This window comes from Schistocerca cancellata, chromosome 11 (genome assembly GCF_023864275.1).
Source record: "Schistocerca cancellata isolate TAMUIC-IGC-003103 chromosome 11, iqSchCanc2.1, whole genome shotgun sequence".
Taxonomy (NCBI): domain Eukaryota; kingdom Metazoa; phylum Arthropoda; class Insecta; order Orthoptera; family Acrididae; genus Schistocerca; species Schistocerca cancellata.
The window spans coordinates 128,192,242-128,336,420 of NC_064636.1; the positions used below are offsets into that span (position 1 = coordinate 128,192,242).

At 45.1% G+C, this 144,179-nt stretch overlaps 1 non-coding gene across 1 annotated transcript; it reads left to right on the forward strand.

Annotated features, from left to right (window-relative positions):
- The first annotated feature begins 19,734 nt into the window (after positions 1–19,734).
- Positions 19,735–19,809, forward strand: Trnaa-cgc (transfer RNA alanine (anticodon CGC)). Its single transcript has one exon. It is a non-coding gene; the product is annotated as a tRNA-Ala (tRNA).
- Positions 19,810–144,179: the final 124,370 nt, after the last annotated feature.

Here is a 144,179-nt window from a genome sequence, read left to right on the forward strand (position 1 = left end):
TGATTGACCTGTGCATGTGTGTAGTTAGTGCAATGCAGACAGACCTTTGCACTTGCGTAATTAGTGCAGTACTGATAGACCTGCGCACGTGTGTAGTCAGTGCAGTACCGATTGACCTGTGCATGTGTGTAGTTAGTGTAATGCAGACAGACCTTTGCACTTGTGTAATTAGTGCAGTATTGATAGACGTGTGCAAGTGTGTAGTCAGTGCAATATTGGTGGACCTGTGCATGTGTGTAGTTAGTGCAATGCAAACAGATCTTTGCACTTGTGCAATTAGTGCAGTACTGATAGACCTGTGCGAGTGTGTAGTCAGTGCAGTACCGACTGGCCTGTGCAAGTGTGTAGTCAGTGCAGTACCGACTGACCTGTGCACGTGTCTAGTTAGTGCAGTACAGACAGACCTGTGCACGGTGGTGCTCGGGCTGGCTGTGGTGGTTGTGGCGTCCAGGGCCGGCGACCGCGCCACCAGCTCCCACAGTGGCAGCGTCGAGTTGCCGCTGCCCGGTAACGAAGACCAGTCGTCAAAGCCAAACGCCTCCATCGAGCTGATGGAGCCGCTGACTGCAACAAGCAATGCACGCACACAGATGGTGACTTGTCAATATTACTGATACGGGAATGTATCTACATATTAGTTTTGTTACTTTCAGTGGACATGTCAATACAAAGAATTCGATAATTTGGTGATATCGTAAGTAATAATACGTTATATCTATCGGAGTATGCCATAAAGTTGGGGAGATTCAAAATTTTTTATGGTTGAGAACGGAGGATCGAAATAAGCGCTCAGTGTGGTTATGGTCTATGGCAGAGTGCGGTGCTTCTCTGCTAGTGTTAAACCTGTGCTTCGGTGAAGGGTTGACGAAAATAAAAGAAAGATTGAGGAGTGAAACTGAAATGCAGGGTGAAACGATCCCAATACAAGTCTCGCTGGTGGCAGTGCTGTTCTCACAAGGAACCCCTAGAGTTCGAAGTCATAAAAGGCCAATGATGTTTACGCTCCTCATATTGTCTGTCATGCAACCAAAATATTCGCCGCTAATCGCAACAGGGGACGGGACAGGAGGTATCCATTTATGAGCACAGGATGACGCTACCGAGCGTAGATGACCTGCTTAGTCTGCATGCAGCTCACAACACTACTAGAGCGCTAATGATGTTGAAACAAAATAAAGCAATGGCAACGATAAACAAAGCACACATTGCGGTATATCTACAACGATTGCTGAAGTTGACATCTCTTAACAGGATGAGAAAGATGTGCGAGATGAAATATCTGCGTTTCTGTAAGATGATTTTCCTTATATTATCATGGTGATCATTTCTTCTTTTGTGGGTCTGCGTCAACAAAATATTTCCTCATTCAGAGGAGAAAGTTGGTGATGGGAATTTCGTGAGTAGATTGTGCCGCAACGAAAAACGTCTTTGTTTTAATGATGTCCATCCCAAGTCCTGTATCATTTCAGTAACACTCCCTCCACTACTTCGTGATAATACAAAACGTGCTGCCCTTCTTTGAACTTTTTCGATGTACACCATCAGTCGTATCTCATGAGGATCCCACAATGCGCAGCAGTGTTCTAGAGGAGGACGGACAAGCGTAGTGTAGGCAGTCTCGTTAACAGATCTGTTACATTTCCCAAGTGTCCTGCCAACAAAACGCAGTCTTTGGTTAGCTTCCACACAACATTTTCTATGAGTTCCTTCCAATTTAAGTTTTCCTTATTTGTAATTACTAGGTATTCAGTTGAATTTATGGTCTTTAGATTTGACGGATTCCCTTAAACACTCATGTGGATGATCTCACACTTTCGTTACTTAGCGTCAACTGCCAATTTTTTCACCCTGCAGATATCTTTTCTAAATTGTTTTGCTATTTGTTTTGCAATTTGTTTTGATAATCCCCCACATGTCATGTATCTTCGTCCCAATGATCATTCTGATTGGATCTTTTACTGATCTCCCCCCCCCAAAAAAAAATTGCTGTTGCCAAAGTGGGAGCATTGTCGGCCACTTTCTGCAAATGTCATATTACTAGGATTGCAGTGGCAAACCATTTCGTACAAATCGGAAAACATACAGCAGTCATATTTCACTGACAGTTAAACCCTGCAAGAGTGGGCTACAGATAATGAAATACGGAAATTATCGCCAAAGACACTTCGCCAAATATACTGCTCTGCCAGTATCGAGGAAAGGTTGAACTTTACAGTGTGAAACAAATCTACGAATAGACTGTGTCACCACAGACGATCGTACCACCGTGCCATATCAACGTGGTAAACACAATTCGTATGCAGGACCATACAGTATTATCACATCTGCTTAATACCTACTGTTATCAACCACTAGACACTTGAACACATAACGCGAAGACAGAAAGATCCCAGAAGAGAAACATGCTCCTTATATAGTCTCCTGTGAGGTCAGTCGGTCATCCACTGTGGCCAACGGCCACGAGTCAACCGCCCCCTGCACAAGCTGACCTGATGTACAGTCGTGCTCAAAAGTATCCGAACGACCTGAATTGCATTTCGCCTGATTCGAATGCAACCCACATAGCGCAGCAGGTCCTCTAATCGCCCCTCGGTACGGTCGTTTGACTATTGAAAATGGTTCCAACAAGTCACCACTAGAAAACACTGCTCTGTATCGCAATAACTCAAGATGTAAAGTAATACGATGGTACTACAAATATCAGGGAACATCTTATCACAGATAAGACGGTTCTTCAGGCTTGTGAGTTCACATTTATTACAATAAATGACATACATGAAATGTTACCACTCTCATTATTAAGTCAGATAGGTAATTCACGTAGTAAGTTCGTCGTATTCATGATTTCCTCTTCAAAATACATACCGTACTTGTTATTTAACGCAAAATGACATTAAAAATTTAAGTTGTTCACGAGCAGCTAGTTGAGAATATGTATGAACTTCAAATGACACGACGAACCGTCTCTTTCTGCATATGGATTCAAACCCCGGTCATGCAGACTAAGCAAAGACTTCGTGACTGACGGAAACTAACAGTCATTCCTGACTAGGCATACAGAGAGTGATATACCTCGATTTTAGACAGTATCAGTTAGCAAATTAGCAAATATCAACTTTAAATTACATAACACAAACATTTTTAACAGACGCGAATTCCTATCCAGCATCTATTGTCCTTGTTAACGAACTACGAGAGATGTTAAATATTGCTTCTTCACAAGTAGCTTACTTGGAATGCCGTGAGGTAAAGCTTTGTGTTGGACAGGGATTCGAACCCAGAACCTAACTGGATTGTCATCGAAGCACAATCAATTGTGACTTATCGGATTTTCTCGGCAGTAGCTAGATGTTTTAACTGAAATGACGGGCCGTAACATTAATTTTTTCTTTCCCAGGACTCCAACCTGGCACCTATCTCTGTCATACTCTAGAGAAAACGAACGTTGAAAATGGGTTTGTTACACCAGCAGCGACATGTGAGCATGTTTGAACTAGAAATAATGACGAAGAGTTCAGTGCTGACTGGGAATCGAGCCCCACACATATCGTTGTTCACTGCACACAAAGAGACGTCAGCTACCGAATTTTTCTCCACCAGCAGCTCGGAATAACATCCCTGAATTTACAATGATTTCGCAAACAGTTCTGTGTCTCACTGGGACTCAAAAACGTCAGATACCGTTAGTGTTGACGACGAATGAAAATACATTAAAAATCAAAATTGTTACCCACAAGCAGATAGGTGTTCTCATGCTAGAGCATGATAATACATAATGAAAGCTTTAGTGCCGGTCCAGGATTCGAACCCTTTCACGCGCAATATGAGGAGATGTTGAGGAATCTGCAGTTTTGAACAAACAACAAATTGCAGTCGTGCTGTATTGCCACGAAGGGATCAAATTCCGCGTTAAGGGCGGTCTGAGTTGCATTCCAAGATCAGAACCAATTTTATCGACATACAGAAGCTCAAATAAAAGATGGAATAGTGTCCTGTGACCCTACATAGTGCTTGTTTCGTCACTAGAAACAAATAACTAGTATAAGAAATGTTACTGTTGAGAGTTTCTACATGTCGCGACTCCTGACTTTATTGTGATTCAACCTAACGTCTACTTGGTAGAGAAGGAATATCATCTTTAATGTGAATGTCAGACCACAATGTCATTATACCTTCTTCACTCGGGGTAGCCAGAAGAGAACAGAATCTGTGTCTCCTTATCAAAAATCATCAGCAGAAGTTGGGATCGAACCCAGACCATAAGAATATGAACCTATCATCAGTCCAAGAGACCACCAAACTCTCTTCTCTGTCGCTCATTTTTCTATCATAACAATGTTGCGTCACACTGGATGAGAATTCTGACACACACACTGCCTGTAGTGGTTTGCAGCATGTTCTGTACATTCATTTGCTTGGTTGACCGAATCGCCATGAACTAGCTGCCTCGGCTACCCACTGCATACATTCGACTCTATTTTGTAATCACCGAAATAAAATCACGTAACTGCCACGTACACAGAACTGCCAACAGTGTAGGATGCAGAAATTTAAACAGGAAGTGTTCCTTTCGACTTGAGCTACTCTATTGCGCTATCTGTTTGTTGAAAACGCCGTGCAGTGCAAAAGAATAGCTGTAACTGTCTGTCTCTCAGAAGTCTAGATCCGGCCATATGCATTATCTCACAGCACTGTGCAATGCGCAAGTTCTGGAGGAATTGTTCTTGAGTTTTGGAGGTGTTGTAGCTATGTGTCAGCTAGTAGCGTAACGGTAAGCGTCGCGCACTGTTGATAAGACGTCGCGAGTTTGAGTACATTCACTGCTACATTTTTTAAAACGCCATACTGCTGTCTGCTGAAGTTATCGATCTAATGGAACCTTGAACATAATTCCCTTCACTTCTCAACCCAAAACAGTGGCATGTGGAAAAAGGTCTAATTTCTGCGACATTTTGTTCTTTTCAGGTTTGATAGATGGCCAGGCTGCAGATGCATCTCGAAACTTTTGTATTACGTATGGGGAGAGCGCATCGTGCCGAAATACGTCAGAAAAGTATTTTCTACATTAGCTGTCGTGTGGCAGTGGCATTTTATTCTTCATAAAACCTCGTTTGACAGCTTTAACTCAGAACAAGTTTTCTACATGCATGTAATCAATAAACTGTATGTGCATTGTCACGCTGTTATAGGTAACATCAGAGAATTCGCATATATCGTTGATGATTAATTTATCTCTCATATTAAGTAACCTTTTAACAACACTGAAAGAAACCGTACGAAAATTGTGCACTGTACTATAAGAAATGAAATAAAACTACCCAAGATAACCTTACGACGAAAGTCTGTTTCAATAAAACTGAGTATCTGTACACAAGCGTGTCTCTATCGGCATGAATTAGTAAAACACTACTCACTTAGATTCCGATTGGGTGTGTGTTTGATTGGTATGCTGTGTCATACTCAAGTGGTATGCAAATGTGGCATTTCATTAATACAGTTATGTATTCCTAGAAACCCAAAATTTGTTTGTCAGCAGCGGAAAGAGGCGTTACCTGTTGTGCAGCATTGTAAGTTTTTTCACCATTGCACTATGAGCCGAAAGTATTTTCTTGCGATTTCCTTATCGATGTGTGTCTGACTGCTTGTAGCTCTTTCAAAGAAGGGATAAAAACGTTACAGTCAGCAAGACTGGAACCGCAAACCATGAAAGACGCTTTCTCTCAGGTTAGCACGTTTCCACAGAGCTAGGGAAGAAGAATGCGTCTACATCTCCTCTTACGAGATCAGTAGTGGATAGAAATCGTAAACTGCTAATTAAATGACGAGATTAGATGCGATTTTCACGTGCAACGACTTTCATGGGCTGAAAACCGTAAATTTACAGTCTTTTGTTACAGCTCAAGCGCTAATAACAACTCAGATTATGCAATAGAAATTACAGGAAAAATCAAGTGAACTTTGAGGCTTAATTCCGTGCACACCAGGAAGTAACTCGTCGATCACAGAGTTGCCAAATATACCTTGCCTTGTTGCCAAATCTCAGTTACATTACCAGCAGGAAGAAGACGAACTGATGTGATTCTACAGTGGGCTGGGAAGTGACCATAGCTGACGTCTCAAAGACGCGGCTGCTACGGCCTGGAATACGCAATCCGTCTGATTCACACTTATGTAACTGGGTTTAGGGACTGGAGCGTAGTTACTAATAATACTCAGAACTGACTGCAAACTAAGCTTCATAAATCAGTAATTCTCATACTTGTTTTTATATATATTTCGTTAGTGTACCCAAAACTAAGAAAATCATTGACTAACGTTTTCGTGCCTCCTGATAGTCGAGCACAACAAACAAATAAAAATAGACTGTGTGTGTGTGCGCGCGTGCGCGCTTGTGTGTGTGTGTGTGTGTGTGTGTGTGTGTGTGTGTGTGCGTGTGTGTGAAAGAGAGAGAGAGAGAGAGAGAGAGAGAGAGACAGAGAGAGAGAGAGTGAGGGACAGAGATAATAATAAAAAAGAATGAGAGACAGAGAGTAAAAAATGTTGCAAAGAAACGGAATCATGGTATGTAAAGAAATCTTTCATTAAAAGGACAAGTTCTACATCATTGCGAAATGTCGTATTCATGATCTATGGAACAAGTATTAATCTAATCTAATCTAATCATATCATATTGCTGACTAGCCATAAAGAGGCACGAATTACAGAAATTTTCGCCAATATCAGTAACTAAATCTAAACTTGAAAAACAAACAAGACTACAGTTTTTGTAATAAACTGGGACTCCTTTAAAGACCCTTTGGTACCTGTTAACTAACCACGAAAGATGTGTGATATACCTCCATTCAGAAGGAACAAAGTGTTCATGCATTCAAAGATGAAGCACATGATGTGAAGTTCTGTGACGGAGATACGAACCCAGCACGCAATCGGATTGTTAACTAAGTAAAATCAAAGGTTACGTATCGTTTTTTCTTACCAGCTGCTAGATGTTCGAATCTAAAATAAGGATACAAATTTTTGAGCCTGAGCAACAATCGAACCGCACACCTTCCGTATTTCTTTATCATCCACGAACATAGCTTAAGTAACACTTGCTTCTCACCAACAGTAAGATGTGTGCGTGTTTGACCAGAAATAACGACACGTATTGCGATTGTTGGGAACACATGAACAGACATTAAAAATGCACGTTAATTTTCACTAACAGACTGGTACGCACGTGATAGGGCTTGAAATGAAATTATGAATATTTTTGTACTGGATCAGGATTCGGACCCACATACTTACCTTTGGAGGAGACCTAGAGAAGATCGCAGTCTGGGGAAAAGGAACGAAATGATTGAGCTATACTGTTCCGAGAGATTCAGATCCTCGAAAGATGAGATACGAATTCGAACCACAGTCCAGCACAAAATTTTTCAACGTCTCTAGTTCAATCAAGTACAAGAAAAATAAGAGCCCTGTTCCTTTAAATGGCTATCGTTTCATCAAATAAAATAAAATTTTCTAATGTAAGTAAGTTTACTGAATACAGTATTTCTGTTTACCATGACTTCCGCCTATGTCATTTCCCAACGTAGATTGCCAATTGGTAATGAAGGAACGTGATGTTTAATGCGGATTCTGGATTATAACGTCTTTCTCTTGAGGTTACCAGAGGTAAAGTAAATCGGTTTTGCCTCTTAAAAGTAAATGCCTGAACCCACCCATTGCACCTGTGACAGTTCGTTCCACCAGACCACTGTGGCCACATTTCCCAGCCCCAGGAGTGTGCTATAACGGATGATGTGCTTAGCTTACAAAATTAGTCACGGTGGAAAAAAATGCGAGTCTATTAAATGGTTAAGTAGAAGCAATCTTCTGTCGTGGAGACTTTGCTATTCTCATGTCAGCAGGATGTAAAGACTCTTCTAGGCATCATAGCCTCGATGTAAAGTCATTTTGAAATATTCACTAATTCAGCAAATTTCTTAGTTCGAGAAAATCCACTGTGAAATGTGAAGTTACCGGATAATTCGATTATTACCGTCATTGTTACTATCATTTTCTTCATACCGTTGCTGGAACACATGTGCTTGAAGATCATTTAATGCCTTTTGGTCAATATAGATGTAGTTGCCCAAGAAGAGGTTCTTTCCCTGTCTACGGAGTCCTTTTCATGTTAATATCGAACATCAGCAATTACTCGCAGATTACATTAAAACTAAAGTAATTGATGAAGACGTTACTTGATAACAAAAACGCGCTGCCTTTCTTAATTTACTTGCGCCTAGAAATGGCTGTCGAATACTGCCAAACCAAAAGCCAAGGGATCTTACTGCCTTCCGATATACGTCGTTGTCAGTTCTTCCACAAGATTAGGTCGATGTGACCTGTTTCAAGTTGTGTATGGCAGAGAATGTTTTAGAAAATCAATTGTTTTCCTTTGCGATAAACAGAAAGATTTTCATTGCAAGCTATCCAAGTTCAAAATTTTCGCATTATTAGTTCAGATTTAATATTAAGTTCTATAATGAAGGAAAGTATTTCACAGTTGCAAAATCCGCATCGGACTCATTGTCCTTACACTTAGTCGCTGACCACAAATTCTAGCTCAGAGTGACACCAGTTTAAGTAACCTAATGTAGCGAAGACCGTTTGCCAGTGCTCTTTCTCACCGGAAAATATGCAATTCACTCATCTGGCTCCCGTAGTACACTGTAACAGTAATTTCTGAGTGTATGAAATGCATGCGGATTGTGGAATTTAGTGGTGCTCTCTCTTCCACTTCTGTGTACAATACGCCTGACCTAAACGGGCCCTTTATCATTACAGGCCCTGTGCGGTGCAACATCATACTGGCAACAGTAGTGTGCTTATACTGAGAACCTCACTGTTCGTTTTAGCTAATTTTGTAATCATTTAAATACACTCCTGGAAATTGAAATAAGAACACCGTGAATTCATTGTCCCAGGAAGGGGAAACTTTATTGACACATTCCTGGGGTCAGATACATCACATGATCACACTGACAGAACCACAGGCACATAGACACAGGCAACAGAGCATGCACAATGTCGGCACTAGTACAGTGTATATCCAACTTTCGCAGCAATGCAGGCTGCTATTCTCCCATGGAGACGATCGTAGAGATGCTGGATGTAGTCCTGTGGAACGGCTTGCCATGCCATTTCCACCTGGCGCCTCAGTTGGACCAGCGCTCGTGCTGGACGTGCAGACCGCGTGAGACGACGCTTCATCCAGTCCCAAACATGCTCAATGGGGGACAGATCCGGAGATCTTGCTGGCCAGGGTAGTTGACTTACACCTTCTAGAGCACGTTGGGTGGCACGGGATACATGCGGACGTGCATTGTCCTGTTGGAACAGCAAGTTCCCTTGCCGGTCTAGGAATGGTAGAACGATGGGTTCGATGACGGTTTGGATGTACCGTGCACTATTCAGTGTCCCCTCGACGATCACCAGTGGTGTACGGCCAGTGTAGGAGATCGCTCCCCACACCATGATGCCGGGTGTTGGCCCTGTGTGCTTCGGTCGTATGCAGTCCTGATTGTGGCGCTCACCTGCACGGCGCCAAACACGCATACGACCATCATTGGCACCAAGGCAGAAGCGACTCTCATCGCTGGAGACGACACGTCTCCATTTGTCCCTACATTCACGCCTGTCGCGACACCACCGGAGGCGGGCTGCACGATTTTGGGGCGTGAGCGGAAGACGGCCTAACGGTGTGCGGGACCGTAGCCCAGCTTCATGGAGACGGTTGCGAATGGTCCTCGCCGATACCCCAGGAGCAACAGTGTCCCTAATTTGCTTGGTAGTGGCGGTGCGGTCCCCTACGGCACTGCGTAGGATCCTACGGTCTTGGCGTGCATCCGTGCGTCGCTGCGGTCCGGTCCCAGGTCGACGGGCACGTGCACCTTCCGCCGACCACTGGCGATAACATCGATGTACTGTGGAGACCTCACGCCCCACGTGTTGAGCAACTCGGCGGTACGTCCACCCGGCCTCCCGCATGCCCACTATACGCCCTCGCTCAAAGTCCGTCAACTGCACATACGGTTCACGTCCACGCTGTCGCGGCATGCTACCAGTGTTAAAGACTGCGATGGAGCTCCGTATGCCACGGCAAACTGGCTGACACTGACGGCGGCGGTGCACAAATGCTGCGCAGCTAGCGCCATTCGACGGCCAACACCGCGGTTCCTGGTGTGTCCGCTGTGCCGTGCGTGTGATCATTGCTTGTACAGCCCTCTCGCAGTGTCCGGAGCAAGTATGGTGGGTCTGACACACCGGTGTCAATGTGTTCTTTTTTCCATTTCCAGGAGCGTAGAACAACATGGCCTTCCAGTGGGAGACATTTCGTCCCCCTTTTCCTTCTGTGAAATTTGTGAGTAAGCTTTTTGCCTTCCAACCAGCGAAATGCGGCAGAGTACAGCCAGTAAACGATTCACATAACACGATTTAGTGCCGTTAAGACGATTTCTTTAAACATTGTCGTAGCTGAACGAATTTAGTTTCTTCTTAAATCGTCTTATGCAGCAACGTTCACAGATAAATAGGAAAAGCTCTTTATCCAGGTACGAAGGTTGTAAAACAAACTTCCCACAGTTTGTGTCAGGTTGATCTTTTCGTCTGGTAGCACTGCGTAAATATTTTGTCTAAGAGGTATCACAAGTGGTGTTCCTGTAGCTGTGGGAATAATTGGTTGAAAACGAGTTTAACGCCAATGGGTACAGTACTGCTAAATATTCAAAATGATTATCAACCAAAGTCTGATTTCATCCACAAACTGAGGCGTATTTATAATACTGTAGCTAGACTGTGTATCCTTGTCTTCCTTGAGTGGGAATTACACACACGTGTACAATACTATGAATACTTCGAACGCTGTAGCTTACGTTGCTCTCACAAAATAATTTTGTTTTGTTAATTATTCTGGGTGTTCAGCGTGCAATATGTGTCGTAAATACAATCTTAAACAAAAAAATTGTCCGCAAGGTGGATAATACAATCGTGTTGCCATCAGAATTCTATGTCCGGCAATAAGTGACCGAACACGCTGAGTTACCGAGCCGACAACCTAGGCAAGCTTCGCTGAGTGAGTGTTCACAGAAAGACTCTTCCTGTCATGTAGTAGTTTTGATGTAATTTTTAGTTGCCGTTTATAGTCGTTCTGCTGCGCGACAGCACATAATAGGAACCACATCGGAGTTTTGGTTGATACTCTATCGACACACAACGTTTGGTCTGACATGTGTAGGTCTGGGTGTCAGGCAACTGCAGTGGTAGGTGCTGCCCCAAAGGCGTTACGCGTAACGCCGCGGTTTGCCATTAAACTTGCGATCGGTCACGTTCCTTGAAGAGTCAGCCAACACGTCACTTCCTCCTGCGTACATCTCGCGAAAAGGCCGTGGAGGTAAAAATTAGAGAGATCCGAGCCCACAGGGAAGCTCAGTAGCATTCGTTCTTCCCGCGAACCATTTGCAAGTGAAAAGGGAGAGGTGACAGGGGCACACAAAATACCTTCCACCACATGTCGAGTATAGATGTAGAAGAACAAAACCCCACTCCGTCCTTCTCTGTTTACATATTTTCCTTATCGTGGTGAAATCGTCATGTATTAGGTTGTCCGTCTATAAGTGACAAATTAGTTTCCATAGACTCGGTCTACAACCGTTTCTCAGGTTTTTAATTCTCGTACTGCAATTTGCAGGGTCGCCACCTACCGGCAGGTCACGATGTGAAACATGGACTTAATTTCGGATTTCCTGACGATGACGCTCTCGCCCCGAAATACGAATACACATCAAAAAAAGTTCCCAGAACTCCTGAAGATAGACGTTGACTGTCGATATAGCATCACAGACACAGTTCCTTTGACTGTTCAGAGACGTCACTAACCCCGCCCAAGGATGTAAACAACCATGCATGAGCAGCGCCTATTAGACGGAGGAGCTCCGACAGTCGACAAGGAAGCAGGTACACGGCTCGTGTTGTCCATCCATGCCTAGACGGTCAGTACAACGGTTCGATCGCGTCCGCATTGGTACTTTGCGCCAGGAAGGGCTCTCAACAAGGGAAGTGTCGACGCGTCTCAGAGTGCACCGAAGCGATGTTGTTCAGACATGGAGGAGATACAGAGAGACAGGAACTGTCGATGACATGCCTCGCTCAGGCCGCCCAAGAGTAACTACTGCAATGGATGACCGCTACCTACGGATTATGGCTCGGAGGATCCTTGACAGCAACGCCACCATGTTGAATAATGGTTTTGATGCAGCCTCAGGACGTCGTGTTTCGACTCAAACGGTGTGCAATAGGTTGCTCCACTTCCATGGCGAGGTCCATCTTTGCGACCACGACAACATACAGCGCAGTACAGATGGGCCCAACAACATGCCAAATGGATCGCTCAGAACTGGCATCACGTTTTCACCGGTGAATGTCGCACACGCCTTCAACCAGACAATCGTCGGAGACGTGTTTGGAGGCAACCCGGTCAGGCTGAACCCCCTTCGACACACTTTCCCTCGAGTGCAACAAGGTGGAGGTTCCCTGCTGTTTCGGGGTGTCATTATGTGGGTCCGACGTACGCCGCTGTTGGTCATGGAAGGCGCCATAACGGCTGTACGATACGTGAATGCCATCCTCCGACCGACAGTGCAACCATATCGGCAGCATATTGGTGCCCATGTCATGCACATCTTGTGAATGACGTCCTTCAGGATAACGACCTCCCTCAACTGGAGTGACCAGCGTGTTCTCCAGACAGGAACCCTATCGAACATGCCTCGGATAGATAGGAAAGGGCTGTTCATGGACGACGTGACCCACCAACCACTGAGTGAGCGCCGTTCAGAAGCGGGACAATCAGAACCGACAGTGCCTTGATGAACTTGTGGATACAATGCCACGACGAATACGGGCATGCATCAATTCAAGAGGACGTGCTACTGGTTATTATAGGTACTGGTGTACAGCAATCTGGACCACCACTTCTGAAGGTCTCGCTGTATGGTGGTACAACATGCAATGTGTGGTTTTCATGAGCAATAAACAGGACGGAAATGATGTTTATGTTGAACTCAATTCCAATTTTCTTTACAGGTTCCGGAACACTCGGAACCGAGGTGATGCAAAACTTTTTTTGATGTGTGTATCAGAGATGAATACCTAGAAATAAAAATGCAGTCAGTCGACTGACCAATATTAAAAAAATGTTTGCATATAATGATACAGGAATGTATTTCGCCCTGTGAATTCCAACTGCGCTTGAACAGACGGACAACTACTGTAGATATACGAAAACGTCACATCAAACATTATCGACAGTGCTGCCAACGGCATGAAATTACTTGCGCGAACTGTCTTAAATTCGATATAACCTCTTTATTACGTGATTCAGCAATTAGATGATTTAGCCCCTATTGACAGTATCAAGCTACCTGAGGCACTTGTATCACAGCTCATCTTTGAAAACCAACGGCACGTGAGATGGCGACCTCAATAACGGTTTTACACAAGCGTAACAGTTACGGGCAAAGCTGTTAGACATGGAAAGAGGGTTAGGTGAGCGTTACGCGGGTTTTGTCTCTCTCTACATCTCGGGCATGGATGTGTGTGATGTCCTTAGGTTAGTTAGGTTTGAGTAGCTCTAAGTTCTAGGGGACTGACGACCTCAGATGCCAAGTCCCGTAGTGCTCAGTGCCATTTGTCCTTCCGCCATAGACTTTCGCAGCCACCTCGCACCTGTTTCTGTTATTCGGCAATAGTTCTTGCACTTTACTATGAGGAAGTACGAGCTTCACTGTGTCCCGGACGTACTCAGTTGTCCTCACATCAGGTGAAGTTCCTGGCCAGAGCAGTTGCACTGCAGCAGCTGTAAATGGCCGCGCACTGTCCTGCTGATAAAGCACATCCCCTTCCTCTCCAGGAAATGCCAGAATGGCATGGCAGGCACTGCATAGTTTAACTTGCAGGAACACCAAATGTGACCGCGAGCTGTAATTGAAGGCCCCAAACACAACGAACCGTGCGGTGGAACAAGTGTTTCGTGAGCGAATGCACTCTGGCGTAGGCAGAGATAACCAGGTCCACGCTGTACGAAAAATGGTTCAAATGGCTCTGAGCACTATGGGACTCAACATCTTAGGTCGTAAGTCCCCTAAAACTTAGAACTACTTAAACCTAACTAACCCAAAGACATCACACACACCCATGCCCGAGGTAGGATTCGAACCTGCGACCGTAGCAGTCCCGCGTTTCCGGACTGCAGCGCCAGAACCGCACGGCCACCGCGGCCGGCTCCACACTGTACGCTGTACCCGTATACAGACAGGACTTGTCCCCATCACTGGAGACAACTGTGCGGCGCTGCACTCTCTGGTCATCTCTTCCACGACGTTTTAGCAGCCGTGATCGTGGGTGTCGTGCTCTCAGCGGTAGCCTGGCCGAAATAACGCGTCATCTTAATCCTGCTGCAAGCAGTCAGTTCCCAAAGGTCCCTGATGATACTGCGGTTGCAACAGGTGTCCAGAATTCGTCCCCGGATGATGTTAGGTCGGCCGTCACCGCTTTACACACTGCGCCAATCTTTAAATGAGCCTGTGCTGTGCAGACGTCCAGAATGTTTCACGGAGCACTGTTGAAAACAGGACGCACCACCAATTAGAGATGGGGGATGCGCTCTTGAACTAATTCATAGAGTTGAATCTTTCAAAGGAGTGAACAATCAGTGATTCAGAAAAAAAGAACGGTAGCTCCAAACGTTTCCCACGGCAGAGAGACAGAGAGAGAGAGAGAGAGAGACAGAGAGAGAGACGGAGCATATCAGCAGCGCCTCTGCTGGTCAGAGCACAGAGCACGCCACACAACACAGCCAGCGCCGGCCTCTGCCCTGCTTCTACCTTGGCTGCCTGCATTGTGCAGTGCCCCATTGGATTTTTTGTTTCATATATGCCGTGCCGTCTCTGTGCGTCGTTTGCCGCGTGCAGTGTCTGGCGCAGCTTAACTTCGCATCGCACTCTGTCGGCGATCGTTTCAGTCGCACGTCCTGCCCTCTGGGCAGTTGATGCGAGCAACAGGACAGAGAGCCACCTACCGGATAACATAGGAACTACTTGCAACAACCTGCTCGCAAGGGAATGGACGATTTGTCTCGGAGCGGGTGAGTTCACCGCTCCCCCCACCCTCGGAACTCGCCCGCTCAACACTCACCCCACCATTCTCGACTCTAGCCAGAGCATTGAGCAAAGCGACTCAGGTGTCACTCTGGTCTCTGCGGTCTTAGCTCACGCAGTAATACAGCTCGCGGCTCGACCTGCTCGACTCAGTGCTTCTGCATCGGAGTTCTTCTCTACTGGATATTGTTCTTCGTAGTAATACCACTATGTATATTACATTATTATGTTATGTATACATCATTTGTTTTTATTTTATTTTTATTTGTTGAAACTGATCAGATTAGGTTCCTGACGATTCCTCTTACTATAGGATTTTTATTATGGACACTCGAATTTACGCTTTAATTAAGAGCGAACCGATAAACGTATCGCAAAATGTGATACACCAATATTTTCCTTGTTTTATTCTGCGTAAGACTATATGCAGCACTTTAGTCTTACAGTCAAATTTATATTTTTTTTTCTTATTCTGGTACGGATTTTGCGATTTTAGGCGTCTTCGGAAGGAAACGTTCACTTTAAAAATATATGGCTTGCGATGTATTTGTATGAGGTTAATGAAATTTTAATATATTATAGCCAAATATATTGTTAATGAAAATCTCAAGTTACAACATTTTCCGATCACCCAAAAAACCACGATAGTGCAAAATAAATCAATAATCAAAAACTTTGTCATATCGTGGAAATTTCAATAAACATTACAAAATTCTTACTCATTATCTGTGTTACTTCAAAATAGGATCAAATAAGATCAAAATACAGGTATAGTACTGGAATAAACCAAGTTTAAAGGGCAATGAGCCTTCCATTTATTTTCTATTGTAAATGAGTGGTGAGTCATGAAAAAGAGCTAATTCATTTCAGTGAGTGAACAGTTCTGATCCGATCTCTGAAAAGAACAGTTTTGCCCATCTCTACCACCAACACATTGCATCCAACATGTGCAGCAACGCGCCGATACGTCCATCCAGCTTCCAGTTCGAGCCCATTCAAATGGCTGGAAGTGTCCAACAGTAGTCTGTACTCGTCGTTAGGGCATGTCTTTATCATAGAAACAATATTGCATACACTGTACACCTCCAGACTCAGCACCGTTACTGCCTTCACAGTCAAGACAGACCTTGAACGGACAGGCCTCCTTAGCGCCAACTGATCGCCGACGGGCGTGATAGATTCAAATAAACAGGTACGCCTGCCTAATATCGTGTAGGGCCACCGAGAGCACGAAGAGGGGCCGCAACACGGCGTGGCTGAAGTATTGCTGGACGGAACTGACGCCTTGAGTCTTTCAGAGCTGTCCATAAATCCGTGAGAGTACGAGCGCGTGGAGATCCATTCTGAAAAGCACATTGCAAGCGATCCCACATATACTCAACAATGCTGGGAAGTTTGGTGGCCAGCGGAAGTGTTTAAACTCAGAAAACTGTTGCTGGAGCCACTCTGCAGCAATTCTGGGCGTGTGAGATGTCGCATTGTCCTGTTGGAATTGTCAAAGTCCGTCGGAATGCACAATGGATACGAATGGATGCCGGTGATCAGACAGGATGGTTACGTACGTGTCACCTGTCACAGTCGTATATAGACGTATCAGAGGTCCTATATTGCTCCGACTGCACACGCCCCGCACCATTACAGAGCCACCACCAGCTTGAAGAGCCCCTGTTGACATCGATGGATTCGTTAAGTTCTCTCCATACTCCTATATGTCCCTCCGCTTGATACAATTTGAAACGAGACCCGTGTGACCAGACAACATGTCTCCAGTCAGCAACAGTCCAGTGTCGGTATCCACGCAGGCCGGAGTGGCCGTGCGGTTCTAGGCGCTACATCCCTGGAATCGAGCGACCGCTACGGTCGCAGGTTCGAATCCTGCCTCGGGCATGGATGTGTGTGATGTCCTTAGGTTAGTTAGGTTTAAGTAATTCTAAGTCCTAGGGGACTGATGACCTCAGAAGTTAAGTCGCATAGTGCTCAGAGCCATTTTTTCGGTATCCACGGACCCAGGCGAGGGGTTAAGCTATGTATCGAGCAGTATTCAAGGGTACACAAGTCAGCCTTCGGCTCCGAAAGACCATATCGATAATGTTTCATTAAATGGTTCGCACGCCGACATTTTTTGATGCCCCAGCGTTGAAATCTGCATCAATTTGCGGTACCGTTGCACTTGTGTCACTTTGAACGATACTCCTCAGTCGTTGTTGCTCCCGTTCTTACAGAATCTTTTTCCGGCCACACCGACGTCGGAGATTTTATGTTCTACCAGATTCCTGATATCCTCGGTACATTGGTGAAGTCGTCGTACGGGAGAATCTCCACTCCATCGCTACCTGCGTGATGCTGTGTCCCATGGGTTGTGCGCCGACTACAACGCTACGTTGAAATTCACTGAAATCTTGATAACCTCGCAATGTAACAGCAGTAACCGAACTACCAACTGCGCCAGATACTTGCCTTATACAGGCGTTGCCTATTGACAGTTTTTCTGGGTGCACTCAGCCTCGTGATGCCAATTGAAGAGCTACTCGACCGAATAGTAGCGGCTGCGGACCACACGCTCCTCCTATCCGCATCCTCATCTGAGGATGACACGGCGGTCGGATGGTCCCGATGGGCTGCTTATGGCCTGAAGACGGAGTTCTACTGCTAGTTTACATATCTCTGTGTTTGAGTAAGCATGACAATACCAGTTTCTCTGCCGTTTCAGTGTATTATACGCTTCTAGCAGTGAAAAGACAATCCCTCGAACAAGAATAGGTGCATTCTTTTTTTTTTTGCGAAGTGATCTTCACAACGACTCTGGATGCATAAATACATAAATCTGTTTACATATGAAGCCACCCTTGTACTTTCAGTTGCACCCGTTGTCTTACCCGCCCTCATCCTATTCAGCTAGATCCCCTTCACCAGCACGCAGAGTGTGGCGTGCGGTGACAAGGGGAAAACTGCCTGCGGAGCTAACACAGACGCGCGCGCATCAGATCTGCTCTGGCCACGGCGCGCGCCGCCTGTTCTCGAGTGGCGGGCTTCCGGAAACGGTTGCGTGACGCCACGCCTCCCGGAAGTCGCGTTTATCGACCGCTTCCGGCAGCGCCGCTGGCCGTTCAAATTTACGGCTGGCGTGTCTGTCGCTACGCACGCACACTGTCTGACGTCACGCGTCTCTGTGTTTGTACAAAGCATTAGACCGGAGGAGTCGAGCTGCAGCAGGTCTCTCCTGCGATCCTGCGGCAAGCTGCTGTGGCCCCTACAAGCCCTGCCCTGTTTATCTGCAAAATAAGCGACTGAAGGATCAGGGGCACTATTCTGCAATGGCTTACATCATACTGTAGAACAAAAAAAATGCTCAACTGTCACTTCAAATGCGGTGACTTATAATTCTATTTGGGCTACAGTTTCACAAAACCTGATCGAAGGCTCCATTCTAGAGCGAATGCTTTTCCTATTATATATAAATGACTTACCTATAAATGAACGATAGGCACTGAAAAACTTGTAACTTTATCTCTGAAAACCTCGCAATTTCAGTAAATAGTACCTCAATTATCAAATACAGATTCGAAAGTGCACGGATTTCTCTAACCTGCCAATAACTATGCTCCTGCTATGTAGTTACACATGTAGCAACTTTATCTGTAACAATTTACTTTTATAAGGAATCCTCCGTCATTCGCTCAAAAATTCGTGACACGGTCACTCGCGCGGATGACAGGCGTCATCAACAAATACTTTAAACGGTATTTATGACTAATTCTATGATTTTTATTAACTCTAAATATAATCTTTAATATTGGTACACATTGCAACGTTTGAAACAGTTCGTGCAATAATTATATTTCGAAACAACAAATTTACATCTGTTTTCCATGTAAGCATTGAGAGATGTTTAACAATGTAACCATTTATCAAAAGAACATGTAAATATTCCCAAAATGAAATCATCACTCTGCAGAGCAGTGCGCGCTGATTTTGAAACTTTCTGGCACAGCAAAACTGTGTGCAGAACTGAGACTCGAACGTCCGCAGCTCGTGGTCGTGCGGTAGCGTTCTCGCTTCCCGCGCCCGGGTTCCCGGGTTCGATTCTCGGTGGGGTCAGGGATTTTCTCTGCCTTGTGATGACTGGCTGTTGTCTGATGTCCTTCGGTTAGTTAGGTTTAAGTAGTTTTAAGTTCTAGGGTACTGATGACCATAGCTGTTAAGTCTCATAGTGCTCAGAGCGTTGTTTTTTTTTTAGACTCGAACTCGGGACCTTTGCCTTTCACGGACAAGTGCTCTACCATCTCAGCTACCGAGGTCCCGAGTTCGAGTCTCGGTCTGGCACTCTGTTTTGATCTGCCGGGAAGTTTCAGAATCAGCGCACACTCCGCTGCAGAGTGAAAATTTCACTGTGGGGACATCCACCAGGCTGTGGCTAAGCCATGTCTCCGCAATATCCTTTCTTCCAGCAGTGCTAGTCCTGCATGTTTCGCAGGAGAGCTTCTGTAAAGTTTGGAATGTAGGAGACGAGGTACTGGCAGATGTAAAATTATGAGGACGGGCCGTGAGTCGTGGCTGGGTAGCTCAGTTGGTAGAGCACTTGCCCACGCAAGGCAAAGGTCCCGAGTTCAAGTCTCGGTCCGGTACACAGTTTTAATCTGCCAGGACGTTTCATGAAAATGTAATTTAGTGACAAAGTGCAAACAAAATTGAAATAAAGAACACACATTATTTGACAACACAGTTTACACATATGTCTTTCAGATGATCAACTCATGTCCAGTTGCTGCATGTAGCGCACCATTTACGAGTTGTTTTATTTCCTGCTCTTCCACTTATACAGGGTGTCACCTAACATTACCGCTGGATATGTTTCGTAAACCACATCAAAAACGGACGAATCGATTCCACAGACCGAACGTGAGGAGAGGGGCTAGTGTAATTGTTTAATACAAACCATACAAAAATGCACGGAAGTATGTTTTTTAACACAAACCTACGTTTTTTTAAATGGAACCCCGTTAGTTTTGTTAGCACAGCTGAACATATAAACAAATACGTAATCAGTGCCGTTTGTTGCATTGTAAAATGTTAATTACATCCGGAGAAATTGTAACCTAAAGTTGACGCTTGAGTACCACTCCTCCGCAGTTCGATCGTGTGTATCGGAGAGCACCGAATTACGTAGGGATCCAAAGGGAACGGTGATGGACCTTAGGTACAGAAGAGACTGGAACAGCACATTACGTCCACATGCTAACACCTTTTTATTTGTCTTTTTCACTGACGCACATGTACATTACCATGAGGTGTGAGGTACACGTACACACGTGGTTTCCGTTTTCAATTACGGAGTGGAATAGAGTGTGTCCCGACATGTCAGACCAATAGATGTTCAATGTGGTGACCATCATTTGCTGCACACAACTGCAATCTCTGGCGTAATGAATGTCGTACACGCCGCAGTACATCTGGTGTAATGTCACCGCAAGCTGCCACAATACGTTGTTTCATATCCTCTGGGGTTGTGGGCACGTCACGGTACGCATTCTCCTTTAACGTACCCGACAGAAAGAAGTCCAGAGGTGTAAGATCAGGAGAACGGGCTGGCCAATTTATGCGTCCTCCACGTCCTATGAAACGCCCGTCGAACATCCTGTCAAGGGTCAGCCTAGTGTTAATTGCGGAATGTGCAGGTGCACCATCATGCTGATACCACATACGTCGACGCGTTTCCAGTGGGACATTTTCGAGCAACGTTGGCAGATCATTCTGTAGAAACTCGATGTATGTTGCAGCTGTTTGGGCCCCTGCAATGAAGTGAGGACCAATGAGGTGGTCGCCAATGATTCCGCACCATACATTTGCAGTCCACGGTCGCTGTCGCTTTACCTGTCTGAGCCAGCGAGGATTGTTCACGGACCAGTAATACATGATCCGTAGATTCACTGCCCCGTGGTTTGTGAAACCCGTTTCATCGGTAAACAGAACTGCAACGCATTCCCTGTTAATGCCCATTGACAGAATTGCACTCGATGATTAAAATCATCACCATGTAATTGCTGATGTAGCGACACATGAAACGGGTGAAAGCGGTGACGATGCAGTATGCGCATGACACTAGTTTGACTCAGTCCACCGGCTCTCGCAATGTCCCATGTACTCATGTGTGGGTTCATGGCAACAGCAGCTAACACACCAACTGCACCCGCTTCTCCTGTGACTGGCCTGTTACGGACCCGTTTGCGTGCTACGGCCATACCTGTTGCATACAGTTGGCGGTTGATGTTTTGCAGTGTGCGGCACGTTGGATGCTCTCTGTCCGGGTACCGTTCTGCATACACCCTGCAGGCTTCAGCTGCATTTCGTCGACACTCGCCATAGATGAGTATCATCTCCGCCTTTTCAGAGTTCGAATACACCACGGTCACAATTCCTACAACACTACACTATCACAGACGTCTGGTAACACGGTGTACTACAGTTTGTCTGCGTGCGGAGACGAATGCAGAATAACAGTAGCAGCAAGCGCTACATGCGGACACTGCGACTGCTAGACCAAACCACAACAGTGCACTACAGCCACACTCGTAAACACGCTCGTCATCGTAAACATGTTCCTGCAGATGCTGCTCGCCGACCGTGGCCCGTGTTTGTTACAACACGCAACTGAACGTCGGAGGTTTCAAGCGCCAACTTTGGGTTACAATATATCCGGATGTAATTAACATTTTACAATGCAACAAACGGCACTGATTACGTATTTGTTTATATGTTCAGATGTGCTAACAAAACTAACGGGGTTCCATTTAAAAAAACGTAGGTTTGTGTTAAAAAACATACTTCCGTGCATTTTTGTATGGTTTGTATTAACCAATTACACTAGCCCCTCTCCGCGCTTTCGGTCTGTGGAATCGGTTCGTCAGTATTTGATGTGGTTTACGAAATATATCCAGCGGTAACGTTAGATGACTCACGCTGTATAAGACCTACCACGTGATCGCGTTGATTTTTGTGGTTGTTCCGCAGTTTCTTCAATGCGTAACAGTAATTTAGCCCTCTTCAGAATATCACATGAAAGGCTTTTAATAAGGGAACGTCACTCTATTTGAAGCTTTATTCGTTCCCAGCAAATTTTTCTATAAAATCAACCCTTTTGTACAACCTGATTTGCAGCCATCGAGTGGTATTTATATATACATAAAGCATTTATGGCTGCAATGTTCAAAATATTGTAAAACAGTGTGATAGGCCACCTTCTTCTATTACATGACAGATTGTTGTTCTGACAAAGCTGATCCATAAGATCTACCCTGAATTTTGACATGTTATAGAAAGTAATCATTTCAGGTTTATTTTGTTTCCCTGTTGAACGATCAATAGCGTCATCGAAATGCATGCTGACAACACCAACACTATTATATTTTTTCTTTGGACAGTGTGAGACCAATATACAACCCTGTTTAAATCCAATTGTAGTTGATTTTGGATCCCTTTCTGTTTTTGGTAGAACTTCTTTCGGCATTTCCCTCAATTTTTTAGTACTGTTCCGACGTATATCACTTTCTTCGCCTGAAATTTCTAGACTAAAGACAAACTGGTAAACCAGTTGTCACCAGCGATATTTCTCCTTGTACCTTGTGCTTGTTCGACCATTCAAAGAACAATATCTTCAGCTGAATTACTGGCATTATTTGGTCCCTTTGGATGCTTGCCGAGGTACGGTTCTGAATTCAAAGTATAATTTGTTTTCACATCAAATACAGCAAACGCTACATTGCAGGTTTCCTAGCAATATATTGCCTGAAAGGGCAGTTTCCTCTAAATACCAAAAACTGTTCGTCAACAGTAAGATATTCAGTAGATAAAAAATATTTTTGGAAATTGTTATTGAATATTTGAAAGGTCTCTGTTGGATTCCTTTCATGTTAATTTCTCAAATCTGTTGTCATTTACGGCATAAATTCCTCTTCTAAATTTACTGTGGTGTTTCTGACTATCTGGGAGGAGACTGAGCAGTGAAGCGTGTTACTTTTACACGTAAACAAGAACGATCTGTCACACTACTACACTTTAAAACACAGTATATATGCAATTCATGTCACACCGTCTCATACGGGACCTACATCCGCTTTCTTTTATATACTGTATATGATAAGATACTGTGATCCCCCTTCCCTTCTGTGTGACAGGATGAATGAGCAAATGTATTTCTAGTTGCATGCTTGATGGTAGCAGACAATCCTGTCTGCTAGAGAACAGTAGGACCAACGTTGGAACAGGTAGCTACGCTTTCTAAAAGCAGAGAGGTTTCTATCCTTAGTATGGTCCTGTCCGTCCCTTGTCATGTTGGTATCGGAAGCTGTCTTTCTGGTCACTTCCGTTTGTATCTGTTAAGCACCCTCGGTAGGGGCCCAGGTCAGTCTGTCTGCGGCGAGCGTATGAAGTGGTGAGATCTCTGGCTAAGTGCGTGTCTGCTAAGTCCATAGGACAATGGATTTCTTAAGTTCAGCCTAACTGAAAATTTAATCACCTTTATTTCAGGTTTAGCTCTAAAATATCTAATGTTATCATAAATTGCAACGCAGTGTAAGTCGAGTGTGAAGTTCAGAATATCTTCCAGTAGTTGCTTTGTACTACTTTGTGAGTAAAGTGGAACCACATGTTGAACAGTAACTGAAACTAAGCTCATCAATCTCAAATGCGAATGTGCGTGAGATTATAACGTCTCGTCTTGACAATATTTTTCAATATAGCAACTTTTCTTTATGATCAACCCATGTGGGGTGTACTTTGTGAGACCAGTACCATGTGCTTATACAATTGTTTGACCCATCTGGTTAATAGTAAGACGATAGTAACCAGTTCGAGGTTTTTCTTTTGTAAATTGCGTTTCGATGTAATTTATTTTAATTATCAAAATTATTGTGGAAGTACACTCTTGGTTTACACAAAGTTGACCACGTGAAGCATGTGGTGTAAGCATCAAAATAGCCCTCAGCTATTCTTTTCGGGAAGATTTCACAGAGAGTTAGTATGAATTTAGTATATCAGTGTGTGGTGATTTCATGACGGACAGGATTGCGCTACGAACGTAACTTCTTTGGGTGAAAATTGAATCGGTTGGTTGTGGTTAATTTCCTCTTGCATATGTTTCAACGTTCTTCATGTGTTATTTTATGAATGCAGTGTTGTATGTAGTCTCCCAATCCTGGCTCCCTACTTGATGTGTTCCGTAAGATTACAAATTCACATTTTCACAATCCTAAATAAGGCACCAGTGTAGTTATGAATCAAGTTTAATATGCTGAAATTTCAATGATCAATGTTAAAATAAATGTCCAAATATAAGCTGATTTATTTCTTTTTATTTAAATTGTCATTATATATATATATATATATCACCGATTATCGTAAGGTGAGTACTAAAAGATCATAATTAATGTTAGTCTGGTTGGGAATTTGGTAAGCTAGACTGGATACCTGGTGAAACAGTTGCGCAGTAATGCAAGGTTAACTTCCTCAGATAGCTCGCAGCTTTTAACCCACTTTTATGGTCTTGAATATCAGCACCGCTTACACCACAAATTAATGCAACAACATTACACATAACAACATTACATACTTCAAGCACCTCTCTGATAGCAGCCAACTTATCAATGTCTCTGCGAACACATCTACGTGAGACATCTCAACAGAAACCTGAATCGGCTTTCACTCATGCGTAAATAAGATCATTCAAGTTCGTTTCCCTTTGAATTATCCCACAATTTCGATGTACTCTTCATAGAAAATCTCAAAGACCCACACAGGTATAACAAACCATCCACACAGATATAACACACCAATGACAGCTCTCATCTCTATCGCATCTGTTTCTTTAGCATCCCTACCCTTCAGAAGTTACCACGAATTTCATTGATGTATATATTAGGTGTATATTGCGATAATGATTATTATGTTTTCATCCAAGAACAAATTTAAAATTTGTATTTCTGTCTTTTTTAAACACGCTTAATTTTTTGGTCGAGGCAAATGCGTAATAACATTACAAGATCTGCTTCCAACATTGGTAGGATATTTATTTTTCTTCCATTTAGTTATTCCATCTTCACGTAAAATAATGCATCAAGTCGAGTTGCTGCTTACTGTGACTCATATTCATCATTTTCTGACACTTCTGACACTGACACTGTTCCTGAATCATGAACGCTTTCATGAACAGAATCCTGTCTCTGAGTCAGCGCTGTCACTGTGAGCATCTTCATCACTAAGCTGAATGAGCCATTCCAGCCTTAGATTAGGGCCTCTACTGGATTCTGTCCGTGGTTTTTCGCCTTTGACCTTTCTCCCACAATCTAAAAATAAAGAGAATACTAACACGGAAGGTAACTGGAATCAGTTCCAATACGCCTCAATTTACACACGTGGAAGATCGATTGAATCTTGGAAAGCAATAATGTTATACAGACATACTTTGCTCCAGATTGTGGCAGCCGAGCTCGCGCGCATGACCTGTGTCTTCCAGACTATAATAATGTTTCATAAACAATATATCTTTTGTAACTGAAAGCCAACAATGACTGGAGTTAACAGCCGGATATTTAACAGAAAGACGCCCAATCCAATTCTGGCTGACAAAATTGAGCGGGAAGTTACGTGTCATCCGCGCGAGCACCGGAGGGTTTCAAAATGGAGCTACGAGGTTTTCATTGCCTACAATCTAAATGTAAATCCCCATCAGTTCTTTCTCCAGGCTACACTTCTGTTTTAAGTGAACATTATAATGTACGGAAGTGAAACAGGGACGATGAATAATAGTTTGGACAAGAAGAGAATAGAAGCTTTCGAAATGTGGTGCTACAGAACAATGCTGAAGAATAGATGGGTATATCACATAACTAATGAGGAGGTATTCAATAGAATTGGGGAGAAGAGGAGTTTGTGGCACAACTTGACTAGAAGAAGGGATTGGTTGGTAGGACACGTTCTGAGGTATCAAGGTATCACCAATCTAGTATTGGAGGGCAGCGTGGAGGGTGAAAATCGAAGACCAAGAGAGGAATACACTAAGCAGATTCAGAAGGATGTAGGCTGCAGTAGGTACTGGGAGATGCAGAAGCTTTCACAAGATAGAGTAGCATGGAGTGCTGCATCAAACCAGTCTCAGGACTGAAGACCACAACAACAATATAATGCAGAAAAATGTGGAGATCTATTGTCGGCACTCTAGACACCCTACAAAACTGGTTCCAGTTAAACGGGTTCAAACTGAATATTATCAAGCCTCCATAGTACATTTCAAAACTGAACATTTTACAGCTTAAAATACGGTGATACAGTCAAATTCCATGTAGTAAGTGTGGACAGCAACAGAAGAGGGAATGTGCCAGTCAGCTTTTTCAAATGAATTAAACAATTTTGCGTTTACAATGTACCTACTAGCGAATAGCAGTGACACTAGTACACGAAAGATACTGCGTCACAGATATAATTTTATAAATTCACTGCAGGTACATTAATTTGCGTATTGTCACAAAACTCAACACTCATCTAGAACAAATTAAAAAGTTGCAACCGCAGCAGTGAACATTTAGGCAAGATGGCGTGAGGCGCCGAGAAACAGTGTGGTTTGCTCGAAATGAATTAGTATCAGTCTGACGTAAGAGTGCGACGACACTTCGGAACGGAGTTTAGAAAAGATCCACCAAATGCTAACACCATCCAGTAATATATCTGTTAGCAGAATGAGATTTTCACTCTGCAGCGGAGTGTGCGCTGATATGAAACTTCCTGGCAGATTAAAACTGTGTGCCCGACCGAGACTCGAACTCGGGACCTTTGCCGTTCGTGGGCAAGTTCTGCAAGGTTCGCAGGAGAGCTTCTGTAAAGTTTGGAAGATAGGAGACGGGTTACTGGCAGAAGTAAAGCTGTGAGTACCGGGCGTGAGTCGTGCTTCGTTAGCTGAGATGGCAGAGCACTTGCCCGGGAAGGGCAAGGGTCCCGAGTTCGAGTCTCGGTCGGGCACACAGTTTTAATCTGCCAGGAAGTTTCATATCAGCGCACACTCCGCTGCAGAGTGAAAATCTCATTCTGGAAACATCCCCCAGGCTGTGCTAAGCCATGTCTCCGCTATATCCTTTCTTTCAGGAATGCTAGTTCTGCAAGGTTCGCAGAAGAGCTTCTGTAAAGTTTGGAAGGTAGGAGACGAGATACTGGCAGAAGTAAAGCTGTGAGTACCGGACGTCAGTCGTGCTTCGGTAGCTTAGATGGTAGAGCACTTGCCCGCGAAAGACAAAGGTCCCGAGTTCGAATCTAGGTCGGGCACACAGTTTTAATCTGCCAGGAAGTTTGATATCAGCGCACACTCCGCTGCAGAGTGAAAATCTCATTCTGGAAACATCCCCCATGCTGTGGCTAAGCCATGTCTCCGCTATATCCTTTCTTTCAGGAGTGCTAGTTCTGCAAGGTTCGCAGGAGAGCTTCTGTAAAGTTTGGAAGGTAGGAGACGAGATACTGGCAGAAGTAAAGCTGTGAGGACCGGGCGTCAGTCGTGCTTCGGTAGCTCAGATGGTAGAGCACTTGACCGCGAAAGGCAAAGGTCCCGAGTTCGAGTCTCGGTCGGGCACACATTTTTAATCTGCCAGGAAGTTTAATATATCTGTTGTTTAAAGCTTCAGGGTGCCTCAGCAAGGGGAACTCAATGGTTTGGCAAATGGTGAGTGAACAATTGGGAGACTAAGTGGGGGCGAGTTTGGCACACAGCCCTCAGAAGTCGACGAACAGAGCACCCAGAGGGCTGAATGTGCCACAACCGACACCTGGGTGATCTTCAGGAAATGACTGAAGCTGAAGTTGCCGCAAGCCCTGATTCGCAATGACAAAGTGAGACACTTTCAATTTTCGGCACAGTCCACCAGCTTATGGAAGAGGAGGGTGTGTGGGAGGACTGAAATTTTAAATTTAGCATTTGAGAAATCTTTCACGCGGGAGGATCGTACAGATTACCGTATGGAGGACAGACACGAAGCGCGAATCTCAAGAACAGAGAATTCCCACGTTACCGTTCAGCACATTCGAGATGTAATGTGTTGTGTTCAGTCCCTTTTTATTCTGGAAAAAGCCTTTTCAGGACACGTGTATCTGGACGTACTATCCACTGTGCCGTTCACAGAAACAGTGCTTCATCACTTACGAGGAGAACTACATCTACATACGTACTCCGCAATCTACCATACTGTGCGTGATGGAGGGTACCTCGTACCACTACTAGCATCTTCTCTCCCTGTTCCACTCCCAAACAGAAAGAGGGAAAAATGACTGCCTATATGCCTCTGTACGAGCCCTAATCTCTCTTATCTTATGTGGTCTTTCCGCGAAATGTAAGTTGGCGGCAGTAAAATTGTACTGCAGTCAGCGTCAAATGCTGGTTCTCTAAATTTCCTCAGTAGCGATTCACGAAAAGAACGCCTCCTTTCCGCTAGAGACTCCCACCCGAGTTCCTGAAGCATTTCCGTAACACTCGCGTGATGATCAAACCTACCAGTAACAAATCTAGCAGCCCGCCTCTGAATTGCTTATATGTCCTCCCTCAATCTGACCTGACAGCGATCCCAAACGCTCGAACAGTACTCAAGAATACGTCGTATTAGTGTTTTATAAGCGTTCTCTTTTACAGATGAACCACATCTTCGCAAAATTCTACCACTGAACCGAAGACGACTATCCGCCTTCCCCACAACTGACATTACTTGCTTGTCCCACTTCATATCGCTCTGCAATGTAACGCCCAAATATTTAATCGACGTGACTGTGTCAAGCGCTACACCACTAATGGAGTATTCAAACATTACAGGATTCTTTTTCCTATTCATCTGCATTGATATACATTTATCTATATATAGGGTTAGCTGCCATTCTTTTACCAATCACAAATCCCGTCCAAGTCATCTTGTATCCTCCCACAGTCACTCAACGGCGACACCTTCCCGCACACCACACCATCATCAGCAAACAGCCGCACATTACTATCCTCCCTATCCAAAAGATCATTTATGTACATAGAAAACAACAGCGAACCTGGGGCACTCCAGATGATACCCTCACCTCCGATGAACACTCACCATCGAGGACAACGTACTGTGATCTATTACTTAAGAAGTCTTCGAGCCACTCACATACTTGGGAACCAATCCCATATGCTCGTACCTTAGGAGTCTGCAGTGGGGCACCGAGCAAACGCTTTCCGGAAGTCAAGGAATATGGCATCCCTCTGATACCCGTCATCCATGGTTCGCAAGATCGCAAGATATCATGTGAAAAAAGGGCGAGTTGCGTTTCGCAGGAGCGATGCTTTCTAAAGCCGTGCTGATGCAAGGACAGCAACTTCTCTGTCTGAAGGAAATTCGAACTGAGAATATGTTCGAGAATCCTGCAACAAACCGATGTTAAGGATATTGTTCTATAATCTTAAGGATCCGTCCTTCTACCCTTCTTATATACAGGCGTAACCTGCGCTTTTTTCTAGTCGCTCGGGACTTTACGTTGGGCAAGAGAATCGCGATAGATGCCAGCTAAGTAAGGAGCCAATGCAGTAGAGTACTCTCTGTGAAACCGAATTGGAATTTCATCAGGACCTGACGATTTATTTATTTTCAACCCATTCAGCTGCTTCACAACCCCAGGGATGTTTATCACTGTGTCCTCCATACGGTAATCTGTACGATCCTCCCGCGTGAAAGATTTCTCAAATGCTAAATTTAAAATTTCAGTCCTCCCACACACCCTCCTCTTCCATAAGCTGGTGGACTGTGCCGAAAATTGAAAGTGTCTCACTTTGTCATTGCGAATCAGGGCTTGCGGCAACTTCAGCTTCAGTCATTTCCTGAAGATCACCCAGGTGTCGGTTGTGGCACATTCAGCCCTCTGGCTGCTCTGTTCGTCGACTTCTGAGGGCTGTGTGCCAAACTCGCCCCCACTTAGTCTCCCAATTGTTCACTCACCATTTGCCAAACCATTGAGTTCCCCTTGCTGAGGCACCCTGAAGCTTTAAACAACAGATATATTACTGGATGGTGTTAGCATTTGGTGGATCTTTGCTAAACTCCGTTCCGAAGTGTCGTCGCACTCTTACGTCAGACTTATACTAATTCATTTCGAGCAAACCACACTGTTTCTCGGCGCCTCACGCCATCTTGCCTAAATGTTCACTGCTGCGGTTGCAACTTTTTAATTTGTTCTAGATGAGTGTTGAGTTTTGTGACAATATGCAAATTAATGTACCTGCAGTGAATTTATAAAATTGTATCTGTGACGCAGTATCTTTCGCGTACTAGTGTCACTGCTATTCGCTAGTAGGTACATCGTAAACGCAAAATTGTTTAATTCATTTGAAAAAGCTGACTGGCACATTCCCTCTTCTGTTGCTGTCCACATTTACTACATGGAATTTGACTGTATCACCGTATTTTAAGCTGTAAAATGTTCAGTTTTGAAATGTACTATGGACGCTTGTTAATATTCAGTTTGAACCCGTTTAACTGGAACCAGTTTTGTAGGGTGTCTAGAGTGCCGACAATAGATCTCCACATTTTTCTGCATTATATTGTTGTTGTGGTCTTCAGTCCTGAGACTGGTTTGATGCAGCTCCCCATGCTACTCTATCCTGTGCAAGCTTCTTCATCTCCCAGTACCTACTGCAGCCTTACATCCTTCTGAATCTGCTTAGTGTATTCCTCTCTTGGTCTTCGATTTTCACCCTCCACGCTGCCCTCCAATACTAGATTGGTGATACCTTGATACCTCAGAACGTGTCCTACCAACCAATCCCTTCTTCTAGTCAAGTTGTGCCACAAACTCCTCTTCTCCCCAGTTCTGTTGAATACCTCCTCATTAATTATGTGATCTACCCATCTAATCTTCAGCATTGTTCTGTAGCACCACATTTCGAAAGCTTCTATTCTCTTCTTGCCCAAACTATTGATCGCCCCTATTTCACTTCCGTACATTATAATGTTCACTTTAAACAGAAGTGTAGTCTGAAGAAAGAACTCATGGGAATTTATATTTAGATTGTAGGCAATGAAAACCTCGTAGCTCCATTTTGAAACCCTCCGTTGCTCGCGCAGATGACACATAACTTCCCGCTCAATTTTGCCTGACAGAATTGGGACTGAACGTCTGAGGTCATCAGTCCCCTAGAACTTGAACTACTTAAACCTAACTAACCTAAGGACGTCACACATATCCATGCCCGAGGCAGGGTTCGAAGCTGCGACCATAGCGGTCGCGCGGTTCCAGACCGTAGCGCCTAGAACCGCTCGGCCACCCTGGCCGACTAGCATTTAGTGTCACTTGTTATATTGCAACCGTTTGAAAAATTCCACCTTTTAGGGATGTAATTACCTTGTGCAGTCAGCCCTGTGGAACATGGCACCACATTTTATCGTATATTATTAAGATTATTTCTCCTTTCAGAAACAAACTGTTTCGATTTGTCACTTAGTTCAATACATAACCTTTCACGTGGCACTAGTAAATATACAAGGTGATTATAATTAAACTTTCAACTGCAGAAATAACACTACTGGTGTAAATGACGTAAATTATTGGAGAAGGGGATACGTATGGCAGAAGAAGAAAAATAGTGTGAAAATTGATCAATAGATAGCTCTGCATGTCTCAGAAAACGTAAATGAAAACACCTGTCATGTGCACGATATACTGAAGTTCCTATAAACAAGACGGGCACACGGCTTTTCCTCCTTTCGCGACTGCGACATTCGCCATGATGCCTCAATGCGGTCTGCTTGTACAGCTGTATTGCAAGAATAATGACTGATCACACGTCGCTCTGCACAAGTTCCGGCCAATAAAGGGTTTGGAAAATGGCGTTGTTTCTATGACTAAGAAAATGATTCAGAAGTTCTAAAAGACGGGTTCTTTTGGTGCGCAACCTGGTAGAGCGAGGAAACAAATTGATTCGACGTCAGTGGAAGAAGTGGCCCCAGCAATGCAGGAGGAGACGAGTGGTGGAGTGCAAACGTGTACTGCACGGATAACTGCCCGGACATTGGACATAACCGTGAGCACGATGCGTAAAATCCTGCGAAACATCCTTCTTTGCCATCCATTCGAAATTACCCGTGTGCACGAGTTGCTTCCTGTCGACCTACCAGCAAGAGAGACCTTAGCTTTAGAATTTCTTGCTCCCATGGAAGTGGAAAATGATTGGCCGTGCAAGATTTTGTGGCCATACGGAGCCCAATTCCATATGACGGCATATGTGAGTGCACAGAATTGTCGAATATGGGCAACGGAAAATGGATGGGATCATTTTCATGCACGATGGCGCACCTCTGGACACTGCAAATCAAGTTAAGCAGCTGCTGAATTATCGGTCGCCATTTCCCTACTGCCTGCCGTCCCGATAGCCTGATCTTAATCCGTGTGACTTCTGCCTCCGGGGCTATCTGAAAGATAGAACTGGCAGATGTAAAGCTGTGAGTACCGGGCGTGAGTCGTGCTTCGGTAGCTCAGATGGTAGAGCACTGGCCCGCGAAAGGCAAAGGTCCCGAGTTCGAGTCTCGGTCGGGCACACAGTTTTAATCTGCCAGGAAGTTTCATATCAGCGCACACTCCGCTGCAGAGTGAAAATCTCATTCTGCAAACATCCCCCAGGCTGTGGTTAAGCCATGTCTCCGCTATATCCTTTCTTTCAGGAGTGCTAGTTCTGCAAGGTTCGCAGGAGAGCTTCTGTAAAGTTTGGAAGGTAGGAGACGAGATACTGGCAGAAGTAAAGCTGTGAGTACCGGGCGTGAGTCGTGCTTCGGTAGCTCAGATGGTAGAGCACTTGCCCGCGAAAGGCAATGGTCCCGAGTTCGAGTCTCGGTCGGGCACACAGTTTTAATCTGCCAGGAAGTTTCATATCTGAAAGATTTTGAGTTCACTGTTCCGACTGCAAACTTAGCTGCACTGAAAGCACGCAATGCGTAACACATACTGTGCGTGACCCCAGAAACACTTCGATCTATTATGGAACATGCTGTTTCTCGATTTCAGCTTGTTGCAGAAAACGATGGACCGCATGTTGAACATGTTTTGCGCCAGACACACGCAAATTGATAATCCGATTTGATTTTGATTGATGCTTTTATGCGGTTTTTGCCCTCAGTAGAATTAAAGCCGATGTGGGTATGTTTATTACGCGGTTTTTGGCCTGAGGACAATTAAACACCGACTTTTCCCATCCGATGTGACCTTGCCGCGGTGGATGGGCTTACGTAACTAACAGTATCACACCTGTACACCCGTGCACACTGAGTAGTACAGTTTGTTTAGCGCCAGACGTACACCTTAGGCAATTTTGTACGGTTCATTTGTCATTTGTAGTCGACCACTATTAAATCATGATGTTTACGGCTTCATCTATTTCTACATTTTGTAGCTAGATTTTCTTCTCCGATAAACGCCATTCTGACGAGTGCTGTTATCTCTAAAGCGATTTGAGAGTTACCTTTAATTATAGTCACCGTGTATATACCACTGGAATTAACAAGTTTTGTATCGCCCCGGTTCCCACAACTCCTGAAGATAGACGTTGACTGTGGATATTGTATAATAGACACAGTCCCTTTCACTGTTCAGAGATGTCACTAAACCCGCCCAAAGATGTAAACAACCATGCATGAGCAGTGTCTATTAGACGGAGGGGGTCCGACGGCCCATCAGTTCCAGTTATTCCACCAGGGAGGAGGCAGCTGGATATGGCAGCGAAGGAGAGAAAGGAATCCTGTGTGGACTCTGTATGCGTACCATGGGGCGTAGTCATTCCAGATGTGGAAAAGGAACCCCTGGGTGCTATGAAGAGAGCAGGGAGCTTCCAACGGCAGGTGGTGTCTTACGATTTGAATCACAAGAGATTCTCTATGCCTTCAGTCAGTCTTGCTTGCAAGGTGAAGGCAGAGCTCACCATCTGTATCATTATCGACAGAAGCAACGTTGGTCCTTTGGCGGAGAGCCGAATAGAAGGCCTGAATCAGAGGCTCAGTCGGATCTGGGAGCGCGTAGGTCGCCGATTGCGCCACTTGCACCATAAAGCGGTGAGTTTCCACCTTCCACTAAGTATGTCAGGAGTCTACTACATGCAGGAAGCAGCTACGCAGGTAGCGGGGGCTATGTAGAAGGGACTGTTCGGGATTTTACGTCAGAGGTTCTCAGGAAAGGGTACGGCATGAACACAGGAAAAAGATGGACATGGAAATAATGAGTATTGTAGCTGTAAACTGTCTAGAGCTCCAAGCACTAATACAAAGCACTGAATCGTTAAAGTTATGTAAAAATTCAGCTGAAATTTTTACAAACGCCAAATCGTATTCGGAAAGGATGGATTAAACGCAGTTCTTGGAGTAGTTTTTATTGCTGTCAGCAGCAGTTTAGCTTGTAGAGAAGCTGAGGTAGACAGTTCCTGTGAGTTATTCTGGGCAGAGGTTGTTTGCTTGACAACAGGAATAAATTAATAACTGGTTCCTTTCACCGACTACCCGAATCAAATGAATAAATTGCCAGATAGTTCAAAGAAAACTTGAGTGTCATTTCAGATAGGTATCTCCAGTCATACAATTATAGTTGGTGGTGACTTCAATCTGCTTTCGATATGCCGGCGAAAATACATGTTTAAAGTCGGCGGTAGGCATGAAACGTCATCAGAAGTCGTACTGAATAGCTTCTCATACAATGATTTTCAACAGCTAGTGTGGGAGCCCAATCGAAGTGCAAATGGTTGTGAAAACATATTTCTTAGTAATCCTGACCAAATAGGGAGAATCATGAGAGATACAGGGTTACTGACCACAAGGTACTTGTAGCTATACTGCATACCGTAACATCCGAAACGAACAAAAATAAACGCAAAATACCTCTGTTTAAAAGAAAAAGAAAGCAGACGAAAATCTACTTGACACCTTCCTAGGAGAAAATCTCCACTTCTCCCATTCTGGCTAAGTGAGTGTACGTCATTTAAATTCAAAGAAATAGTATTTAAAAGAAAAAGAAAGCAGACGAAAATCTACTTGACACCTTCCTACGAGAAAATCTCCACTTCTTCCGTTCTGGCTAAGTGAGTATACACCAGACGTCGTTTAAATTCAAAGAAATAGTATCGACAGAAATTGAGAGATGTATAACAGATGAATTAATAAGAGGCGGCATTGCTCCCCCATGGTACACAAAACGGGTCAGAACACTACTGCGGAAAAATGCACACCAAATGTAAAAAACTCAAAATTCCCAATATTGGTGAAGCTTTACACAAGCTCGACATCTAGCTCAAAATTTAATGCGAGGTGCTATTAACAGTTTCCAGAAGGAAACTCTGTCTCGAAATCTGGCAGAAAACGCAAAGAGATTCTGGCTGTATGTAAGCGAAGTGCGTCATTGTCAAGGGCTCAGTCAATACCTTCACGGCACGACAACAATGGTGATGTTATTGATGACAGTGCTACCAAAGAAGACTTGCTAAACACGGTTTTCCGAAATTCTTCCACAAAAGAAGACAAAGTAAATATTCCAGAACTCTAATCAAGAACAACTGTCTAGAAATAAATACCCTCGGGAAAGCGAAGCAGTTCAAAACACTTAACGAAGGCAAAGCTTTTGCTCCAAATTATATATCAGTCAGGTTCATTTCACAGTATGCTGATACATTAGCTCCATACTTAGCAATCGCATACAACAGCTTGCTCGGAGAAAAAAGTGTACCCAAAGACTGGAAAGTTGCACAAGTCTTACCAACACCTAATAAAGGAAATAGGAGTAATAAGCTGAATTAGTGACTCATATCACTAACGTCGATCTGTAATAGGATTTTGAACAAATATACGATTTTGAAACATATACTGTGCTCGAATGTTATGAGCTATCTCGAAGAAAGAGATCTACCGACGAATAGCCGACATGTTTATTTGCGGCAGATGTGGACTCCGACCGCAACGTATTGGTAATGAACTGTAAATTACAATTGAAGGAACTGCAAAAAGGTGGGAACTTAAGGAGATGCGCCCTGAATAACCTGAAAAAACCATAGTGGGTTTCAGAAAGCACATTAGAGAACGGTTGACAAGTTCAGGTGAAAGAAATACAATAGAAGAAGAATGGGTAGCTTTGAGCGATGAAATAGTGAAGGCAACGATCACGTAGGTAAAAAGTCGAGGGCTGGTAGAAATCCTAGGGTAACAGAAGAGATATTGAATTTAACTGATGAATGGAGAAAGTATACAAACGCAGTAAGTGAAGCAAGCGGAAAGGAATACAAACATCTGAAAAATGTGATGGACAGGAATATCAAAATGGCTAAGCAGTGATGGCTAGAAGACAGATGTAAGGATGTAGAGGCATAAATCACTAGGGGTAAGACAGATACTGCCTACAGAAAAATTAAAGAGACCTCTCGATAAAAGAGAACCACGTGTATCATTACCAGGAGCTCAGATGGAAAACCAATCCTAAGAAAAGAAGGGAAAGTAGAAAAGTGGAATGAGTATATGAGGGTCCATACGAGGGCGATGTACTTGAGGGCAATAATTTGGAAATGGAAGAAGACGCAGATGAAAATGAAATGGAAGATACGATACTGCGCGAAGAGTTTGGCAGAACACTGAAAGACCTAAGTCGAAGCAAGGCTCCAGAAGTAGACAACATTCCGTTAGAATTACTGATAGCCTTGGGAGAGCCATCCAGGGCAAAACTCTTCGGTCTGGTGAGCAAGACTCCAAGAGGAATTTAATAAACCCAATCCCAAACAAAGCATGTATTGACAGGTGTGAAAATTACTAAATTAGTAAACTACTAGGATAGAGCAGAATGGAGAGCTGCATCAAACAAGTCTCTGGACTGAAGACCACAACAACAGCCACGACGGATTCGGTTTATTGAACACTAGGTCTTTATTATCACGAAGTAATTAGTGCTGTCGACAGGAGTCGTTACATTGATTCCATATTTTTAGATTTCCAAAAGGCTTTCGACACAGTTCCACACAAGCGACTACTGATTACTCTGCGTGCCTATAAGGTATCGTGTCATTTGTGTCGGTCTACATCTGATGAATACTTTGCAAATCACATTTAAGTCTCTGGCAGAGGGTTCATCGAACAACCTTCACCATTCTCTATTACTCCAATCTCATATACCGTGCAGAAAGAACACTTGTATCTTTCCGAACGAGCTCTGATTTCCCTTATTTTATCGTTGTGATCCTTACTCCCTATGTAGGTCGGTGTCAACAAAATGATTTCGCATTTGGAGGTGAAAGCTGGTGATTGGAATTTCGTGAGAAGATTCCGTCGCAACGAAAATCGACTTTCTTTTAATGATGTCCAGCCCAAATACTGTATCATTTCTGCGACACTCTCTCCCATATTTCGTGATAATACAAAACGTGCTGCCTTTCCTTGAACTTTTTCGAGGTACTCCGTCTGTCCTATCTGGTAAGGATCCCACACCGCGCAGCAGTATTCTAAAAGAGGATAGACAAGCGTAGTGTAGGCAGTCTCCTTAGCAGGTCTGTTACATTTACTATGTGTCCTGCCAAAACAACACAGTCTCTCGTTAGCCTTCCTCACAAAATATTCTATGTGTTCCTTCCAATTTAAGTTGTTCTTAATTGTAATACCTAAGTATTTAGTTGAATTTACGACTTTTGGATTGGACTGATTTATCGTGTAACCGAAGTTGAACGAGTTCCTTTTAGCACTCATGTGGATGACCTCACACTTTTCGTTATTTAGGTTAAACTGCCACTTTTCGCAACATTCAGATATCTTTTCTAAATCGCTTTGCAGTTTGTTTTGATCTTCTGATGACTTTATTAGTCGATAAACGACAGCGTCATATGCAAACAACCGAAGACGGCCGCTCAGATTGTCTCCCAAATTGTTTATATAATAAGGAACAGCAAAGGGCCTGTAACACTACCTAGGGGAACTCCAGAAATCACTTCTGTTTTACTCGATGACTTTCCATCAATTACAACGAACTGTGACATCTCTGACAGGAAATCACAAATCCAGTCATATAACTTAGACGATATTCCATAAGCACGCAATTTCACTATGAGCCGCTTGTGTGGTACCGTGTGAAAAGCGTTCCGGAAATCCAGAAAAACGGAATCAATCTGAAATCCCTTGTTAATAGCACTGAACACTTCCTGTGAATAAAGAGCTAGTTGTATTTCACAGTAACGATGTTTTCTAAACCCATGTTGACTGTGTGTCAATAGACCGTTTTCTTCGAGGTAATTCATAATGTTCGAACACAATATATATTCCAAAATCCTGCTGCATATCGACGTTAACGATATGGTCCTGTAATTTAGTGAATTACTCCTGCTAACTTTGTTGAATATTGGTGTGACCTGTGCAACTTTCCAGTCTTTGGGTACGGGCCTGTCGTCGAGCGAACGGTTGTATATGATTGTTGAGTATGGACCTAACGCATCAGCATACTCCGAAAGGAAGCTAATTGGTATACAGTCTGGACCAGAAGACTTGCTTTTATTAACTGATTTAAGTTGCTTCACTACTCCCAGGATATTTACTTCTACGTTACTCATGTTGGCAGCTGTTCTCGATTCGAGGTTCTGGAATATTTACCTCGTCTTCTTTTGTGAAGGCATTTCGGAAGGCTGTGTTTAGTAACTCTGTTTTGGCAGCACTGTCTTCCATAGTATCTCCATTGCTATCGCGCAGAGAAGGCATTGATTGTCTCTTGCCGCTAGCATACTTCACATGCGACCAGAATCTATTCGGATTTTCTGAGAGGTTTCGAGACAAAGTTTCGTTGTGGAAACTGTAATAAGCATCTCGCATTGAAGTCTGCGCTAAATTTCAAGCTTCTGTAAATGATCGCCAATCTTGGGGATTTTGCGTCCGTTTAAATTTGGCATGTTTGTGTCGTTGTTTCTGCAACAGTGTTCTACCCCGTTTTGTGTATCAAGGAGCATCAGCTCCGTCGCTTGTTAATTTATTTCGTATAAATCTTTCAATTGCTGCCGATACTATTGCTTTGAATTTGAGCGGCATGTGGTGCACACTTTTATTATTAATTTGGAATGAGTGGAGAATGTCTCTCAGGAAGGCGTCAAGTGAAGTTTTATCTGCTGTTTTGAATAGGGTTATTTTTCGCGTAATTTTTGAGGATTTAGGGATTACAATATTCAATATCGTTACGACAACCCTATGATCACTAACCCCTGTATCCATTTTGGTGCTCGTTATTAACTAAGGATTCTTTGTTGCTAAGAGGTCAAGTGTGTTTTCACAACCGTTTACTGTTCGCGTGTGCTCATGAACTAACTGCTTGAAATAATTTTCAGAGAATGCATTTAGCACAATTTCGATATGATATTTTGTGCGTACCTCCGGAATTGAACATGTATTTTCGCCAACATATCGAGGGTAAATTAAAGTCACCACCAACTATAATCTATGAGTCGGGTACGTGTTTGAAATCAAACTCCAGTTTTCTTTGAACCTTTCAGCAACTGTATCATCTGAATTCCTACTAGGAAAGTCTCACTTCTTAATAACTGATGGAAAGTCGTCCAAGAAAACAGAAGAAGTATCTGGCGTTCCCCAAGGAAGAGTTACGGGGCTCTGTTTGTCCTGATCTACATGGAGTATTGCAAAACGAGTTAGACAATGTATCTATATGGTGTGAGCCGTGTCAGCTAGTATCGATCAGTTTTTCTTCCAGGCGACTACCTCTGCCCAGTTCCTCCCCGGATCGTCCGTTTTCGCTGCCGCCACTCCTTGGCCAGAGTGAAGAACTTTTGCGTCGCGGGAGTCTCGTTTGGACAGCGCTGGCAGGATGTCGGGGTTCCGAGGCGAAGCGATTGGGACGATGCTGTGCAGACATTTGCCACGCCGGACATTTGCCACGCCAGACATTTGCCACGCCGGACATTTGCCATGCCGGACATTTGCCACGCCGGACATTTGTTGCCACGCCAGACATTTGCCACGCCGGACACTTGCCACGGTTTCACCTGCTCCGAAGGGTTGGATCCCTTGTCTCCCCCTCCCCCTCCTCCTCCTCCTCCTCCCCATCGTTTACTGAGCCTTTCCGCTGGTTTACTCAACATAGGACCAGAATCTCTTTAGATTTTCTGCCACATGTCTAGAGAGAGTTTCGCTGTGGAAACTATTAAAGGCATCTCCCATTGAAATCCGCACCATATTTCGAGCCTCAGTAAAACTTCGCCAGTCTTGGAGATTTTGCATTTGTCTAAATTATACGTGCTTTTTTCGGTGCTCCTGCAGCAGCTTTCTGTCGTGTTTTGTGTACCATGGGGGATCAGTTCCGTCTCTTATTAATTTATTTGGTATGAATCTCTCGAGTGCTGTTGATACTATTTCTGTGAACTTAAGCCACATATGGCTTTCACTTACATAGTTTGGAAGGATTGGAGACTGTCTCTTAGAAAGCCGTCAACCGAATTTTTAGTTGCTTTTATAAATAGATATATTTCGCGTATAGTTTTAGTGAATTTGTTTGTTACGGAATTGAGCCTCGCTATGACTGTGTGTTCTCTAATCCATGTATCCGTCGTGATGCTCAGAATTATTTGTGGCTAAGAGGTCAAGTGCGTTTTCGTAACCATTTACAATTTGAATGCCCTCGTGAACAAATTCTTCAAAACAATTTTAAAAAAAGCATTTAAAACAATAACGGAAGTTGTTTTCTATCTACAATAGGGTCTGAAAATGTATTATTGTCAACATACGGAAGGTAGATTGAAGTCACTGACAACTATAATTGTATGAGTAGGATACCTACTGCGATGAGACCCGAGGTTTCTTTGAAATGTTGAGCAACTGTTTCATCTGAGACCCGGGGTCAGTAAAATGAGCCAGTTATTAATGTATTCCGGTTGTCGAATATAACGTCTGTCCGTACTAAGTCATAGGAACTACCTGCTTCAATGTTGCTTGTGAGCTGGAACTCGCATTACATTATTTTTCCTTAAGTTCTGCTTCTTGCTTCTGTTTTAGTGTAGATCATTACAATTACGGCTTTTCCCTCCAAAACCTAGGATGCTTTCTCTGTGACCTTGTAAATACCAGAACTAAACAATGTAGAACAACAACGTACGTTATAAGCACAGCATTCTGTATTACTTCATTTCCTTATTTCTAACATTTTAAAATTGTACGTCGACTTTAGATGACATGACAATCATAGATGTTCTTATCTCTGTTTATGAACGTACTTTCGGGTATGTTTTGAACATTGTCCCGCTACACTTTATTAACTAACGTTTCACCACAAGGGATATCGGATTTTAGAAAGTAAATTAATCTGGAGTATGTCGTTCTTCTTTTCAAACTTTCACATACCTATTTCTTCTTTCCTTACTGTCCTTTGTGTACGCAATTGTAGTAATTAAAGTAGGCACAAACGCAGTGGTCAAAAAGAAATGATTAATGTACATTCGCATTCTATTTACGTCGTTCCTTTCTTGTTGCTCCCATGCCGATGGACTGTTTCTATCGCAATCAGTGTCCGCCCCAGTAGCTGAGTGGTCAGCGTGACGGATTGCCGTCCTCCGGGCCCAGGTTCGATTCCCGGCTGGGTCGGAGATTTTCTCCGCTCAGGGACTGGGTGTTGTGTTGTGTTCATCATCATTTCATCCCCATCCGGCGTGCAGGTCGCCCAATGTGGCGCCGAATGTAATAAGACCTGCGCCAAGGCGGCCGGACCTGCCCCGCGAGGGGCCTCCCGGCCAATGACGCCAAACGCTCATTTCCATTTCCATCGCAATCAGTAAGTGTGACAGGAAGCTACCGTACAGACAGAGGGATCTATATTTATACTTGGCAGAACTGACATAATCATCGGAATTGCTTTCGTTTCCCAAAAGTTATAAATATTTCGATTTCGGAAAAGAAGCTCTGTATTTGGCCAAGATGTCGAAGAAGAAGGTCCCTTACGCACTGGTTGTATTGAGTAAGATGCGGAGACGGCGGTTCGAAAACGGACAGAAGAAGTACGAGGAAGGGCATCCCTTACCTGAGGGATCGCTACTCAAGCTACCTGCCGAAGGAGCAGGCGTGGAAAGTGTCCGGCATTCGGGACGACGACTGCCCCATTGTGCGGGAAGTGACCTAACGCTGCATTCCGCGAAAGGTTTACGGTTATTGGTTTTCCATCGAACGTCCGCTGCCGTTGCCGGCCATTGTGGTGCCACCCGTCGAACTGACCTCTCGGTAACAAGCTGTCAGTTGGCGATTTACCCACAGTATTTTCCCTCGTCTGTGATTTTGGCGTGAACAACCGCTGGTTGGTCGCTAAGTCGTCGCAGTGGAGGACGTGTATCTGGGTGTTTTGGCGGCTTATGGGTTCCGCGTACCCATGATTACGTGTAATGCTACACTGATGCTGCACAGTGACCGGATTCGGTGTTGTTTGAGTTGGTAATGATACCGTTTTATGGTGGAACTTTGAAGGTGCCAGCTAATAGGAGTCCTACGGGGGTAGATAGGGCAATTATTATCTCGACTTCTTAGCCTTTTTTTAAAATTGTGTTTCAGAATTACGTTGGCCAACCATTGGGGTATCAAACGGTTCAAATGGCTCTGAGCACTTTGGGACTTAACATCTGAGGTCATCAGTCCCGTAGAAGTGATAACTACTTAAACCTAACTAACCTAAGGACATCACACACATCCATGCCCGAGGCAGTATTTGAACCTGCAACCGTAGCGGTCTCGCGGTTCCAGACTGAAGCGCCTAGAACCGCTCGGCCACTCCGGCCGGCCATTGGGGTATCCGTTAGCCCTATCCACACAGGGAGACGGCTGTCACGTAGCAGACAGTATACGTAATAGTACACTCCTGGAAATTGAAATAAGAACACCATGAATTCATTGTCCCAGGAAGGGGAAACTTTATTGACACATTCCTGGGGTCAGATACATAACATGATCACACTGACGGAACCACAGGCACATAGACACAGGCAACAGAGCATGCACAATGTCGGCACTAGTACAGTGTATATCCACCTTTCGCAGCAATGCAGGCTGCTATTCTCCGATGGAGACGATCGTAGAGATGCTGGATGTAGCCCTGTGGAATGGCTTGCCATGCCATTTCCACCTGGCGCCTCAGTTGGACCAGCATTCGTGCTGGACGTGCAGACCGCGTGAGACGACGCTTCATCCAGTCCCAAACATGCTCAATGGGGGACAGATCCGGTGATCTTGCTGGCCAGGGTAGTTGACTTACACCTTCTAGAGCACGTTGGGTGGCACGGGATACATGCGGACGTGCATTGTCCTGTTGTAACAGCAAGTTCCCTTGCCGGTCTAGGAATTGTAGAACGATGGGTTCGATGACGGTTTGGATGTACCGTGCACTATTCAGTGTCCCCTCGACGATCACCAGTGGTGTACGGCCAGTGTAGGAGATCGCTCCCCACACCATGATGCCGGGTGTTGGCCCTGTGTGCCTCGGTCGTATGCAGTCCTGATTGTGGCGCTCACGTGCACGGCGCCAAACACGCATACGACCATCATTGGCACCAAGGCAGAAGCGACTCTCATCGCTGAAGACGACACGTCTCCATTCGTCCCTCCATTCACGCCTGTCGCGACACCACTGGAGGCGGGCTGCACGATGTTGGGGCGTGAGCGGAAGACGGCCTAACGGTGTGCCGGACCATAGCCCAGCTTCATGGAGACGGTTGCGAATGGTCCTCGCCGATACCCCAGGAGCAACAGTGTCCCTAATTTGCTGAGAAGTGGCGGTGCGGTCCCCTACGGCACTGCGTAGGATCCTACGGTCTTGGCGTGCATCCGTGCGTCGCTGCGGTCCGGTCCCAGGTCGACGGGCACGTGCACCTTCCGCCGACCACTGGCGACAACATCGATGTACTGTGGAGACCTCACGCCCCACGTGTTGAGCAATTCGGCGGTACGTCCACCCGGCCTCCCGCATGCCCACTATACGCCCTCGCTCAAAGTCCGTCAACTGCACATACGGTTCACGTCCACGCTGTCGCGGCATGCTACCAGTGTTAAAGACTGCGATGGAGCTCCGTATGCCACGGCAAACTGGCTGACACTGACGGCGGCGGTGCACAAATGCTGCGCAGCTAGCGCCATTCGACGGCCAACACCGCGGTTCCTGGTGTGTCCGCTGCGCCGTGCGTGTGATCATTGCTTGTACAGCCCTCTCGCAGTGTCCGGAGCAAGTATGGTGGGTCTGACACACCGGTGTCAATGTGTTCTTTTTTCCATTTCCAGGAGTGTATATACAACAGTTTTTTGCGGTTGCCTTTGGTTACTTCTTGGGCTTTGTGGTATAATCTTTTCTTTTTTCTTTTTTTTTACACAAATTTGCGGAAGGATCAAGAGTTATTCTTCTGTTTTACGTGATCTAACACTAGCAGCAAGTAGTCAGTTTTGTAAGCTGGGCTAGTCAGTCACAGTGTACGCTGAGCCAGCTGCTGGTTGTCCGACCGACCAGCAAACTGTCGCGGAATGCCTCACCAGCCGGCCGATTTGACGAGGGGGGGGGGGGGGGGGGGAGGAAGCGGCGGTTCTGTGTGGTGGCCGGTCGCTCAAGTTCTTGTGTTTACTGGGACGCTCTGTTGTCACAGGGATCTTCCAAATGTTCTGTTCCTCGTTAAATTTGCCCTTGCCTGCCTTCCCCTCCCGGAATCAAGCTTCAAAATTGTGCTGAACAGAAGATTTAAAGCCATTAGTTAGTTACTAAATTTCGGTAATTCACTGTTGTCAATTTACCAAACGGTTAGGCCCATACAGAGCCTGCTTACTGTCAGTGTTTTCACCATTAGTTTTATTCCTGGTAGTCACCACCGTGGCCTAGTTGGTTTGAAGCGGCTCTTTCACTCTCTTACTTTGTTTTGGAAGATTTGAAATAAATATTTTAAACCTTCTGCGGCTCTGAATTGATCTTGGCATTTTTGCAATCCATAAAAATTTCAGAGCAACTTTGCGCCAGGTGCATGTTCCATTTTAGCGAGTTTTAACAGGTTCTTTTACTTTTTATTATTCTGATGATGGAAGTTTGACTTCCGAAACACGTCAATCTAACTGTTTTACACTATAAACAAGTGGTTGAGCCGATATATTTTTTAACATCTAAAATTTTCCTTTACAAAGGAATGAAGCGAAAAGCTAATCAACACGAACCAATAATCACAGAGTGTCAGAAGGGCTTAAAAACCTGCTTTGAAATTTATCCCTCTTTTTTAAAAAAAATTACAGCGAGATCAACATCAATAATCACAGAGCGCCAGAAGGTTTAGGATTTACTTTAAAATTCTCTCTTAAAAAATTTACAACTAGATCAAAATCAATAATACAAACAGATAACGTATACATGTTCCTAGGACCTCATGAAATGATGGTATTCTGCCAATTGCTAAAAATGTAGTTACTAAAAGAAATCAGCGAAATGTTTGAAAAACGTATTTGTATCACCAGTTAGCTGTTCATTCAGTGTGTTCTGATTATCCACGCTATGTATCGTAATTTCATGAGGTCCTCGGAACATGTATACGTTATCTGTTTGTATAGACATCTCTGTGACTTCCCTGTTTACTTGCGCGAGAGCTCACTCGCGTTTCAGTGTCGTCTTTGGCTACGTGGTGTGTGGTATCAACGAAGACGCACAGGCGCTTTACGACGATGGAGGAGAGAGCCATGTGGTTAGATGTTGAACACCATAGGCGCCACCATTTTAGAATTTTTTATATTTTGACGACTGTGTGGAGATGCACCTCGGAAGACACGGCTGCAACAAGCAAAGGAGCCACGATGTTTTAATTTTACTATCAATTTTATTGCGCCTGGTACATGTTCCATTTTAGCGAGTTTTTACAGGTTCTTTTACTTTTTATTATTCTGATGATGGAAGCTTGACTTCCGAAACGCGTCAATCTTAGTGTTTTACACTATAAACAAGTGGTTGAGCCGATATATTTTTTAACATTGACATTCACAACCACGACCTCTCATCCAGTATGGATAAAATCAAAAATTTTAGATGTTTTCATCCAGATGTTGTCAAACACAAGTAGTATTGAAACTGTGGCTTGGCTCTTCCATGATTTCCTGCCGCCGCCAATGAAACACCAAAAAGTGGCAGTTTGCTCAAAATCGTGAAAAGTGCGAAGTCATCCACTTGAGCATTAAAAACAATCCTCTAATTTTCAGTTGCACGATAAATCACACAAATCTAATCGCAGTAAATTCAGTTAAATAGTTAGAGATTACAATGTGGACTAACTTAAATTTGAATCATCCAGATAATACGAGTTATTGGCAGAACGCTTAGAAAATCTAGCAAGTTTACTAAAGAGTCTGTTTATACTAAGCTTGTCCACCCTCTTGTGGAGTAGTTCAAATGGTTCAAATGGTTCAAATGGCTCTGAGCACTATGGGACAACTTCTCAGATCATCAGTCCCCTAGAACATAGAACTACTTAAACCTAACTAACCTAAGGACATCACACATATCCACGCCCGAGGCAGGATTCGAATCTGCGACCGTAGCGCTCGCGCGGTTCCAGACTGTATCGCCTAGAACCGCTCGGCCACTCAGGCCGACTGTGGAGTAGTGTTGTGTGATGTGGGATGAGATGGGATTAACGCAAGACATCGAAAATAGGTGTAAAAAGGGGAGCTCGTTTTGTGTTATCACGAAATAAGGAGAGGGCCAGGGATTTAATATTCGAGTTGGTGTAACAGTCATTAAAAGAAACGCGTTTTTCGCAGCGGCAGGATCTTCCGATGAAATTTCAATCAACATCTTTCTCCTTAGGGTGTGAAAATGTTTTGTTGGCGCCCACCTACATAGGGACAAATGTTCATCGTAAAATAATTAGAGAAATCAGAGCTCGCACGGAAAGATTTTAGTGTTGGTTTTTCCTGCGCGCTGTTCGGATCAGTAGAGAAGAAGTTTAAAGGACGTTCGATCAACCCTCTACCAGGTGCACAACTGTGAGCTGAGGAGTAATCATCTACATGAAGATGTATATCTAGATTCTTTAATCACGCAGATAGGTTAGAAAATTTAAAAAGGGAAATGGTTAGGTTGAAGTTAGATATAGTGGAAATAAGTGTTCGGTGGTAGGTGAAACAGAACTTTTGGTCAGCTGAATAAAGAGTTGTAAATACGAGAGCAAACTGAGAGCAGATTTAATAATGAATAAGAAAATATATATGCACGTAAGATACTGTGAACAGCATAGTGAGCCCACTGTTGTAGCTAAGATAGACATAAAGCCAACACTCACCACAGTAGCACAAATTTATATGTCAACTAGCTCTGCAGGTAATGAAGAGATTGTAGAATTGTGTTTTAATATAAAAGAAATTATTCAGATAATTTCGGAGGACGAAAATTTATTTTTGATGGTTGACTGGAATTCGATAGCAAGAAAAGGAAGAGATGGAAGAATTGTAAGTAAATATGGGCTGGAGAAACGAATGAAAGAAGATACCCCCTGGTAGCACTTAGCACATAGCACAATTTAGTTACAGTTAACACTTACTTTAAGAATCGTTACATAAAGTTGTTTTTGTGGAAGAGACTAGACGCAACGGAATTGAGATTGATTATATAGTGGCGAGGCAGAAATTTTGGAACCACATTTTAAATTATAAGACATTTCACGGAGCAGATATGGATTCAGAAACAACCAGAAGTTGAAAGAGATTCAGAGGAAATGTTAGGCAATGACTGACTAGAACAGGTGAAATCAATGCAATAGAAGACAGATGGGTTGCTTTAAGAGGTGATGTAATGAAGGCAGCAGAGAAACAAGCTGATAAATGAATAAGATCCAATAGAAATCCTTGGATGACACAAGCGACATTGAACTTAACTGACGAAAATAGAAAATATAAAAATGCAGCAAATGAAGCAGGCGCAAGGAAATACAAACGTCTACAAGACGAGACTGACAGGAAGTGCAAAATAGCTAAGCACGAATGGCTAGAGGAGAAATGTAAGGAGTTAGAAGCATATACTGCCTACACGAAATTTAAAGTGGCCTTTGGAGAAAAGAGCAGCAGATGTATGAATATCAAGAGCTGAGAGGGAAAACCAGTCCTATGCCAAGAAGGGAAATCTGAAAGGTGGAAGGAATATATAAGAGGTCTATATAAGGGAGATGAACTTGAAGGCAGTATTATAGAAATGGAAAAGGACATACACTCCTGGAAATTGAAATAAGAACACCGTGAATTCATTGTCCCAGGAAGGGGAAACTTTATTGACACATTCCTGGGGTCAGATACATCACATGATCACACTGACAGAACCACAGGCACATAGACACAGGCAACAGAGCATGCACAATGTCGGCACTAGTACAGTGTATACCCACCTTTCGCAGCAATGCAGGCTGCTATTCTCCCATGGAGACGATCGTAGAGATGCTGGATGTAGTCCTGTGGAACGGCTTGCCATGCCATTTCCACCTGGCGCCTCAGTTGGACCAGCGTTCGTGCTGGACGTGCAGACCGCGTGAGACGACGCTTCATCCAGTCCCAAACATGCTCAATGGGGGACAGATCCGGAGATCTTGTTGGCCAGGGTAGTTGACTTACACCTTCTAGAGCACGTTGGGTGGCACGGGATACATGCGGACGTGCATTGTCCTGTTGGAACAGCAAGTTCCCTTGCCGGTCTAGGAATGGTAGAACGATGGGTTCGATGACGGTTTGGATGTACCGTGCACTATTCAGTGTCCCCTCGACGATCACCAGTGGTGTACGGCCAGTGTAGGAGATCGCTCCCCACACCATGATGCCGGGTGTCGGCCCTGTGTGCCTCGGTCGTATGCAGTCCTGATTGTGGCGCTCACGTGCACGGCGCCAAACACGCATACGACCATCATTGGCACCAAGACAGAAGCGACTCTCATCGCTGAAGACACGTCTCCATTCGTCCCTCCATTCACGCCTGTCGCGACACCACTGGAGGCGGGCTGCACGATGTTGGGGCGTGAGCGGAAGACGGCCTAACGGTGTGCGGGACCGTAGCCCAGCTTCATGGAGACGGTTGCGAATGGTCCTCGCCGATACCCCAGGAGCAACTGTGTCCCTAATTTGCTGGGAAGTGGCGGTGCGGTCCCCCACGGCACTGCGTAGGATCCTACGGTCTTGGCGTGCATCCGTGCGTCGCTGCGGTCCGGTCCCAGGTCGACGGGCACGTGCACCTTCCGCCGACCACTGGCGACAACATCGATGTACTGTGGAGACCTCACGCCCCACGTGTTGAGCAATTCGGCGGTACGTCCACCCGGCCTCCCGCATGCCCCCTATACGCCCTCGCTCAAAGTCCGTCAACTGCACATACGGTTCACGTCCACGCTGTTGCGGCATGCTACTAGTGTTAAAGACTGCGATGGAGCTCCGTATACTACGGCAAACTGGCTGACGGCGGCGGTGCACAAATGCTGCGCAGCTAGCGCCATTCGACGGCCAACACCGCGGTTCCTGGTGTGTCCGCTGTGCCGTGCGTGTGATCATTGCTTGTACAGCCCTCTCGCAGTGTTCGGAGCAAGTATGGTGGGTCTGACACACCGGTGTCAATGTGTTCTTTTTTCCATTTCCAGGAGTGTAGATGAAGATGAAATGGGAGATATGATACCGTGAGAAGAAATTGACAGACCACTAAAGTACCTAAGTCGAAACATGGCTAAGGGAGTAGACGACATTCAATCAGAACTACTGACTTGCGAGAGCCAGTCATTACAGGACTCTCTGGTGTGCAAGATGTATGAGGCAAGCGAAAGACCCTCAGTCCTCGAAAAAAATGTAATACCTTCAATTCCAAAGAAAACTGGAGCTGTCAGGTGTGAATATTACCATAATATCAGTTTAGATGCTGAAGATTAGATGGATAGATCACATAACTAATGAGGAGGTTCTGAATAGAATTGGAGAGAAGAGGAGATTGTGGCACAACTTGACTAGAAGAAGGGATCGGTTGGTAGGACATGTTCTGAGGCATAAAGGGATCACCAATTTAGTATTGGAGGGCAGCGTGGAGGGTAAAAATCGTATAGGGAGACCAAGAGATGAATACACTAAGCAGATTCAGGTGGGTTTAGGTTGCAGTAGGTACTGGGAGATGAAGAAGCTTGCACAGGATAGAGTAGCACGGAGACCTCCATCAAACCAGTCTCAGGACCGAAGACCACAACAACAACAACAACATCAGTTTAGTCAGTCATGGTATCAAAATACTAACACAAATTCCTCATAGAAGAATAGGAATACTGGTAGAAGCCGACCTCGGAGAAGATCAGTTTCAATTCCAGACAAATTTGGGAGTACACTAGTCAATACGGACACTACGACTTATCTTACGAAGTAGGTTAAGGAAAGGTAACCTACGTTTCTAACATTTGTAGACTTAGACAAAACTTTTGTCAATGTTGACTGGAATACTCTCTTCTTCATCCTGAAGGTAGCAATGGTAAAATGCAGCGAGCAAAAGCCTATCTACAACTTTTACTGAAACCATACGGGAGTTATAAGTGTGGAGGCACGGTCGAGAAGGGAATGATACAAGATTATAGCGCATCGGCAATGTTGTTCAATTTATACAATGAGCAAGTAATAAAGGAAGCAAAAGAAAAATTTGTAGTAGGAATTAAAGTTCAGGGAAAAGAAATAAAAAAACTTTTAGGTTTACCAATGACGTTGTGATTTTGTCAGAGAGATCAAAGGAAGCGCAATTGAACAGAATGGATAGTCTTGAAACGAGGATATAAGATGAACAGCAACAAAAGCAAAGAAAGGGTAATGGAGTGTTGTCGAACCAAATCAGGTGATGCTTAGGGAATTAAATTTGGAAATGGGACACTGAAAGTAGTGCATGTGTTTTGTTACTTGCCTAACGAAGTAAGTGATGATGGCTCAAGCAGAGAAGATACAAAATGTAGACTGGCAATGGCAAGAGAAATGTTTGTGAAGGAAAAGAATTTGTTAATATCAAATATAGATTTATGTCTTAGGAAGACTTCTGAAAATATTTGTATGGAGTGTAGCCACGTATGGATTTGAAATATGGACGACAAACACTATCGACAAGAAGAGAATAGAAGTTTTTGAAATGTGGTGTTACAGAAGAATGCCGAAGGTTAGGTTGGTAGATCACATAGCTTATGAGGAATCACTGAACAGAAATTGGGAGAAAAATTTTTAGCACAACGTGGTTAGAAGAAGCGATCAGTTGATAGGACACATTCTGCAACGGATCACCAATTTAGTATTGGAGGGAAGTGTGTGTGGGAAAGGCGTAAAATTGTGGAGGGAGACAGAGACGAACACAGTAAGCAGATTCAGAAGTATGTAAGTCGCGGTAGTTATTCGGAGACGAAGAAGCTTGCACAGGACAGAGTAGCATGGAGAGCTGCACCAAACCAGTCTTGCGACTGAAGACCGCTACAGCAAGACACACAAGGTGTTTATTTTGAAAATATAATATTAATAATTTAATTTACGACTATAACTAGCCATCTCCTAATCACCTCTCTTACGTGAGCGGAGTCAGCTTTGTATTTTCAAATGGGAACCAGCCATTTTATTGTATATTCTGATTCTGCCCCTCCCCCCCTCCCAGAAGAAAAAGTGCAGCAGATGCCGCTGCAGGGATGGGTGGACAAATATCAAGTATGCTTATTTGTACAATTAATAATTGACACATTTTTAATTCTACTTTTCATTTACGATGAAAATGTAAATCTTCGTGTCCTAACAGTTGTTATTTATGTTCTAAATGTATGTTAGTGTTCCAGATTTGATTGTATACTACCATATGGTCAGCCATTTCAACGTCTGGTTTGAAACTACGTTTAGCGGCGTCCAGATACGACGACGCGGATGTAATAGTTTTCAGCCCCCACTGGGATGTTTGATTTCGGTGAGTGACTTTGCCTCTCGTCGCTGGGGTGCCTAATTTCGGCGAGTGACCATGGCAGATGTTGCTATCCCTTTGTGGAGATTTTACCTCATTATAATGGTTGTAGTTGGTATTTCGTCGATAACTGTCGAGCGGTCAGCGCAAGAGTTACGGAGACTGGATGGGAACACACATGGAAATCAGTCACCCTAATGGCAGGGACCGAGGGTGCCTTTCTTTGGTTTGGGAGCTCATCACCATTAACTCTGTAGGGAACCACATCAGTATCAACCATTACAACGCAATGGTTTAAGTGTACATCATAAATGAAATGCAGAATCAAATGCGTCGCTTATTAATAGCAAAAACAGACACACTTGATATTTGTCGATAACAGCGACATCTAACACGAAAAGAGTGGTTTGAGTAAACCATACGAATTTTTTGACGTAGGATCCTAATGTGCAATAAAAGCAGGTGTTCCGATTTGAGAGCGGTAGAGACGAAACTTGAAAGTGGCTGGATGAACCCTGTGCCAGGCACTTAATTGTGAACTGCAGAGTAGATATAGATGTAGATCTAGGGTACCCCAACACAAAGCTGTGTTATTAATCTAGAAAAATCCACCGGTTTAAGTTTCTGAAGCGCATAGCGGAAATACAGTAAATTCTAAACTGTGAAGAGTAAAGTTATAGTTTCGATCGATACCAAAAACCTCGATTTTAACGCTAGAGTTCTCACGAACTGCCACCGACCTATACTGATGCGCTAAAGGAACTGGTATAGGCATGCGCATTCAAATACAGTGATATACAAACAGGTAGAATACGCCGATGTGGTCCGCAACGCCTATATAACACGACAAGTGTCTGTCACAGTTGTTAGATCAGTTACTGCTGCTACATTGGCAGGTTATCAAGATTTTAGTGAGTTAGAACGTGGTGTTATAGTCGGAGCACGAGCGAACGAACACAGCATCTCCGAGGCAGCGATGAAATGCGGCCGGCCGAAGTGGCCGTGCGGTTAAAGGCGCTGCAGCCTGAAACCGCAAGACCGCTACGGTCGCAGGTTCGAATCCTGCCTCGGGCATGGATGTTTGTGATGTCCTTAGGTTAGTTAGGTTTAACTAGTTCTAAGTTCTAGGGGACTAATGACCTCAGCAGTTGAGTCCCATAGTGCTCAGAGCCATTTGAACCATTTTGATGATATGCGTATTTTCCCGTACGACCATGTCACAAGAGTACCGTGAATATCAAGAATCCGGTAAAAAATCAAATCTCCATCGTTCCGGCCCGAGAAACATCATACAAGAACGGGACCAACGACGACTGAAGAGAATCGATCAACGTGACAGAAGGGCAACTCTTCCGCAAATTACTGCAGATTTTAATGCTGGGCCATCAACAACCGTGAGTGTGCGAAACATTCGTCAAAACATCATCGATATCAGCTTTCGAAGCCGAAGGCCGACTCGTGTATCACTGATGACTGCACGGCACAAAGCTTTACTCATCGCCTGGGCCCATCCACCCTGACATTGGACTGTTGATCCCTAGAAACATGTTGCCTGATCGGACGAGTCTCTTTTCAAATTGTATCGAGTAGATGGACTTGCACAGGTATAGAGAAAACCTCATGAATCTATGGACCCTGCATGTCAGCAGGGGACTGTTCAAGCTGGTGGATGCATTCTATGGTTTTGGGGGGGGGGGGTGCAGCTGCAGTGGCACCCCTAATACATGTAGATACGACTGTGACACGTGACACGTATGTAAGCATCCTGTATGATCACCTACATCCATTCATATCCATTGTGCATTCTGACTTGGGCAATTCCAGCAGGACAATGCGACACCCCACACGTCCTGAATTGCTACAGAGTAGCTCCAGGACCACTCTTCTGAGTTTAACACACTTTCGCTGGCAACCAAACTCCCCAGACATGAACATTATTGAGCGTATCTGGGATGCCTGGCAGTACGCTGTCAGAAGAGATCTCCACCCCCTCGTACTCTTACGGATTTATAGACAGCTTCGCATAATTCATGCTGTCAATTACGTCCAGCACTACTTGAGACATTAGTCTAGCCCCAGCCACGTCCTGTTGCCAACAGTTTTGCGTGCTCGGGGAGGCCCTAGACCAGGGGCGGGCAGGAATCCTGCACGTGTGCGGTGCACTTGCACGTGTGCAGTAAACAGGTGTTCTGCGTGCACACAGGGGCAAGCTGGCCACCCGCTTCTCACCCCTCCCCACCATACCTTCTGTCCACTCCTTCCTCTGTAATGCGTTTTGTTTCCTGGCCTGCTTTATTGAATGAAGGAATAAGGTTAGTACGAGTGCTTGAAAGAAATCATGGTTTGAAAGAGTACCTATTACCTACGATACGTTGTATTTAATTATCACAGGTGGAGTTTACAATACGTTTAATGTCTGGAACAAAATTTCTACATACAGACAAACGCAAACAGTTACGTAAATTTTCATTACTGATGTTTGCTCTTAACCGAGACTTATTAATTTTCATAACAGAAAAAAACTCTCGCAAACGTATGTCGAACGAAACATATTATCTTCGCGGCTTCACGATGGAGACGAGGAAACTCTTGCTGTGGAAAGTTGTGATAAAAATCTATTACACGTCTTGCCAAAAGGAACTTGTCTCTCATACGAGGATTACGCTGTAGAATCTACAGTGTAGATCTATTAATTCCATTTGCAAACTGGGATGAATAGCATCTACAGAAACAGCAAATTGTCTTGAGAACTATTCAAAACCTTGGGATAAGTATGATATATCCCCAAATTGCTTGAGAATTTCCTCTTTTATTGCACTAAGTACGGGAACATATTGAAATTTATTATAATGGCGTTCAATATTAAACTTCCGCTGACCAGCGCGAATACTGTCACATATTATACATTTCGAATTTTCACGTTTATGCACAAAGAAAATATGATTCTCCCATTCCTTTTTAAAAGATAGCAAATTTCCACTTCTCTGTTTCCTTGATTCACTCTGCATTTTCCGGTTCTTGAAATACAACGTTCACTACGTAGTGGTCGCTTTGCTTCAACGTCCACAGCTTAGCCTGGTACAACCTGCCGGCTGTCGCCACTGCCCCATTCTACGACTGCACGCGAGCAGCACACGTGCAGCACTGTGTGCCCATGAGCCGCGTGCAACGTTTGCCCGCCCCTGCCCTAGACGATGTTAACAGGTGTACCAGTGTTTTTCGCTCTTCAGTATTCCAGGAAGCGTGCAAATTTTATTAAAGCCAGTTCTGTCCACGAACCACATCACTCGTTTTATTTCATTTCCTTCTTTCTTATTTTCTCCCTTTTCACAACGAGACCGCGTGAGCGTAGACAATTTGTACTCAGCTGCTCTCGAAATGCCAGCGCGGAAGTCGGAAGTCGCAGATAATTGCCTATTTCCGGCGGCAGCAGCCGACTGCACGATTTACGACCGGCATCCCGCTGCATGCCTAATATCTCTGGCCTGTTGCCGCTGCAGCGGAATCCCCAGGGGCTGGGAACCTGTTAGCGTCAGGCGCGCAGCGCAGACAACTCGACCGGGGACTCGGCTGTGAGATCGAAATTAACAATAAAATGGTATCGATGATAACAGTTCGGTCAGATACTGCATCTACATGCACACTCTGCCGACCACTGTAAAGTGCTTGGCGGTGGATACTTATTGTGGCTCTACATGTTAGCGTATATTCCCGTTCCAGTCGCGACTGTTTAAACGCCTCTGTGCGCTCGATAATTCTCATTTTCTCTCATTTCCAGATTCTTTACTTAACTATCGTTCTCGGAACTGTATAAGCAGGCCTTTGCGACAAATCTGTCGCCAATGTTCAAGTGTTTGGCAGCATTTTCGCGACGCTCCCGCGAGACAGACAAATATGTATCTGAGGAAAGCAATGTGACTGATTTTTTTATCCATCAAAGCCTTTTTTTTTTTTTTTTCAAAGAAAAATACTGTCTCCTTCAAAGCAGGTCCGTTCACCAGCTATACAACGGCGGAATGGTTTCCAATCTTGGAAACAGCGCTCAAAGGCTTCATCTGGTAGGGTCTTTAACATGTCGATTACATTCTCTCGATTTTCTCAAGAGTTCTAAAATGGCGTTCTTCTAAAGCACTTTTTAATTTCGAGAAAAGAAAAAATGTTACAAGAACTGAGGTCTGGTGAACAGGGGGGCTGTGGAACAAGAGGAATGCCTTTTGAAGACAAAAATTCCGTGATGGAGGTGGCTGTGTGACATGGGGCATTGTCATGCTGCAGTCTCCACTGTCACTCGAAATGAGCCTTTCAAGGACATCTCTGTAAAAGACCTGGTTAACAGTTCTTCTTGGAGGAACAAATTCTTTATACAGAAAATCTAAACTGCAAAGCTGCATTGTTTTGATCTTTGATTTGACAGTTCGAGCATTTTACTGTAGAGATATCTCAGAGTGCGTCTCCTCAGTTTACCGCTTTGTCTCAGTATCATACTCAAAAACCCACGTGATCACATTCGTGGCCATTACCATACCCTCAGAAAAGATAGAGACACACGTTTCTTCCATTGTCCTTCTGCTCAACTCGGAGGTTTCTCGGACTGTTGTGGCACAAACCTTTCGCAAACAGAGCCTCCATACGAGCCTTAATTTCTCTCACCTCATCTTCGTGGTCCTTACGCGCAGTGTAATTTCGCGGCAGTGGAATCGTTCGGCAGTCAGCTTCAAATGCCGGTTCTCTAAATTTTCTCAGTAGTGATTCTCGGAAAGAACGTCGCTTCCCTCCACGGATTCCCATTTGAGTTCCCGAAGCATCTTTGTAACCCTTACGTATTGTGCGAACCAACCGGTAACAAATCTAGTTGCCCGCCACTGACCTGCTTCGATGTACTCCTTCAGTCCGACCTGGTACGGATCCCCAACACGCTAGCAGAACTCAAGAATGGGTCGCACCTGCGTCCCATATGCGGTCTCCTTTACAAGTGGACCACCCGTTCCTAAAATTCTCCCATATACACGGATGTCGACCTATTGTCCTTCGATAGTCGTCCTACCTCATATCGCTTTGTAATGTTACACGCAGATATTTAAACGACTGTGTTAAGTAGGACACTAGTAACAGTGTATCCGAACATTACAGGTTGTTCTTCGTACTCACTCGCATTAACTTATATTTTTCCATATTTAGAGCTACCTGCCATGCCTCACGCCAACAGGAAATTTCGTCTAAGTCGTCTTGTATCTCCCTACAGTCACTCAACTTCGACAACTTGCTGCACACCACGGCATCATCAGCAGAGATCTGCAGACTGCTGCCCAGCCTGTCAGCCAAATCATTTATGTATTCAGAGAGCAACAGCGGTCCTACCACACATCCCTGGGGCACTCCTGACGACACACTTTGATGAATACTCGATATCGAGGACAACACATTGAGTTCTATAATTTAATAAGTCTTCGAGCCACTCACATATCTGTTAACTTGGCCGGCCGATGTGACCGTGCGGTTCTAGGCGCTTCAGTCTGTTCTAAGTTCTAGGGGACTGATGACCTCAGAAATTAAGTCCCATAGTGCTCAGACAACAGGGCAACAGCCTGGATGATTGACTGATCTGGCTTTGTAACAATAATCAAAACGGCCTTGCTGTGCTGTTACTGCGAACGGCTGAAAGCAAGAGGAAACTATGGCCGTAATTTTTCCTGAGGGCATGCAGCTTTACTGTATGATTAAATGATGATGGCGTCCTCTTGGGCAAAATATTCCGGAGGTAAAATAGTCCCCCATTCGGATCTCCGGGCGGGGACTACTCAAGAGGATGTCGTTATTAGGAGAAAGAAAGCTGGCGTTCTACGGATCGGAGCGTGGAATGTCAGATCCCTTAATCGAGCGGGTGGGTTAGAAAAATTAAAAAGGGAAATGGATAGGTTAAAGTGAGATATAGTGGGAATTAGTGAAGTTCGGTGGCAGGAGGAACAAGAATTCTGGTCAGGTGACTACAGGGTTATAAACACAAAGTCAAATAGGGGTAATGCAGGAGTAGGTTTAATAATATATACGAAAATAGAAAGGCGGGTAAGCTACTACAAACAGCATAGTGAACGCATTATTGTGGCCAAGATAGATACGAAGCCCACACCTACTACAGTAGTACAAGTTTATATGCCAACTAGCTCTGCATATGACAAAGAAATTGAAGAAATTTATGAAGAAATAAAAGAAATTATTCAGATAGTGAAGGGAGACGAAAATTTAATACTCATGGGTGACTGGAATTCGAGTGTAGGAAAAGGGAGAGAAGGAAACGTAGTAGGTGAATAAGGATTGGGGATAAGAAATGAAAGAGGAAGCTGCCTGGTAGAATTTTGCACAGAGCACAACTTAATCAAAGCTAACACTTGGTTTAATAATCATGATAGAAGGTTGTATACATGGACGAACCCTGGAGATACTAAATGGTATCAGATAGATTATATAATGATAAGACAGAGATTTAGGAACCCGGTTTTAAATTGTAAGACATTTCCAGGGGCAGGTGTGGACTCTGACCACAATCTATTGGTTATGACCTGTAGATTAAAACTGAAGAAACTGCAAAAAGGTGGGAATTTAAGGAAATGGGACCTGGATAAACTGAAAGAACCAGAGGTTGTACAGAGTTTCAGAGAGAGCATAAGGGAACGATTGACAGGAATGGGGGAAAGAAATACAGTAGAAGAAGAATGGGTAGCTTTGAGGGATGAAGTAGTGAAGGCAGCAGAGGATCAAGTAGGTAAAGAGACGAGGGCTAGTAGAAATCCTGAAGTAACAGAAGAAATATTGAATTTAATTGATGAAAGGGGAAAATAAAAAATGCAGTAAATGAAGCAGGCAAAGAGGAATACAAACGTCTGAAAAATGAGATCGACAGGAAGTGCAAAATGGCTAAGCAGGTATGGCTAAAGGACAAATGTAAGGATGTAGAGGCTTATCTCACTAGGGGTAAGATAGATACTGCCTACAGGAAAATTAGAGAGACCTTTGGAGATAAGAGAACCACTTGTATGAACATCAAGAGCTCAGATGGAAACCCAGTTCTAAGCAAAGAAGGGAAAGCAGAAAGGTGGAAGGAGTATATAGAGGGTCTATACAAGGGCGATGCACTTGAGGACAATATTATGGAAATGGAAGAGGATGTACATGAAGATGAAATGGGTGATATGATACTGCGTGAAGAGTTTGACAGAGCACTGAAAGCCCTGAGTCGAAACAAGGCCCCCTGAGTAGACAACATTCCATTGGAACTACTGACAGCCTTGGGAGAGCCAGTCCTGACAAAACTCTACCATCTGGTGAGCAAGATGTATGAAACAGGCGAAATACCCTCAGACTTCAAGAAGAATATAATAATTCCAATCCCAAAGAAAGCAGGTGTTGACAGATGTGAAAATTACCGAACAATCAGTTTAATAAGCCACAGCTGCAAAATACTAACACGAATTCTTTACAGACGAATGGAAAAACTATTAGAAGACCTCGGGGAAGATCAGTTTGGATTCCGTAGAAATACTGGAACACGTGAGGCAATACCGACCTTACAACTTATCTTAGAAGAAAGATTAAGGAAAGGCAAACCTACGTTTCTAGCATTTGTAGAAAAAGCTTTTGACAATGTAGACTGGAATACTCTCTTTCAAATTCTAAAGGTGGCAGGGGTAAAATACAGGGAGCGAATGGCTATTTACAATTTGTACAGAAAGCTGATGGCAGTTATAAGAGTCGAGGGACATGAAAGGGAAGCAGTGGTTGGGAAGGGAGTAAGACAGGGTTGTAGCCTCTCCCCGATGTTATTCTATCTGTATATTGAGCAAGCAGTAAAGGAAACAAAAGAAAAATTCGGAGTGGGTACTAAAATCCATGGAGAAGAAATAAAAACTTTGAGGTTCGCCGATGACATTGTAATTCTGTCAGAGACAGCAAAGGACTTGGAAAGCAGTTGAACGGAATGGATGGTGTCTTGAAGGGAGGATATAAGATGAACATCAACTAAAGCAAAACGAGGATAATGGAATGTAGTCGAATTAAGTCGGGTGATGTTGAGGGTATTAGATTAGGAAATGAGACACTTAAAGTAGTAAAGGAGTTTTGCTATTTGGGGAGCAAAATAACTGATGATGGTCGAAGTAGAGAGGATATAAAATGTAGACTGGCAATGGCAAGGAAAACGTTTTTGAAGAAGAGAAATTTGTTAACATCGAGTATAGATTTAAGTGTCAGGAAGTCATTTCTGAAAGTATTTGTATGGAGTGTAGCCATGTATGGAAGTGAAACATGGACGGTAAATAGTTTAGACAAGAAGAGAATAGAAGCTTTCGAAACGTGGTGCTACAGAAGAATGCTGAAGATTAGATGGGTAGATCACATAACTAATGAGGAAGTATTGAATAGGATTTGGGAGAAGAGAAGTTTGTGGCACAACTTGACCAGATGAAGGGATCGGTTGGTAGGACATGTTCTGAGGCATCAAGGGATCACCAATTTAGTATTGGAGGGCAGCGTGGAGGGTAAAAATCGTAGGGGGAGACCAAGAGATGAATACACTAAGCAGATTCAGAAGGATGTAGGTTGCAGTAGGTACAGGGAGATGAAGAAGCTTGCACAGGATAGAGTAGCATGGAGAGCTGCATCAAACCAGTCTCAGGACTGAAGACCACAACAACAACAACAGTGCTCAGACCCATTTGAACCATTTCAACCAGTATGCTACGTATATTGTACTGCATGTGGCTTTGTCCACTCGCTTTACTTTCGCCAGACAGTCGGCATGAAGTTGATAATCTGTGTCTCTAGATCTAGTCTTTAATATTACATACAACATCCAGACTATTTATGTAGTGACTTTAGCACAATTCCTCAGCCACAAGACGTCAGACGAAAAAACCCATAGTGACAGTTAACGCGTAGTGATAAGGTGGTCTTCATTCATCACTGACATCAATCAGACTGGTTCCTTAGAGAGCTGAATGTCTCTACCTTCTCCTTCATGTCCATGATTTTACCATTCCTCAGCAGCTCACTGATCGTAGGTAACTTGTGTTTCGAGTGTGCATTACAAGTGGAGGGGTCACCGTCACTTAGGGCGGTGTACCCGTTTGCTAACGTTCTTTCCTGTTCCATCAACACGGAACTTAGAGCAATTCCCTCACTGTGAGAAACGACTCGATTCACCCAGCATACATCTGAACAGGCGTTGTAAAATTTTCTGATTCCTGGAAAGAGTGAGCTGTTTAGGCACAAGTGTACATTCAACAGCAAACCTATTGCTCTGTTAATTGAATTTTGACCACAAAGTATTGATTAATAACCCCCTGGAGATAATCCATCCTTCTGAGAAACCCCTCGCTACTCCCCTTCTCCCCCAACCCCTCAGTGAAATCCCCAGCGCCCTCCCATTACCTTGCTGATTCGAAAACACTTTTGATACCAAATTAATTGACTAATTAATTACGTTGGTCAATTATTTAGCACCTCCGCCTTCAGGGAAATCTCCCAATCCTCCCCTCCACCACTTCGCCTCCTCTCCACATCACTTACCCTCCACTCACTGAAAAAAATGGCGGGAAAATCGCTAGGTCTGAGTACAGGTATTCGCGTGAAAGGTGCAGGTATTATCCTGTCCAGAAATTACGTGTCCGGAAAGGTAATTACATTGCTGCAGACTGGATGTGTTGTGTTAGAAATTTTTCATTTGTGTGCTCAGCTTGACGTGCAGGGATCGACTGAAGTAGTGCACCACACGCTCCAGACGACTGGCAACCGCAGTACTGGGAGGCGTCACTCACCTGTGGAGAAATGCGTGATGATAACGGGTGTCAGCTTCCTCTGAAATCTGCTGTGCAGGTACTACCAGCAGAGTACACTGGGAGGAAGGACCTGCCCACCCATCTTTCCCCCTTGCACCTCCGCCTAGGCTTGGGAAGGTGACGTATGGCAACCAATGGTAAAGGTATCCCTCCCAACACTCCTGCTTCCATTGTTTATTAAGTTGGCGAACACAGGCATGGAGCTGTTTAAAGGCTGAGCTGTTTCAAGGTATGAGGTGCTCCATGGAAGGGTTGCACTTATGCTGCTGTAGAGCTCGTCAACGTCCTTAATTGCTTCAGCGACTTCCAGCGACCAATAAGGGACTGCCTTTCGCTGGAGGCACCCTAAAGAGTGAGGGATCGCGTTTCCTGCCACAGAAATGACTGTTGAAGTCATCTGATCAACCATCACATCGATGTTACCATGTGGGGGAGATTCAACAGTGACAGCAGAGATGAAAGTTTCCCAGTCCGCCTCGTTTAAAGCCCATCTGGGCAGGCGTCCATGGCCCTTACACTGGGGCAATGACAGTAAGAAGGGGAAGTGGTCACTACCACACAGGTCATCATGTGCTCTCCAGTGGACAGATGGGAGAAGTCCTGGGCTGCAAATTGGTACATCAACGGTCGAGTAACTACCATGAGCCACACTGTAATATGTGGCAGCCTGGGTATTTAAGAGGCAGAGATTGAACCGAGACAGTAAAGTTTTGACATCTCTGCCTCGGCCTGTAAGAACGATGCCCCCCCCCCCCCCCTGCTTCTGTAAAGTTTGGAAGGTAGGAGATGAGGCACTGGCAGAAGTAAACCTGTGAGGACAGGGCGTGAGTCGTGCTCGGGTAGCTCAGTTGGTAGAGTACTTTCCCGTGAAAGGCAAAGGTCCCGAGTCTATTTCCTGTTGAACAAACCATCCGGACGTGGAAACTCTTTGATATTGAAAACTATATTGATAACTGGAAATTTCATGTCGAAACACGTGCTTTCTCTCTCTCTCTCTCTCTCTCTCTCTCTCTCTCTTTCTCTTCCTTTCACACGCTCCCACTCTCAAGTGATTATTTCCTGACCAGTGACAATGTCTCGTGTCCCACCAAAAACCACACCAACACTTCTTTTGTCCTGAAGAACGTCGCAGATACCTTGTAAATTGCCAGCCGTCCCCAAAATGCTGCACTGCGGACGTCTTCGAAATGGTCTAGCTGCGCTACTCCCACTCAAGCAAACTGATTGACCAATTAATTAAATCGATACCTTCTGTGTGCGACAGTTTTTACTTGCTGCCCATTGGTGAACACTAAGCCAGGCATATCTGGCAGGAAATTCTGGGGCTATCTGGGATTGGATCCCACAACCGCCCAGATTCCAAAGCCAGCTCTCTCCCCTTCTGGATTTTCCTTGCATCCTGTTGATGGATACTGGCACAGTTCATTCGCTTGGTGGGAAATGCATTATGGTGGATGTATCTCAAATGATAGCGAGAATTTCAAATTTCAGCTCAACTACGCTATGACCTTAAGCAATTAGCAGTCGTCCTAAGAAACCAGACACATATTTAGGAATTTCATTACAGTTAAATATTCCAATTGAACCACCAATCTGGTGACATCTGACGATGAGTGAAGTATCAGAAATATCTCGTTCTGATGACCATGGCTTTGGAAATATGAATATCCTATGTAAATCTATATCCCCATTTTAACTGGACATAATCTTCCACGTAAAATATTTCATATCTCTTATGGCTATCGATATGCTGAAACCGCATTTTTCCAAATCAGATCTACATCTTCCTTAGGACTAGACATAGTCCCACCCAGACCATTTTCTTTGTACATATTAGAACACTGAACACAGTAACTTTAGACCACAACACATCGATATCCAAGATAAGTATTGTATGTCCACACACACACACCTGCTAGGTGTCTCGATCATCATCAGTACTAAGAAATTATTTGACATATAGATCTCCCGGCCAATCAGATTCGAGAACAGACTGCAAGTACTTTCAGTCAGCGCTGCCAGATGGTGCTCCATCCCACCAAGATTCTCTTACCCAACTGTTGTAAAGCACAGGCGTCCGACACTTTTGTGATGATCAAAAGCGGTCCTGTGGAGAAAAGGGCGAGAAAGGCACCACCGATATGGGTTGTCGTACTATAATAAACATCACAGTCGATAGTGCGACCAAGAACATGTGAGGATCTGCATAGTGGAACCAGTGGGTGAGCTTTCTGCGTATCCGTATGTTACAGCTGTATTGGCTGCCTTGCGTGAACACTACAGCGGGCCGTCTTGAACCCTTACATTCATGCATTGTGCAAGCGTTTACAAAATGAATATCACACACGTTACAGTCGTATATACTCGTCAGTACACTGAAATCACAATTCCTCACATCAAATCTATCCTATCCTGACGGCTAGAAATATACAATTTTCTAATCTTATTACTTTTCGGAAACGTCTGACGATATGCTGGAACATTAACCATGGTAACTTTACGTTCCAACGCCATAACATTGCCCCAAAGGTATCGTGATAATTGTATGTAGGTGTATAGCGTCCGAAAAGTTATGCTACGTCACCGCTCACACCAGCTGAATGTCATTTCGCTCAGACTACTTCGTAGTAACAGAACCCTCTAGATTGTTGCACAGATGACAAAATGGTAGAGATCGAAATAGACGACAGAGGGATAGAGAAACAATTAAAATCGCTCAAAAGAGGAAAGGCCTCTGGACCTGATGGGATACCAGTTCGATTTTACACAGAGTACGCGAAGGAACTTGCCCCCCTTCTTGCAGCGGTGTACCGTAGGTCTCTAGAAGAGCGTAACGTTCCAAAGGATTGGGAAAGGGCACAGGTCATCCCCGTTTTCAAGAAGGAACGTCGAACAGATGTGCAGAACTATAGACATATTTCTCTAACGTCGATCAGTTGTAGAATTTTGGAACACGTATTGTGTTCGAGTATAATGACTTTTCTGGAGACTAGAAATCTACTCTGTAGGAATCAGCATGGGTTTCGAAAAAGACGGTCATGTGAAACCCAGCTCGCGCTATTCGTCCACGAGACTCAGAGGGCCATAGACACGGGTTCACAGGTAGATGCCGTGTTTCTTGACTTCCGCAAGGCGTTCGATACAGTTCCCCACAGTCGTTTAATGAACAAAGTAAGAGCATATGGACTATCAGACCAATTGTGTGATTGGATTGAGGAGTTCCTAGATAACAGGACGCAGCATGTTATTCTCAATGGAGAAGTCTTCCGAAGTAAGAGTGATTTCAGGTGTGCCGCAGGGGAGTGTCATAGGACCGTTGCTATTCACAATATACATAAATGACCTGGTGGATGACATCGGAAGTTCACTGAGGCTTTTTGCAGATGATGCTGTGGTGTATCGAGATGTTGTAACAATGGAAAATTGTACTGAAATGCAGGAGGATCTGCAGCGAATTGCCGCATGGTGCATGGAATGGCAATTGAATCTCAATGTAGACAAGTGTAATGTGCTGCGAATACACAGAAAGATAGATCCGTTATCATTTAGCTACAAAATAGCAGGTCAGCAACTGGAAGCAGTTAATACCATAAATTATCTGGGAGTACGCATTAGGAGTGATTTAAAATGGAATGATCATATAATGTTGATCGTCTGTAAAGCAGATGCCAGACTGAGATTCATTGGAAGAATCCTAAGGAAATGCAATCCGAAAACAAAGGAAGTAGGGTAGAGTACGCTTGTTCGCCCACTGCTTGAATACTGCTCAGCAGTGTGGGATCCGTACCAGATAGGGTTGATACAAGACATAGAGAAGATCCAACGGAGAGCAGCGCGCTTCGTTACAGGATCGTTTAGTAATCGCGAAAGCGTTACGGAGATGATAGATAAACTCCAGTGGAAGACTCTGCAGGAGAGACGCTCAGTAGCTCGGTACGGGCTTTTGTCAAAATTTCGAGAACATACCTTCACCGAAGAGTCAAGCAGTATATTGCTCCCTCCTACGTATATCTCGCGAAGAGACCATGAGGATAAAATCAGAGAGATTAGAGCCCACACAGAGGCATACCGACAATCCTTCTTTCCACGAACAATACGAGACTGGAATAGAAGGGAGAACCGATAGAGGTACAGAAGGTACCCTCCGCCACACACCGTCAGGTGGCTTGCGGAGTATGGATGTAGATGTAGATGTAGATACATCGTCGTCATCATTTGTCTGGGAATAAAGTCAGTAATTAGCCCATGTGCCTTTCACTTCTATTACGATACTCATGCTTGCTGTGTACCTGAGCAAGTAGAACTGACACAATTAATGTAGGGAGAGTAATCTAGAAGCGTCCAGCTAACTTCTACAAAAACGTCACCTCAGCCCCCAGACATCTCATCCTCAAGAGATTTCTCAATTTCCCTACATCCACGAAATGATTGAACATATAGGTCCGTAACCCTATCAGTGCTGAGAACAAACCGTAGATAATCTGCCCTTGGGATGTCGTCCATAAATGGATCGGACTCTAGGTTTCACCATGAGTGCTGCAACATCATACACAGATGTGACAGATAGTGACTGATGGTACATTCCCATCCAGACTCTATCCTTTCGGTACCGCTACAATCATCAATGGTTCAATGGATGGTGCACATACTGGAGTCCAGTAACGACTTGCACCATGCTGTTTGAAACCTCACTGAACTTCCGTTAGCCAGAGCCACCACAACATAGGGAGGGATGCAACAGAATGATTTTCATATACCCAGACGAACATGTAACTACTCTCATTCATTGATAGGGTCCACTGTCCACGTTAAGATCTGTTCGCATCAGTTCTATAAAATGATCGTCAGCATCGTTAATTGCATAAAACTACAACTATGAGGAAATATACATATGCATAGCAGCGTTGACTGGCATATGAATTTACACGCGATGCTACAGTAACTCCGTGATCCGAAATTACATGCCATGCTGCACTAACCGTATCCTGGACTTAACACGCGGTGGACAATGTGTGCTGGACTATGTGTTCTCTATCCCAGTCCTATTCCGAACCTAACCTGTGCCATGGGGCACCCACGTGAAACTAATACAAACCCACACACACACATACACGTACACACACACCCACACACACACACACACACACGAACACACACACACACACACACACACGGGAAAACGTACTACATTCACATGCAATTTGAAAATATGTGGCCAGAAGCGAGATCGTAATTGCAGTACCAGAAGCGATACAAAAACCGTAAAATTACGAAAATGGTCGGAAAATGCGTATAAATTGTGGGAAAATATATCGCGAGTACTTAGATGTCTGCTTGGTGCAGGAAGATTCTTGTACGTGTGACAACAAGAGGAATACGAGAAAAGTCGACAACGAAGCACTAGGAACCAGAGAACAAGCATTTTTTTTTTTTTTTTTTTTTTGTGGACAGCGTTGAGACGACTGAAATACGTTATTTAACTTGAAAGACCACCAGATGCATGTTAATAAATTTATGTTTCTCATATCATAAGCACAGGAGTGACCCTGAAGTTCATGGCAACCACCTTACAGATTTTGATAAAGTGTTGAGACAATGACTAAGAAAGACTTTACGTACTCCTCATTTATGAGCATCGTATTACCAGCTTGAGGACTGCAATAGACAACTACAGAAGGGATCGCGAATTTGACCCTATGAAAGACTGTTGGTTTTAAACTCTAACAAGCTAACAAGCTATATTTACGATGCCTGAACATGTGACTACGATAAACCTTACGTCCTCCTTAGCTAAAGAGCATTGTGTTTTAAACTCTAGCAAACATTATTTAAAATGTGCTTCTCTGTACTCTCGACCAATTACTATCATGCAGCGCCACGTAACAAATACCTTATGGAACAGTTGCTGCATGGTCCCTAACAATTGAAACCTCCCCTTAGAAAAATTTATGAATTACTGTGCTGGTAAAGCCCTTACGTTATTTGATTTTCAAGCATCTGAGCAAAACTGAACCTACTCAGACATTTCTCTCTTTACTTATACTGATCAACACTAAACTGACACACAATATGTTTAGCGCAACTCAGTCCGACTTTCAATAATCCCTACAAAAGAATGGCCCTGACTAACAATAACCTATACCTTTCATGAATCACTTACCTGACAAAAATCTTCGTTACTCGAACTACTGCAATACAGCGAGCGCCAATACTGCCAGCTAAATAAAAGATCCTAAATACTGAAGTCACTAACTACTGATAGGCATAGTTAGCAATTTTGATAGAAAACAAACAATGTATTTACCTTAATAGTGTTCATAAGTCATTATATATATATATATATATATATATATATATATATATATATATATATATATAAGTTCACGACATCCAGTCATACAAATTTCCTTTTTCTGGTGGACAAACGTCCAGATGGTCCACTCTCAAAACTCTGCCATCTCTCTCCCCACAGCCATCACTGCTGGCAACTCACCCCCAACTGCCCAACACTATAATAGCGAATATTCCAACAATGCCAACCAGCCACTGACTGCACACAGCACAGTCAGTGATTTTCTTACAGAGCGCTACGTGGCGTTACCAACATAAAAACCCAAACAGCCTACTTACACAATATCCTGCTGTATGTCTGTTGATGTAGCAGGAATACGTGCAAGTTCACTGCTGACTTGGGTGATTTCCTACAAAAGGGAACCATCGCCCTCTAAATTGAGATGGATCTGCGTTAAATGATGACAGAAAGTACATGGAGTGATCGATTGACAGGGGCTGTAATGAGGCATGATTTAATCGTAGACTGATGATGCATTCTAGATAGCGGGAGATGTTGTGCCATGTCTTTTATCGCTCATTTAACCATTTTTTCCGCTGTCCTCTCGGGCTGCATCAGTTGTGAGGAATAGCCTGCATTCGACTCGCATACAACTGCATGTTCAGCGTGTGACTTAAAGCGCTATCTAACTGTCGTCGTTAATAACAAACCCTCCCATAGCACAATCAACACAGAATTACCAATACATGTCTGATGATTCATGTCCACCAAATCTGTCCTCTTGTAGACCAAGAAAGGTGTATGCAAAGTACTCCATTATCCTGACACATCTTTGACACTGAGAGAGTTTTCAGTTTCACAACTGCAGTGATTCTAAGTTAGTGACACTCGTTTGCGAGGTATTGCAATCCCTGCATGTACATTTGCTTGACAGATGACGTGTGTGCAAGAGAGTGTTCTGTACACACAGTTAGTGCAGCGTGGCATGTAATTTCACATGTCAATCAGCAGTGCTATGCATATGTCTTTCTTCAAGACAGAAGAGATGTAGGTGTGGATTATGGTGCCATGTGACAAGTGTTCGCTGGTCAGGAAGTAACCACTTGAGAGGGAGAGTCAGAGAGAGCGTGTGTTTCGACAGGATTTTTCCCGGTATCAGTGTCAAAGAGCTGCCGCCTCCTGATGATTTGAGCGACCGGGGTGACGGGCGAGAATGGGTGGAGGGGACCGGAAGTAGGTATGGGACTCGGCTGGGTGCTGGCGGCTGGAAGTTGCGCTCTGATAACTGGCAGCTGGCAGCTGTACAAGGCGGGGCCAGTCGTCGAGCAGCCGAACGTGCACCATCATCGACACATACTCGCTATGCCACGTTGTTTTAGGAGCAGAAGGCGCACGCGCCTTACAGTGTGTAAAGCAATTGATGTTATTGTTGTGGTCTTCAGTCCTCAGACTGGTTTGATGCAGCACTCCATGCTACTCTCCAGCACTCCATGCTACTCTCTCCTGTGAAAGCTGCTTCATCTCCCAGTACCTACTGCAACCTACAGCCTTCTGAATCTGCTTGGTGTATTCATCTCTTGGTCTCCCCCTACGATTTTTACCCTCCACGCTGCCCTCCAATGCTAAATTTGTGATCCCTTGATGCCTCAGAACATGTCCTACCAACCGATCCCTTCTTCTAGTCAAGTTGTACCACAAACTTCTCTTCTTCCCAATTCTATTCAATACCTCCTCATTAGTTATGTGACCTACCCATCTAATCTTCAGCATTCTTCTGTAGCACCACATTTCGAAAGCTTCTATTCTCTTCTTGTCTAAACTATTTATCGTCCATGTTTCACTTTCACACATGGCTACACTCCATACAAATAGTTTCAGAAACGACTTCCTGACACTTAAACCTATACTCGATGTTAACAAATTTCTCTTGTTCAGAAACGCTTTTCTTGCCATTGCCAGTCTACATTTTAAATCCCCTCTACTTCGACCATCATCAATTATTTTGCTCCCCAAATAGTAAAACTCCTTTACTACTTTAAGTGTCTCATTTCCTAATCTAATTCCCTCAGCAACACCCGACTTAATTCGACTACACTCCATTATCCTCGTTTTGCTTTTGTTGATGTTCATCTTATATGCTCCTTTCAAGACACTGTCCATTCCGTTCAACTGCTCTTCCAAGTCCTTTGCTGTCTCTGACAGAATTACAATATCATCGGCGAACCTCAAAGTTTTTATTTCTTCTCCATGGATTTTAATATCTACTCAGAATTTTTCTTTTGTTTCCTTTACTGCTTGCTCAATATAGAGATTGAATAACATTGGGGAAAGGCTACAACCCTGTCTCACTCCCTTCCCAAACACTGCAATCCTTTCGTGTCCCTCAACTCTTATAACTGTCATCTGGTTTCTGTACAAATTGTAAATAGCCTTTCGCTCCCTGTATATTATCACCCCTGCCACCTTTAGAATCTGAAAGAGAGTATTCCAGTCAACATTGTCGAAAGCTTTCTCTAAGTCTACAAATGCTAGAAACGTAGGTTTGCCTTTTCTTAATCTAGCTTCTAAGATAAGTCGTAGGGTCAGTATTGCCTCACGTGTTCCAACATTTCTACGGAATCCAAACTGATCTTCGCCGAGGTCGGCTTCTACCAGTTTTTCCATTCGTCTGTAAAGAATTCGCGTTAGTATTTTGCAGCTGTGACTTATTAAACTGATAGTTCGGCAATCACATCTGTCAGCATCTGCTTTCTTTGGGATTGGAATTATTATATGCTTCTTGAAGTCTGAGGGTATTTCGCCTGTCTCGTACACCTTGCTCACCAGATGTTAGAGTTTTGTCAGGACTGGGTCTCCCAGGGCTGTCAGTAGTTCTAATGGAATGTTGTCTACTCCCGGGGCCTTGTTTCGACTAAGGTCTTTCAGTGCTCTGTCAAACTCTTCACGCAGTATCGTATCTCCCATTTCATCTTCATCTACATTCTCTTCCATTTCCATAATATTGTCCTCAAGTACATCGCCCCTGTATAGACCCTCTATATACTCCTTCCACCTTTCTGCTTTCCCTTCTTTGCTTAGAACTGGGTTTCCATCAGAGCTCTTGATATTCATACAAGTGGTTATCTTTTCTCCAAAGGTCTCTTTAATTTTCCTGTAGGCAGTATCCATCCTACCCCTATTCAGATACATCCTTGCACTTGTCCTCCCTGCCATCCCTGCTTAGTCGTTTTGCATTTCTTGTCGATCTCATAATATATATATATATATATATATATATATATATATATATATATATATTACTATGAAGAGCGGAGTAGGTGCGCAAGCTATTCTTCATGGTCCTCCAGTTCAATAATGGTTCAAGTGGCTCTGAGCACTATGGGACTTAACATCTGAGGTCATCAGCCCCCTAGATTTAGAACTACTTAAACCTAACTAACCTAAGGACAGCACATACATACATGCCCAAGGCAGGATTCGAACCTGCGACCGTAGCAGCAGCGCGATTCCGGAATGAAGTGCCTAGAACCGCTCGGCCACAACAGCCGGCCGGGCGAGATTAGCCGAGCGGTCATGGGGCGCTGCAGTCATGGACTGTGCCGCTGCTCCCAGTGGAGGTTCGAGTCCTCGTTCGGGCATGGGTGTGTGTGTTTGTCCTTAGGATAATTTAGGTTAAGTAGTGTGTAAGCTTAGGGACTGATGACCTTAGCAGTTAAGTCCGATAAGATTTCACACACATTTGACCATATGAAAAACGGCCGGCCCGGTCTTCCAGTGTTTTGTGGATGCGTACTGAATTTTACACTTACTAACGCCGACTCTAGTGCACATGGTAATTGTTGGGTTTCTGCGCTCTAGTACGTTGTGGTAAAGTGGAGACTGTATTAGGTCTGGAGACTTTTAACAGCCGAAAAGCTATTGCTTATCGTACATTTGTTTATAACAGAGATCATGGTTCATCTTATTATATGTCTACAATTCCATTGGTTCTTAGGACAAAGAATCGTCGTTAAGTAAACGAATCAGAGTATGTGTCCGTGTGGGTTAAAAGTGCACTGAATTGTGCCCAAGATTAAAGTTGTTGGTTCTCCAGAATACTCTGCTGGTAGTATTGTGAAGTAGTCTGCACAGCAGGGCTAGAACGTAGAGCAGCTACTTCCACTGGCTTGGTGTGGAAGGTGTCTCATTGGGAACAAAACAGGAGGTTAGAATGGAATGAAATTTCAAAAGAAGTCTTCCACAGACGGCCGGGCCTCCCAGTACAGGGACTTGAAGGGTTGCTGGCGAAGACGCGATCGGAAGATTTATCGCCAGATACGTTTTGCGTGATCTGACTGGTGTAATTACGCCCAGTGAGTTGATGTAGATTTCGTGACGGCATTACTTGCGTGATCGAAAAAAAAGCAATCTATTTACATATTTAATTACTCCTTTTTTATGTCTTTTACAAGACTTGCATCTGCCAAACTTAAATAAACAGCAGAGAATGGTGAGCTTCTCCCACCAAATAACGACATCTGACCCCTGTGAATTGGCATGCAAAATGAATTTTATAATTACTATGCCCACTGCAGTGCAGCTGGATTTCCTGTTGTGTGATCCTTCCAGCCCACCAGCTCAGCATGGACTAAGCGAATTTTCCCGCCATTTTTCCTAGGAGGGGTTGGATTGGTCATCCTCTGGTGCTGGCACTGTGCACCAGCTCGGTCGATCCCTGCACGTCAAGGTGATCACAGACATGAGAATTTTCCAACAAGACAACACCTCCATCCTGCAGCAGAGTAATTATGTAATAAGGCCATGTAGTTTGTGGACAGAGTAATAGCTGCCACACCAACAGCACAGCTCAGACAGCACTTTGCATACCATTCTTTTTCTGGAAGGGGAAGGAAATTGGCATTGGGGAGGGGGGGGGAAGTGAGGGAGAGAAGGTCTGGGGGACTCCCCAGGAGGTGAAGATGGTAATTCAATGATCAATTTAATTCATTAGTGAATTCATGTGGTATCGAAAATTGAGGTGGAGGAGGAGAGGGTTAGGAATTTCCCAGAGGGGTGGGGGAAAATTGGAAGGGATGTGGGATTTCTTAGGAGGATGGATTGTGCCCAGGGGATCGTAAATAAATCCCAGAGGGTCATAAATTAACAGAGCAACAGATCTGCAACTGAATGTATGGTTGTCCCTGAATGTGTGCATCCCACACAAACAGAATGTGCCAGAATTCCCCTTATCCCACAGTTGTATGATTTCAACGTGCACCAGCAAAGTAGATAGGTACGTTCAGTCAGGGTTGGCTATTCTCTGCAACAAAATGGTGAATGAAGTTGCTCACCGATAGAATTTGAAAGATGTGCAACGTGCACACAGAATTGGTGATGGGAAAAAAATGAAGAAAAATAATGAAGGAAGAAAGAAGCGTAGCATAGTGAGTAGAGGTATGGCATTGCAGTGTAGAAGGTTCATGTCCTCCTATTTTCTAATTTTCGCCTTTGCGTTTCTAACATTCTGGGACGTTATGAAATAATTTAATGAAAATTACATTTTGCAAAACTGTGTCTCAAAACGAAGGTAAGGCTCATTGGTACCGACCGACCCCCGTGTCATCCTCAGCTGATAAGTGTCGACGCAGGTTTGCAGGGGTGTATCGTCGACATACCACTCTTTCTGTCATTGTCAGTCTTCATATCTGGACTTGCTACTTCTCAGTCATGGAGCTCCTCACTTTACCTCACAAGGACTGAGTCCATGCCCTTTGCCAACAGCGCTTGGCAGACGTGGGCAGTCAACCTTCTAAGTGCCAGCTAAGGCCAGCAGCGCTAACTTTGGTGACCCAACGGGGACTGGTCTTACAATTGTGGCAAGGCCATTGGCACATTCTGCAATGTTCTATGTTATTTACAGCACTCCCTTTCATGCATGCGTCTCTGTGATTGTGTGACTTAAGTATGATTACAAGAAGAACGATTACACTGCTGCATGCCTAAAGAGCACTAATAACAATTCTATTTTTTTTCTTTTATAAATACTTGTTTCTTTTTCTGTGTCTCGATTTCTGTGGATGTTGATAGGCAGAAACCTATGAGTACTGCTTAAATGACAGTCACATTGATAGTCTTTCTGGTCATAAATGTTTGTTTATTTCTGAAAATGTTGACATTTCCTAGCGAGTGATTGGGCAGGAACCAAGGAGAATTCAAACTGCTTGGATTGAATCAAGTGATGATGTCAATTATATTCATGATTGTCACAAATAATTTGATATATTATGTGTCTGCTCTTCTGGTCGTGTCAGAATGAACAGACACCATTTTGATCCTGCAACCATTATGAATCAAGACACAAAGGAATTAATGGTATTTAGCTGCTAGTGGACACTGATTTACCTCACTGGGGAAACCATTATTTGTGCTGACTGGGATTCGAATATGGGTGGCCAACGACCCCTTCAACACAGATGCACACCGCACATGAACTCTTGTGGGAATTAGCGAAATGCTGCGAGTAGTGAGGATAATGGGCGTGGGGTATGTTGGGTAAGTTGAGTATTTGGATCTGACAGGAGGTGTGCTAGGATAGCCTGTGCAGTTGCGATGACCAGTGCGGCTTAGTGGTCAGAGAATCCGCCTGGTGACCTGGAGAACCAGATTCGATCCCCAGCCCAGCAAATATTTTCAACTTTGCAAACTGATGTAAATAAATGCCCACTAGCAGCTGCCTTGACAAATAATATCAGTGGGAGAAGCTAGACTGACCGAGAAGTTTCACCAAATGCTTGCTCCGACAGAAACTCTACAGGAACATAATTTCGACGTCAGATCGGAGCAAGAGAGGGGCGAAAACGAACGGCTCCCGCGGGCAAGCGCGACGCGCCCTCACCTGTGCTGCCGTTGTAGCCAGCCATGGCGGTCAGCGGCCGCTAGCGCTGCCTGTGGCGGACGCGGGAACTTGCAGGCTGCCTCCGTGTTGCGTTTCCACCTGATCACCCATCTGCAACAGAAGTTACCTTCGTCTAGATCCCTTGTCCGTGAATGTCCATAAAGAGGCACTCATAAGTACGTCCATGGTTTCAGAAGATGACAGAGAAACTCTCCAATTTGGTACCCGCAACGCGCGCCATGACATAGCTGCAGAGAGCATCCCAGCACCAGCTGACACCTGGAGGATGTCCATCCAGAGCGGCGCTGCCGTCGCGCCCTGTTGGGTGGCAGCGACATTCATCAGTTGTTCGCACGCACCCACATTTGTCACTTCAGAAGCGGTGCCCGCTTGAGCTCCTGCACTTTGAGTTAAAAACTCGGTGAGATGCTCCATCCAGTGATATGGGTACATTGAGCCGACGTAATTCCTGGGATAGCGATGTGCACATATATGGATTAGGATAGTATCACATATACAAGGTGAAAAACACCAGTGTATGGTGAAACTATCATTTGTACTCATATGATTCATATGAAAAGTTTCTGATGGGATTATGGCCACATGACGGGAATTAACGGGCTCTGAATGCGGAATGGTAGCTAGAGCTAAATGCATGGACATTCCATTTCCAAAATTGTTAGGGAATTCAATACTCTGAGAGCCAAAGTGTCAAGAGCGTGCTGGGAATACCGAATTGCAGGCATTAACTATCAACACAGACAATGAAGTGGCCGATCGCCTTCACTTAATGACTGCAAGCACAAATTTGTCAGTGATAAAATACAAGCAACACTGCGTGAAAACAATGCAGATATCAACGGGCGACGCACGATGAAAGTATCAGTTAGGAAATTGTGGAGAAATCTGGTGTTAATGGGCTATCTCAGTGGGTGAGCAACATGAGTGCATTTTCTAACAGCATGACATCGACTGCAGCGCCTCTCTTGGGCTTGTGACGAAACCGGTTAGACGCTAGAAGCCTGGATAACCGTGTCCTTGTCAGATGAGGCTTGATTTCAGTTGGTAAGAACTGATATTAGGCTTCGAGTGTGGTACAGACAATATCAGAAATAGTTATATTTTCACAAAACACTAACAATACGACGCGTACAGAAATTCTTTGTACTTTTCACACATTTTGAAAGCATGATCTCTGAAATTTACTTCAAAAATCGTTACTGTCCTTCACTTTCACCATCCATCCACTTCGTCATAAAGTGGTCTACGCTTGTATGGACTGTATTTAACTATCTTTCGTATATGCAGGATCCTCTTGTCTTGGATTCGAATTTTTCCATTATACATCACTTCTGTAGGAATGTGGGGCACGTCAGTGATGTTCTTTTGCAGCAAAAGTGTGTTTTTACCACACAATCAATGAATTCAGATACAGTTACATAACCTTTAGGTTTCTTTTGTTTATTTACTTGCAACATGCTCCATTACAATATTTATAACACTCCATGTAGATATTGTGTGTGTGAAGTGTAATATGTGTGTTGTATAATGATGACAGAACAGAGGGGATGACGCCCAGTGCAAGCTCATAGCCTACTCCCCATGAACAGCAACAGGGGGGCTGCCAAGCTTACCGATCACACCCGAAGGCCAGATCACCACCCGCGAACATCGCCACGGACCCTCGCGGCACGAGACAATGCGGAGAGGGTCGGAACGAATCTAGGATGCTGGTGCAAAGTTTGGCGATGGCGAACTTTATGCCATCATGCCTTCCCCCCTAGCCAACCAAAATCAACCTCTAGGTGAGAACTATTCTGCCAGTACTTGTAAATCGAAAATGAGGGTTCTTCCAGGAACTACGTTGCTTTTTTAAAGAACTTAGGCAACCAGTTCTTGAAATCCACTTCATTTTCTAGCAATCACAGCTCCAGTTACTATTTCTGTATGACAGAATGACAATATGTTAACTCAAATAGCAACAGTGGCCGGCTTCTGTGGCCGAGCGGTTCTAGGCGCTTCAGTCTGGAACCGCGCTGCTGCTGCCGTCGCAGGTTGGAATCCTGCCTCGGGCATGGATGTGTGTGATGTCCTTATGTTAGTTATGTTTGAATAGTTCAAATTCTATGGGCTGATGACCCCAGATCTTAAGTGCCATAGTGCTTAGAACCATTTGAACCATTTTTGAGAAACAGTGAACTGTAAACCAAAAATTACAATCGATAAATAAACTCATAACAACTGGAATACCTAAATGCTAAACACTACAACCTTGTGCACCAATCTAACATAAACAGTTTGGCTTCCTGGGTTGTTATAGCCTCTGGGGAGACGAAACGTAAGACAGAGAAATACGGCACAGACTAATGGCCACGAAACAAAAATGACAGGAGATGCGTCGCCGTCGCTCCACTACAGCGCCGTACAGTGGCTCTGGAAAGAGCACGGAGCCCCGCTATCTAACCCACCCCACCCCACCCCGCCACGACAGCAGCCAGGCGCCCACCATCCCTTTGTCTGCCCCCCCCTCTCCAATCCCCCCAGAGAGCTCATTGTCCATCTGCACAGCGCCACCGCCGCTGCTCGAGACCGCCAGCATTCGCCCACCCCCGCTGGCTGCTCCTTTACTTACTCTTTCTTTTGTTCTTCCTCGTCCTCACCCCCCCCCCTTTCCTGGTTATTACTTGTATTCCTTTTCTATCTCCCGTTGCCAGTACCTTATCCGCGGACTCCCGGGACAATCAGTTCTCTGCGGCAAGCAAACGAGGGGGTGGTGGTGATGTTTACAGGCGGTGGAGGAGCCTGCGTGTTGGCTGCTCGTCAGGCTCCGCTGTCCGCCCCCCCCCTCCCTCTATCGTCATCGCTCCCACCAGCTAGTGCCCCTCCCCCTTCCACCTTGTTGCACGAGACGAGGCCTTCTATTATTGGACGCAGGCTTCCCGGCGGAGCTGCAGAGGCGACGGAGGCCGCTGTATGCATGGAATGCTGCTTCTCAACAAGTCCACCCTCACGGAGTCGCTCCCGCTTGTAAATGCCGACCGACGTTTCTCTTTAGTCGCTCTTATAAAGATGCACTGCGGCTTACACATCTGCACTGACACTTCGCATATGTCTGTAGGTGCTACGCAGTGGACTTCCTCCCAGACATCAGTACATACTGGTACCCGAGTTGATACCATGTCCGTCGACTTCTGCAAGGCGTTTGACACACGACTGCACTGTCGCCCGGTGACCTAAATACGGCCGTGGGCAAAGTAAGACCAGCTGTGTGATTGGACTGAAGAGCTTCTAGCAAACTGTGCAGAGCATGTCGTTCTGCAGTTGGGGGTGGGGGGTTGGGTTGTTTGGGGAAGGAGACCAGACAGCGAGGTCATAAGTGTCATCGGATTAGGCAAGAATGGGGGAGGAAGCCGGCCGTGCCCTTTCAAAGGAACCATCCCGGCATTTGCCTGGAGCGATTTAGGGAAATCACGGAAAACCTAAATCAGGATGGCCGGACGCTGGATTGAACCGTCGTCCTCCCGAATGCGAGTCCAGTGTCTCGCTCGGTGCATGTCGTTCTGAACGGAAAATAGTATTCATGTGGAAAACTAACATTGGATGTATTCTGGTGAAATCTCACGGGACCGTAACTTTTCTAAATATTAGGTTGTTGCATAAGTTCGTAGCGGATACCTCATGACTAGGGTTGGGATAACTCTATGGAAAAACACATGGAAGGCCGACCTACATAATTCGCTATTTGTCGTTTCACGAAATACGGTGCATTACTCAACAAAAATATTGTAATCACAATTTAAGAAACCTTGTTAAAACATAACAATGCTCACAATCATTTTAAAAACTTGAACATTCTCAATTAATTAATAGCAAACTTTAGCAATTTATACCATTAAGAGCAGGGCTTGAAACCAGGGGTATAGAGTTCCCAAGTAGAAGAAGGAAGTCATAACAACTAGGCGTGGCTGCAACCGAGTTCAACAAACAGTTTTGTGAGTGAGATGAATTACGATCACAACCGCTAAATGTACTACATGGTAAAACGTTACTCAAGTGGACGACGCCCATCATAAATACAGAAAGGATAACAAGTCATGCCACTGATTGGAGCTGTTCAAAAGCCCTTAACATTGTATAAGTCTTAATAAAAGTCCCTTTAGCAATTACATACACGTTCCCCCAAAATACAGGCAAAGCTGGGAAGGTGTACAATTTAAATGTGAGTCCTAAATAATACAGATGAGCAGAAACATTGTTAAAGAGCCTTAATATAAATACACAAGTCCAAATACAAGATAAGGTTGGAGGACATGCAATTTGAGTGTGACTTCCAACTGGTACAAACCAGCAGAAACGTTAAGAATGATTTTTAGTAAATATACAATTGCCCTAACGACATGGGAAGCTCAGAAATACAGTATATGGCTATCACAGACAACAGCGAAGAAGCACATAGTTTTCACAATGGGTGTAATTAGCTAATGACTGTGGATCAAATGGAAGGTTCAACAGTTTACATTCATAAGTAAAAGGCCTTAAAACTAGACACGATCCATGAGTAGCAGTGAGGGAGGAAGCTTTATACGAATACTTGAAGGGCAGGTACAGCGAGGAGGAACTTTGGACTTGCAGATCAATCTTCAAACCTCAGGATTTTGCTGAGTTCACCAAATTGGACAGACTAATGGTTTCCAATTAGACGGCGACACTCCACCATCAAGGGTGTGTGTGTTGTCCTTGGCGTAAGTTAGCTTACGTTAGCTTCAGTACTGTGCAAGCCTAGGGACCGACGACGTCAGCAGTTTAGTCCCACAGAAACCTGGCTCAACAGTGGCGAGCGTCAAACGACCAACTCTGCTCAGCCTGAGCGGCTGGTAGAGGCAGCAGATGGCCGGCCAACCCAGGAAGAGCCGCCGCAGCAGAAAGCTAACACGCCTCAAATCTGGGCCAGGGAACAGGAATAAGCCCTCTGCTGCCAAAGCTACCCACATCAGAAGGGAACATTAATCTGCACAAATAAGGCTACAGATCAGAATACCTAAGATGTAGGAAATCTCAACTTATCCTGAAAGGCACTACACATACAAGTTTCAAGCTTGTTGTTGTTGTAGTCTTCAGTCCTGAGACTGGTTTGATGCAGCTCTCCATGCTACCCTATCCTGTGCAAGCTTTTTCATCTCCCTGTACCTACTGCAACCTACATCGTTCTGAATCTGCTTAGTGTATTCATCTCTTGGTCTCCCTCTACGATTTTTACCCTCCACGCTGCCCTCCAATGCTAAAGTGGGGATCCCTTGATGCCTCAGAACATGTCCTGCCAACCGGTCCCTTCTTCTGGTCAAGTTGTGCCATAAACTCCTCTTCTCCCCAATTTTATTCACTACCTCCACATTAGTAATGTGATCTACCCATCGTATCTTCAGCATTCTTCTGTAGCACCACATTTCGAAAGCTTCTATTCTCTTCTTGTCTAAACTATTTATTGTCCACGTTTCACTTCCATACATGGCTACACTCCATGCAAATACTTTCAGAAACGACATCCTGACATTTAAATCTATACTCGATGTTAACAAATTTTTCTTCTTCTGAAACGCTTTTCTTGCCATTTCCAGTCTACATTTTATATCCCCTCTACTTCGACCATCATCAGTTATTTTGCTCCCCAAATAGCAAAATTCCTACTTTAAGTGTCTCATTTCCTAATCTAATTCCCGCAGCATCACCCGACTTCGTACGACTACATTCCATAATCAATGCTTAACGTTCTGTAAAATTACTTGTCAGTTAGGAGACGAAATAACGGCGCCTGCTGATGATATGGTTAAGACATACCGGTCTACAACGGCTGCTTTTGCCTCCGACAGAGGTTATGTTACAAATTTAATTTTGTCGGTTGATTTTGAATCGTCGTACACTTGCACAGAATATGACCTGGAACAACTAATTACGATCAGTTGCACTGACAATGAAGATACACACAATCACTTGGGGGTGCGTTAATGTAACTGATCCAATTTCGCATTCACACAGACGTTTCCCTGTAATATCAGGTAATCAAAAAATAAGAAAATGACACTTAACTTCATTCAGGCGTGAAGGAGCCGTGACTTCAAGGATTCCAAGCTGGGGTGTTATTGCTGTAAAATTTAAGCTCGCCCCCTGTGACCGGTTTAACCACTCACGGCTTCACGAGTCCCGTACCGGACAGCTGGAGGCAACGACTCGCCAGCCACGCCCCCTCCAGCCAACTGACTGCACCAGGACCCGGCAGACCAGCGCCTCAGCCACGTGCCCTGGTCAGACCAAGACGGCTGCTCAGATCTATACCGGCAATCCGAGTAGTTGATCTACATCTACACCTACATGGATACTCTGCAAATCACATTTAAGTGCCTGGCAGAGGGCTCATCGAACCACCTTCACAATTCTCTATTACTCCAATCCCGTATAGCGCGTGGAAAGAGTGTACATCTCTATCTTTCCGTACCAGTTCTGATTTCCCTTATTTTATCGTGGTGATCGTTCCGCCCTATGTAGGTCGGTGTCAACAAAATATTTTCGCATTCGGAGGAGAAAGTTTGTGACTGGAATTTCGTGAGAAGATTCCGTTGCAACGAAAAACGTCTTACTTTTAACGATTTCCAACCCAAATCCTGTATCATTTCTCTGACACTCTCTCCCTTATTTCACATAATACCAAACGTGCTGCCTTTCTTTGAACTTTTTCGATGTACTTCGTCACTCCTACCTGGTAAGGATCCCACACTGCACAGTAGTATTCCAAAAGAAGCCGGACAAGGGTAGTGTAGGCAGTCTCCTTAGTAGATCTATTTTCTAAGTGTCCTGCCAATAAAAGGCAGCCTTTGGTTAGCCTTCCCTACAACATTTTCTGTGTTGTTCGTAATTGTAATGCCTAGGTATTTAGTTGAATTTACTGCTTTTAGATTAGACTGATCTATCGTGTAACTGACGTTTAAAGAGATCCTTTTAGCACTCCTGTGGATGACCTCACACTCTTCGTTATTTAGGTACAACTGCCACTTTTCGCACTATTCAGATATTTTTTCTAAATCGTTTTGCAGTTTTATTGATTGGCGACTCCATTTTGTCTTGTGCACTACGACCAGATAACAGGTATACTTGAAAAAAGAGACAGCATTGGTCGTATATTTTTTAGTATCGCAAAATCGATTTTCTGTCACTGAGTGACCATCTTCAGTGCTATATTGTATAACTTAAATTAGGATGCACTGTTGTCACTAAGCTTACGGCAATCACATAGACTCTTAGTGACAACAGTGCATCCTAATTTAAGTTATACAATATAGCACTGAAGATGGTCACTCAGTGACTGAAAATCGATTTTTCGATAGTAAAAAATATACGACCAATGCTGTCTCTTTTTTCAAGTTTTGCAGTTTGTTTTGATCTTCTGATGACTTTATTAGTCGATAAACAACAGCGTCATCTGCAAACAACCCAAGACGGCTGCTCAGATTGTCTCCCAAATCGTTTATATAGATAAGGAACAGCAGAGGGCCTGTAACACTACCTAGGGGAACGCCTGAAAGCACTTGTGTTTTACTCGAATTCTTTCCGTCAATTACTACGACTTGTGACCTCTCTGACAGGAAATCGCAAATGCAGTCACATAACTGAGACGATATTCCATAAGCACGCAATTTCAGTGCGAGCCGCTTGTGTGGTACAGTGTCAAAACCCTTTCGGAAATCCAGAAATACGGAATCGATCTGAAATCCCTTCTCAACAGCACCCAACACTTCATGTGAATAAAGAGTTAGTTGTGTTTCACAGCAACGATGTTTTCTAAACCCATGTTGACTGTGTGTCAATAAACCGTTTCCTTCCAGGTAATTCAGAATGTTCGAACATAATGTATGTTCTAAAATCCTGCTGCATATCGACGGTAACGATATGGGCCTGTAATTTAGTGTATTACTCCTACTACCCTTCTTGAATATTGGTGTGTCCTGTGGAACTTTCCAGTCTTTGGGTACAGATCTTTCGTCGAGCCAACGGTTGTATATGATTGTTAAGTATGGAGCTAATGCATCAGCATGCTCCGAAACGAACCTAATTGGTATACAGTCTGGACCAGAAGACTTGCTTTTATTAACTGATTTAAGTTGCTTCACTACTCCCAGGATATTTACTTCTACGTTACTAATTTTGTCAGCTGTTCTCGATTCCAGGTTCTGGAATATTTACTTCGTCTTCTTTTGTGAAGGCATTTCGGAAGTTACTGGCGCCAGCGGAGTGCCGTGCGGCCAGAATTAAAGTCGCCACGGCTTAGCACACTTTTTGCAATTTTTACTCGTATATTTATCAATTTTTCATTTCTTATTTGTAGTTCATTATTGTTATTTCAGTTAATATACTTTCATTTCGTCGTTTGTAGACAATGAGTGGAGCTGTGGATGTTAGGTGGGGAAACCTGAGTTCAGCAGATGAGTGACTTCAGTGGAAGCAGCTAGAAACATTTGTGCTGGCTATGGCTATAATGTCATTAGACAAAGCACGGCCAGAAAATGCTTTTCTCCCCTTGACATTAGTGACTCTCTCCATTCAGGGAGACGTTTGCAGTTTCATGAGGATCGCAATGATCCATATCAGTGCACTCGAGAACCGGCAAATATGGTGAAGTGTGATCAAAAAATGGCTCTGAGCACTATGGGACTCAACTTCTGAGGTCATCAGTCCCCTAGAACGAACTACTTAAACCTAACTAACCTAAGGACATCACACACATCCATGCCCGAGGCAGGACTCGAACCTGCGACCATAGCGGTCTCCCGGTTCCAGACTGTAGCGGCTACATCAACATCTACATCCATACTCCGCAAGCCACCTGACGGTGTGTGGCGGAGGGTACCTTGAGTACCTCTATCGGTTCTCTCTTCTATTCCAGTCTCGTATTGTTCGTGGAAAGAAGGATTGTCGGTATGCCTTTGTGTGGGCTCTAACCTCTCTGATTTTATCCTCGTGGTCTCTTCGCGAATTATACGTAGGAGGGAGCAATATACTGACTCCTCGGTGAAGGTATGTTCTCGAAGCTTCAACAAAACCCCGTAGCGAGCTACTGAGCGTCTCTCCTGCAAACTCTTCCACTGGAGTTTATCTATCATCTCCGTAACACTTTCGCGATTACTAAATGATTCTGTAACGAAGCGCGCTGCTCTCCGTTTGGTCTTCTCTATCTCTTCTATCAATCCTCGGCCACCCCGCCCGGCGAACTGTGATCGTTCCAGCACGGAGCGACTTTTGCATGCAGTAGGGAATGTTCAAAAGTCGGTTGTACACGGTCCGCAATCTCTATGCCACAATCACAAAAATCAGTGGAGGGCGATAATGTGCATCTCTGGTTGTTGTCAATTGGTGCGTCAAAAACATCGATCATTCCTATCCTTTATAATTACTGTTGACGAGAATGGTGTCGTTATACTAAAACGAAGAAAAGGAAGAAACGATCGATTAAAAAGAAGCAGCAATTACCGGTACAAGGAGCTGCGTGTGGAGGGCCATAACGTGCGTCTCTGGTTGTTGTCAATTGGTGCGTCAAAAACATCGATCATTCCTATCCTTTATAATTACTGTTGACGAGAATGGTGTCTTTATGCTAAAACGAAGAAAAGGAAGAAACGATCGATTAAAAAGAAGCAGCAATTACCGGTACAAGGAGCTGCACGTGGAGGGCCATATTGTGCGTCTCTGGTTGTGTCAATTGGTGCGTCAAAAACATCGATCATTCCTATCCTTTATAATTACTGTTGACGAGAGTGGTGTCTTTATGCTAAAACGAAGAAATGGAAGGAATGATCGATTAAAAAGAAGCAGCAATTACCGGTACAAGGAGCTGCGCGTGGAGGGCCATAATGTGCATCTCTGGTTGCTGTCAATTGGTGCGTCACAAACATCGATCATTCCTATCCTTTATAATTACTGTTGACGAGAATGGTGTCTTTATGCTAAAACGAAGAAAAGGAAGAAACGATCGATTAAAAAGAAGCAGCAATTACCGGTACAAGGAGCTGCGCATGGAGGGCCATAATGTGCGTCTCTGGTTGTTGTCAATTGGTGCGTCAAAAACATCGATCATTCCTATCCTTTATAATTACTGTTGACGAGAATGGTGTCGTTATACTAAAACGAAGAAAAGGAAGAAACGATCGATTAAAAAAAAGCAGCAATTACCGGTACAAGGAGCTGCGTGTGGAGGGCCATAATGTGCGTCTCTGGTTGTTGTCAATTGGTGCGTCAAAAACATCGATCATTCCTATCCTTTATAATTACTGTTGACGAGAATGGTGTCTTTATGCTAAAACGAAGAAAAGGAAGAAACGATCGATTAAAAAGAAGCAGCAATTACCAGTACAAGGAGCTGCGCATGGAGGGCCGTAATGTGCGACTCTGGTTGTTGTCAATTGGTGCGTCAAAAACATCGATCATTCCTATCCTTTATAATTACTGTTGACGAGAATGGTGTCTTTATGCTAAAACGAAGAAAAGGAAGAAACGATCGATTAAAAAGAAGCAGCAATTACCGGTACAAGGAGCTGCGCGTGGAGGGCCGTAATGTGCGTCTCTGGTTGTTGTCAATTGGTGCGTCAAAAACATCGATCATTCCTATCCTTTATAATTACTGTTGACGAGAATGGTGTCTTTATACTAAAACGAAGAAATAGAAGGAATGATCGATTAAAAAGAAGCAGCAATTACCGGTACAAGGAGCTGCGCGTGGAGGGCCATAATGTGCGTCTCTGGTTGCTGTCAATTGGTGCGTCAAAAACATCGATCATTCCTATCCTTTATAATTACTGTTGACGAGAATGGTGCCTTTATGCTAAAACGAAAAAAAGGAAGGAATGATCGATTAAAAAGAAGCAGCAATTACCGGTACAAGGAGCTGCGCGCATCCACGAAGGATAATGTCTTGCACCTGGTGGAACAGTGACGGCGCGGCGTAGCAGGGATTGCTGCCCCGAGGTGCAACCATCACTGCTGGCATCTGTTGTCAACATCTCTGACGTCTTGCAGGCGTAGTCCAGGAGCAGCGACCAGGAAGGCTGCTCTAAGTGATGCCGCACCGCGATAACACCCGCCCCCATTCTGCTGGCCTGACGAAGACCACTGCACAGCAGGTGGCTCGGGAAGTCGTCCTGCACCCGCCTCGTTCGCTTGATCTCGCGCCCTCGTATTTCCATCTTTTGCACCCTCTATCGAACAACGCTCCAAACATGACTCCATAACTTCTTCATCTCAAAGCCGCGTGATTTTTACAGTCAAAATGTTGAAATGTGTGTGAAATCTTATGGGACTTAACTGCTAAGGTCATCAGTCCCTAACCTTACACACTACTTAACCTAAATTATCCTAAGGACAAACGCACACACCCATGCCCGAGGGAGGACTCGAACCTCCGCCGGGACCAGCCGCTTAGTCCATGAATGCAGCGCCTTAGGACGCGCGGATTTTTACAGCCAGAGAATAGAAAAGTTACCCCAGTGTTGGCAGACTGTTCTAAATATAGAAGGAATATATGTTATTGATGACTAAAGTATATCTAATGTGTACCTGTTGAGTATTTAACTTACGGGAAAGCACTAAGAACTTATGCACCAGCCCAACACGTTTCCACACAACGGTCGCTTCTTCTCAATATCGGACCCTTTGCAAAGATCGCGGAGTCCTGTAGTACAGGACAGTTGCCACTGTTTGATGCTAACGCCCGCCAGTCCTGCAACATCAGTAATTATTCCCTTACGCTAACTTGTTTTTGTTCTTTTGGGTTTCTACGGGCTCAGTGTACATCTTACAAGGAGACTGCATACTAATCGGATTTTTTAAATTTTCTATTTTTGTAGTCATCAGCTTCAGAACTCAAATATTAGTCTTACATACTAATTCACTGCTACACTACAAAATTCTCGAGAAAGTCACTTCGAATTTTTCCTTGCCCAGTAATAACTGAAATCGAGCGAAAATGTTTGATGGGTCACTGGGGTCTACAGTAAAGTGTTTGACTGTTGCATCGACATCCTGGGTTCGATTCTTGAGTAATGAATGTGTTTAAAAGAAGATGCACATCCTAAGGGCATTTCTGTGAAGCATAAAATACGTCAAAATGGAGAACCATCAGTAGCGTTTCCTTGTCTTCTTTCCGATTCCATTCAAATACCTTCATTATTTAAATATAAAATTCATCAGATTTATGATAATTAACACGTATCTGTCATTTTTTTGAAAAATCGACATCTTTTTCTTTCTAAATAAATGTCGCACACAAAGATATAGTTTTCACTACGAATAAAAATTCTTCATTACCAACCGCTTATATAACATTGTTAATAAATATTTCCTAAATTAAAAAAGCGTTATGAATCACAATTTTTGGATTTATGTATTTTACGGTTCACCTTTGTTTAAAAATATGCACTGGCCAATAATAGAACCCAAGCTGGCCACTTGGCAGATGAGCAGTCTATCCAGGCCAGTAGAAAGGTAACTTGCATTCTGGTGCATTTTTTGTATCAAGTTGATATCAAATGAAATTGTGATAGCTGGTTGATTTATGACCTTAACCTATTGTTGGACTAAGTGGTTCATGACCCCCTGAGTACTTATTTATTACCTGCCTGCATATAATGCATCGTTCTGAAAAAACCTCTACCGCCCCACCCCTCCATATCCCCCATCTCTCTGGGAATTTGCCAACCTGTCTCCCCTCCCCTTGCCAATGGAAGCACATTTTTGACATCAAATTAATTGACTAATTGATTAAATCGGTAAATTAATTAACGTCCACCCCCTGGGAAATCCCCCAGCCATCCCCTCCCACCCCTCACTCTCCCTTTTCTCCCCCATCTGGAAATTGGCTGGAAAAAGACCCAATCCGTGTTGGAGGGATCGCATGACACGAAATTCAAATCATTGTCAGTAATATATTGGTGCACACTCTTTATTTATTCAATTTGTGGAAGATAGGGCTCCCCCACATTTAGAAACCCCACCCGTACATCCTATGACAGAATAACGTAAGCACCAAGGAATGCAATGAAGTACGGTATAGTAGCCGCTGTTTGGGGTCTCCGCCCGCAGCTCGTGGTCGTGCAATAGCGTTCTCGCTTCCCGCGCCCGGGTTCCCGGGTTCGATTCCCGGCTGGGTCAGGGATTTTCTCTGCCTCGTGATGACCGGGTGTTGTGTGATGTCCTTAGGTTAGTTAGGTTTAAGTGGTTCTATGTTCTAGGAGACTGATGACCATGTTAAGTCCCATAGTGCTCAGAGCCATTTGAACCATTTTTTTGGGGTCTCCCACTCGTGCAGGCAAAGGCCACACAGGTCAAAAACCGCTCAAGGCTGTAATTACAGAGCACAATACTAAATATGACCGACCAGAGACCAGATGTCGACCTCCCTTCATCACGCTGCCCCAAACAAAGCATTAAGTGGCGGCATCCCTTTCAAATTTGATACCTACTCACTTCGTACCTCTCTTCCTCTCTCTCTCTCTCTCTCTCTCTCTCTCTCTCTCTCTCTCTCTCTCTCTCTCGCTCTCCCTCTCCGTCCCTCTCTCTCTCTCTCTATCTCTCTCTCTCTGTCTCTCTCTCTCTGTCTCTCTCACACTCCCTTCTCTTTCTCAAGTGTATACTTCCTGTTTGTGTTTACCAAAGTATGCAAAACACACACAGACTATCCCTCCTCCCTTCGATTCCCTCGCAATGCCCCTCTCGCCTCTCATGCAAATCTAGCGCTTGTGGTCTGTACACCTCTTTGTTGTCACACTTCCAGTGCTATGGAAACCTGTAGTGGATGGGACAGAGACATCTGAGAACAAATAGTTAGCATCTGTCGTCTACCACACGGACCCCTTTTTTGTCCTGAACGAAGTAGAGGATTCCTTGTAAATCCCCAGCTGTGGCTGTCATGGAAATATTTCCTCACTCTAACAGTTTCATGACTAATCGATATTCTTTGTGTGCGAGCAGTTTCTCCTTGCAGCATATTGGTGGATACCTGCTATATTTGGTGGGTTTGCGATCCTTCAACCACCTCGTTTCCAAACCCTGCTGCATTTCTTTTCCTTTCCTTGCCTGGTATTGCTGGATACTGGCTCAGTTACATCGCTTGGTAGGGAGTGCATTATGTTGGAGGTAGCTGAGAAATTGAAATTTCAGCTCAATAACATGCTATCGCCTTAAACAATCTGCGGAGGGGTTGGATTAATGTGTGTCCGCGTGCTCGCAGTACCATTATTGGAAACAATATAGTGGCAACTCGGGAATTTGATGTCTCGATTGCAACTGTGCTGTATAAAATTTCAAATCTCGGCTTGAATTTATACAATCACATTCGTGGAATTCCTGACCGCAATAGGTCTGCTAGGTGTATTTTATAAAGCGCTATAGAATTACTAAGTTTGTTCTCTTGTCTACACCATGACAAAGAAGAGGAGGAAATGGTCTACCATTTGGTTGGATAGTAACGACAGCAAATACCACTGCAAGGCAGAGAGCTCTGCAAAGCGCTCACTCCGTCTTCAGGCCACGAGTTGCCTACCGGGACCATCTGATCGCCGTGTCATCCTCAGAGGAGGATGCGGATAGGAGGGGCGTGGGGTCAGCACACCGCTCTCCCGGTCGTTATGGTGGTTTTCCTGACCGCTACTATTCGGTCGATTAGCTCCTCAATTGGCATCACGAGGCTGAGTGCACCCCGAAAAATGGCAACAGCGCATGGCGGCCTGGATGGTCACCCATCCAAGTGCCGACCACGCCCAACAGCGCTTAACTTCTGTGCTCTCACGGGAACCGGTGCATCCACAGTGGCAAAGCCGTTGCCTACTGCAATTTACTGGAAGCAGTAAACCACGATCCTAGTAGCTGTCATGGGTAGATGTCTGAGACCATTGAAAACAGGGTCGTACGTACAGCCCACTCACCTCCCTGAGGCCCACTCGCAGTGCGCCTGTCCACAGCTGCACTACCAGCGCAAAACTGAGAGACCGCAGTAAACTTCCTCTGTGACTGCAGACTGTAACGGAACATATTAAAGGCTTTACTGTACCGAAGTATGCGATACCCTCCAAATTCAACCAGTTTAACGAGTATTTATGATTATAGAAAAGTTATTGTGTATGTTAACAATGATTGCATAACATGTCTGCATAAACAGTCAACCCATTAAATTATACTGAGTAACTGACCCACACAAAAGTTTATATCACTTGATCACTACGTAAGCAATCCTATTTTAGACGAAAACCAATGTAATTCTTAATAATTCATGATGTTTACTTATTTATGCAAATTAGAGTAGTCAATTGACAAACTTCTAAAAAACGGCCTTTTTGTAACAAAGAATTATTCTATCAAGTCAACAAATCTGTCTGTCATTTTAATAACATGTTAAATTATGTCACTCGATGCAAATTAATAACTTTTCTGCACAAATTATGATAACAGATGTACATGCGACTTGTAAACTATATCTCTTTTTAGTAGTTCTTTGACAATGTTATAAATACAAGCAGCAAGAACGGTCGAAAAGGCAGTCGGAATGTCACTTTGGTAAAGTGTGTTTGTGTGTTATTGTTTGAGGTGGATAAACAATGCAAAGAACATGTAAAGAAAATACTACTTTGTGTTGTGTCATGGTCTTTGGTGGACAGTGGAATTAAGATGGCCACCAGAGTAATATATATTTGAAGTTTACATATTTGTTGGTTTCGCTCGTTCTTTATCATCAAAAGCACATAAAAAACACGGGACCTCATGTTTTTAACCCTAGACAACCAGATTTAGAGCCAGCATCAGCATCGAGACACAGCAGCGATCCAGCAAGTAGCAGCGATTACCACAACACAATGCATTTTAATAGCGCCAACCTAACATCAAGTGCTAACAAGCTCCGTAAATGGGAGTGAAATAGTGCGATTATAGCAATTAGCAATATCTACGACCAGGCGACCATTACAAGACGTAGTCATGAACACGTGCGTCTGCCAAAGTCCTCCAACCCGGTCATGGAGGGCATCCGGGAATGACTGGATTGATAGCAACTCGAATACTATACATACGTCTAGCACCAACACTTGTCAGTGATCAATACTGTGAGGCGTAATTTTTCACAGAGAATACATGCAAGACCTTCCATCCACCTACCCGAAGCACCGACGCAACCATTGTGCTTAATGTGCAGAGGTCGGAGACGATGTCAGCAAGCAGAAAACCAATCTACACTACTGGCCATTAAAATTTCTACACCACGAAGATGAGGTGCTACAGACGCGAAATTTAACCGACAGGAATAAGATGCTGTGATATGCAAATGATTAGCTTTTCAGAGCATTCGCACAAGGTTGCCGCCGGTGGCGACACCAACAACGTGCTGACATGAGGAAAGTTTCCAACCGATTTCTCATACACAAACAGCAATTGACCGGCGTTGCCTGGTGAAACGTTGTTGTGATGCCTCGTGTAAAGAGGAGATATGCCTACCATCACGTTTCCGACTTTGATAATGGTCGGATTGTAGCCTATCGCGATTGCGGTTTATCGTATCGCGACATTGCTGGTCGCGTTGGCGAGATCTAATGACTGTTAGCAGAATATGCAATCGGTGGGTTCAAAAGGCTAATACGGAACACCGTGCCGGATCCCAACGGCATCGTATCACTAGCAGTCGAGATGACAGGCATCTTATCCGCAAGGCTGTAACGGATCGTGCAGCCACGTCTCAATCCCTGAGTCAACAGATGGGGACGTTTGCAAGACAACAACCATCTGCCCGAACAATTCGACGACGTTTGCAGCAGCATGGACTATCAGCTCGGAGACCGTGGCTGCGGTTACCCTTGACGCTGCATCGCAGACAAGAGCATCTGCGACGGTGTACTCTACAACGAACCTGGGTGCACGAATGGCAAAATATCATTTTTTCGGATGAATCCAGGTTCTGTTTACAGCATCATGATGGTCGCATCCGTGTTTGGTGGCATCTGGGTGAACGCACATTGGAAGCGTGTATTGGTCATCGCCATACTGGCGTATCACCCGGCGTGATGGTATGGAGTGCCATTGGTTACACGTCTCGGTCACCTCTTGTTCGCATTGACGGCACTTTGAACAGTGGACGTTACATTTCAGATGTGTTATGACGCGTGACTCTACCATTCATTCGATCCCTGCGAAACCCTACATTTCAGCAGGATAATGTACGACCGTATGTTGCAGGTCCTGTACGGGCCTTTCTGGATACAAAAAATGTTCGACTGCTGCCCTGGCCAGCATATTCTCCAGATCTCTCACCAACTGAAAACGTCTGGTCAATGGTGGGCGAGCAACTGGCTCGTCACAATACGCCAGTCACTCCTCTTGATGAACTGTGGTATAGTGTTGCAGCTGCCTGGGCAGCTGTACCTGTACACGCCATCCAAGCTCTGTTTGACTCAATGTCCAGGCGTATCAAGGCCGTTATTACGGCCAGAGGTGGTTGTTCTGTGTATCTACTGATTTCTCAGTATCTATGCACCCAAACTGCATGAAAATGCTAGTATATTTGTCCAATTAATACCCGTTTATCATCTGTATTTCTTCTTGGTGTAGCAATTTTAATGGCCAGTAGTGTAGGATACACCGACCTGCCCGCCGTTACGTGCGGCTTATTCTGTGTAAGGCCGAAGCCCATTTCCTGTGCAAAGTTCCCTGTCTCCGCACCAGTTCGTACTGTGCGTGGCTTTCTCCCCGGGTTCAGAGCTACAGTTGATCTCAGATTGGCGATTAGTGTTCAGTATTTAGTGCTGAGACAACTCAGCTCACCGAGACCACCAAAGCGAAGCCATTGCTGATTTACAACGGGCATCAAAATATAGAGGACTACACAAACAAACAAGAAGTGACTTACTGGTGTTGTGTAAAGTATAAAAAGAAAAACGCGAAGAAATGTTATACACAAAATATAACACAGTTTTAGGAGAAGGTAGCCACCTTCGTACTCCAGATGAAACAGCAAATGGAGTGTGAAAACATTTTGTTAGCGCAAAGAAGCGGGCAAAAGAAAGAGATGCTACAGTTTCATCAGTTTGCGTTGAAGATGTACGGTAACTCTTCGGTGCGAAACAATCGTTTCGTCGCATTAGACGATCCCCACTATTCTGAAGGAATATTGTTCCGAGGAAACGATTTACTGATGAATGATGGTAGCAGTTTCTTACTTGCTGAAGGTAACAGGAGTCCGAATAACAGAACCCTGTCGTATGCAAAAAAAAGGGGGGGAGGGAGAAAAGCGAGTTTATCAAACTGTGAATGATTCCTTCTGGGCGGGACGTTCAAGAGTTCGAGCAAACAGTTCAGACAGTAGTTTATAGTCCTCGCCAACCTTAATGGTTCTTGCGAAGAAACAAACACTATTCCAGTCGTTTACGCTTTGTTGCCAAGTAAAAAGCGAGAAACATACGAACATTTTTACAGCTATTAAAACTAACGTGCCTGGCTGGATCCTGCATCTCTGATGACCGACTTCTAAGTTGCCATCGTCCAAGCAACTAACATTTTGTTTCCTGGAACAGTAGTAATCAAGATATTAATCAATGTTTGTGGCAACAATTTCAGTGTTGCGGCCTCGTTCCAGCCTACACGGAAGACGACTAAATATGGCGTCCCATGAGAATGTGTTGTTCTCTAGCACATCTTCCCTTGAAATGTTAGGTGACGGTTGGTTATGTATTCAGGAAAGAACGCCTAAAAACCAAAAGCTTCAGGACTTTTGGACCAGTGGCTCGTCGATGAACATATGCCAAGAGAGAAGTTAAATTGCAGTGGAAGGCTCCATCGCACTAATAACATTTCAGAAGGGAGGAACCGAAGAAGAAACACATTAATACCAAAAGTTCATCTGAACTTTGGTCATTACAGAAAAATCTTCGAGAAGATGCAGAGTATCACAGCCACCAGCTAGAAGAAGATCAGCAATGAAGACTCCCGAAACGGTTGCAAACGCTTTGAAAAAGGAAAGCTCCAAACTGATGAAAACTTTCTGATTAGTCTGGCCTCCCCACAGCAAATACAATGGCAGAAAAAGGTCGGTTTGACTGAAAATTTTGAAAAAGTAGTTTAATGTTATTCTTGAGTTTCTCCCGGCGTATTTGATAATCAAAATATCCACGGGTATGCTGCCGGTCTATAGTGTCCAACGGGCACAATATTTCGGCGATCAAACATGTCGCCATCATCAGGTGAACTGACGGACTGAGCTCCTGTGAACGTGCCGGCACGGAGATCCGTACGCTATGGCTGCTCAGAGGGAACTGGGTTCGGTCGCGGCGGCGGCCGATTTAAATACCCTCCGCCCGCGGCGCGCTCCCTCCGCCGTCCGCGCCCAGCGCCACGGTCGCGCGGTGGAACAGATTGCGACGGCGTCTGAGATGACGTCGGTGTGATGGCTCTGTCCGCCGTGGTCGTCACAACTATACGTCTGCTCGATTTACTCTTGATTAACCCGATCGCTGGTTCCCAAGCCTTGCTAAGATTATAGCCACAGTCACGGTTTATGAGGTCGTCATTGGTGCGAATTTCGATGGCCTCTCTAACAACGCTGTCCCAGTATCTCGACGTCTGTACCAGAATCCTCGTGCGGTCATACTCCATGGCGTGATTTTCCGACAAACAGTGTTCAGCGACCGCCGACTTGCTCGGATACATCAGTCGAGTGTGCCTCTGGTGTTCACGGCATCGATCCTCGACGGTACGCATCGTCAGACCAATATACGACTTGCCACATTGACACGGAATCTGGTACACGCCGGCCTTCCTCAAACCGAGGTCATCTTTGGCGCTCCCCACCAGTGCACGAGTTTTATTTGGAGGACAAAACACAGTTCCGACCCGGTGTTTCTTCAGAATGCGGGCGATTTTCCCCGAGAGTGCGCCTGTGTATGGAATAAATGCAGTGCCTACCTCCTCCCTCGTGACTTCATCCATCTCAACAGGTTGTGCTGCAGTGGTTGGGCGGAGAACTGTATTTCGAAATAATGGGTACTCAGAGTGGCAGATTCAACGTGCTCTCCGCCCAACCACTGCAGCACAACCTGTTGAGATGGATGAAGTCACGAGGGAGGAGGTAGGCACTGCATTTATTCCATACACAGGCGCACTCTCGGGGAAAATCGCCCGCATTCTGAAGAAACACCGGGTCGGAACTGTGTTTTGTCCTCCAAATAAAACTCGTGCACTGGTGGGGAGCGCCAAAGATGACCTCGGTTTGAGGAAGGCCGGCGTGTACCAGATTCCGTGTCAATGTGGCAAGTCGTATATTGGTCAGACGATGCGTACCGTCGAGGATCGATGCCGTGAACACCAGAGGCACACTCGACTGATGTATCCGAGCAAGTCGGCGGTCGCTGAACACTGTTTGTCGGAAAATCACGCCATGGAGTATGACCGCACGAGGATTCTGGTACAGACGTCGAGATACTGGGACAGCGTTGTTAGAGAGGCCATCGAAATTCGCACCAATGACGACCTCATAAACCGTGACTGTGGCTATAATCTTAGCAAGGCTTGGGAACCAGCGATCGGGTTAATCAAGAGTAAATCGAGCAGACGTATAGTTGTGACGACCACGGCGGACAGAGCCATCACACCGACGTCATCTCAGACGCCGTCGCAATCTGTTCCACCGCGCGACCGTGGCGCTGGGCGCGGACGGCGGAGGGAGCGCGCCGCGGGCGGAGGGTATTTAAATCGGCCGCCGCCGCGACCGAACCCAGTTCCCTCTGAGCAGCCATAGCGTACGGATCTCCGTGCCGGCACGTTCACAGGAGCTCAGTCCGTCAGTTCACCTGATGATGGCGACATGTTTGATCGCCGAAATATTGTGCCCGTTGGACACTATAGACCGGCAGCATACCCGTGGATATTTTGATTAGTTTAATGTTATCATTGGTAATCTCGAAAATATTGGAAATAAATTTAAGGGGGGGGGGCTGTGGGGGACTGAAACATACCTCTTCCTGCTGTTCCCTGGAAACCGTCCAAGGTAGGCTGAATGTCTCTTGAAATTTGTAAAATATTCCTTAATGAAGACTAGCAAGTGTACGTCAAAGACCAAAATCTGTGTGGACGGACACCAAATATAAAATCTTTGTCGGGGAATGGCAGCCAATTTATAACACTCCTAAGTGCTACTGCTATACCATAACCTTAAAGTAGGAGTCAGTTTGCAAAACAGAACTATTTTGCTATAGCAATTATGGTATAAAGCAACAGATCTGTGTTACCCTCTGAGAGGAATTTTCTTATGTTGACCATGTTGTTCCTAACGGAGGTGGCTTATCGGAAATGAAAGTCAGAATTACGTTAATATTTGAACAGTAACAAACGAAATTTTGTTTATCTGCACTGTTTAATTGATAAAGAAAACGGTCGCCAGCCTAACTAGGCAAGAGAATGATTAACATTCTTGTTCAAGAAAATAGGTATAAGTAACTATAACGGACAAAACACAACCTAGACTTGGCCACACGCGAGTTCAATGAACGCCGACACACATATGTTTTAAGGTTGAAGCTAACAACTGGAGCAGCACAAAAACTATTTGCAAAATTATAATACGTACAGAAAAACACTATCACTTTCAGGGTTTACACAAACTGAGTGGTCTTTATACTGTTAATATGCACGCAAGACAGATAAACACTTAGTGATCATGAACATATAATTTCCTACTATGCAGTTTTCTACTTTTACTACCGTGAAACATAAAATTAACATTAATGTAAGATACTGACCCACTTTCTGATATTAACAACAGGCAGTAGTGTGATTATTTACTAAGCAAAACTCTATAAGCCACTGTCTTGAGAAATTTTAATTTGAAGTTGGCAATAACACTCTAATAAGCAGTTTTACTAGTAAAATTATTTCAGCAAGCATCATTAACTTTAACTTTCTCTTTACTATGTTCAAAGGGCATCAATTAGAAAACTGGGTTTCAATGTACTTTCAGTAAGGACACTCGGTAATCACTTCACTTCAAACGGAGAGGACCCTGAGAGGTCTTATGATGAGGAGTAAAATCAAGGTAGGTACATAAATTCAGATACGAATTACCTTATATTTCAGCACATTAGCACATCCATTAAGCTGATCCTTCACTGTACATCATTATAGTATTCCGATGTAATGATTGCGCAATGTGGTGGCAACTGCATGTTGTTAGGGGGAATTGCAGGTAGAATTGCCGGACTCTAACATATCTTCGTGGCGATGATTCATACAAATTCCAGAATAGTTCCAGCTATTTATCCATCCATCCGAGGCCTTGGAAAGAAGCAGGAAAAGCTTCTCTCTGAATCAGCACAATATGCACCTTTATAATAGCAGTGCACGGTCTCGTAGCTCGTCTCCGACTCGTAGCTTGTACCCGACTGGTAGCTCGTCTCCGACTGACTATCAGTTCCACCTTTTCTACCTAGCCCAACCACAATTTGCGCGTGCTACACAGTTCCGTTCCCGAGGGGAACCACTACACCTTTTACATACAGAATAACTAAGAGTCCTAAGTGAGGATCAGCAATTTACATAACAGCAAACAAATACATGAAATAAAACAGAACATTTTCACATATTGACACTTCTAAAAAAAATGATTCACACAAAATTACAATCATATACAGTAAGTTTTGTTCCCTCCAAATGGGACAAAGAATATAAATTGCAGATACACTACTTTGCATAGAATCAAATCAAGACACCAAAGTTTTTGCAAAGAAAAGAGCACACAATTTTATGTTATCAATTCAAACACATTTACAGGAGATCAACAATGTGACATTAAATAAAGGAAAAGCAAAATAAATTCATACAGCATAAGAGCTGTGGTGTTACAAATTGACATGCAATTAAATGCATACTTTCCCCACTCTTAGAAGGTGAGGCAACCAGCGTGAAAGTGGTAAAGATAAATCAAATTACCATAAAAAAGTGACTGGTCGCAGTCTTGCAACCTTTCACCATATGTTAAAACTAATTCCTAGTAACATACGTCGTAAACGACAGCCGCGCGAAATGACCGCGTGGTTTGAGGCGACGTGTACCGGTTCGCGCGGCTCCTCCCGCCGGAGGTTCGAGTCCTTCCTCGGGCATGGGCGTGTATGTTGTTCATAGCATAAGTCAGTTTAAGCAGTGTGTACGTCTAGGGACCGATGAGCTCAGCAGTTTGGTCCGTTAGGAGTTTACACACACACACACACACACACACACACACACACACAGATTCGTGGACTACAGGGGGGGATGCGGCTGGGTGAGTGAGCAAGGGCGCTGACGCTCCCTCACCGCCTGGGCTGTGAGCGCTCGCGGTGAAATGGGACGGTGAGGGGTCGTTACGTAACGCAGTGCGGCCGACTTGTCTGGTAGCGCGGGAGGAGTGCAAACAGCGTGCTGCCTCCAGAGAAGTGATCACGATTAGGTTCGGCGTAGCATTCGGTACGAACATACAGCACAGCACATACGGCGCAGTGCTTAGCTTTTCTTCTACTTTGCCGATAGCAACGAAATTTTGAAATCGCGTCTACACCACTGGCCATTAAAATTGTTACGTCACGAAAAAAAGATGACGTGCTACTTCCGCGAAATTTAACCGACAGGAAGAAGATGCTGTGATATGCAAATGATTAGCTTTTCAGGGCATTCACACAAGGTTGGCGCCGGTGGCACACCTACAACGTGCTCACATGAGGAAAGTTTCCAAACGATTTCTCATACACAAACAGCAGATGACCGGCGTTGCCTGGTGAAACGTTGTTGTGATGCCTCGTGTAAGGAATAGAAATGCGTACCATCACGTTTCCGACTTTGTTAAAGGTCGGAATGTAGCCTATCGAGATTGCGGTTTATCGTATCGCGACATTGCTGCTCGCGTTGGCCGAGATCCAATGACTGTTAGCAGAATATGGAATCGGTGGGTTCAGGAGGGTAATACGGAACGCCGTACTGGGTCCCAACGGCCTCGTATCACTAGCAGTCGAGATTAGAGGCATCATATCCACATGGATGTAACGGATCGCGCAGCCACGTCTCGATCCCTGAGTCAACACATGGGGACGTTTGCAAAACAGAAATCATCTGCACGAACAGTTCGACGACGTTTGCAGCAGCACGGACTATCAGCTCGGAGACCGTGCCTACAGTTACCCTTGACGCTGCATCACAGACAGGAGCGCCTGCGATGATGTACTCAACGACGAACCTGGGTGCACGAATGGCAAAGCGTCAATTTTTCTGATGAATCCAGGTTCTGTTTACAGCGTCATGATGGTTGCATCCGTGTTTGGCGACATCGCAGTGAACGCACATTGGAAACGTGTATTCGTCATCGCCATACTGGCGTATCTCCCGGCGTGATGGTGTGCGGTGCCATTGGTTACACGTCTCGGTCACCTCTTGTTCGCATTGACATTTCAGATGTGTTACGACCCGTGGCTCTGCCCTTCATTCGATCCCTGCGAAACCCTACATTTGAGCAGGATAATGCACGACCGCATGTTGCAGGTCCTGTACTGGCCTTTCTGGATACAGAAAATGTTCGACTGCTGCCCTCGGCGGCACATTCTCCGGGTCTCTTACCAACTGAAAACGTCTGGTCAATGGTGGCCGAGCAACTGGCTCGTCACAATACGCCACTCACTACTCTTGATGAACTGTGGAATCGTGTTGAAGCTGCATGGGCAGCTGTACCTCTACACGCCATCCAAGCTCTGTTTGACTCAATGCCCACGCGTATCAAGGCCGTTATTACGGCCAGAGATGGTTGTTTGGTGGTATTGATTTCTCAGGATGTATGCACCCAAATTGTGTGAAAATGTAATCACATGTCAGTTCTAGTATAATATATTAGTCCAATGAATACCCGTTTATCATCTGCATTTCATCTTGGTGTAGCAATTGTATGGGCCAGTAGTGTATTGCATAAAGATGTAGCAATACCCTAGTTTTGAAGTAGATAAAATCAGTGGTTTTAAATTTTTCAATTTGTAATATAATTTTAATATTATTCTTGAAAACGAACTCTGGGTGCTAACACCATAAATTTCGGGTGCCAGATTCCGTAGGTACATTCACAAGAATCTTCTGTGTATTTCAACAGTTCTGTGGGTACATTTTATGAGAAATTTTAATAATGTCGCTTCGGCGTTTATTTAAAATTTCAGCTCAAAAAATTCGATTTTGACGAGCCAAACGAGGAGCGAGTGAAATCACCGAAAAAGTTCGAAGACAACGAATTGCGGCCTTATTGGATGAAGGTGATACCGAGACTCAACAGGAACTCGCGTATCAATTGAATGTGACGCAGAAAACTGATCTCTTCGGTTGAACGCTATGGAAAATGTGCTGAAAGTGGGAAAATATGTTCCGCATGAACTGAACGAAAGACAGGAAGCAAATCGAAGGACCACTTAGGAAATGCTTCTCGCCAGATACAAAAGAAAGTCGTTTCTCCATCGAATAGAGACAGGCGCTGAAAAGTGGATATATTTTGAGAATACTAAGCGCCGTAAATCACGGGTGAATCCAGGCAAAGCATCGGCATCCCCTGCAAGACCACATCGCTTGGGGAAGAAGACAATGCTATGTGTTTGGTGGCATCAGTAGATTGTCATCTATTATGAGCTGCTAAAACTTGTTGAAACCGTTAACACAGATCACTATCAATAGCAAATGATCCATTTAAATCGAGCGTTACGTGACAAACTGCCGCAATATGGAAAAAGGCAACACAAACTCGTATTGTTACCTGATAACGTCCCATCACGCACAGCAAAACGGGTTAGGTAACGATCGAAATACTATTATTCCCCAGACTCGGCTCCATCTATTTCCACCACTGGGACACGCCCTCGCCGAATAACGCTTCACTTCGTATGCAAATGTAAGAAAATGATTCTCTGACAGGTTGCTTCAAAAGAAGAACTTTTTTTTTTGAATGCCATTAATGGCCTGCCGGTGACGTGGGAGAAATGTATAAATAGCAATGGAGATTATTTTGAATACAGTACAGTTTGGCTGTTGATATACTTTCCGGGATGTGAGGTCGTGGTCCAAGAACTTTTCTGCTCCTTACGTTTCGTCCAGGACTGCGCTGGACTTCCTCAGAGGCTCTGAGGAAGTCCAGCGCAGTCCTGGACGAAACGTAAGGAGCAGAAAAGTTCTTGGACCGCGACATCACATCCCGGAAAGTATATCAAGAGCCATGTCACCCGGTCGTGAAAGCCTTCATTCTACAACAATACAGTTTATTAGTTTGAAACAACTCACATGTAATCATTGCAACCAAATTCCGGTTTCATATTTCTACACCTGGTATTGCATGACTACTTCCTGTAAAAATTTCATTTCGACTGGTTAAGATTTACTATAAAAAAGTAGCCGCTGGTGTTAGAAAAGCAAACTTATGATAAAACAGATTTTAACATTTTACAAAAGAAAAAAATATATTACTACAAGATACATATAAACTGAAGCACCATACCTTTTTCTCTTCTTGCGTATTTGAAGCTTCTTCTTTTAATTTCAAGCTGAGGCCAACCCTTCGCTGGAATTTTCTAAATGTACATCTACTCTTAGTCTTTTTGAGGAGGTCTGCAATGCTAGGGATATCTGACTGTAAGCCAATACCTGTTTCCATGGAGCTTGTCGATAGTACTGAACACGACTTCAGTGCATTCCTTAAGTTTATGTGTACACAGTCAACAGGCAAAATCATTGATTGCCAACGACTGGCTGACAATTGTTTCGCTTCAGATTTCCTGGAAATCTGAGAAACTGTTTTTCCCACTTTGAATTTATGCCACTGCTTCATCGTGATACATATCACAAATTGTGTGTGACATTTTTCGGTGTGCCACAGACAATTACGAATCCGTATTTCACACTTTTTCTAGGCGTGCTTGTAATTCTAGTATAGCCAAATCGTTTCGGAATCTAAGAGTTAACACTCCTAACATGTGAACTAGGCATGAATATTTTTTTTTTAAATTCGAAGTTTTAGAACAGAGTCACCCCTTAAAATGGGAGGCAGTTCCATTAACGTGCTTTCAAAACTTTGAATGCAACGTAAAAAATTCGGTTTACAACATTACATTAGATTCCGTGCCAAAGATACGGTCGCTTGGAAGATGAATAACGAGAAGCCGACGTGACACCCAGTCAGATGACTACGTTCGAAGTCCGTGAGTTCTGCGGACTGCCCCATTCTGCTCTCTCACGATGTCAAATGACTGCTGAGGTCGGTAATACAGAGTACCTGGCTGTAAGTGGGAGCACAATGCATCTAATATGACAAACGTATGTTTTTGGAGTGTCCGGATACTTCTGATCCCATAGTGTATAACCTTTTTGACTATCAATACTAAAGTAAATATTCAAAACAGCTGAAACTGTAACTGTACCTCAGGAACATGGGCACCACCAAAAGGAAAGTGAAAGGGAACTGAAAACTATTGTGTACATAGTTCCACGTAGTCAGTCCGTACACAACTTTCCCACTAGAGCGCGCCCCGCTAAGCACAACAGCGCAGGCGCAGCGCTCGTCCGTCTCCCAACTACGAGATGGCGCTGTCTTAGAGACGGACCAAATTCTGCTTCCGCCGATCCGCGTATTAATATGTAATGCAGTCAATGAAATTGATGCTAACGTAGAACCTTTTCTCCTCGCGGATCACCTCGCGTGATACCTGAACGCGTGAGGTATTATAACGAGTGTACAGACCTCCAATTAGTCAATCTGCATTAGTGTGCACCAGTCTATAGTCAAGTTTCAGTATGCGCCTAATAAGATTATCATATTCCTGTACATAGCCATGAAGATAAATGAATAGACACTTTGTCAAGTATCAGAGATATGTGAGAATAAGATTAACGTACCAAGACCAAAGGAACTTCAGATTGTGAATTGTAAACAGCATCCAGAACCAAGTTAAGTTATTTTTACGCTTTTTATTATTTTAATAAATGTATGTGAACATTAATCAAGTTTTGTATAAATTTGGTCACCATCAATCTGCTACTCTAAGCGTGCAAGTGGCATTTCTATCGTCTGACCTAACGGCAGAAGATATACACGCCACGATAAGACCACGAGACATATTGCTGACACTCGCCTACTTCGCTAGAGCGACAAGTCAAATAATATGATGGTGTGTGAACCGAAGGTCTTACAGTAGGCACACCACAAAAACGGATTTAAGGAGCCCGCGGAATTAAAAAATCGCCGTTACTGTTCGACCACGCCTCGCATGTGGTAGTCGGCCCGCGTGGCTGCGAGCGGCGGAGTGGCGGCGTGACGTAACGGCCCCGACTGTCAGCTGACCCGCTCGACCGGCCTGTGCCGCGTGTTGCCGGCCTGCAGGGCGCTGCTCCTCACGGACAAGGCCAGGCGTCTATTCCCGTCCTTATACGCGCGCTAACCCCGGCACGCGGCACGGCGTAAATATCGACTGGCCCTGCCACCTGCTCTGTACGCTCTAGTATATAAATACACAGACGCCGCGCTCCCAGTCGCCCACGAGTATCGATAGGTCATCGCTCCTGCCCTACACGAGGCCGCAAGGCCAGGTTCACGCGTATGCGGTTGCATTCTGTTCGGCTCGTTTTCGGTTCTTCTTCGGTCGCTACCGATTACCTCAGTTGTATTACCGGATTCCTGATTTCTTCTCAAAGGGATCACAGTTCGTAGTGATGGGCGGTGAATCATCGAGTAGAACAGAAGTGATGTCTGGCGTTCCGCAAGGTAGTGTCATAGGCCCTCTGCTGTTCCTGATTTACGTAAATGATCTAGGTCATAATCTGAGCAACCCCCTTAGATTTTTTTGCAGATGACGCCGTAATTTACCGTCTAGTAAACTCAACAGACGATCAATTCCAATTACAAAATGATCTAGAGAGAATTTCTGTATGGTGAAAAAAGTGGCAATTAGTACTAACAAAGAAAAGTGCGAGGTCATCCACCTGGCCACTAAAAGAAATCCCATAAGTTTTGGGTATACGATAAATAGCACAAATCTAAGGGCTGAAAATTCGGCTAAATACATAGGAATTACAATTACGAGCAACTTAATTTGGAAAGACCACATAGATAATATTGTGGGGAAGGCGAAACAAAGACTGCGCTTTGGCGACAGAACACTCAGAAGATGCGACAAGCCCGCTAAGGAGACAGCCTATATTACACTTGTCCGTCCTCAGCTGGACGGTCTGGGACCCTTAGCAGGTAGGGTTGACGGAGGACATCGAAAAAGTGCAAAAAGGGCAGCTCGTTTCGTGTTATCGCGCAATAGGATTGAGTGTCCAGAATGAGAATTTCACTCTGCAGCGGAGTGTGCGCTGATATGAAACTTCCTGGCAGATTAAAACTGTGTGCCCGACCGAGACTCGAACTCGGGACCTTTGCCTTTCGCGGGCAAGTGCTCTACCAACTGAGCTACAGAAGCACGACTCACGGCCGGTACTCACAGCTTTACTTCTGCCAGTACCTCGTCTCCTACCTTCCAAACTTTACAGAAGCTCTCCTGCGAATCTTGCAGAACTAGCACTCCTGAAAGAAAGGATATTGCGGAGACATGGCTTAGCCACAGCCTGGGGGATGTTTCCAGAATGAGATTTTCACTCTGCAGCGGAGTGTGCGCTGATATGAAACTTCCTGGCAGATTAAAACTGTGTGCCCGACCGAGACTCGAATCTGCCAGGAAGTTTCATATCAGCGCACACTCCGCTGCAGAGTGAAAATCTCATTCTGGAAACATCCCCCAGGCTGTGGCTAAGCCATGTCTCCGCAATATCCTTTCTTTCAGGAGTGCTAGTTCTGCAAGATTCGCAGGAGAGCTTCTGTAAAGTTTGGAAGGTAGGAGACGAGGTACTGGCAGAAGTAAAGCTGTGAGTACCGGCCGTGAGTCGTGCTTCGGTAGCTCAGTTGGTAGAGCACTTGCCCGCGGAAGGCAAAAGTCCAGTCTGCGTTCGGCAGGGCAGCAGTGCGCACCGCGCTCGGCCGTCCACGCCGCTGCGCGCGCGGAGTGTTTTGTTTACTTCCTCGTCACAGCGCTTCTCAGTCGAACAAGCTGTAATGGCCAACTCTTACAGAAAGAACACTCTTAAGTTCACCTTCTCAAACGAATACGCACGACCCAAAGCACTGGCCGTCGAACGCTTCCTACGCGAAGACGTGAAGATCCCGCGTGACGAACTCATCGGCATACACCTATCGATCATTAGCAGCGTCGTTTATGTTAAGATGACTTCCGACGCTGCCTGCAATGAGATCATTCAAAGGACGCGACATGGACTAAAATTTCGGCACTCCGACGGAAACGTCGGGCCTGTGGATGTCGACCATGCAGGACTTGGCCTTCGGACGATCCGTGTATTCGAACTGCCTTTCGAGGTGAATGAAGACGAAGTCATCGCGGCGCTAAGCCCGTTCGGAAAAGTCCAGAGCCACGTAGCCGAGACATGGGCACAGTTTACGACGTATCCGGTACTTAATGGTGTGAGACAAGTCCGAATCGATCTCAAACGGCACGTTCCATCGTACATTTCTATCGGCGGCTGCCGTGCGGTGGTCATTTACGACGGACAACCTCGAACATGTTCCGGTTGTGGCAAAGAAGGACACGTCCGTAATGAATGCCTGCAACGCCGCATCACACAACTACGGCCCGACGATACGAACACCGACAGAACCACGACCACCCTTCCAGTCACCTATGCGGCGACACTGCACGTCCAGCCCTCACAAGGCGCCGTTCATGAGCTTCTCTCTGGTCCGATACACCCGGAGGCGTCCCAGCACCTTGACACCGGCGATGCCGCCCGTGAACATGTCCAACAGCCGGACACACCAACGATAGAAGATCACAAGGATACCAATGAGAGTGTTCTGGAGAATGAAGACCGCATCACAGCACCCGCGGATTTTGTACCGGAACGACGTGAATCTCTTCCTTCCTCAGACACCGAAACTCATTGCCGAAAGCAGAAGTCGCCCAAACGACGAAAAAAACGCCGCAAGACATCAGACTCGACTATTGAGCCCCCTCCGCAGGACGAAGAGATGCCACATCACTCCGACGGAGAACACGATAACACTTTCTCCTCTGCCACGGAGACGCGTCATCCACAAGACGGTGAACCGGCCAACAGAGATCGTGCGCAAGCCCCGCGCCCAGAAGCCATGGAACATAGCACGCCTGTTGTCACCGACGCCATTGAGCCGACTCGGCCAGCGCTGCCACCTCTCGCCGATGTCAAACCTGTCGGACACCTTTCATGGGCGGATGACACGGATTTCCCACCTCCATCTGATGCGGAAATGAGATCTGTTCCTCCGTTAGACCAACACTAAAATGGGGGAAGTTTCTACGGCGACTCCTGCGACTTCTATGGACTTCCAGCATCCACCACAACAATCTTCACCAGCTACGAACCTATCGGCAGCACGGATCTCCCATCAGGCGTACCGAATAGCTACTATCAATACTAATAATATCGGCTCCCACGCTAAACTTCAACTGCTCCGTGACACGCTACGAGCAGCGGACATCGACATCGCCCTGTTACAAGAACTGAGAACAGCGACTTGGACTGGGTGTTATGGATATGAGACGTACGCCGCCCCTGCAGCTATGGAACATTCAGGCGCAGCCATCCTCCTCCGAGAAGGAATTGCAGTTTCCGATGTCGCATACCTCCCAACAGCGCGAGGGGTGGCCATAACAGTTGAAGGACTCAAAATCATAAATCTCTACGCCCCATCGGGCACTGATAAACGGAGGGATCGCTCCCATTTCTACGCAGAAGATATAACGCCTTTATTCCTCGGTCGATACGATCATCTCATCGTAGGTGGAGACTTCAACTGTGTTCTCGAGCGCACAGATCAATACCCTCATTTCACCACATGTCCCGAACTTCGCTTCCTCGTCCGCCGCCTTCGTCTCCTCGACACTTGGCGAGTGGTACACGGCGACCGCCCGGGGTATACACACATCACGAGCCACTCCGCCAGCCGACTTGATAGAATATACATCTCTAACGCTCTAAAATCAGTTCTCCTCGACGCGGAACGTTGGCCGTCTGCCTTTTCGGATCATGTCATCTATATCTGTACCATGAACCTACGTCGACAATCTATATGGCGCAGTGCAGGACCTTGGAAACTCAATGTCGCGCTACTGCGGGACCCTGAATGTCGACAACAGGTCGCCGACACGTGGCACACCTGTGTTCGACGCATTATGCGTTACGAGACCACACTGCAGTGGTGGTTGCTGTGCGCCAAACCGGCCATCCGACGCACATTGACACACTATGGCAGAGCCAAAGCCAGGTGGAATCACCATACCACTGATTTCTACTATAGCGCTCTACGTGAACTCATGGATCATCCTCCATCCCCGGATCGCCTCAAAGAAGCTCAACGCATCAAGGCAAAGATTTTATCCTTGACCAGATGCCGTCTAGAGGGAGCCATTGTACGAGCCCGCAGCCAAGACAGGATTAACGGTGAAGAACCTTCTATGCATCATATTGTTCAAAATGTTCGTCGACGCCGACAGGCTTTAATGACAACTTTAGACTTACCTGATGGACGACGGCTGACTTCGCAAGCTACCATTGCGGATGCATTCACAACGCACTATAGACTTTTCTATCAAGAAGTACCTGCCGATGCAGAGACCGTTGCTGAGGTTGCCCAGGAGACACTTGGTACTCTAAACGCAGCGGCTGCAACCCTCCTGACTGCTGAAGTGACCACCGACGACGTCCAAGACGCTGTGGCCAAAGGGTCTCTGAATCGATCTCCCGGCCCGGATGGTTTACCTCTCGAATTTTACAGAACCTTCCAAGATTTGATGATGCCACGATGGAGGGACATGTACTGGGAACTTTTGTCCGGCGCGGCGAACCCGCCACCAATGTTCATGGAAGGCTTACTTGTACCAGTCCCGAAACCCGCAGGAGGAACACGACTCGACAGTTATCGGCCGATCACGTTACTCAATTCGGACTTCAAGATTTTCACACGCCTTCTAGCAGTGCGACTCAAACGTGTCTTACGGGACATTGTTTCCCACGAACAAACATCCTTAGGCGGCGATCGTAATATACAGACAGCCCTCAGTGAATATCGAGATGTGATCGCTGTGGCAACACACTCGCGACTGCCAGGCGCTTTAATCTCCATCGACTTCAAACAAGCGTTTGACCGCGTCAATCATGCATTCCTCAACGCAGTGATGGACCGAATGGCAATTCCCCCGACGTTCACGCAGGTGATTATGCGGCTCCTTCGTGGAGCAACGTCCAGACTTCTCGTCAACGGCAGACTTACGGAACCTATACGGATTGAACGCTCAGTACGGCAGGGTTGTCCATTGTCGACGGTGCTTTATGCCATTGCGATGGAACCACTCATTTGCGGATTACGGCGACGTTTGACAGGTATTCCACTCCGGGATCATATGTTCCGCTGCCGAGCTTATGCGGACGACTTGGCCCTCGTCGTACGTTCAGCGGCTGACGTACAAGCTGCGATGCAGTGGATTACCCGTTACAGTGCAGGGGCAGGGAGCGTTATGAACGTGGCAAAATCATGCGCCATGAAGATCGGCCGCGGCCTTCCCGCAGACAGCGTAGTTCCATTTCAACTGGTGGACACCCTTTGTTGTCTCGGATTGGTGTACACCCGAGACATTCGCCGCACCTCGGCGATTAATTTTCGGGCGCTGCTGCAACGCATCCGGGCCAACATACAAAATCACATACTACGCCCGCTGAATATGTGCCAGAGAGTCACCTTCGTCAATACCCATCTGGCGGCTCGGATACCCCATATAGCGCAGATTCTGCCCATCACTGCGACAATGGCGGCCAGGTTACAGGCGGCATTCGGCTATTTCATTTGTTCTGGACACATCTTCAAAGTCCAGTATGAAGCTCTCACCTTACCGAAGCGGGATGGTGGCCTCGATCTGGTTAATGTGAGAGCCAGGACTACGGCACTTTACACCAATACTATGCTCCGGTTATGGAAAAGCCAAAATGCTAGTTTTACTGGAATGTTGACCACCGAGCTCGCACCTGTTTCGAGACGCCCACCGACGTCTTTGGCACACATCCCACCTCCGATGTCACATATCGGCCGTTTCTTTTTGGAGTACAGCTACATATGCACCGAGCTCCCCAGGACCAGGAAGACGACCACCCGCGACATCTACCGCCTTCTCCGAAAGTCTCCACCCCGCAACCCCGTCGAAACACGTCACCCCCAGGTTTCATGGCCTACAGTTTGGAAAACGATCCACCAACCGTATCACACCACTGACACCACCTCTATGTGGTACCTTCTCGTCAACGGCAAGTATACTACAAGACAGAAACTGCATCGCATCGCACTGGTGGACTCACCCCTGTGCCTCAAGTGCAATGTCGAAGATACAGTTTTACATCGTTTTGAGTGTGGGCCAGCAGCAGCTGTCTGGACCCTCGTACAGAAGATTGTGGCTTTCTACCTCCGAGTACCACCACATCACGTTTCTCCCACTATGATGATATATCCCGACACGACCTACTTTCCATCGGCTAAGTGGCACGCCATCACATGGATCAGTGGCATGGCTGTCAACTACCTCTTCCGGGACGACATTGTCGATCCGGCGGACTTTTGGACACGCCTCCAAGTACATCACCACACCCTTCGCCGGCATCGACACTATCGGGCCACTTTCGCGAACTATTTACAGAGCATTTTCACCAACCCGCCTCAAAGCTGGAATCTGAACGAACCGTGCCAGCCAAGACTGGACGATCCCACGTTCCCCTTCAATGGTCAATGATAGAATGCATTTTGTTCTGATGGCGCGCCAAAGTGGAGCATGGCGCGGAAAGTATTCCTATTTTATTTCACTTCTCTTTTCTCCTCCTCTTCTAAGTTTTTTTCTCCTTACACATGTTTATCCTTTTCATACATAGCTCTCTATCTGCAGCCTATTTGTTTTCTTTCTATTGTGCTCCCAAAAAAAAAAAAAAAAAAAAAAAATTGCTGCTGATGGTGAGACTGTATACTCATTTATGTTAACAAAAAACATAAAAATACAAAAGAAGGCCGTTGCGGAAATATAGCTACCTTTTATGTTGTACGTTTTCATAGAATATTGTGTTATTTTCTGAAGAACGTCGTCTTTTATTTTCATGCCCAAGAGGTTTTTATTTGTTTTCTAAAAAAAAAAAAATAAAAAAAAATAATTAGTAGAGCATTTAAAAAAAAGGCGCTGCAGTTATGGACTGTGCGGCTGAAAAAAAAAAAAAAAAAAAAAAAAAAAGTTGGTAGAGCACTTGCCCGCGAAAGGCAAAGGTCCCGAGTTCGAGTCTCGGTCGGGCACACAGTTTCAAAAAATACACTAAAAAAAAAAAAAAAAAAAAAAAAAAAAAAAAAAAAAAAAAAAAGTTGGTAGAGCACTTGCCCGCGAAAGGCAAAGGTCCCGAGTTCGAGACTAAAAAAAAAAAAAAAAAAAAAAAAAAAAAAAAAAAAAGTTGGTAGAGCACTTGCCCGCGAAAGGCAAAGGTCCCGAGTTCGAGTCTCGGTCGGGCACACAGTTTTAATCAGCCAGGAAGTTTCAGGATTGAGTGTGCCACTGATATGATGCCCGAGTTGGGGTGGCAGCCACTGAAACAAAGGCGGTTTTCTTTGCGGTGAGGTCTATTTACGAAATTTCAATCACCAACTTTCTCTTCCTAACGCGTAAATATTTTGTTGACACCCACCTACGTAGGGAGAAATAATCATCATAATAAAATAAGAGACATCAGATCTCGAACGAAAAGATTTAGGTGTTTCTTTTTCCCAGGTAAACACGTTCTGAAAATAGTAGACGCATGTGAGAGACCCGTACCGAAAATCAATTTGCAAAATTAAAGAAAAATCGGGAGCGGGGGCGTCAAAAGCAAAATCCTACATTTATGCATCTCAGTTGCAGTTTTTGAACAAAATATTTGAAGAAAAAGAAACGGAGGACACTGTCTCACAAAATATTGATGGTATTGATGGTATTGTCGCTGATGTAACTGTTGAGAATGATGAAAATCCTATACAGTCACTTCCAAGGTACCACGTCATGCTGCAGCAGCTTTCAAGCAACCTGTATCAAAGAAACGGAAAATGGATTCTGTTGAATTAGAAATGATCACAGCCCTAAAGGACACATAAAATGGGCACTTTTCGTCTTTTAAAGGATTACTTCCTTTTCTTGACACTCTTGATTTTCAAACGGAGATGCTGAAAGAAGTGAAGGAAATCAGGCAGCAGAAGCATCCCCTTCCGTCTACATCCTATACACCATATGCCTCTTGATGTAGCAGTCCACTGATGGGCTCTTCATCGGCTACCCCACCGATGGCCCCTAACCAGTACGTACAGAGCCAGGCAAATACGCAGCACATTGCGTCAGCCCACCTAAAGCCAATCCATTCACAAGTGTCCGCGGTTCAGTTGTGCGAGCACTCACACAACCTTGGCCTGAACCGTCGTCACAGGTCTTCTTTCACAATTTGTAAAACATACACTCCTGGAAATGGAGAAAAGAACACATTGACCCACCATACTTGCTCCGGACACTGCGAGAGGGCTGTACAAGCAATGATCACACGCACGGCACAGCGGACACACCAGGAACCGCGGTGTTGGCCGTCGAATGGCGCTAGCTGCGCAGCATTTGTGCACCGCCGCCGTCAGTGTCAGCCAGTTTGCCGTGGCATACGGAGCTCCATCGCAGTCTTTAACACTGGTAGCATGCCGCGACAGCGTGGACGTGAACCGTATGTGCAGTTGACGGACTTTGAGCGAGGGCGTATAGTGGGCATGCGGGAGGCCGGGTGGACGTACCGCCGAATTGCACAACACGTCGGGCGTGAGGTCTCCACAGTACATCGATGTTGTCGCCAGTGGTCGGCGGAAGGTGCACGTGCCCGTCGACCTGGGACCGGACCGCAGCGACGCACGGATGCACGCCAAGGCCGTAGGATCCTACGCAGTGCCATAGGGGACCGCACCGCCACTTCCCAGCAAATTAGGGACACTGTTGCTCCTGGGGTATCGGCGAGGACCATTCGCAACCGTCTCCATGAAGCTGGGCTACGGTCCCGCACACCGTTAGGCCGTCTTCCGCTCACGCCCCAACATCGTGCAGCCCGCCTCCAGTGGTGTCGCGACAGGCGTGAATGGAGGGACGAATGGAGACGTGTCGTCTTCAGCGATGAGAGTCGCTTCTGCCTTGGTGCCAATGATGGTCGTATGCGTGTTTGGCGTCGTGCAGGTGAGCGCCACAATCAGGACTGCATACGACCGAGGCACACAGGGCCAACACCCGGCATCATGGTGTGGGGAGCGATCTCCTACACTGGCCGTACACCACTGGTGATCGTCGAGGGGACACTGAATAGTGCACGGTACATCCAAACCGTCATCGAACCCATCGTTCTTCCATTCCTAGACCGGCAAGGGAACATGCTGTTCCAACAGGACAATGCACGTCCGCATGTATCCCGTGCCACCCAACGTGCTCTAGGTGTACGTCAACTACCCTGGCCAGCAAGATCTCCGGATCTGTCCCCCATTGAGCATGTTTGGGACTGGATGAAGCGTCGTCTCATGCGGTCTGCACGTCCAGCACGAACGCCGGTCCAACTGAGGCGCCAGGTGGAAATGGCATGGCAAGCCGTTCCACAGGACTACATCCAGCATCTCTACGATCGTCTCCATGGGAGAATAGCAGCCTGCATTGCTGCGAAAGGTGGATATACACTGTACTAGTGCCGACATTGTGCATGCTCTGTTGCCTGTGTCTATGTGCCTGTGGTTCTGTCAGTGTGATCATGTGATGTATCTGACCCCAGGAATGTGTCAATAAAGTTTCCCCTTCCTGGGACAATGAATTCACGGTGTTCTTATTTCAATTTCCAGGAGTGTAACTTAACTTGGCTTCTCCTTGTATCTACTCTGACCTATAATTTGTAAACTTACGTTACTTCAGTTTTATGTTAAAATCTGAACAAAAAATGACTCTCTCAAGAAATTGTGTTAATTGTACTGTCCTACCTCAAAGTTACGGACAGCATCTGAAACGCTTGCATACATTCCCTCATATATGTATCTTGAAGATGAAGACGGTCCTTCAGTTTCACATGTAATTTGTAAGTAGGCTGTTTATGTTTTCTTTATGTAAGTAGCCTGTTTATGTTTTCTTATTGGCAACGTTACGTAGCGCTCTATATGAAAATCACTGGCTGTGCTGTGTGCAGTCTGTGGCTAGTTTGCATTGTTGTCTGCCATTGTAGTGTTGGGCCGCGGCAGCTCGATGTGAACAGCGCGTAGCGTTGCGCAGTTGGAGGTGAGCCGCCAGCAGTGGTGGATGTGGGGAGAGAGATGGCGGAGTTTTGAAATTTGTTATACTGGATATTATGAACTGCTATATATATTATGACTATTAAGGTAAATACATTGTTTGTTCTCTGTTAAAATCTTTCATTTGCTAACTGTCCCTATCAGTAGTTAGTGCCTTCTGTAGTTTGAATCTTTTATTTAGCTGGCAGTAGTGGCGCTCGCTGCATTGCAGTAGTTCGAGTAACGAAGATTTTTGTGAGGTAAGTGATTTGTGAAAGGTACAGGTTGATTTTAGTCAGGGCCATTCCTTTGTAGGGATTTCTGAAAGTCAGATTGCGTTGCGCTAAAAAATATTGTGTGTCAGTTTAAGCACAGTCCTGTATTAATTGTTCAAAGGGGACGTTTCAAATTCATCAAATGATTTCATTGACATCCTGACGTAATTATAAAATTCGTCTAAGTGCTCTCGCAGCTTTAGGAAAATGGTGCAAAATTCTTCAAATTATTGCCGTAAATTGATGAGAGGCTGCTCCCAATCCGTTCTAGCATTTTTCCTTTTCTTATTCTTCTACAGAGAACGTGACTTCTGTCCCCGATATATATAAATGACCTAGTAGATAGTGTCGGAATTTCCATGTGGCTTTTCGCGGATGATGCTGTAGTATTCAGAGAACTTGCAGCATTAGAAAATTGTAGCGAAATGCGGGAAGATCTGCAGCGGATAGGCACTTGGTGCAGGGAGTGGCAACTGGCCCTTAAGATAGACCAATGTAATGTATTGCGAATACATAGAAAGAAGGATCATTTATTGTATGATTACATGATAGCGGAACAAACACTGCTAGCAGTTACTTCTGTAAAATATCTGGGAGTATGCGTACGGAACGATTTGAAGTGGAATGATGATATCAAATTAATGGTTGGTTTACGTGGGTGCCAGGTTGAGATTCATTGGGAGATTGCTTAGAAAATGTAGTCCATCATCAAAGGAGGAGTCTTACAAAACAATCGTTTTACCTATATTTGAGTATTGCTCATCAGTGTGGGATCCGTACCAGGTCGGGATGACATAGAGAAGATCCAAAGAAGAGGGGCGCGTTTCGTCACAGGGTTATTTGGTAAAGATAATAGCGTTACGGAGATGTTTAGCAAACTCAAGTGGCAGACTGCAAGAGAGGCGCTCTGCATCGCGGTGTAGCTTGCTCGCCAGTTTTCGAGAGGGTGCGTTTCTGGATGAGGTATCGAATTTATTGGTTCCCCCTACTTATACCTCCCGAGGAGATCACGAGTGTAAAATGAAAGAGATTCGAGCGCGCACAGAGGTTTTCCGGCAGTCGTTCTTCCCGCGAACCATACGCGACGAACAGAAAAGGGAGGTAATGACAGTGGCACGTAAAGTGCCCTCCGCCACACACCGTTGGGTGGCTTGCGGAGTATAAATGTAGATGTAGATGTAGATCACTACTGAGCCTGTGTATGGAAGAAAGCGCAAAACGTAATATGAAACGTGTTGCAACTGAAAACGAATCGTAGCGAACCGAACCGAATGGAACCGCATAAATGCGCAACAGGCCTAAGGGAGATCAGAACTGCCTGCCGGACCGAAACTCGAACTCGGGACCTTTGCCTTTTGCGGGCAAGTGCTCTACCATCTGTGCGAATCACGACCCGTCCTCACAGCTTCAATTCCGACAGTACCTCGTCTCTTACCTTCCAAATTTCACAGCTCAGATGGTAGAGAACTTGGCCGCGAAAGGGAAAGGTCCCGAGTTCGAGTCACGGTCCGGGACACAGTTTTGATCTGCCAGGAAGTTTCATATCAGCACACATTCCGCTGCAGAGTGAAAATTTCGTTCTAGGTCTAAGGCAACAAGACAGACCGAAATCCGCTCCCTGTGCGGAGTTACCGGCACATTACGTCACAGATTTGCCTTTTTGTCCCTCCCCCTTCGGATCCCTAAGAGTACGTCCTTGTGACAGAGCAGCAGATAAAAGCGCCCTTCGGTGTGAAGTCCCACAAAAGCTTCAGCCAGCGTCACCTGCAGGGGAATGACTGCTAATCTAGACACGCACGGTCGCATGGTGCATCTAGTAATAGCGGGCTCAGTCCAGCGTCCGTGTGTAGAACGGGGAAGGCGCGTGGTCTCTCCGAGTTTGACCAGGGGTAGACTGTGACAGCCATGGGGCTTGGCACGAGCATTTCGGAAACTGCACGACTTGCCGGGTGTTCGAGGATTGCTGTGGCGAGTGGCTTCAATACGTGGCGATTGTCTTCAACACGTGGCGAAACGGTGCGAAACACCTTCCAGACGTCGTGGGATTGGGCGGCCACCTACATCTAAATCTACACACATACTCCGCAATCCACCATACGATGCGTGGTGGAGGGTACCTCGAACCACAACTAGCATCTTCTCTCCCTGTTCCACTCCCAAACAGAACGAGGGAAAAATGACTGCCTATATGCCTCTGCACGAGCCCTAACCTCTTTGTGGTCTTTCCGCGAAATCTAAGTTGGCGGCAGTAAAATTGTACTTCAGTCAGCCTCAAATGCTGGTTCTCTAAATTTCCTCAGTCGCGATTCACGAAAAGAACGCCTCCTTTCCGCTAGAGACTCCCACCCGAGTTCCTGAAGCATTTCCGTAACACTCGCGTGATGATCAAACCTACCAGTAACAAATCTAGCAGCCAGCTTCTGAATTGCTTCTATGTCCTCTCTCAATCCGACCTGATAGGGATCCCAAAAGCTGGAGCAGTACTCAAGAATAGGTCGTATTACTGTTTTATAAGCGGTCTCCTTTACAGATGAACCACATCTTCCCAAAATCCTACCAATGAACCGAAGACGACTATCTGCGTTCCCCACAACTGCCATTACATGCTTGTCCCGCTTCATATCGCTCTGCAATGTTACGCCCAAATATTTAATCGACGTGACTGTGTCAAGCGCTACACTACTAATGGAGTATTCAAACATTACGGGATTCTTTTTCCTATTCATCTGCATTAATTTACATTTATCTATATTTAGAGTTAGCTGCCATTCTTCACACCGATCACAAATCCTGTCCAACTCATCTTGTATCCTCCTACAGTCACTCAACGACGATACCTTCCCGCACACCACACCATCATCAGCAAACAGCCGCACATTGCTATCCACCCTATCCAAAAGATCATTTATGTAGACAGAAAACAACAGCGGACCAACCACACTTCCCTGGGGCACTCCAGATAATACCCTCACCTCCGATGTACACTCACCTTCGAGGACAACGTACTGGGTTCTATTACTTAAGAAGTCTTCGAGCCACTCACATACTTGGGAACCAATCCCATATGCTCGTACCTTAGTTAGGAGTCTGCAGTGGGGGATCGAACCAAACGCTTTCCGGAAGTCAAGGAAAATGGCATCCGTCTGATACCCTTCATCCATGGTTCGCAAGATATCATGTGAAAAAAGGGCGAGTTGCGTTTCGCAGTAGCGATGCTTTCTAAACCCGTGCTGATGCATGGACAGCAACTTCTCTGTCTCAAGGAAATTCGTCATATTCGAACTGAGAATATGTTCGAAAATCCTGCAACAAACCGATGCTAAGGATATTGGTCTGTAATTTTGACGATCCGTCCTTCTACCCTTATTATATACAAGCGTCACCTGCGCTTTTTTCCACTCGCTCGGGACTTTACGTTGGGCAAGAGATTCGCGATAAATGCAAGCTAAGTAAGGATCCAATGCAGTAGAGTACTCTATGTAAAACCGAATTGGAATCCCATCAGTACCTGGCGATTTATTTATTTCCAACCCATTCAGCTGCTTCACAGCCCCAGGGATGTCTACCACTACGTCCTCCATACGGGAATCTGTCCGAGACTCAAACGGCGGTATGTTTGTACGGTCCTCCTGCGTGAAAGATTCCTCAAATGCTAAATTTAAAATTTCAGCTTTCGTTTTGCTGTCTTCCGTTGCCAGGGGAGACTGATCAGTGAGTCACTGGATGGAAGCCTTCGACCCGCTTACCGTTTTCAAGTAAGACCAGATTTTCCTTGGGTTTTCAGCAAGATCTTTTGCTAAGGTATGACGATGGTAGTGGTAGAATGCTTCGCACATCGCTCTTTTTACAGCAGCACGAATCTCTACCAACTTTTGCCTGTCCTCATACTCCCGATTTTTCTTGTACCACGAGTGCAACTGCCTTTGCTTCCTGAGCATTCTCCGAATGGCGCTGTTAAACCACGGTGGGTCTTTCCCGTCCGTAACCCACTTTTTCGGCACATACTTGTCCAATGCGTCATTTACAATGTGTTTAAAATTTGCCCATAATTCTTCGACGTCCATCGTACCGGAAGTAAAAGAAGTCGATTCATTTACTAAGTGGGATGGTAACAACTGCTTATCTGCTCTTTCTAGTAAGAATACTCTCCCAGCCTTCTTGACCGACTTTTTAACTTTCGTAACCATAGTCGTAATGACAACATCATGATGACTAATCCTTGTCTCAACACTGACACCGTCGATGAGGTCTGGTCTGTTTGTGGCTACCAGATCTAAAATATTTCCATTACGCGTTGCCTGTCGATTTAGTTGCTCAAGACAGTTTTCGGATAATGTGTTCAAAAGTAATTCACACTACGGCTTGTCTGTACCACCGGTAATGAATCCATAGACATCCCAGTCTATACTAGGTAGGTTGAAGTCGCCTCCGACTAATTTACAGGTGTCAGAAGTCATTCGCTGGGCAGACCGGTAAAACAGGACCTGTGGCGGATTTGACATCAGACTTTAATTCTGCGCAGAGTACAAGTGTGCCTGGACACGAAGCGTACCGGACACTCCCAACGATAGGCCTCCGAAGTCGACGGCCCGTACATGTGGCAATGTTAACACCGCCTCGTCGGCAACTACGACTGAAATGGACACGTGACCCTCCACACTGGACGTCGGCGCTATGGCAGAGCATCACGGGCTCTGCCGAATCACGATACCTTCTTCATCGCGCTCATCGGAGGAAGCGAGCCCGTCACCTTTCAGGAGAACACCTCCTCGTCACCTCTACTGCGGGTCGGAGACAGTCTCGCGGCAGCTCCACTACGCTCTGGGGACCATTCATGTGGACATCCGTGGATCCGGCACACATCGTGCGAGGCACTATAACGGGCAACGAGTGTCGTACAGTGGTTGCAGACCACTTGCACCCCTTCGCGACGATCATGCTTCTCGACAGCACTGGCATTTTTCAGCAAGATAACGCGCCTTGTTATAAGGCCAGGAGTGTGACGGATTGGTTTGAGGAACACAGTGGCATCTAACGCCCAGGACCCCCAATTTGCCAGACCTTAAGAGGGGTTGGACGTCAAACGGGCCGTCTTGGAGCAGGAGAGGCACCACAGGACATTTTAATTTCCTGCTGTCTATAGTTTTACAAATAAATTCATAAAACTTTAACAGCATGACCAGGAAGAATTCAGGATTCATACTCATAGCAGTGGAAGCTCAAAAACGTAGCCGGCCGTGGTGACCGTGCGGTTCTAGGCGCTTCAGTCCGGAACCGCGGGACTGCTACGGTCGCAGATTCGAATCCTGCCTCGGGCATCGATGTGTGTGATGTCCTTAGGTTAGTTAGGTTTAAGTAGTTCTAAGTTCAAGGGGACTGATGACCTAAGATGTTAAGTCCCATAGTGCTCAGAGCCATTTGAACCATTTGTTTTCAAAAACCTAACAAAACACATTTTTTTTTACTTGTGAAATTTCATCATTTTTTCACTTACTATTGGCAGCATTTGTTGCTATAGCTACACTCTTCTTCCTAAGTAAGAGAGATTCTTCGATGACTTTTGCACAGCATACAAACCATAGTTATAGGTGTATGAAACTATAGAAGTTATTTAATTTATGAAAAAATGAATGAACTGTTACATTTTAAACTTCATGTTTAGAGAAAACTTTAGTTTTATAGTTAATTATCTCAATTTTTTCCATAGTTTTTTAATAGGTTTGGAAAATATTAGTGTTTCATACACCTGTAACTACTGTTTGTATGCTATGAAAAATTCATCGAAGAATCTCTCTTACTTAGGAAGAAAAGCGTACCTATAGCAGCTAATGCAGCCAGTAATAAGTGAAAAAAATTATGAAATTTCACATGTAAAAAAAAGGTTTTTTGCTATGTTTTTGAACTTCTACTGCAGTTAGTGTGAGTCCTCAATCCTTCCTGGTCATGGTGACAAAATTTTATGAATTTATTTGTAAAAGTATAGGCAGTAGTAATCAAAATATCCTGTGGTGACTCTCCTGCTCCAAGTCGGTCCGTTTGACGTCCTACTCCCCTTAACCAGATCGAAAGAATCTGGGATGGGATTCAACGTGCCGTCAGAAATCATCGCTCCCCTCCCCGCTATTTAGGTGAACTGTGCGTGCGGATGTAGTGCCAACTCTCTCCAGCCACCTAACGAGGCCCCATTGCTTCCATTCCACGACATGTCGCCGCGAAAGGCGCAGATACAGCTTGTTGCCTAGGAGGTCATTATGTTCTAGCTTATATGTGTACGACCTCTGCCAAAATTATGTATTGACTTTTGGAATTGAATACGTCTTTTCACCAACTGCGACATATACAAACAGTGATCCAATACCGTCAAATGTTTTTTATTCCAGTGTCTGAGCACAATATCAATTCTTTAGACGATGACTGGTATCAGTCCGTACTCACCATCCTCAGATCTTTTTTACACCATGTCCTACAGTGATAAGGCCATAATGGCACATCGCCCACACAGTGATTATTGCAACGCGCTCACTGTGTGAACGATGTGGCCTATTCTACACCTTATTTTAGATCTATGTGACGATGCTGTGCTGATTATACACTCCTGGAAATGGAAAAAAAGAACACATTGACACCGGTGTGTCAGACCCACCATACTTGCTCCGGACACTGCGAGAGGGCTGTACAAGCAATGATCACACGCACGGCACAGCGAATGGCGCTAGCTGCGCAGCATTTGTGCACCGCCGCCGTCAGTGTCAGCCAGTTTGCCGTGCGTGGCATACGGAGCTCCATCGCAGTCTTTAACACTGGTAGCATGCCGCGACAGCGTGGACGTGAACCGTATGTGCAGTTGACGGACTTTGAGCGAGGGCGTATAGTGGGCATGCGGGAGGCCGGGTGGACGTACCGCCGAATTGCTCAACACGTGGGGCGTGAGGTCTCCACAGTACATCGATGTTGTCGCCAGTGGTCGGCGGAAGGTGCACGTGCCCGTCGACCTGGGACCGGACCGCAGCGACGCACGGATGCACGCCAAGACCGTAGGATCCTACGCAGTGCCGTAGGGGGCCGCACCGCCACTTCCCAGCAAATTAGGGACACTGTTGCTCCTGGGGTATCGGCGAGGACCATTCGCAACCGTCTCCATGAAGCTGGGCTACGGTCCCGCACACCGTTAGGCCGTCTTCCGCTCACGCCCCAACATCGTGCAGCCCGCCTCCAGTGGTGTCGCGACAGGCGTGAATGGAGGGACGAATGGAGACGTGTCGTCTTCAGCGATGAGAGTCGCTTCTGCCGTGGTGCCAATGATGGTCGTATGCGTGTTTGGCGCCGTGCAGGTGAGCGCCACAATAAGGACTGCATACGACCGAGGCACACAGGGCCAACACCCGGCATCATGGTGTGGGGAGCGATCTCCTACACTGGCCGTACAGCACTGGTGATTGTCGAGGGGACACTGAATAGTGCACGGTACATCCAAACCGTCATCGAACCCATCGTTCTATCATTCCTAGACCGGCAAGGGAACTTGCTGTTCCAACAGGACAATGCACGTCCGCATGTATCCCGTGCCACCCAACGTGCTCTAGAAGGTGTAAGTCAACTACCGTGACCAGCAAGATCTCCGGATCTGTCCCCCATTGAGCATGTTTGGGACTGGATGAAGCGTCGTCTCACGCGGTCTGCACGTCCAGCACGAACGCTGGTCCAACTGAGGCGCCAGGTGGAAATGGCATGGCAAGTCGTTCCCACAGGACTACATCCAGCATCTCTACGATCGTCTCCATGGGAGAATAGCAGCCTGCATTGCTGCGAAAGGTGGATATACACTGTACTAGTGCCGACATTGTGCATGCTCTGTTGCCTGTGTCTATGTGCCTGTGGTTCTGTCAGTGTGATCATGTGATGTATCTGACCCCAGGAATGTGTCAATAAGGTTTCCCCTTCCTGGGACAATGAATTCACGGTGTTCTTATTTCAATTTCCAGGAGTGTATTTATATGTTTTGACGATGGCATTATGGCCTCATCACTTAGAACATGGTGTAAAAATGATCTGAGGATGGTCATTACGAACTGAAACCGGTCATCGTCTAAAGAATTGATATTGTGCTGAGGGACTGGAATAAAAAATATTTGAATATGTCTTTGATTAACGCACATGGAAGTGAAAAGCTTTTGCTTTTATATACGGTATGCTGTAAGTTAGCGTGCTGTGCGGGTTTTTCAGAAAGTTGCTGTGCAGTAGCAACGTATGCTGGAAATGACGTCCACTAGTGGCTGTACAAGTCTGACCTGGCTTAAATGTACGCGAAAACACTTTCTGCAGATCCGATGGCGATAAGCTTCTCACTTATGTTGCTGCTCCAATTTTTAAGTAACAAAACGGCTGGGGGCGGTCGCGAAAGACTACTGCTGTTGCTGCTCCAAAGAAATGGAGGAAAGTCCAACCGGGAGAGGTCTGGCCTGGCTGGCGAGGCCGCCAGGGCTTTCCAGCGGGGGCGCTGTCCCCGCCCATACGCTGTCCCAGGAGGCGCGCAGTGGTCACAGCTGGAGGACCAACCTGTTGGAACCATTAGTAGTTCATCTCGCCTCCCTACAGCTATCAAATGAAATCGTAGGTCGTTAAACAATAACGCCCACTGCTCATGGCTTTTCTGTTACATTTTTTAAAAATAAAGATCCCATAGAGCGTCATCTGGGTATTGCTACTCGAAATTTCTGATGACGCAATGGCGTTTCAACCACGGCACAAGCATCCTCCGTTGTTCATAATCGTATTTTTTGTGTATTAAAATAACCAGAAAGGTAGAACCAGATCTCGACTATACAGAAGGTAACACCAAGAATGTCAATGGTGGTATTCCTCTCAATAAAAGATGTAAACAAATTACACTTGAAACGTCCCCTTTCAACAATTATACAAGACTGTGGTTAAACTGACACAGAATATTTTTTTAGCGCTACGCAATCTGACTTTCAAAAATCCCTACAAAAGAATGGCCCTGACTAACATTAACCTATACCTTTCACAAATCACTTACCTCACAAAAATCTTCGTTACTCAAGCTACTGCAATACAGCGAGCGCCACTACTGCCAGCTAAATAAAAGATTCAAACTACAGAAGGCACTAACTACTGATAGGCATAGTTAGCAATTGAAAGATGTTAATAGAGAACAAACAATGTATTTACCTTAACAGTCATAATATATATAGTAGTTCATGGCATCCAGTATTACAAATTTCAAAACTCCGCCATCTCTCTCCCCACATCCACCACTGCTGGCGGCTCACCTCCAACTGCGCAACGCTACGCGCTGTTCGCATCCAGCTGCCGCTGCCCAACACTACAATGGCAGACAACAATGCAAACTAGCCACAGACTGCACACAGCACAGCCAGTGATTTTCATACAGAGAGCGATACGTGGCGGCGGCGTTACCAATATAAGAACCTGATCAGCCTACTTACACACTAACATATTCGTCTTTCATGATCTCCGTCATTCTTTTCATGAGCTGCCCCCACTTTATACAGCAATTTCAGCTGTAGCATTTCTGGCACTGGGAGCAATAACATTCACTTCCAGTGCTCTCCTACTAATCAGAAGGGTAATGTTAGCCCATGTATGAAGTACAAGATGGAGTGAGATGTACAAACACTTTATCGCTTTTTACATTCGGATTTGACTAACAATGACTGCAGCCACCCTCAATGGTAAGCTGTCTCATACAATATGCACACTGAAGCGCCAAAGAAACAGGTGTAGGCATCCGCATACAAATAGAGAGAAATGTAAACAGCCAGAACACGGCTGTGCGGTCGGCAACGCCCATATAGGACAACTAGTGTCTGGCGCAGTTGTTAGGATCAGTTACTGCTACTACTATGGCAGCTTATCAAGATTTAAGTGAGTGTAAATGTGGTGTTATAGTCGGAGAACGAGCGATGGAACACAGAATCTCTGAGGTAGCGATAAAGTGCGAATTTTCCCGTTGACCATTTTCACGAGTGTACCGCGAATATCAGGAATCCGGTAAAACGTGTGGCCGGAAAAAGATCCTGCAGGAAACGGGACCAAGATAACTGAAAAGAATTGTTCATCGTGACAGAAGTGCGGCCCTTCCTCAAATTTCAGTGCTGGGCCATTAACAAGTATCAGTGTGCGAACCATTCAATGAAACATCACCGATATGGGCTTTCACAGACGAAGGCCCACTCGTGTACCCTTGATGACCGCACGGCACAAAGCTTTACGCCATGTCTGGAACCGTCAAGATCGACATTGGACTGTTGATGACTGGGAACATGTTGCCTGCTCCGACGAGTCTCGTTTCAAACATTATAGAGCGAATAGACGTGTAATGGTATGGACACAACAGCGTGGAACCATGGACCCTACATGTCAGTGAGGGACTGTTCAAGCTGGAGGAGGTTCTGTAATAGTGTGGGGCGTGTTTAGTTAGAGTAATACGGAACCTCTGATACGTCTTCATAGAGGTGACAAATACGTGAACATCCTGTCTGGTCACCTGTATCCATTCATGTCCACTGTGCATTCCGACAGGCAATTCCAGCAGGACAATGTGGCACCCCACACTTCCAGTATTGCTACAGAGTGGCTCCAGGAACACTCCTCCGAGCTTAAACATTTCCGCTGGCCACCAGATTCCCCAGACATGGACATTATTGAGCGTACCTGGGATGCCTTGCAACGTGCTGTCCGGAAGAGATCTCCACCTTCTCGTACTCTTGCCGATTTATGGACAACCCTGGAGGTTTCGTGTTGTCATTTTTCTCCAGCACTACGTCAGACGTTAGTCGAGTCCATGTCAGATCCTTTTGCGGCACTTATGCGTACTCGTGGGGGCCTTCACGATATTAGGCAGGTGTACCAGTTTTTTTTTTTTGGCTCTTCTATGTAAATTAGTAGCAATTTAAAGGAAGCAATTACTTTGATTTCTAATAGAAAACATTTAAAGTGAACATTTATAATAATTAGACAAAATTCAAAATACGTTTAAAGGTTGATTTGGAGGGTATGGCACTTTTTCCTTTGCAGTAGCTGTTACAACGTGGAGTCGACATGTGCTGACTCTTAGCGAATATAAATATGTGTGTAGATGGACGAAATGAGAGTAAAACTTAATCTGTAAAAGATTCGTTATTATATTCTTACACGGCAAATCAATTTTTAGTGCTGGAATTTAAGAAGAAGCTGGCTCGCAGGTCCACGTGAGAACGAATATTGGACGCAAACCAGCGAATCACATACGTCAGAAATATCATCGTCTCGTTTAGAAGCTCTAACCAACTTCTCTTTAAATTCTAAAAAAGATCGTCCCTGTCTATTAAACAAACAACTGTAATATATCTGATGTCCAGACATGTTCGGACCTTTGTGCCATCATGAATGAGTGCTTATTGTTCAGGTCTGTGAACTGCAAACCTTTTAAGAAAAGAATATTGCAACAAAAATTACGCCTAAGAATATTTTTATCTATTGTGTGCAATAATTCACCTTGCAGAATGTTACATTTTGTAACATAATCTTTTCATTGCTCCACAGCAGAAAACGACGTTATTATGTATTTGACTGACGAGTTAACCAATATTTTTATTTATAAACGCAAATTTGTTGTGTGAAACAGAACAATCAATAGCAGATCTTACAGTATCTGACATTCTAATGAATAAGGTATTATGACAAAAGGCATAAAATGTTAGTGGGTGCAATTTTTTGTAACAATAAACAAATTTAAATTTCCATTCGTTAACAAGTGTAGAATTTGAATGAAAGTAATAGAGAGCTCCTGACAGCGCCTATGACCAGCGGCCGAGTCGGTTGCCATGCTGTGGAGTATGCATTCAGCTGTCGAGAAACAGGGAAACAAGACGAAAAAGTTTGGCATTTGCCAGCGCGATCTTCCAGGGAGGCCACAATCTTCGTCCAGGACTCCGGGACTGTGTCCACTTTGGCGCGGGCGACCGTCGCCAGAGGGTGCCACGTAACATCGGCTGGCAGCTCGGCCACGCTACCTCCCATTTCCTCTGTAAGTGTTTGGAGGCGCCACGAAGGTTGGGTTCCAATACGGAATACGGGGAGTAGCTCCCGATTGGTTCACCTCTCACTTTACCAACACACAGCAAAAGGTCATAGCACACAGTGTTGAGATTGGCTGTGATGTGGAGTCTGACTGGTATAAGGTTAAATGGGGGTGCCTCAAGGATCAGTGTTGGGGCCACTCCTGTTCCTTATTTATATAAATGATATGCCCTCTAGTATTACAGGTATCTCTAAAGTATTTCCGTTTGCTGAAGGCACTAGTTCAGTAGTGAAGGATGTTGTGTGCAACAATGGCTTCAGATAGTGCAGTTCATGACGTGAGTTCATGGCTTGTAGGAAATAAACGCTCCATCACAGTAAGACTCAGTTTTTACAGTTCCAAACACACAATTGAATAAAACCTGACGTTTCGATTTGACAGAATCGGCACATGATCAGTGAGGATAAACAGTTCAAATTTCTAGCTGTTCGGATTGATAGAAAACTATCCTGGAAAGCCCAAGTTCAGGACCTTGTTCAAAGAATTAATGCTGTCATTTTTACTACTCAAACGGTGTCCGAAGTAAATGATTGTTCGACATAAAAATTGATCTACTTTACTTCATTCGCTTATGTCGTATGGTATATTTTTGGGTAACTCTTCCTATTCTGAAAGGATATTTCAGACTGAGAAACGAGCGGTTCGGGCAATAAGTGGTGTAAATTCACGAACGTCTTGTCGACCTCTGTTCACGAGTCTCGGTATTTTGATATTGTCCTCTCAATATACACTACTGGCCATTAAAATTGCTACACCACGAAGATGACGTGCTACAGACGCAAAATTTAACCGACAGGAAGAAGATGCTATGATATGCAAATGATTAGCTTTTCAGAGCATTCACACAAGGTTGGCGCCGGTGGCGACATCTACAACGTGCTGACATGAGGAGAGTTTCCAACCGATTTCTCATACACAAACAGCAGTTGACCGGCGTTGCCTGGCGAAACGTTGTTGTCATGCCTCGTGTAAGAGGAGAAATGCGTACCATCACATTTCCGACTTTGATAAAGGTCGGATTCGAGCCTATCGCGATTGCGGTTTATCGTATCGCGACATTGCTGCTCGCGTTGGTCGAGATCCAATGACTGTTAGCAGAATATGGAACCGGTGGGTTCAGGACGGTAATACGTAACGCCATGCTGGATCCCAACGGCCTCGTATCACTAGCAGTCGAGATGGCTGTAACGGATCGTGCAGCCAAGTCTCGATCCCTGAGTCAACAGATAGGGACGTTTGCAAGTCAACAACCATCTGCATGAACAGGTCGACGACGTTTGCAGCAGCACGGACTATCAGCTCGGAGACAATGGCTACGGTTACCCTTAACGCTGCATCACAGACAGGAGCTCCTGCGATGGTGTACTCGACGACGAACCTGGGTGCACGAATGGCAAAACGTCATTTTTTCGGATGAATCCAGGTTCTGTTTTCAGCATCATGATGGTCGCATCCGTGTTTGTCGACATCGCGGTGAACGCGTATTGGAAGCGCGTATTCGTCATCGCCATACTGGCGTATCGCCTGGCGTGATAGTATGGGGTGCCATTGGTTACACGTCTCGGTCACCTCTTGTTCGCATTGACGGAACTGAACAGTGGACGTTACATTTGAGATGTGTTACGGCCCGTGGCTCTACCCCTCATTTGATCCCTCCGATACCCTACATTTCCACAGGATAATGCACGACCGCATGTTGCAGGTCCTGTAAGGGCGTTTCTGGATACAGAATATGTTCGACTGCTGCCCTAGCCAGACATTCTCCAGATCTCTCACCAATCGAAAACGTCTGACGAATGGTGGCCGAGCAACTGGCTCGTCACAATACGCCAGTCACTACTCCTGATGAACTGTGGTATCGTGTTGAAGCTGCATGGGCGGCTGTACCTGTACACGCCATCCAAGCTCTGTTTGCGTCAGTGCCCAGGCGTATCAAGGCCGTTATTACGGCCAGAGGTGGTTGTTCTGGGTACTGATTTCTCAGGATCTATGCAGCCAAATTGCGTGAAAATGTAATCACATGTCAGTTCTAGTATAATATATTTGTCCAATGTAGCAATTTTAATGAGCAGTAGTGTATATATTCTTTACTGTCATTTCTTGTCAACAATATCAGCTCCTTCCCAAGAGTAAGTATCTTTTACTCAGTTAATACTTGGCAGACATCAGACTTGCATTTGGATGGGACTGCCTTAACTCTCGTGCAGAAAATCGTGCAGTATACTGCTGCATCCATTTTCAAAAAGCTACCACAAGAATTAAAAACTCTTAGCAGTAATAATAATAATGCCGTGTGGCTAGGGCCTCCCGTCGGGTAGACCGTTCGGCTGGTCTTTCGAGTTGACGCCACTTCAGCGACTTGCGCGTCGATGGGGATGAAATTATCATGATTAGGACAACACCCAGTCCCTGAGCGGAGAAAATCTCCAACCCAGCCGGGAATCGAACCCGGGCCCCTTAGGATTGAGATTCTGTCACGCTGTCCACTCAGCTGCCAGGGGCGGACATCTTAGCAATAATCTACGCGAATCGAAACTGAAGAGGTTCCGGAACTGCGCGACTGCTACGGTCGCAGGTTCGAATCCTGCCTCGGGCATGGATGTGTGTGATGTCCTTAGGTTAGTTAGGTTTAAGTAGTTCTAAGTTCTAGGGGACTGATGACCACAGATGGTAAGTCCCATAGTGCTCGGTGCCATTTGAACCATTTTTTGAAGAGGTTCCTCATGGATCACTGCTTGGAATCTGCCGAGGAATTACTTGAAATATTAACCTGATATTTGTATCGTTGATTGCATTTACGTAAATTTATGGCATCGGTGTTTTGGGTTCATAAAAATTTTATGTTGTAATTTCATGTACTGAAACGTCCCAAGACCTTGGAGATGTGCTCCTCAATTAGACACTACGGTACATAAATACATAATCTGTTCTCTGTGTGAAGCAGGTGGGGCTTAACCCCCTTGGATGGGACGAGTACCGCGGAACCTCTTTGCTGGGAGACGAATGCTGCACTGCAGCAAGACGCCGACTGTATGTGAATGAGCTGTATCTGTACCGAACAGGGCATGGCGAGTTCCGTAGACTCTTTCCTCATTTGCTAGAATACCAAGACAATGGTTCAAATGGCTCTGAGCACTTCTGAGGTCATCAGTCCCCTAGAACTTAGAACTACTTAAACCTAACTAACCTAAGGACATCACACACATCCGTGCCCGAGGCAGGATTCGAACCTGCGACCGTAGCGGTCGCGCGGTTCCAGACTGTAGCGCCTAGAACCGCTCAGCCACTTCGGCCGGCAACACCAAGACAATTTTTACGAATCTGTGAGAAGAGAGAGAACCACTCTATTCTACACTCAGGTGACACAAGTCGTGCGATACCATCCAGTACGGTCCCGGAACTTCTTTTGCTAAAAGTACTGCACCAACCAGTGGCCTCATAAAGGAGTTGGAAATCGCGTTCAGGAGTCTTGAGCGATGCTACCTCACAGCCGTCCACAGCTGCGATATTGTTGCTGGTGTTAGACTTTATGCACGAGCTGACCTCTCGATTATGTCCCATAAGTGATCGACGGGATTCACGCTGGGCGACCTGGGTGGCCAAATCATTTGCCCGAATTTTCTAAAATTTTTTACGAGCGTATCGCGAACAGTAGTGGCCCAGTACATGACGCTCTCATATCCGTGAAAATTCCTCCGTTGTTTGCGAACATGAAGACCACGAATGGCTAACAATACTCTCCCAGCAGCCGAACATAACCATTACGTCAGTGATCGGTTCAGATGCACCAGAAGACCCCCTGTTCAGTTCCATGTAAACATACAGGGCTATTACAAATGATTGAAGCGATTTCATAAATTCACTGTAGCTCCATTCATTGACATATGGTCACGACACACTACAGATACGTAGAAAAACTCATAAAGTTTTGTTCGGCTGAAGCCGCACTTCCGGTTTCTGCCGTCAGAGCGCTCGAGAGCGCAGTGAGACAAAATGGCGACAGGAGCCGAGAAAGCGTATGTCGTGCTTGAAATGCACTCACATCAGTCAGTCATAACAGTGCAACGACACTTCAGGACGAAGTTCAACGTAGATCCACCTACTGATAACTCCATTCGGCGATGGTATGCGCAGTTTAAAGCTTCTGGATGCCTCTGTAAGGGGAAATCAACGGGTCGGCCTGCAGTGAGCGAAGAAACGGTTGAACGCGTGCGGGCAAGTTTCACGCGTAGCCCGCGGAAAATTGGCTCAAGCCACAACTGGAGACCGACAGCGCCGACTTCATCTTTCAACAGGATGGTGCTCCACCGCACTTTCATCATGATGTTTGGCATTTCTTAAACAGGAGATTGGGAAACCGATGGATCGGTCGTGGTGGAGATCACGATCAGCAATTCATGTCATGGCCTCCACGCTCTCCCGAGTTAACCCCATGCGATTTCTTTCTGTGGGGTTATGTGAAAGATTCAGTGTTTAAACCTCCTGTACCAAGAAACGTGGCAGAACTGCGAGCTCGCATGAACAATGCTTTCGAACTCATTGATGGGGACATGCTGCGCCGAGTGTGGGAGGAACTTGATTATCGGATTGATGTCTGCCGAATCCGAAAAGGGGCACATATCGAACATTTGTGAATGCCTAATAAAACTTTTTGAGTTTTTGTATGTGTGTGCAAAGCATTGTGAAAATATCTCAAATAATAAAGTTATTGTGGAGCTGTGAAATCGCTTCAATCATTTGTAATAACCCTGTATATTATAGAGCCAGCATCAGCTTGTACAGTGCCCTGTTGGCAACTTTCGGCCACGGCTTCGTGGGGTCTGCGCCACGAATCCTCTCATCAGTGTAGCCGGCCGCTGTGGCCAAGCGGTTCTACGCGCTTCAGTCTGCAACCGCGCGACCGCTACGGTCGCAGGTTCGAATCCTGCCTCGGGCATGGATGTGTGTGATGTCCTTAGGTTAGTTAGGTTCAAATACACTCCTGGAAATGGAAAAAAGAACACATTGACACCGGTGTGTCAGACCCACCATACTTGCTCCGGACACTGCGAGAGGGCTGTACAAGCAATGATCACACGCACGGCACAGCGGACACACCAGGAACCGCGGTGTTGGCCGTCGAATGGCGCTAGCTGCGCAGCATTTGTGCACCGCCGCCGTCAGTGTCAGCCAGTTTGCCGTGGCATACGGAGCTCCATAGCAGTCTTTAACACTGGTAGCATGCCGCGACAGCGTGGGCGTGAACCGTATGTGCAGTTGACGGACTTTGACCGAGGGCGTATAGTGGGCATGCGGGAGGCCGGGTGGACGTACCGCCGAATTGCTCAACACGTGGGGCGTGAGGTCTCCACAGTACATCGATGTTGTCGCCAGTGGTCGGCGGAAGGTGCACGTGCCCGTCGACCTGGAACCGGACCGCAGCGACGCACGGATGCACGCCAAGACCGTAGGATCCTACGCAGTGCCGTAGGGGACCGCACCGCCACTTCCCAGCAAATTAGGGACACTGTTGCTCCTGGGGTATCGGCGAGGACCATTCGCAACCGTCTCCATGAAGTTGGGCTACGGTCCCGCACACCGTTAGGCCGTCTTCCGCTCACGCCCCAACATCCTGCAGCCCGCCTCCAGTGGTGTCGCGACAGGCGTGAATGGAGGGACGAATGGAGACGTGTCGTCTTCAGCGATGAGAGTCGCTTCTGCCTTGGTGCCAATGATGGTCGTATGCGTGTTTGGCGCCGTGCAGGTGAGCGCCACAATCAGGACTGCATACGACCGAGGCACACAGGGCCAACACCCGGCATCATGGTGTGGGGAGCGATCTCCTACACTGGCCGTACACCACTGGTGATCGTCGAGGGGACACTGAATAGTGCACTGTACATCCAAACCGTCATCGAACCCATCGTTCTACCATTCCTAGACCGGCAAGGGAACTTGCTGTTCCAACAGGACAATGCACGTCCGCATGTATCCCGTGCCACCCAACGTGCTCTAGAAGGTGTAAGTCAACTACCCTGGCCAGCAAGATCTCCGGATCTGTCCCCCATTGAGCATGTTTGGGACTGGATGAAGCGTCGTCTCACGCGGTCTGCACGTCCAGCACAAACGCTGGTCCAACTGAGGCGCCAGGTGGAAATGGCATGGCAAGCCGTTCCACAGGACTACATCCAGCATCTCTACGATCGTCTCCATGGGAGAATAGCAGCCTGCATTGCTGCGAAAGGTGGATATACACTGTACTAGTGCCGACATTGTGCATGCTCTGTTGCCTGTGTCTATGTGCCTGTGGTTCTGTCAGTGTGATCATGTGATGTATCTGACCCCAGGAATGTGTCAATAAAGTTTCCCCTTCCTGGGACAATGAATTCACGGTGTTCTTATTTCAATTTCCAGGAGTGTAGTTCTAAGTTCTTGCCGACTAATGACTTCAGGTGTTAAGTTCCATAGTGTTCATAGCCATTTGAACCCTATCATCAGTGTAAACTGCATCCACAGGCGCTTGCGGGCCTATCGGTACGGACCTGCCGCCATGTCATCCTCAGCCGACACTTGTCACTGGATGCGGATATGGAGGGTCACGTGGTCAGCACACCGCTCTCCCGGCCGTACGTCAGTTTGCGAGACCGGAGCCGCTACTTCTCAGTCAAGTAGCTCCTCAGTTTGCCTCACAAGGGCTGAGTGCACCCCGCTTGCTAACAGCGCTCGGCAGACTGGACGGTCACCCACTCCGGTGATCGGACGGGAACCACTGCGGCAAGGCGGTTGGCATCAGCTCTTACCAACTGAAATCGGAACTCGTCTGACCAAGCCGCGGTTTTCAGTCGTCTGGGACCCAACTGATATGGACAAGACCGCAGGACAAATGCTGTAGGCGGTGTCGTGCTGTTAACAAAGGCATTCGCGTCGATCGTGTAATGTCATACCCCATTAACGCCTAATTTAGCAGTGTAGTCGTACATTCTTTCAAATTCTGAAGCTGGCAAGGGTAAAATACAGGGAGCGAATGGCTATTTATAATTTGTACGGAAACCAGATGACAGTTGTAAGGGTTGAGGGGCACGAAAGGGAAGCAGTGGTTGGGAAAGGAGTGAGACTTGCAGCTTATCCCCGATGTTCATCAATCTGCATATTGAGCAAGCAGGAAAGAAAAAAGACTGGAATAGGTATTAAAATCTATGGAGAAGAAATAAAAACTTTGAGGTTTGCCGATGTCATTGTAATTCTGTCAGAGACAGCAAAGGACTTGGAAGAGCAGTTGAACGGAATGGAGAGTGTCTTGAAAGGAGGATATGAGGTGAACACCAACAAAAGCAAAACAAGGATAATGTAACTGTAGTCGAATTAAATCAGGTGACGCTGAGGGAATTAGATTAGGAAATGAGACACTTAAAGTAGTAGATCACTTTCGATATTTGGGGAGCAAAATAACTCACGATGGTCGAAGTAGAGACGATATGGAATATAGACTGGCAATGGCAAGAAAAGCGTTTCTCAAGAAGAGATATTGTTAACATCGAGTATAGATTTAAGTGTCAGGATGTCGTTTCTGAAAGTATTTTTATCGAGTGTAGCCATATATTGATGTGCAACAGGGACGATAAATAGTTTAGACAAGAAGAGAATAGAAGCTTTCGAAATGTGGTGCTACAGAAGAATGCTGCACATTAGGTGTGCAGAGCAAGTAGCTAATGAGAAGGTTGTCGTTGTGGTCTTCAGTCCAGAGACTGGTTTGATGCAGCTCTCCATGCTACTCTATCCTGTGCAACCTTCTTCATCTCCCAGTACTTACTGCAACCTACATCCTTCTGAATCTGTTTAGTGTATTCATCTCTTGGTCTACGATTTTTACCCTCCACGCTGCCCCCCAATGTTAAATTTGTGATCCCTTAATGCCTCAGAACATGTCCTACCAAGCGATCCCTTCTTTTAGTCAAGTTGTGCCACAAATTTCTCCTCTCCCCAGTTGTATTCAATACCTCCTCATTAGTTATGTGATTTACCCATCTAATCTTCAGCATTCTTCTGTTGCATCACATTTCGAACTTTCTATTCTCTTCTTGTCTAAAGTATTTATCGTCATACTTGGGTAGAAGAGGAATCTGTGTCACAGATAGACTAGAAGGGATGGTAGGACGTGTTCTGAGGCATCAAGGGATACCAAATTAGCATTGGAGGGAATAGTGGAGGCTAAAAATCGTATAGGGAGACCAAGAGACGAATACACTAAACAGACTCAAAAGGATGTAGGTTGCAGTAAGTACTGGGAGATGAAGAAGCTTGGACAGGATAAGGTAGCATGGAGAGCTGCATCAAACCAGTCTCAGGACTGAAGACCACAACAATAATAACGGCAACAAGTCGTACGTCGCACATTGATTTGTGCGGTTATTTCGCGGAATGATCCCTGTTTCGTAGCTCTTGACAGCTCCCCACAAACGCCTCTGCTCTAAGTCGTTAAGCGAAGGACGTCGGCTACTGCGTTGTCAGTGATGAGACGTAACGCCTGAAATTTTGTATTTTCGACACACTCTTGGCAGTTTAGACCTCTAAATACTGAATTTCGTTACATTTTTCGAAACAAAATGACGCATTTATCTAGCTTCCGCTTTCAAAGTCTGTTAATACCCATCTTGCGTCGACAATCACGGCGGAAACCCTTTCACATGAATCAGCTGAATACAACTGACACCTCCGGTAGAGTTTGCGTCTTTTATATATCGTGCACGGTCTGCTGCCGCGATCTGCGTAAGTAAGAGGCGTGTTTTTTTAATAAATACAGTTTTGAAATTAAAAAAAGACGTGCTAAGATACATCAAAAATTTTATTTTTACATGAAAGCCTGTATCTTAATCTACTTTTCTATATAATTTCCGTCAATATTGAGGCACTTGTCATAACGTTGTACCAGTTTTTGAATACCCTCCTCATAGAAGTCTGCCGCCTGACTTGTTAACCACTGCACCACCACTGTTTTGACTTCGTCATTGTCTCGAAGACGCTGACCGCTCAGGTGTTTATTCAAGTGCGGGAACAGATGGTAGTCACTGGGCGCAAGATCGGGGCTGTACGGAGGATGATCCGGAGTTTCCCATCGAAAAGATGTGATGAGATCTTTGGTCTGATCTGCCACATGCGGACGGGCATTGTCTTGCAGCAAAACGACGCCCTTGCTCAACTTCCACGGACTGTTGCTTCGATTCTCGTATGACGTAGGCCACCCGTGTTTCATCGCCCGTAACAATTTGGCTGAAGAAATCGTCACCGTCGTTGTGGTACCGCTCAATGAAAGTCAATGCACTGTCTAAACGTTTGGTTTTGTGCACATCCGTCAACATTTTCGGTATCCAACGTGTGCACAATTTTCGGTAATTCAAGTGCTGGGTCACAATGCCATACAAAACACTACGAGAAACATTAGGAGAGTCATCCCACAAGGAGGAAATCCTAAAGCGTCTGTTTTCTCTCACCTTATTGTCCACTTCCTGCACCAAACTTTCCTTAACGACCGAAGGTCACCCACTGCGTTGTTCATCGTGCACATTTTTCCGGCCATCTTTAAATGCTCTCTCACCCACTTTCTTACCATTCCATTACTCATAATGTTTTCTCCGTAAACTGCACTGATCTCATGGTGAATATCGATCGCTCTTAGACCTTCGGCACTAAGAAATCTTATAACAGCTCGTACTTCACAGTCGGTGGAACTCACGATTATCGGAGGCACCTTAAACACTCAGTACAAAACGTAAACAAGGAAGAATCAGACTGTAATGGCGTCAGTGCGTAGATTTGGGTACAGGCTTTCCTGTAAGAATAAAATTATTGAGATATCTTGGCACGTCTTTTTTTAATTTCAAAATGGTACTTACTTTAAAAAAAACCTCGTGTATATCGCTATCCTACGATTTTTTTCACCTCACTGTGAATGGTGCAATTAGTCGAGACGATATGTGGTGACATTGAAAAGCAGGATGACGAAGCCTGTCCACGACTTCAAATGAATTTAGCAAATCAGAGATGACGCGGCAGTTAACCTTCAATATAGTTAATAGAAGTTTTGTGAGCCACTCCCACGTGTGCATACTTGTGTTTGCTTTGCGCTGTCATGCAGAAGGAGAAGTTGGTTCACGCTGATCTCGTTTGTTCTGTTTCCTGAGGGCAGCACTGTACACTTGAGAGTTGATCGTTGCACTACGAGGGAGGACGTCAGACGGGTTAACGGCCCACACTCCCAGAAGACTACATACCGGCTGAACTTTTTCGTAAGAGGAGAGGTGGTGTGGCGTGGATTGCCGTTTTGCTTCCGGTTGGAAGTCCTTAACCCTTGTTTCATTACTTGTGACGATGTTCGACACTCTGCAAGTGGCTACGAATACCTGCGATGCACTGGGTTTCCTCCAAAAGAAACTCAGTGACAGCTCGCCGCACGGAACGCACTTTCTTTACAGATGCCAGTTTGAGGGCTACTTGTAGCGCCGAAAGTATCGGAATTTCATGAAACTATAGGGGCACAAGCGGAAATATTCCACGACCTACCAGAACAAATTGCGTATTTTTACCGCTGAAAATGGCCGAAACAGTTATTTAGCGTACGTTTGAGAGGGCAAGCATCAATTTAAGAACGAATATTCTGAAAATCGAAAGCAATTAAAAGTGAAAAAACCGAAAAAACGTTTGAAAATCACACGTCAAAGAATCCTAGCAGCACAAGAATGCCAGTAAACAGTAGTAATAATTCGTAGAAAGCTAATGTCCTTTTATCATAACCGAAAAAAGTTGAATTATAGTGACTTGAAACATAAGATACGCCACCCTTCGCAAGAATCAAATTTTTTTCTGAACTTAATTACGCCTAAAATTTCCGGTAACAGCAGTGGTAAATCGTAGACATATAAACGGGGCACTTACCACAATACAAGGTAGATCTTCCACCACAGCTTTAAGGGGGAGGGAGGGGGGTTGACGTCAAACGGACCTATTTGGAGCAGGAGAGCCACCTCAGGACATTTTAATTTCCACTGTCTATACTTTTACAAATAAATTCATAAAACTTTGTCAGCATCGCCAGACAGGATTCAGAATTCACACTCATAGCAGTGGAAGTTCGAAAACATAACGAAGTAATTTTTTTTACATGTGAAATTTCATCATTTTTTCACTTACTAATGACTGCATTTGTTGCTATAGGTACACTTTTCTTCCTAAGTAAGAGAGATGGTTCGATGAATTTTGCACAGCATACAAACGATACTTAAAGGTCTATGAAACTGTAGAATTTTCCAAATCTATTAAAAAAAGATGTAGGGAAAGCCTTTGATAATGTTAAATGGGATAAGATGTTTGAGGTACCCAAAAAAGTAGGAATAGACCATAAAGATAAAAAAATGATATGGAACCTGTACAAAAACGAGACAGCAGTTATCCGTGGACGGACAAAACAAGAAGAGGTGCAGATACGGAAAGGTGTCCGACAAGGTTGCGCACTATCCCCTGTTATCTTTAACGTATACATTGAAGAGGCGCTGAAAAAAGTAAGGGAAAATTCACAGACAGGTGTAGTAATTCATGGCCAACGAATAGATATGATAAGATATGCCGATGATATAACTGTCCTGGCTGAAAGTGAAGAAGATCTTGTAGTCCTACTGAATAGAATGGATAAAGTTATGGGTGAAGAATGTAACATGAGAATTAATAAAGCAAAAACAGAAGTAACGGCATGCGACAAAGAAGATCAAGTGAAAGTCCAAGTTCATGTAGGCAATGAACTGCTTGAACAAGTTGATAAATTTACTTATCTGGGCAGTAATATTACCAGGGATGGAAGGAGCAAGGCAGAAGTGAGAAGCAGAATTGCTCAAGCAAAGGCTGCTTTTAACAAGAAGAAAAACATCTTAACATCTAAGAGCATCAGCCTTGAAATCAGGAAAAGATTTTTGAAATCGTATGTGTGGAGTGTGGCATGCTATGGGTGTGAAACATGGACTCTCGGGACAGAGGAAGACCAGAATCTAAATTCTTTTGAAATGTGGTGCTATAGACGCATGCTCAAAATAAAATGTTTCGACAAGGTCACAAACGGAGTGGTTGTGGAAAGAGCAGGTGAGAAGAGAAGCTTCTGGAGTTTCGTTGTTAAAGAAGAGTGCAATTTACAGGGCATCTATTAAGACATAAAGGGCTCCTGAACACAATCATAGAGGGATATGTCGAGGGAAAAAGACCAAGAGGAAGACCACGACAGAGGTACATGGATCAAATCGTGAAAGATGCGGGATGTAACACCTATAAAGAAATTAAGAGAAAAGCTGAAAGACGTACAGAATGGAGACAAGCTGCCATTGTAGCGGTTGCAAACCAATCCTTGGACTGACCACTACAGAAGAAGAAGAAGAAGAAGAAGAAGAAGAAGATTAAAAACTGTGGTAAAAATTGAGGTAATTAACTACAAAATTTGTGTTTTTCTTCTGTTTAAAATACAACAGATCATTCATTTTTTTCATAAATTAAATAAATTCTAGAGTAAACGATGACTAACTGACAACCTCAGCTGCCGACAGGTGTTGTTGATATACCTCGATGTGGACAGCTGAAAATGTGTGCCCCGACCAGGGGTTCGAGTCCCGGCAGCTGAGGTTGTCAGTTAGTCATCGTTTATTCCAGGGAAAAGCTGCACGGTCATCAACAGTAACTGTTCTTTCGAGAGCAAGTTACTGTCTTCGTAAATTCTAGAGTTTTATAGACCTGTAAGTATGGTTTGTATGCTGTGCAAAATTCATCGAAGAATCTCTCTAACTTATGAAGAAAAGTGTACCTATAGCAACAAATGCAGTCATTAGTAAGTAAAAAAATGATGAAATTTCACACGGAAAAAAAAATTATTTTGTTATGTTTTCAAACTTCCACTGCAATGAGTAAGAATCCTGAATCCTTCCTGGTGATGCTGACAAAGTTTTATAAATTTATTTGTAAAAGTATAGACTATGGAAATTAAAATGTCCTGTGATGCCTCTGATGCTCGAAGTCGGCCCGTTTGACGTCCTAACCCCCTCAAGTGTAAGATACGTCATTCTTCTCACTCGAACGAATCATTTTTTCAGGTTACAATTTACCCCTACAATATCCGATACAGATTTTCCCCACTTGTGTTTTCTAATAACGCTCCGACTCGCGTACTTAGGATCAGAGCCTTAGCCCCAATGCGATGGCTGGCCAGAGTGGCCGAGCGGTTAAAGGCGCTACAGTCTGGAACCGCACGACTGCTACGGTCGCAGGTTCCAATCCTGCTTCAGGCATGGATGTGTGTGATGTCCTTAGGTTAGTTAGGTTTAAGTAGTTCTAAGTTCTAGGGGACTTATGACCACAGCAGTTGAGTCCCATAGTGCTCAGAGCCATTTGAACCATTTGAACCCAATGCGATATATTTTATCCTCGAAATGACACAAACTCCTTCATTCTAGAAGCAAACTTCTCAGTTTATCACAGTTCATATTTCGCACGTGAGAAAATGCAGTGATTCAGGCGAAGAAAACGAACATTGCAGTTCCGCCGATTGCCGTCCGAATTCTGCACATTCGGAAGACGAGATCGGCTACAGTGTGAGCGCGAACGCACTGGTGTACTGATGTGACAAGATCGGCCGATGTCGGCCGTCGGTGGAATCAACCAATGCAGGCGTCACCGTGCCCGGCAGCTTCTACATCTACACCTGCATCTACATTTATCACCCAACGGAGTGTGGCGGAGGGCACTTTACGTGCCACTGTCATTACCTCCCTTTCCTGTTACAGTCGCGTAGGTTTCGCGGGAAGAACGACTGCGGGAAAGCCTCCGTGCGCGCTCGAATCTCACTAATTTTACATTCGTGATCTCCTCGGGAGCTGTAAGTAGGGGGAAGCTTAAGTTGGGACGGACTGCAGAGGGGGAGTCCACTCAGCAGACAGCGCGGCAGCCGCCACGCGCCGAACTGGAGCGGGCGCTGCTCTCCACGGCAGCAGCACCCTCCACCACGCGCTTCGCCAAGGTCGGTGACCCGGAGGCGGCAAACCCGCCCCCACCACCACCACCACCACCCCTCCCACAGCCTCCAGTGCTCGGCAAGCAGCGGCCACCGGCTGCTTGCGATGCAGATGGGGTCGCGTCTGACGCGCAGAGAAGCAAATGGGGGGAGACGTGGGCAGCAGCGAGGAGGGAGGAGGTGCGAGCAGGCCTGCAGGTGTGGCGACCGCAGGCGGGAGAGAGCTGCGTGGTGTGACGTACAGGCGTCGAGATGCTGGTTTCGTTGTCTTCATCGACATCTGAGCATCGATGGACGATGACCCTCACTCCCCACCCCCCACCCTCAATTTGATGTTAGGTGATGAAAATGAACGAACGTAAAAAACAACATACACTACTGGCCATTAAAATTGCTACACCTACAAGAAATGCAGATCACAAAGAGGTATTCATTGGACAAATATATTATACCAGAACTGACATGTGTTTACATTTTCACGCAATTTTGGTGCATAGATCCTGAGAAATCAGTACCCAGAACAACCACCCCCGGCCGTAATAAAGACCTTGATACGCCTGGGCATTTAGCCAAACAGAGCTTGGATGGCGTGTACAGGTACAGCTGCCCGTGCAGCTTCAGCACGATACCCCAGTTCATCAAGAGTAGTGACTGGAGTATTGTGACGAGCCAGTTGCTCGGTTACCATTGACCAGACGTTTTCAATTGGTGAGAGATCTGGAGAATGTGCTGGCCAGGGCAGCAGTCGAACATTTTCTGTATCCAGAAAGGCCCGTACAGGACCTGCAACATGCGGTCGTGCATTATCCTGCTGAAATGTAGGATTTCGGAGGGATCGGATGAAGGGTAGAGCCACGGGTCGTAACACATCTGAAATGTAACGTCCACTGTTCAAAGTGCTGTCAAAGCGAACAAGAGCTCACCGAGACGTGTAACCAATGGCACCCCATACCATCACGCCGGGTGATACGCCGGTATCGCGATGACGAATACACGCTTCCAATGTGCGTTCACCACGATGTCGCCAAACACGGATGCGGCCATCATGATGCTGTAAACAGAACCATTCATCCGAAAAAATGACGTTTTGCCATTCGTGCGCCCAGGTTCGTCGTCGAGTACACCATCGCAGGCGCTCCTGTCCGTGATGCAGCATCAAGGGTAACCGCAGCCATGGTCTCCGAGCTGATAGTCCGTGCTGCTGCAAACGTCGTCGAACTGTTCGTGCAGATGGTTGTTGTCTTCCAAACGTCCTCATCTGTTGAGTCAGGGATCGACACATGGCTGCACGATCCGCGGATTTTGGGATCCAGCACGGCGTTCCGTATTACCCTTTTGAACCCACCGATTCCATATTCTGCTAACAGTCATTGGATCTCGACCAACGCGAGCAGCAATGTCACGATACGATAAACCGCAATCGCGATAGGCTACAATCCGACCTTTAACAAAGTCGGAAACGTGATGGTACAGCATCTTCTTCCGGTCGATTAAAGTTTGCGTCTGTAGGACGTCATCTTCGTGGTGCAGCAATTTTAAAGGTCAGCAGTATATATATATATAGCGGGCTTATATTCAATCTCTCGATACTTTAACTAGTGTGCGCGGAAAGCTATTATTTACCCTACCCAACTTTAAGGGAATGATGTTCACACTGTCTGCTGTAGCTTTTGTCTTGTTAATAGTGAGTCTTCTTTTTTAATGTATTGTCTTTCGAAACGTGCACATACAGCCATCCCAACACCAGAAACATTATATTACAATTCGTTCTGACATTTTAATGGCACACATTTATAGCATTATTTGTTTATGGTTCATTTAAATTTTTATAATTTATTTTGATTTAAGATTTTCGCTTGTTGGTACTCTATTTTCTGTAGATGTAAAGTAAAGTGTACTATGTTGTAGTTGGAAGTTCTTCGCATAGTATGTGAGTAATGCATGTATAATACTATGTAAATTGTTTATTACGTTAAATAAATTTCTGATGACATTTTGGATTTGAAAATATTTGTGTGTATAAATTGCTCATATTGATGTAAATTTGGCAATTTAAGAAATGGCTACGCTTAGGAATAATGTAAGAAATAGGTGTTATCCAAAAGCCAGTGCGCTTTTTTTGTTTTGAACGAAAGTTGCTCTGTGGAGTGGAAAATGTGGCAAGGGCGAACTGGCGCGCTACCTAGAGCAAGCGCGGGAAGTAAGTCACACATTCTGTAGGCAACATCTTTGTGGAGTGAAAGAAGCTTTGCCTGCAAATTTGCACAAAAATGCCTCGGATGAAGACAGCAAACAGCTTACGGCATAGCTATGAGATGTTCGGCTACTATGCAAAATTTAACGACGCTACGAAGAGAAATTAAGCCCATAGTTGCAGGCCGTACAGTGGGTAGTGTAGCCGTCATAATATTGTTCGCCACAACCAAGCCTACAGCCACCAGATAATTTTGTTTTTTATTTTTACTTTTGTACAGCGTGAGCCATTAATGTAAACTGTGTTTTAAAAATCATTCTTGAACTTTAAAGAAACTGGTTCACCCTGTGTTATAGTAAAAGTTTTCTTACGTAAAATTCAATCAGAGTGCAGGAAACTCATTAGAATCTGTTACATAACTATACAGAATTAGTTCAATGGCTCACCCTTAGCCTTGATGACAGCTTCCACTCTCGCAGGCATACGTTCAATCAGGTGCTGGAAGGTTTGTGGGGGAATGGTAGACCATTATTCACGGAGTGCTGCACTGAGGAGAGTAATCGATGTCGGTCGGTGAGGCCTGGCACGAAGTCGGCGTTCCAAAACATCCCAAAGGCGTTCTATAGGATTCAGGTCAGGACTCTGTGCGGGCAAGTCGATTACAGGGATGTTACTATCGTGTAACCGCTCTGCCACAGACCGTGCGTTATAGGTGCTCGATCGTGTTGAAAGATGCAATCGCCATCCCCGAATTGCTCTTAACCAGTGGGAAGCAAGAAGGAGCTTAAAACATCAATGTAGACCTGTGCTGTGATAGTGCCACGCAAAATGACAAGGGGTGTAAACCCTTTCCATGAAAAACACGACCACAACACCACCGCCTCCGAATTTTACTGTTGGCACTACACACGGTGGCAGATGACGTTCACCGGGCATTCGGCATACCCACACCCTGCCATCAGATCGCCACATTGTGTACCGTGATTCGCCACTACACACAACGTTTTTCCACAGTTCAATCGTCCAATGTTTACGATCCTTACGCCAAGCGAGACGTCGTTTGGCATTTACCGGCGTGACGTGAGGCTTATGAGAAGTGACTCGACCACGAAATCCACGTTCTCTCACCTCCCACCGGCTAACTGTCATTGTACTTGTCGTCTCGATAGATGTCTGCCTATTACACATTACGACCCTCTTCAACTGTCGGCGGTCTCTGTCAGTCAACAGACGAGGTCTACCTGTACGCTTTTGTGCTGTACGTGTCCCTTCACGTTTCCACTTCACTATGACGTCGGTAACAGTGGACCTATGGATGTTTAGGAGTGTGGAAATCTCGCGTACAGACATATGACACGACGCCCAAAAACCTGACGACTTTCGAAGTCCGTGAGTTCCGCGGAGAGCCCCATGCTGCTCTCACGATAATGACTACTGAGGTCCTTGATATGGAGTATCTGTGAGTAGGTGGCAGCACAATGCATCTAATATGAAAAACCTATGTTTTTGTGGGTGTCCTGATACTTCAACAGAGCACTGATTCGACATAAAACAAGATTTACAGAGTATATGAAAACATGTAAACTAGACGAAAATGGACACAGGATAGACATTGCTGATATACTATAATAATCTTACTGGTACGAGGTGCATTCAAGTTCTAAGCCTCCGATTTTTTTATAATTAACTACCCACCCGAAATCGATGAAACTGGCGTTACTTCTCGACGTAATCGCCCTGCAGACGTACACATTTTTCACAACGCTGACGCCATGATTCCATGGCAGCGGCGAAGGCTTCTTTAGGAGTCTCTTTTGACCACTAGAAAATCGCTGAGGGAATAGCAGCACAGCTGGTGAATGTGCGGCCACGGAGAGTGTCTTTCATTGTTGAAAAAGCCAAAATTCACTAGGAGCCAGGTCAGGTGAGTAGGGAGCATGAGGAATCACTTCAAAGTTGTTATCACGAAGAAACTGTTGCGTAACGTTAGCTCGATGTGCGGGTGCGTTGTCTCGGTGAAACAGCAC